This window comes from Amblyomma americanum, chromosome 1, assembly GCF_052857255.1.
Source record: "Amblyomma americanum isolate KBUSLIRL-KWMA chromosome 1, ASM5285725v1, whole genome shotgun sequence".
In the NCBI taxonomy this organism is placed as follows: domain Eukaryota; kingdom Metazoa; phylum Arthropoda; class Arachnida; order Ixodida; family Ixodidae; genus Amblyomma; species Amblyomma americanum.
Window position 1 is genome coordinate 372,059,844 of NC_135497.1, and position 144,179 is coordinate 372,204,022.

At 46.8% G+C, this 144,179-nt stretch overlaps 1 protein-coding gene across 1 annotated transcript; it reads right to left on the minus strand.

Moving 5' to 3' along the window:
* Positions 1-18,127: 18,127 nt before the first annotated feature.
* LOC144115656 (nose resistant to fluoxetine protein 6-like) lies at positions 18,128-85,697 on the minus strand. Its single transcript, XM_077650100.1, has 15 exons — positions 84,886-85,697; positions 47,711-47,943; positions 44,407-44,521; positions 38,146-38,236; positions 36,912-37,012; positions 35,958-36,140; positions 33,805-33,898; positions 28,433-28,525; positions 27,634-27,799; positions 25,589-25,668; positions 25,076-25,198; positions 24,045-24,165; positions 22,164-22,350; positions 21,025-21,167; positions 18,128-19,640 (listed from the first exon to the last, which is right to left on the minus strand). The coding sequence occupies exons 1-15, from the start codon at positions 85,352-85,354 to the stop codon at positions 19,437-19,439; spliced, it is 2,403 nt and encodes an 800-aa protein (XP_077506226.1). The 5' UTR covers positions 85,355-85,697; the 3' UTR covers positions 18,128-19,436.
* Positions 85,698-144,179: the final 58,482 nt, after the last annotated feature.

Consider the following 144,179-nt stretch of genomic DNA (forward strand, 5'->3'; position numbering starts at 1 on the left):
CCGCCCCCACCACTAAACTCGAACTGGTAGTAAACCGCCCTAAACCCTACTGACACTAGTGCCCGCAAACAGCCGCGAGACTGTGGAATAAGACAAGGATAATTTTTTTTAGCAAACAGAAATCACCGTTACGACGTAGACCCGCCAATATCTAGGAGTGCTGCGGCCGCAAACGGGATCTATATATCGTGCAATCACGCTGCTTTCAGCAACGTTCTTGGATAATTTCAGTTTCGCAGCTTCCTGTACCCGCCGCTTGATGGTGTGCCTATCGAGGACGTCGCTGGAACTAACCGCGCTGCAGTCGCGCATTTCTTTAGGCGAAATGATAGAGGCCCGTGTACTGTGCGACGTCAGTGCAAGTTAAGAAACCCCAGGTGGTGGAAATTTCTGGAGCTCTTCACTACAGCGTCCCTCACAGCCTGCGTGCGCTTTGTGACGTTAAATCCCATAAACCATAACACATGTAAATTTTAGTAATGTTTGACAAATAAGTTGTACCTCACAATAGGTGGCCGTAGTTTATATGTGAAGTATACAAGGCATTGCACAGGATACCCTTAATATGCGAAATTTTAGCTGCAAACTGCGTCTATGTGGGCATTACAGGACGTACATTTTTCGAACACAACACCGAGGTATTTAACTTGAGGTAATATTTGAATATTTGTAGTGCCGAGATGTTGTATGGATTGTGTGTCTACGTTCCGATTGTTTGAGATTTTGTTTTGCTGTTGTGTATGACGAGTCAGTTAACGATACTCCGTGGGTGTAGATTATGTAGCAGCAGATTTACGCTCTATGTAAGGAGCTCAATATCAGACTCTATTAAACGTATGCTGCTGGCATCAGCGTATATGATAAAGTTTTCTATGCTGTGAATGTTAACCACCAGAGGCCCAAAATACCTCACTGAAGTACTCCTGCGCGAACTGCTCTCACATGGGCAGATCATTATTGATAACAACCTGTGGGCGGTGACATTGCAGAAAGAATTTTACAACTGAAGATAAATGCCCCGGAAACCGTAATGATTTAACTTCATTAACGGAGTTTCAAGGCTAATGGTGTCGAAGGCCTTGGGATAATCTATAAATATGACTAATATGCACATTTCTTGCTCAAATTCGTCTAATATTATTTTTCACCATTATCATAATACCACCGCCCCTCCGACAGGTTCTACTAAGAGTGTACGTTGTGTAGCCAGGGGTATAAGAACAACAGATTCATTCCGGTACCACGTTTAGGGGATCATAATCATATCAGGTTCAAACGCAAAGGTGGAAAGAAGTGCAAGAATCTCATCTTTGTTGCGTGCCGACTGCGCGTTGGTATATATGCAAGAAAGACTGACAAAATTGTCCTTTCGTAAAGCGTCTACTTCACAAGGAAAAAAATGCCATCATCTGCTATTAGAAATCAGTTAATCTTCTCGAGATCACTTATCCTCGTGACGTGCAGTACATCTGAAGTGTCAGTCTTTCTTGCAAATATTTTGCCTCGGGTTGTCCGCGCATATTTCTATTTCATTTATTTCTTTATAGTAAGTCATCCCTAAAAGCTTTTTTTAGTTCCGGGTACGTGTGGTCGTTGATAGACACAGCAGAAGAATCCTCAAAGCCAAGATCAGTGATGTAAACGCGCCTTTCCATGCATTTTCGTAAAAAGCGTCCCGTTTTGAGCGTTTGCAAAATTGAACAATGATGCTCGTTTCAGTTTCCTAGCTACTCCGTGGCAGGCTTCCACATCACAGCTGCTGATTGGTTCTCCAATAGCTGCCCCTATGGTTTCCAGGACGGCAGACAGATTCTCATTTTCGGTAGCTGAACTGATTTCGATTTCTAGGTTTCTCTTCTTTGAGTATTGTTCAAGCTTTATTACTTTTTTGTTCATGCTCGAGCATCTGCTTCCTCGGTACTGCACACACAGAGGACAGAGAAGCGTTCTCGGCCTTGAGTTCTCCGTTGTCTTTTTCGATCACTTTAATTTTGTTGGTCTCGTCCTCAAAGGTTTTGCTGAAGAAATCAAGGCTAGCTTACATCTCCCTGTACTTATTCGTGAATTATCTCTCGAGGGCCGCGCGCATGCCTTGTATATGTTTCGCACATCCTTTATGAGCTTAGTTATATCAGGGGTCCTAGAAGGAGAGCAACAAAAATACGGTTTTGATAGCACATAAAACACGAGTCAGCCTCTGGCAGCAGCAACCGCTAGCAACTATAATGGTTTGGTTTATTGCGTTTAGCGTCCCAAAGCGACTAAGGCTATGAGGGACGCTGGTGACTATAACGAAGCCAAAGTTCTAATCTACAAGTTCATAGAAGTAACGCTTGAGCAAGAGCTGCTCGGTCACTGTCGCCGCTGCCAGTTGTATTACCTTTCAACGCACTGCAACGGTCCATGCTTTCTTTTAATAATCACGGCGGTAGATGTGCATGAAAGTGTTCTACATGCGGTAGACGCAGCTGCCGTTGTACGTCGCAACCGAAAGTTCTCGCGCGCACGTGCTGCCTGCCCGACCTGCATGACGTCCAAGTGGAGCTCGGTATGGGCGCACTCCACAGTCAGTCCACGGTGGGGCACACCCTCCTACGGCTGCCGGAAAACTAGCCATCACGCACATGGCTACAGTATCTACCTGCTCACCCCAATTTCCATTCAGTGGATATCAGACCATCGGTGGAGAGAATCCAACACCGCACCCGATCTTCTATGCTGTTGTAAACCGGAGATATACCACTTGTTATTTGGGCGCAAGATGCCCACTGTCAAGAATCAACCAATTAACCTAGACCTCAGCCGCCGCGGTGGCTCAGTGGTTATGGAGCATTTCTCTGCGGCGCTCCTCATAGCCTAAGTCGCTTTGGGACGTTAAACTCCCAGGAATTATTACCCTAGACCAAAATAATAATTCCTTTTTTTTCATTTTATTGCAATAGAGCAAGGAAGGACTTACCCGTAAAAGCACAAAGTTAGCAAGGGAGGGGTAGCCTCACGATGCGTGCAGAGTTATTTTCAAACACGGAAATAACCATCGCGCGACTATAGCTGCGCTTTTTTTTAAATAAAAAAATCTAAAGTTATGACGCGTGCAGAGGCCGTCTCTCGGCTGCAGCCTGTTGTGCGACCGACCGCATGAAAGATTGCCCGTTGAGTGGAATACATGTTTCCACCAAAAACTGACTGTGATTGGGGTGCTATACAATGGCACACCATACAGTTTTTATTTGTGCCCTGAAATATTTTGACCTTACTGGGAAACTTCCACGCCATATTGGGCAAGGAAATCTGAAAAAGAAACCTTCATTAAGAAGGAAATGTCGCAACTTGCTCAGTACACACCACTTGCACAGAAGTCGAAGCGACCGGCATATTTGAGACCAGAAGCGCGGCAAAAACCAGCCTGTTTTTCTGATCTGCTTATCGCCACCTGCACAGGACTGCACTGCGGAATTCGTGCACAACATGCTAATGTGCCAGGTGCTTTGAGCACCATCAGAGTGACCACAACCTCACATGCAGCCCATCTACATTGACCATTCGAAGGATTCGAACCTTGTTTGTATTCTATTGCCAGCGCCATCTCTTTCTGTGTAAACTTACTATTGCCTCCGAGATGTAGACCGGCCCGAACAGGGTGCGCTGTACACGACCCCATAATGGAGCCAGGGCTTCCTTCGTGAATGCGGTTTTGTGCCTTAGGCCAGAAGTTAAGTCAAGATTAGATACAAATCAGAAAGCTGTTGGAAGATTATACTAGGTGCCCACAGCAAAACCACAAACGAGGTAGTATACAGGGGGATGCGGGCCGGGCATAGTTCGAAGCACGGGAAGCTCAAAGTAAAATATTATATTAAGAACGCTTGAGGAGATTGGCAGCTAATAGGTGGGAACCTGAGGTGTTTAAATGGTTATGCAGAAAGAGCGTTGACTCAAAATGGCTTAAAAGAACTGGGGAACTAAGTCGTTAGTATGCACGAAAGAACGATGCGTGAAGTAAAGAGCTTTAAACGACATGTAAACAAACGCAGGAGTTAAAAACTGAATTAGTTGAATGGAAAAGAACCATAGTGTAGAACTGTACCGATATTGGAAAAGGCAGGTCAGCATGGAATCATTCTACGGTAACTCAAGAGGCGGTGCCCTACTCTTTGAAGATAGATCAGGCTACCTTAGAACACGCAACTAAAAAATAAATGTTACCAGGAAGATGGCACACGTGTGTTGGGTGGTAAATGTGTCGAATAAATTAAACACCTTATTCTCTAATGTGGTGATATCCATCCGGATGTCTATGGAGGCGCAATCACTCCGCCTGAGGCCCTATGATTTAGAGATTACAACAGCCGTGTGAATGAATCTGCGGTTAAATTTAGCAAAAACGATTGAAGATTGGTGGCTCAAAGGCAGAGAGGTGATTTGATGTTAGAAGTGTAGGATTAAAAATGTGCTTAAAGAAAATGGTGACTGTATCGATCGATTTATAATACCGTTCAAAAAATATAAAGCAAAAATGAATGCAAAAAAGCCAACCACGGTAGCACCTGCCACCACCCCTTTTCAAAGGGAACGCTATTACCGTCCGTCCGTCCGTCCGTCCGTCCGTCCGTCCGTCCGTCCGTCCGTCCGTCCGTCCGTCCGTCCGTCCATCCATCCATCCATCCATCCATCCATCCATCCATCCATCCATCCATCCATCCATCCATCCATCGTGACCTCTAGAGATAAGAATTGTGTCATTAAATGTTTCACTGCAGAATTGGCAAACTGATTGCCTCAGAATGTTGAGGTATTTATCCAGATTCTGATATATCGTCAGGACCAACATCCCTGAGGCCAAAGCGCTCAAGTATGACGAAGGTTATTTCACCAGATCGGTGATAAATGACAGTTGGCAACAGTCGAAACGACGGAAGCAGAAGCTAAAAATTATAACTTTTTATAATAATGTGTACAATCCATTACAAAACACGACCTGACGAGGGTAATAAAATATATGAAGACTAAACAAAACATTGCTGTGCCTCGTGGCTCCCGCGACAACCCAATTTCAATGAGGCGCAATTTGTGTGAGCTGAGCGAACTCGAAAATCTGAAATAAAGAAATGAAGTGAAAATAATGAATGATGTCTAGGTCTAGCATTGTCTTTCCCTGCGCGCTTTTATGCATACACGCTTTTCAAGATTTCTTTTTTAAGCGAAAATTATTGCCCCAGAGCATCAATGATGGGTTAAGGTCTGATGAACGATGTAGTAGAGATTAAAGGAATGAAAAAAGGTTAGCTGATTTAATGAAGTCCAGTAGAGAACGATGGTACGATCCCTGCGTCCAGGCCATGTATGAAGCAGGGTTTTTGGTGAAAGACCTGCTACCATCAGCGGCCGGATCCTTGTAGGCTTGAGAGCTGGGCAGTCCCACAGTAAGTGATGAATGTCGGCCTCAATGTCCCCGTGTTTACATATCGGACACCCTGGCCGAGGAAACAATTATCGGTACTGAGGCCACTTCCGAGTGACGGCTGGTGTGAGAGCAATCCAAACCTGGATCCTCCTAAGCACAACCTCCTCTGCACGGGTAAGACCACGGGGGAGGGTTACCGCACACGGAAAGATGAGAGCACGTGTGCGGCGACGGAGGAATTCCTTTCTTGATGAAAGGAGGGTAAAATTGTCCAAATGAAGGTGTCGAGGCGGTGATGAGTTTGTATTCGCAAGGCGGGTCGCTAAATCTGCCTGGCTTTGATAGGTCCGCAGATCCCGTGGTACCGACTCAATACGTACTGGCTGCGGGATGCGTGCCGCGAGCCGGTGGATGTCCTAACATATCGTTAGACAGCGGCTAACACGTCATAGCAACCGGACAACTTGAAGAGCGTGAGTGCGGATGACAACGCGGGCCGCAGGGAGCATAGTTATGTCTGCCACGGAGCAGGGTGCTTCTTGCACTGCAACGAGCTCAGCACAAAGTGACGAAGGGGGTTCCGGAAGGTGAAACCAAGAGGTTTGATTCAGGGCAGGTCTGCACGGGCAGTAGATAGCTGTTGTTGCTTTGCAGTCCTGTGTGTTGCGTCTACGTATACAAAAATGGATCCTTCAGGCAGGCAGCATCTTGTTCCTCAAATTTCTGGCGAAGCAACGATGGCGAATTAGCAGATGTTGGCTGGCGATTATCTGTTGGCTTGTTGTCGCTGAGCTGTACAAACTTCCATGGGGAAGAACTGGCGTTGGCGGCTGAAGAATGGAGTGTGACGTTGCATAAGTCCTCAGTGCATGCGTGGAGTTCGATAGACTGGCCTTAAGGCTGCGCGCTTCACGGCACTGCTGCATCAGCTCATCAATGGTATTGAGCTGCGCATTGCCTTGTAAAGCTATGACCGGTGTGATGCGTGGAAGGCACGTAATGGTCCTCATAGCCTCTCGGTTCACGGCTTCAAGGCGATCCCATCAGGCTCTTGTAAGATGTTGAAACAGGGCTTGATAAACAAACAATACGTGGCTGCAGAACTGCCCTCACCAATTGCCGTGCAACGAACGAGCCTGCGCCACCAGTTTTAGGGGCAATTCTTTTATACAAACCCAAAGTCCGAATAGCTTGCCTTTTTGCCTGAGAAAGCCATGCAGTCGCTGATCCTGATTGGTGAGTCATTAAGCCAAGCATTTTTAAACTCGGACTTTCCTGTAGTGGGGTGCCTGATAGACAAGGACGGAGCAGCAAGTTTACGGCGTCTCCAGCGGTTGACAACTGACGTGTATGTTGTTTTATGCACGGATAGCTGAAGTCCGATGGATGATGCGTAATTACATGTAACATCCAAGGCAGATTGAAGGGCAGGCTCCTGAGTACGGAGATCTTGGTGAGTACTCCACACCGTGATGTCGTCAGCGTACTGGAGAAATTTTATGTCACGGATGTCATGTAAGCGCCAAGCCAGCGGGATAAAAGCAATATTAAATAACGTCGGCGACAATACTGATCCCTCGGGCATGCCGCAGAGAGGAACAAGTGATCCGACCGCTTCGCCGCTGAGGCGTATTGCAAATTTCCTGCCTTCCAAAAATGATTGGACAAAACTACGCACTCTCAAAGGGAGATGAAGCATGTCAATGAAGTTCAGAATGGCTGCATGACTGATGTTGTCATATGCCTTTTCAACGTACATTGCTAAAACAGTACGCACATTGCGGCTGCGGGTAGATGACAAAACTGCAGATGCCAAGACAGCCAACCCGTCCTCTATACCAATATATGGACGAAAGCCGATTTGTGCTGGATGATAAAAACCGTGCTGCTCTAGCCACCATGGCAATCGTGTGGCTAGCATTTTCTGCACCAGCTTGCACAGCGTAGGAGTTAAGGAGATAGGTCGCAGGTTGGCAAGGTCCGTCGGATGCTTTCCTGGTTTCGGGATTCGATTTAATTTCGTTGCATTTTGTTCAACGAAATTAACAGCCCTAAGGACCAAATCCTCCTTAGCTCTAACCTCCAGAAAATTGACACATGGTGCAGTAATTGGGATATGTAGCTTAATTCCGCGAAAACAGTGTTTATGAAAAATCACCAACAAAAAAATTGTACACTCATTTCCTTACACCCTCCCATCGCATCCTCTTATAGAAGTTAAGTAATATAAATACCTCGGTGTTACCATAACTAGTAATCTAAGTTGGAACAGTCATATTGCCAATGCCTGCTCACCCTCCTACAGAAAACTTGGACTTCTTCGCCACAAACTTAAAAATGTTCCTTCCCGGATAAAGCAGTTAGCATATTACAGCCTCATAAGACCCAAACCAGAGTATGCTTGCACAGTCTGGGACCCTTATACCAAAAAGAATATTGAGGCATTGGAGGCTGTACAGCGGAAAGCCGTGCGGTTCATCTTTTCTAAATATCGCACATCTGACTCTCCTTCTATTTTAATGAAAGAAAATGCCATCCCACTACTGCAAATACGTAGAAGAATCCAAAGACTAAAATTTCTATTTCTGCTGAAAAACAACAAACTCGCCATGAGTTCCGATGTTAACCTTGCACCCCTTGCAACTCGTCCCACAAGACATCATTATGCACATTCTTTAACGCCGCATCAAACTAAAATTAATGCCTTTAAATATCCTTTTTAACCACGCACTATCGAGGAATGGAACAAGCTGCCTTCTGATGTCATCATGTCCATTGGTTCCACTGACAAATTGTCGTCTACCTCATAGTCGTGTTTCGTGTTTATGCATGTTTTATTGTAAGAGTTGAACATGTCTTAGTGTATTTTACTTATGTTTCGCGTCATGAATTGATATTCAAAATGCTGTATTTTTTTCGCCCCTCCTGCTAGGGCCCACTAAGGGCCTGCAGTATTTGTTAAATAAAATAAATAAATAGCAATCACGACAGCGTATTTCCAGATCTCGGGCACTACGCCATCCAACCATACTTTGTTTATGGTGTCTAGTAGTTGAGGGAGTGCAGCGCTACTCAGGTTCTTGTACACCTCGTACTGAATATTGTCCGGGCCGGGCGCTGTTTTCCGTTTCTCGTCATCTATTGCGGCCAGCAACTCATGCATAGAGAATGGACACGCAATTCCATCTACGTCGACATCAGACGGCATTTGATATACATGCGCTGGGTTGCCTGCCATATTTAAACTAGCGGCTAAGAAGGCACAGCACCGTATGTTGGGAAAAACATTTGCGCTGCTTCTTTGGCGAAATCATCTGGCGACAAGTTAGCCGCGAAGCATGCGGTTGCTGCTGCGTCAGTCTAAAGCCCCTTGATAATTATCAAGGGGCTTTACGTCAGTCGAGCGGCGACAGCGTTCCAGTACGGAATGTTCGCCAGAGAGAGGCATTCGAGGATTTTGGAGAAAATTGTTCGCGCCACGCATGCCACTGCCGTCGAGAGAGGTCCCGTTCATATTTACATGCCTTAGCTGTAGATAGATAGATAAAGAGAAGGAGAGAAAGGCAAGGATGTTAACCAGAAAGGGGTTCCGGTTCGCTGCCCTGCACTGGGGAAGAGGAATTAGGGGACTAAAAGGAGGAAGATAGAAGGGGAAAAAGGTATAACAAACACACACGCACAACGCTGTCACAATTTTTCACTCAATCCAGTCGCTCTCAAGTAGGCAAAGAGTGCCTTGTATGCCTTGAGGGCAATTGACTTCTGTGGCCACGGACCGAGGATCTTTTGCTCTGTTAATGGGTGAGGATCGAGGTGGTCCAGAGCACAACACAGTGTATGTCTTGCACTCGCAAATGCCGGGCACTCACAGAGAAGATGAGCGATGGTCTCCTCACAACCACAGCTTTCACAAGCAGGGCTGTCGGCCATCCCCATCCGGAAAGTATAGTGGTTGGTAAAAGCAACACCGATCCATAAGCGGCATAACAATGTTGCTTCGCGACGTGCTAAGTTACGTGGAAGACAAAGGCGCAGTCCAGGGTCCAGTGCCTTGAGGCCACGGAGGAAGACTATAAGGAGTGGAAACTCCGCCGTCTGCGGCGACCAGAAAAGGTCACAAGCCCGCGGCGCCACTATCCTGCTGGCGGCGCCTGGCGGCCTGGAAAGAAACTACTGAAATACAACGTCACGGCTTGACCGCTGAAGCAAAGAGCCGTTTCGTCTGCTTGTCGTCTGCTTTGAGCGCGCGCCGCCGGAGAGCGCGCCGGATCCGCCTGCCCGGTCGCTACATTTTTTTTTCCTGCTGCTTCTACGAGGCGCCGCAAGGCGCCGCCACTGCATGCGCCCTCGTCGGCGCGTACAATTGTGACTTTATCTGGTCGCCTGCGCTCGCTCGCGCAGACGGCAGTTTCACCTCCTGTATAATCTTGCTCTGTGCTTGAGGCGGAGGTTGCAAAACTCTCCCTTGTTCCACGCTGAAAGTGCGAGCTCCAGCGCCAAAGGGCGAAGCCCACACGCAGCGTCAGGTCTTGATATTGGGATCCTCACTTGAAGTTCGTCGTTGTGAACAGAACGCGCAGCCGCATCGGTCTGGTGATTACCGTTAATACCACAGTGTCCTGGCAGGCATTGAAAAATGATGTCATGACCTTTGGATACGGTGCCGTGGTAAAGTAGACGGATCTCAGCAACAATTTGTTCCTGCGACCCACGGCGTAGCGCAGCTTGCAGGGCTTGAAGGGCTGCTTTAGAGTCGGTGAAAACCGTCCAGTCATGTGGAGGTTCTTGACTGATGAACTCAACCGCAGCCCGTAAGGCTGCGAGTTCCGCACCAGTTGAAGATGTTGGATAGGTCGTCTTCCCTTTCATGAAGATGGATCTGGCCGGTATCACCACCGACCCCGCAGAACTGATCGAGTGAATTGATCCATCTGTGTAAACATGTATGCGGTGACTGTGGTAAGAATGCAGGTGATTCAAAGTCAGTTGTTTGAGAGCGGGCAGTGATACACCAGCTTTCTTCGTAATGCCAGAAATATAAAGGTGAACCCGAGGTACATGAAGACTCCATAAGGGTGAGCACGGTCTTAACGCAGGGGTGAACTCCGATGGAAGATATGCGCGATGGGCTTCAATGACGAATGCAGTACGCGGCATAATTTTTGGGAGTGTTGCATGGTGATGATAGGGAACCCGTGTGAGGTGCCGAATATGTGCTCTCATGGTGTCAACAGCAATGTATGTAGTAACAGGATGTTCCCGGGCAACAAGAACAGTTGCTGCTGTTGATGCACATTTAGGCAGTCCAAGGCAGATACGGAGAGCTTGCGCTTGCACACTTTGAAGAGTCTTGATATTTGTCTTTCTAATGGAACTCAATATCGGAAGACTGTACCGCATGCAGCCCAGAAATACGGAACGGTACAGTTGTAGCATTGAGCGCTCTGAGGCGCCCCAGGACTTTCCTCCGAGGATGGAGAGGACGTGCACCATCGCAATTAGTCTCTTTCTCATGTTGTGGATATGTGGACTCCACGAGATGTTCCTGTCGATGACAACATCAAGGAATATGTGGCTTCTCTCATAAGGAATGGCTTCGCCATTGATGCGAATGGTGTGACATTATTTTGCGTGTGAACGCCACAAGTGAACACTTTTCGGTCGAAATGTTCAGGCCCTGCTAGCGAAGATAAGATGTCAATATCGATGCTGCCTTTTGAAGTCTTACACGAACTTTAGGACGGGTCACCCCTGAAGCCGAAATACAGATATCATCTACATATACAGAGATCTCAGCACATTGTGGCAATACGTTGACCAGGCCGATAAGAGCAAGGTTGAAGAGAACTGAGCTCAGCACTCCACCCTGAGGGACTCCGCGCGAATTTCGGTGTAAGGACGTTGTTCCGCAGTCAGGACAAAAAACAACCTCTCTGATAAATAGCTGCGTATCTAGCTGAACGTGCTGCCTCCGATCTCAGCAGCTTCTATTGCGTCCAAAATGGCCTGTTGTGTTACGTTGTCGTACGCGCCCTTGATATCCAAAAACAATGCCACGGTCAATCTTTTCAAACTTTTGCTGTGTTGCACCGACGTTACAAGGTCAACCACGTTGTCGATAGAAGAGCGGCCCCGTCGGATCCCAGACATGAAGGTTGGATAAATCTGATATCACTCCTTAGCTGTAAGATAGTGCAATCGCGTACGTGCCTGCGACGAAGAAGGGTCTCGCGTAGCAGCCAGCTCGGCTTGACAGCGTGCCGCCCACAAGTTAAGAAGGCCGAGGTCTGGTACCGGTCGACCAACATCAGTCCAGGTGGTAGTTGTAGCACTGTTGAGCGCTGTTTGTATGCGCTCAACAAGGATTGGAGAACAGACTCAGCAGACATTGTCCATACAGGAGCGAAAACTGTCCCAGTTGATCACAGAACATTTGCAGCGTAAAGGTCGTAAATGCGAGGTACGCAGACCGATGATGATAAGGTGACGATCACTTCCCCAGCAGTTTGGCTGCATGTGCCACGAGGGAGTACCCAGTCACGACCATCACGTCAAGCCTGGAGCATAGGAAGCACTGCGAGTTTGACGCACTGGCTGTGTTTTTGGCCCAGGATGGTTGAGCAGAACAAACTGGGCATCCGTGAAGGCGTCCCGCGCACGCCTGTCCCGAGGGCTCGAAGGTGCGTACCCCAGTCCAGGTGAGGGGCGTTGAAGTCGCCTCCGACTAAAATCGGACACCCGGGGTACTGCCGATGGACACTTAGTAACCAACGAAGATTAATACTGGAGGAAGGGCCCCGGCTAGTCTAACGTAAAATGAAAGGACTACAACAGTTCCTTTCTTAAATTTCGCAGCCCCTGCCACTACCTCTTGATATGACGTGCACCAGGTTTCGAGAGCAAGGCGTACACGGGGGAAGCGTGAGTCCACATACACCGCCGCCTTTCCCGGGGGAGCAGTAGTTTGTACACGACGGTCTATCATTGAAGGAGACATGTAGGCACTGAAGCCTGGAATCGATGGCAAGGCGCTTGTTTCCTGTAGCAACATGGCCCATACCTGGAGCTTGTGAATTTGTAGTCGGGTCTTGAGCTCTCCCACCTTCGTGCAATGCCTCTGCAGTTCCACTGCAGCACACCAGCGCGACTGGAACTTGCCATTTATAGTTACTAGCCCAAGCGCTGTAGAATCACGAACGTCAGGTTGGACAACTGGTTGACCATAAACCGTAACAAAGAAGTCGCAGAGTTGTCCTGTGGCATTGCGGTAATCTAGGAAGAGGCGGCAGGAAATGACGCTGTGGGCGGCAGGAAGGCGATGTTGCTGCGATATAGACCGATGTGGCGGATGATTCCACTGCCCGTCTACGTCGAGCGAGCAGTTCACGGTGTTGCCGGAGCTTGGTGACATCCGCTAAAAGACGTGCGATTTATTCGTCGACTGCGGCCATATCGCTTTGTTGGCTGTTTTCGGAGACGTGCTTTTCGCACAGTACCGTTAGAATGCTGTTGAGCTGAAGGATCATGCGAGGTGTGCTCAGGGAGCTCCGGCCACTCGTCGTCATCCCACTGGAAAGCTGTGAACCGATTGGATGTCTGCAATGAAGTTATACTGTCATGTATTGGCCAATGCTTAGTCATTCGACGACGAGCCTTTTGTGTTAGCTTTTGTTTTATCGGACAGCTTGGAGATGTTATCTCGTGGTCGTCGGATTTACAAAGGCCGCATCGATAAGCCACTTTCCCTTCCGATGTACTTTCACCGGCAGCAGTGAAGGGGCAGGATTTGCGCATATGCCCAGTACGGAAGCAGTTATAGTAGTATACCGCACTCGTTTTATATGGCCGAGGCCTTAAAATACAGCCATAATAGTACAGACGGGCTGGTAGTGTCAGAGGGCCTTGCAGGGTGACTATGCTAGAGCGCCCCTTTCCCATGCGTCGGGCCTGAATGACACGGTGCGTGGGACAGTACAGCTCACGCTGGAGTGCAGTTTGATCCTCAGTGATGTCGACGTTGTAGACGACGCAGCGCTGCAAGTCGGAGCCTTCAACTAAATACACTTGTACTGACATTGAGATTTCGCTTGTTAGTAAAATACTGGTGAGCGTTTGCAGCCGTTGTACGACAGTCAGAGTCGTAAGCCGCACTGCAATGGTGTGGCTTCAGGATTTCTTCGTTGTCGGGGTCGTTTGCGCGCGCACGCGCGCGTGTGTGTTGTGTGTGCGCATGCGTGCGTGCGTGTGTCACGCGCGTGTATGTGTGCGTGCGTGCGTGCGTGTGTGAAAGAAAGAAGAGAGAGAAAGACTGCCGTGTTCGTTTCCCTCATTTTGCTCCAATATGGATACTGCTGTAAGGAAAGCGGTGCCGATGAAATAATCACGTTTCTAGCACACGTTGAGAACTGTACACCGCAGGTGCTTTTATTATTAATAATAATAATTGATTTTTTGGGGAAAGGAAATGGCGCAGTATCTGTCTAGTATATCGTGGGAAACCTGAACCTTGCCGTAAGGGAAGGGATAAAGGAGGGAGTGAAAGAAGAAAGGAAGAAACTGGTGCCGTAGTGGAGGGCTCCGGAATAATTTCGACCACCTGGGATCTTTAACGTGCACTGACATCGCACAGTACACGGACGCCTTAGCGTTTTTCCTCCATAAAAACACGGCCGCCGCAGTCGGGTTCGAACCCGGGAACTCCGGATCAGTAGTCGAGCTGTGAGTCGGTTTTCAGAAGATTTTCGTGCACTGTATGCTAGACACCCATACACTCTTAGCACGTCTGTGGCTTCGTGAAACGTGATCATATAATCGCCACAAAGAATTCCATTCACATCGGACGTTTCAAGCGCCAAAACCAATGCAGGTACGAATTTCCGCTCGGAGTGTATGTGACAGTAACCGCTACACAGCTCTCGGAGCAGCGCAAGCAACACTGATACGGTTGTTTTCTGCTGATGCAGAAATAAAAAAAAATGCCACTTAAAGGGACACTAAAGAGAAATATCAAACTAAGAGACATGGGAGGGTATTCCTGAGGAACACTAGCGACGTTTTATTCCGTTTGGAAAGGAGGCAGCGTTGTACAGAAAACAACGAATGAATGCCCCAAAGCACCCGCAATTGCGGTGTCGTCATTTCTGTGAAGTGTTTGCAACGGTTGTCTCCGCCGAAATGTTCCAAGCAAAGGCGGGCATTTAGAGTCGCCACTTCCAAAGTCCGCAAACGCAGCGGAAAACCGAAACTAACCCACCGGTCCCGTGACCTGTTGAGTCGTACGTCAGGGCAGCAAGGGGCAGGTACAAGCCGCCACCTCCGCCGGCCCACTATACTTCAACCCCCCCCCCCCCCCCTCCCCAACCCCAACTGCTGAAGTCTCCGAGGCATCGCGTGCGGCTGACGTCTGTGTCTCATTGCAACGCACGCGTACGGTAGAAAATGCTCTATGTTCGCGAAACAAACTACGCGAAATTATCGAGGGAAGCCTACACGGGCCTTTCGAGGGATCCTCGGAAGCATGCGAGCAGCAGACGGGCTCTAATATATTTCATTCAATATCACATCTGAGTGAAAAATTGCACGCGTATCGCTTATCAAATGGCACATTGTGTTGCCCATTATTCCATGTCTGCTGACTAACTACGCTGTAAGTATGACCGCAGGCCACCCTTTTGATTGGCTCTGCTGTAGCCGTTGAGATGTCGATATTCGTGAATTGCTTTCTATGGGTTCTAAGCGGAAGCGAACCAGGATAAGTTCCTCTCAACTTCAGTTTGCCGCCTGCCATCTCTAGCTGTCGCCCTTAATGCGCGCACTATCTCAGCTCGGATCAGCGGGTTGAAAACTTCTCTCGTGAAAGTGCGTGTATCGTTAATAGTCGTTTAGCTGCTTATCGCATTGGCATGCGACTGCTTTGCAGTAAAAAAGCGAACACTTGAACAAAAGGATATAAAATCTTGCCTTGCCTGCCGACGCCTCATGTACAGCGTGCATGCAAACACAATGTGGGAAGCCTTTACTTTAATGAGCCAAAGTAGAGTTGATGGTGCATGCACGGGGTGCTTTTCGTGCTTTTCAGTATATCTCAAAGCATATTCGCCTCTCCACTGGGAAGTAAATATTGAAGACAATGCGCTCGCATAGCGCTTCACAAGTTGATGACGTGCATGCTTGCGCGTAGCTGCATGAGCGCTTACTTAGAAAAGAACTGCCAATGTTTCGAAACTTCATAACGCCCGCAGCCTGCACAAAGTAGGCGATTGATTCGACGGTTTAAGTAAGGATGAAACGGCTTCAGCAGACAGAGCGTGATCGCAATTTAGAGCTTGCGGTTCGCGTCTTGCTGCGCACAACGGTCGCACGCAGCCTAAGTGCATTGAATGCGAGGCGAAAGATTCAGCGCTCGTGGCTGAGTCTAGCCTTTCTGCTTTCCTCGTATTTGCATTGAATTTGCCCGTTCGCGGCGACATGCCGTTCGTCGAGAAAGCGCATACGTGTATGAATACTTCACCTTCTTCAGTTGTACGAACCCGACAGTGGTGGCGCCACGTGTACTTCACTTATGCGCTATTTTATGGCTTATTAACCTTTCGCTTGCCAATGATCTGAAATTGGGACATATCAAATTCAAGTTTTTTTCCCTTCAGAATATATCAGATTCGAATCTTTTGTTTTTTGCATATTGGATGATGATTATAGAAAACGTCGGAAAAATAGTATTTATTACCGACGTATTTAAAGGCTTTGTGAATTATTACCGGTAAACAGAAACATTTTGGGCGTTGTTATATCCGAGGGTTCGTGGTGTCGTTTTGCAGGAAAAAGAAATGTTTAAATCAGCAAAAAAGAGCGATGCAATTTAAAATAGCAGAGGATGGTCATGTGATCACAGAACGGAGAAATGCTTTCCTACCTCCCACTGTTTCTCATGCGCTGAATGCGATACTTCTCGCACGGTGGGAGAAAACATTCAAGCATAGTGGTTTTCTCTACAATTTTCGCATACATTGCAGGCAGCTATAAGACTATCTTCAGATACCAACAATAAAAAATTCACACTGTGCAGATAATAAATCCTGTTTAAGACAACATTAGCATCCTGTACCTGGGAAACGTCAATGTTTCAGATATGGAAAGTGGAAAAAATCATGCTTAGTTATAAATCTTCTTAAATATTTTCAAAGGTTATTTTAGAAAGCATACGCGAATTATCGGTAGGCGTTCTCGTCTTTGAAACATTGTTTCACGGTGTGGCGTTTTAAAGGATGAAACACTGTTTTCGCTAAAGTTAACATATTTGCAATTCCCCTTTAGTTTCCCTTTAACCTGTCAGATTTTACTGTTTTCTGCTTTCGCACCTCGCTTTCGCACCTCGCGGCGGCGCGCGGTGCCGAGCTTTCGTGCGAAAGCCTTGCATACGACATCACGTCGTGCAAGTGACGTCAGCAGCGGGCGGTTATAATTGGTCCACAGCGCCAAATTCAGACGTCACGCGCTACCGCGGCCATTCCGTGCGCGCCGCAGCCAGCAGAGGTATGAGAGACGCCGAGTGGGTTGGGCCAGTGAAGGAGCGCCGCCATTTTGGCGTGCGAGAGGAGAGGGAAAGGCGCGAAGACGCGGAAGTTCAAATTTTGTCTGCATATAACTCAGCTTTCAGAAAACGCATTGAAATAATTCTTGCTGGGGGATAATTATGAACCGTCGTCTTTTAACATCCCAGACATATCGCATCTTTATTGAAAACCCTTTCTGGGTCCCTTTAACCTGGCAGTGAATGATAATATCTACTGAATTTTCGTTTTTAGTCAAGCCCGTTAGGCCTCTAAGGTCGTGCCAACGTCGGGCGTACCGCTTCTCCACGCCACCTTACAGATGATGTCTTCATTCAGTCAGGTGCACATGCTTAGGCCGTGGGCGCCGGTCGGCTTCAGACCAACCTGGTACGTACGTGGTCGACAGTGGAGAGCCAAATGGTCGAGCTGCCATTACCGATTGGAAATTGACGTTTGGCTATTGCTCGGTAGTCAGCCAATGCCGCCTGGGACGGAAAGTGCGGCCACGTAAAAAATGAAGCTGTTGACTATCTCACGTGGTTAGCGGAGGGTTCACAGAAACTTATACATGTTATCGGCGAATAAACTGAACAGTACGGCTGCCCCCGGATCAAAAAGGTTTATCTTTTCACCCTACTATTGTGAATTAGTCCCAATTAATAAGTAAAAAGGCCTAAAAATCTAGTGAGAAATTTCTTAAATGCTGAGAGAAAACACCACTTCGTAAACAGAAGATCCTTCTCGATATTTTTTCTGCGCACTGACAGGCATTACAGCCAGGAAGTTCTGTGTCAACGTCTATGGAGTAGGGGACCGCTGCTTTTGCGTCTTGCAGCCAGCGTTTGGCTCTCATGTTTTGCGCGCTGAGCACGGAAGGCAAATTTCTAATAAAGCCACATCTACAGTAACTGAGGCAGTGAAGTTTTATTTTGATGATCTAAAACTTACCATTAACCAATGAATATAAGCCGTGTGGAAGGATCTCTGTTTCTCCTGAAGGAGTGCCAACGATACCGCTTGAGTTAGTTTTAAGGAATACGTACAAGGTTTTTGGTTAATTGTTGGCTGATCATCCATAGAACATTTGGTAAGCAGGACTCTCACGCAATAAAAATCTCAGGTTTCTCAGATCCGTGGTACTGTATCATGCAACACGACAGGCAGACATTATACAGTATAACATTTCTTTAATAAAAGTCGTTGCAACAAAATCGCGAGTAAAAAGAAGAAAACAGCAATCATAATGAAATGTACACTGGCAGGAATAGAGGACTCAGCGATAAGTTTGCCTCGTTCACTCACGTACTGTTCTTATTCCCGTGTGCACCATCCCACTTGCACGAAGTTACTCGTTGCTTTATGCCAACACAAATGGTAGGAAGCCTGAGATATAAAGATATTTGCCGAATGCCAAAATATCAGTGCTGACACGGTTTACTTAATTATGGGCATAAGCAGTTCCTCACATCCAACTATGATTAGATTCCAAATCAAGCGCAGGTGAGTAGAAGCGCAGTCTATAATAGAGCCCATTGCAGCAGAGATGCAGAGGATTAACACAGGAAATCCCTATTGACTTCGTACTGATAGTTATCAGGGAAATTCTTGAATCTTGTTTCTGCCACGTATGTGTTAACGGCTGTGGCGGAGGATACCTCCGAGTACAGCAGTGGCGTTCCCAACATTGTAAAAAAAAAAACGCAAACAAGAAGGAGACAAAGCCACTGCATCGTACACGAAACACGTGGAAATGAACTGCATCTATGGAATTGTGAAAAACGCTAGAGGAGCATTAGGCACGTTTAGAGCTTCCTGCCATCACAGCGCCTCCGATAACATTATGCGCCACTTCGGGCGCAGTGTGGCTATGCGCCATGGTTACGCAAATTTTAAAACGTGTGCATTTATGTTTCAAGCTAGTACAAATGAGACATATGTTATTAAGGATAAAGCCCTTACAAGGCGAACATTCGCGAGAGTAAACTTGCACACCACTGAGAAATTCGCGACAGTTCCTGAAAATAATATTGCAATTTTGCACGTTAAGAAACCTTTTTTTGTGCTGTAACCCGTGTTTCTTAGCTCTGCTGACTGGATCTTTTTCGTGAAAGCTTCATGATATTCAGTGTGGATTTATTTTTTTTTTGAAGCACTAAAGCGTGTTTACAAGAATCAGTGAATTTATCTGACTATAATTTGAAGCTCCCGCTGCATTTTGCTTAAGCGCCAAGCAATGCAGTATTGTCGTTCTCTTTAGCTATAACTTCAGTCTCCAGAGAAATAACTACAACTTAAACACTGAGCTGTATGCATGTCCAGCATATGCACTGTATTCGCACAGATTGCTGAGCGGGAAACTTCGATGACAAAAAAAAAACAAAACGGGCGGGCTAAGGAGTTGGTGCAGGACAGGGAAGCCCGGACACGTATAGCTTAAGAACGTTCGAGCACGGCTGCACCATCCACACAGTGGATCTCCTTTACGCGGGCTCCTTCTTGATGCCGTTGGCAGCAGGGCTCGCAGCTTCCTGCGGTGGCTGCTTGGTGACATGCGGAGCGAGGCGGGGCGGCTTGTGTGAGCCAGTGACGTTGTCCCAAAGCCATACGATGGGCTTCTCGAACAGCACGGACGCCACGAAGCCCAGGATGACGGCCACCACGAAGTTGGAGATTGCCGACATGAACTGCGTGTTTCAGGAGTTTCAGGACAAAGAAAACGCGAATAAATCAGACATGCAGCGATTACTTGGATGCGAAAACTAACGCCAGTTACCGGGTCCGCGCTTGAGGTTCTTGAGGACACGCAGAGGTCCCACTATCGTGCTAAAAATGTCAGTGCTCTTCAGATCGCATTTGTTCAGGTTGGTAGTCGCGCCTGCACGCTTATATTTAAAAGCGCTATCACCACGTCGTGGTGTGTTTAGCAAATTTACGATGACACATCATGTTAAATTAACCCTGAAATGTTTTTAATTTAGCCCCGGGGCTTTTGAGAGTACTTGTCAATGCTCTGCGGTGAAAAAACTATGAAAGATGCGAAGCGGTTGGGGGGGGGGGGGGGGGAGGCTTTTTAACAAGTATGATGCTTCGCATGCAATCTTGAAGGCCCAAACCGAGGCTTCTTTTCTCTGTGCCGTTCCCATGTGGAATCAGAGGACCATCAGCGTATGCAATAATTACCACACTGAAAAGAGGCGTTGAGTAGAGACCACAAGCAAAAGCTTCCGTACATATTAAAGCACCTAATGCATTTGGCTCATTTTGCGTTTTGAAGTGAACAATTAAACAAATTTATTTGGGTAAGTCTGTACTATTATTATTCTTGTATTTTTCTCTTTTTTTCAGATTACCGAATGCACATTAGTCATTTACAGAATGATCAAATTGTAATTTTTCACCTTATCAATCAAATTTTTTCCTAGCCCTTGTTATTTGTTCGCGTGTTGTACTGGCTGAATTTTGAAGCAATTTTTTACCGCACAGTTGTTCGGACAAAGATGGCAGAGAGCAGGAGGAGGAATAGGAGGAAGAAAGGCAAGGAGGTTAACCGGACTGATGGCAGAGTATTGCAGTGAGCACAAGAGCATGTCGAGTCGGTTATTCATATCCCCCAGTGGTCGTTTCTGTTTAAAATGCGCAACAGTTTTTGTTTTGTTACTACACTTTAAGAAGCAATTCAGTCCCATTAAGGTTCACGTAATCAATATCTATCAACTTGATGCAGAGTGAGGCGGTAAAAATTAAAAGCAGAAAACACACACCATGGTCAGCACCCAGCGGATCGCTTGTTGTCTCTCTTGCGGCTGTTTTTAAACTCGTTTTTCACAGTTTTTTCTAAACGAACAAACACACCCATGAGTATGCTTTGTTAAGCATATTAAAAAACTTGATAATGTAAGTGTTTTTTAAATGCAAGAATGATAATGGACTAAGAGCTTCTAGGACAAAAATCTGCAGAAAATTTGCAGCTGCTGTTAAAGGGGGTTGTGATGACACCGTTCTCACACAAACTACTTGAGCTCGATATTTTGTACACAGTGAGCAGAGCAAATGAGTACATGTACTTACCACATGGAAATGGTCAGGGCTTAACCTTTCCCGAATGGTCCACAGTTTGAGGTAAATAACGTATATGTGTACGACATAAATAGTGAATGAGATGCGGCTAACTGGAACCAGAGGTTTCCAAGATAGGATGGTGTTCAGGATCCCTGCAATAGACAAGCAAGTTTTAGAAAAAAACAACGTAAATGTTTTTCAAACTATTTTTGGTGGCGTCAATGGCTCGTGATGTCACAGAAGTAAGACCCACCATCCATGCCTCAGAATTCTCCAGCATTCCATGCTCAGATTACAGGGCATGGTTGTCGTGGCGATATTCTACCGCAGCGTCTCTACACAAGTGTTTATGCGTTGGGCATCCTGATTAGTAGCACTTACATTTTGTTAGGTTAAAAGAACACTAAGGACGAATTAAAGTCGGCCCATATTGATAGAGTATTGTGTTATAATGACAAAAACCCTATTTTCAATAAAAAAGAAGCTTTTTTTAAGCTATAAAAGGTCAGAAAATGAAATACTGGTGTCGCCATCATCGACCATTTACGTTAGGAAAGTGCAATGCGTAAAAAAAAAATTTTAGAAACGCGGATCTCTGAGGCTACACTACACCGTCCATTTTTCCTCACAGTGATGACGGAGTCCTTTCCCGTCTTGACGTCGTGAATACGATAAAATGGCGCGAAATGTTTTTTTATTCAATTGGCTCGGCAATAAATACGCCTTTTGCCGCCGGAATAAGATCAATGAAGCCAGTATGAGGCAAAATGATTTCTCCTACGAAAAAAAGTTGAATGGAGTTCTCCCGAGTGTCTAAGTCCGGACGGGCGCCTCGGCGTAAATACTGAACCGCTTGCATGCAACATAGTGGACGTACTGCCCGCATCAATGAAGTCTGGCGGAATTTTATAACTGTCATTTGATGTTTCTTGGTTCGTAGGATATGTGCGCCAACTACAATCAATATGATGATCAAATGATTGTTAGTCGCCCCCTGGTCGAAGCCTTGCGCTGGGACGGAAGGTTCTGTGACCACGCCTTTTTTGAACTCTTGTCTCTCACTTTAACTGCTAAGCTCAGAGCTGAAGCGAACGTGGCCGCCGGAGATGGAACAGTTCAGGCCAAGGCTGTGTTTTAGGAGTGCGTACCTCCGCGACCGACGGCGCATGCGTAGACGACCCATCCGAGGCAGGCTGCCCACATCACTCGGTGAAGCGCCGCATAAGCGCTTGACCACAAGGGGCTCGGGTAGCGGCCGTCCTCCCAGGCCACTGTCACCAGATTGACGTAGGCACCGGCCGCCAAGCACGCCAGCCAGCCAGCGCACTCCAGACGCTGTGGCACACAGAGCAGCGAGAATAGTTAAAACGATCCTTGAAATGTATTGTTATTCTTCGCGTCTTTTGTGCGTCAGGCTGCCTATTTAACTGTGACATTATAGATCAGATGCTGTGCGGCATTGCCTAATTTTCTCGAACGAAACCAGAAGGAAACATAGGTGTATCATCGAAAAAGGAGGCTAAAGGAGACGCAGCCCGGGGCCTCTTGACAGGCCGAAGGATGCGCGGGATAACGAACTGTGCTGCTTGCGCCGGTACAATCCACGTACTAACAAGATATTGTAAGCCTGACGGTGCCAGTTCATCAGAACAGCATCGCAAAACACTTCAGCTAAGAATGTCTAAAGTTTAGCGAATAAATATTAGAAGGGCAATCTCATAAAACATTCTCTACAATTACCCAAGAAATTTGATTAGTTCGAACTTGGAGCCGGAGGAGATGATCGCGCGATCTCTCCGTTCACACTTATAGGATGGTACAAAGGCAATCGCACTAGAGATTATTGGTGATCCTGTCACGCTCAGCAGAGGTCTAAATTTTTTCCATGCAATACTGAGCTCACGGAGAGCGCCGCAGTTTTCGCCTCTGTGGGCGCATGTATACGTGTAGGAAACTGCAACTTACAGCGAAAAGTTTAAGCCTCGACGCACGCTACCAGAGTGCCTTTATACTGCAAAATAATGACTAATATTATGTTCGATGCGAATGATTATTTGTATGAACGAAAAAAATAGCTATGTGGTGAAATCTTTAAGGAAAGGCTCGGAAGTCGGCGGGTAGTTCCTCCTCGGCTTCCTTCTATAAATATATGTTTTGTACCATTGTTAGAGCTGTAGTATACAAGATATATAAGATTCAATCGATTGCAGCAAATGCGATTTCAGTGCCTATAATAATGAGAATTTAGACAGCAGAAATTTAAACACGTAGTTTTAGAGGTCGAGCATTGCCTTGTTTTTGTTAGTACATCCAGCCAGCAAACCGTAACAGTGTACGACAGGCCTTATCGATCAAGTGACTTAGATCGGCTCGCCTTAAATTGAATTTTTCTCGAGTCCTCGCAACAAATGAAACTACTTCTGCATTGTTAAACGATAATTCAATAAGTTCCTCAGCATTTTGGAGTTTAATGTTGCGTTGAATTCCTCGGCTTCATTAAAAAAACACATATCGGTATCAAAAAACCGATAGAAACAATTTTGCTAAACACGGCTAAGCATGGATTTTGGCATGTTTCTAAACATGACAAAATATGTTTCTTTTCTTTTTGCTCTCCATACCCCGTTTCTCCCCTCATTTACAGCAGCTCATGCACTCGCCTAACCACATCGCCGCACCCACAAGCAGGGTGCAGCGCAGCAGTACCTGTTCCCGGCGCTGACGGGTCCTGCAATTATATGGTTTCATATAGAAACAGCGTACCACAGCGTCGTTTCAAAAAGAGTTGCTCGTTCTCAGATCAAAGCATGGGCACATGAAATGTTTTCGGATCAGTTATATGTCTCGAGTTTTGACGACAAACATTTCGCCTTTGCGTACTGTTCACATGTTTTCGAATTTCGAAGTTATTTTTGGGAACAATCGTTAGGTGCGAAAAACATTGAACAGAACAAAAGACACACACCATAGCTACCAAGTCCAAAATATACTCTGCAAAAAAAGGCGGTTGCACAGCAGCGCCCACTCACAGGAGAGATGCGAAGTCGCTGGCGCTTGAGGTACAGGCAGGCCACCAGCGAGCCCATCAGGTACGGGCCGACATGCACGTATGGCCGGAAGTATATCTCCGACAGTAGCTCCTTCGAATAGCTGTGAATGACGTGATAGTGTCAGCCCAGTGAACGGAGAAAAGGCGTCGTTAAAACTGCGCACCTTCTATAGGGAGGGATTAAGGAGACTGTGGCGACAACATGGTAGTTTGTCCTCCTTTTTGTCCTAGAATCGATCCTTGTGGTTATGAAACTAATCAAAACTATTTATAACTATTTACGGGCTATTTAGTAAACAAGAATACACAGCGCTCAATAAAAGCTTGAGGTCTTCAATAAAGCCTGAAGTGAACAGAAGTATTCAGGCTTAGAATAATGTCTTGAATTATTCCGTCTCGGCTAATTTTGGACTCCCGTGGACTTGCTGCGTCAACGAGATTTCTTTTACAAAGCGTTAATGCCTGAGTAAAAGGGAGACTCTGTTCACAGGCGGCAGCCACGGACGGGAGTGGAATCCACGAGATCGTTCTCAGCAGCGCATTGCCTCAGCATTGCCTCAGTTGCGGCTGGGCCAGGTGATGAGTAACTGCCATGGTTCACATTTTATTGAATGTCCCCAAAATGAATCTTTGCGCTACGCTTTAGAAGATATCTTAAAGAGTGCGGACAGGAAGACGGTCAATATTGAGCATTTAGTGACCTATATTGTGTGTTTAAGCGTCGTTGCAACGGACTGAAGCATCGCGTAATTAATCCTATACCGGACGTCAAACGCGGCGGCTGACATTTACAACCAGATGCTCACTGCGAGTGCTTCCTGAAAGTGGGGGCCATGAATAGTTACTGACCTTAAAATGCTCCACAAAGGTGCATGTGTTGGAGTCGGCCGGTGAGAACGGATTTAAGAATTTTATATAACTATCAGTGTTTTCGTGACAGTTACCACTGAACGTAATGCCTGAATTGCCAATGTGGCGTTTTTAGCTACGCGCTTAAGTGCGGAGACTCACAGAACGTCCTTTCCCAGGAGCAGGATGGCCGGCGGGTAACCGTTGATGTAGGTGAGAGCACCGACCACTACGACGCTCGCGACCAGGATGCTGGACGAAATAATCACCCCCAGCTTCACATTCCTGAAAGGCAATGACACTCGACATGTGATTACGCCTTGGCGCTCTGAGAGGGAAAGAAATGTATCTGTGAAGTGAAATACCATTTTATGCGGTTTTTTTAATAGTTACACTTGATAGGATGTTTGCGAAAACGGCACTCGCTCTCTTGATATTTTCTTGTTTACATGAAGTACAAAATTACTGTGTGCGCCTTTGTAATTGGCCAGCACTAATGCGTCAGTAGAGATCGGGAATGCACTTTTCACAAAGGGCTTTCTCCTTCCCAGCTGTCCGTTCGCGTAGTGCAGTATTTGAGGGCTTATTCTCTAGATGCCCCTTTTAGGAGTATGTTGATGGCCTCTTGTTTGACTCGAGATTGTGTGACAGTAAGAGCAGACTCAGGAGACCCACCTGCCCATGAGTATGGATGTCGCAAGCACCACAGGGAAGATTTGCAGGTCAGCGCTGATGTACCAATAGTGAGGCTGGCACTGATAAGTTAGGAGCACAATAAAAAGAAGCGTTAGTCCGCAGCTGAAATAACAAACATCTGCATGTTCATGTAATAAATGCAATGCCGTTTGTTCACTACATATGTGAGCGTGCGAGATCGCCCGCCATACGAGACAAGAAGTAAAAATTGCGGCTATGAACTAAATCCGGGCACAAAGCATATACCTGCTCATTCAAATCTGTAATAATTCTTAGGAAAAGGCAGGAAGATGGAATTCTTGACGACACAAAACAAAATGAATTAAGGTTGAGGTTGAGGTTGAGGCTCAGGTGAGCCTGAGTCCTTAAGCCAGTGTTTCTACATGAGGACTTGTCTTGGTCTGAGCAAGAGAAGTCCTAGTATTTTTTTCTGTGTAAGACAAGTCCTCTTGGCGAAGCATTGGCTAGCAGACTTAGGCTCCCCCATGAAGACCTGCTTATTTTCTTTTGTGCTATAATAATGCTTGTAAGGCTGGTCTCTCCATTACAAGCTCTTGTATACGAAGGCATGTAAAGCGCTTGTAATTGACTATTGCGTAACGTTCTATAACAAACCTCGCCACATCCTGCACATCCTGTAGCTTAAGTTTGTAGCGGATTATAAGCACTTGTATTGGCATGCGATGAGCGCTTTTACATTGAGAGGTATAGTAACGCACGCCACATGCCATAAGGATTACAGACCGCAGATTACACGCTAAAAACTTCCCGCCATTTCAAGAGGACTGAAAAGCTAAAGAAAAACGCTAACTAGCAATAACTACATTATCGGGATTTTTTTTAGGGAAAACGTTCTTGAAATTGTGTTTGCGGATTTCTGAACAAAAATAATGGAAACAAAAAAATCAGTATGTATGGCCTTTCAAACTGCTAACTTCCTTACTCAAACGTGATTCCATTTGAGCCACTAATCCCCTGAAACAATTTTTGAACGCAGTTAAGAAACGATGCGAAACGTTGCATCCAGTACCGTTTGAGCAAAATATAGATGCTCAGCGTACACAACATGACATGACGTAGAAACTTTCTTCGAAACCTACTCTCAACTTTCCACACCTTCTCAATAGCCCCTCGCACAAATCGCCTACAATGCCGCCATTTCTGCTGTTGTCACTTCACGGAGGCAAGAAGACACTTATTCATCGTATTTTTGTTGCGCATTGACATGAAAACACAATTAGAAGATAGAAAATACACACACAGTTCTAAAGAAAGCAGCGTCGTGTTAGTTGCTGTCCTTCAATGTGTGCTTTCCTCTCCGTGAGCTACGGAAATACGATGACACCACACAAGCTATACCAGTTCTCCGTTCTATGGTAGCCGCTATTCACCAGCTTTTTTTTCATTGTCATCAAAAATAGGTGCAGCTGAGAAAGCGTAACGGGTAATCGAATAAAATACGCAGTAATTGAATAAAATTCGCGGCCAAAAATAAAAGAAGATAAAATATCCAATGCAGCCATCGCTGATGCCTGTCTTCATCAGGTATCTCGAATGGACAAGGAAATGCTAGGATACGCAGAGTGGCGTTATTCAATGGTACATAATTCAGACGATAGAAATCGCCGTTAGAAAATCCCTGCTGAAGAGTATTTCACAAGTGCTACCCTTCCCTGAACAAAAGATCTTTCAGTTTTGACGAGCTGCGACATCGGAACTCTCTGAACATTTTGGATACCTTTGGATAGTGTGCTACTTTGCGGATGGGCGAACTGAAGGGGTATTTCGCAGAAAGGAAGTATAGCTGCGAGTTAAAAATATTAGCACTAGTGACGTGCCACAGGAGCGGCACATAGCAATGCTTGGCGCTGCGGTTACGAACATGCCGATAACTAAAGTGCCAGCTGCGTTAGCAAAGCATGGCGCTCCTCCAGCTTGCGGCGCGATTTTCGCCGGTCCGGAGACGCCATTGTGTTAATCTTTTTTACACGCGACTGTACCAACAGAGGAAGAGAGCAGCGTACCGACTCCTCGTAGGAGTAGAAGTTATGTATGTTGAGAAGCACAGACCACCAGGAACGGTGGCAGTTGCCGATGGCCCGTGCCACCTTCTCGTTCCAGATGGGGCCCGAAGCCAGCTCTGGCAGCAGGAACAGCACCGTCATGCACACGGCCGCCACCGGAACCAACCTGCGAGCGCGCAATTTTACGCCGCACAAATGCAGCAATTTTTCAAGGTTGCATGCGTAACTCTCACAAGCAGCTTGTCGTGAGCGACGCTGTCAAAACGCATCTCCGGCTATAGCGAACTGTGAAGGTTTGTAGAATGTACAGAAAACCTGACAGCAATGTAGAGGCCACTGGGTCTCCTAACTGTGCCACGCATAGGGCCTCTCGTAGCACCCCTCGAACTCGAGCTTCCGAGGGGTGTCGATAGCCCCCACTCAATTAAGAACTCTGGCGCTCTGGTGGTGGAAAACAACCCATAATACGCATGGCCCAGAACACCACCTGATGGTCTGCATATTTTTATGAATGCTGCACAAACCCTATTCAGATTTCATGCCTAAAAGTTCATAACAGTCGACTGAATGCGCTGTATTGATTTGGATGTTCTACTATCGCTCAAGTAGATAGAAAACTGCGCTTCTTGACTATCGCGTAATTGTGCAAGTAAAAGTTATTTACCATTGAGTTATTTACCAATGAAATTTGTTCCATTAAATAAAGGCTTATCTATGAACCTTAGTTGATTAATTCTTCTATCTGTGTTTTTCCAGCCACGTGTATGTTGTTCCTGTGAAGAGTCCCTACTTGACCAACCTCCAATAACGTGCCAACAGTTTCCCCAGAAAGTCGACCACGGGTGTTGTCTTGACGGGTTTCTTGCACTGGTTGAAAGTGAGGAGGAAGCCACTGAAAAGCGATGCATAGCGTCAATTCACTGTTTGAACATATAGCTTACAATCAATTCTTTAAATTTTGTAGCGACAGCTATATTACGGTAGCATTTCGAGCCTTCAGCGTGGCGGCGCCATGGCGGTGACGGCGCCCCCACGCTGTCACGTGGTTGGTCACGTGGTGCGGAGCAGCCGCCAGCGGAGCGGCGCCGTGACTGATCACGTTGTTCGTCACGTGGTTGGCCACGTGACCAGCCACGTGGTGCGGAGCAGATGATGCTGCCGGCGGCTCGCACTCGGCCAGCTGTAGCTATCGCTGACGTCACTCCAGGTTTAACCAGAGCTAAACCACCGCCAATTTTTTTCTGCATCGTATTTGGTAAGCCAAAATTGAGTCCAGAGTAACAGGTCTCATCGTCGAGAGTAGGTGCAAGCATGAAATGCATTGTTGGACAGGCTACACATTCTAGGACCGCTCCCTCCCGAAGACGTTGGCTTCCAGAGCGGTGCACGTTTCTCTGCTAGAGGAGGGGAGAGGGATCTGATGCGTTAAAGGGACACTGAGGATCGCGTTTTCAATTTTTTTTGTTAGTAAAATTCGATAGTTCATTTTTTCGCGGCTTTGTTGCCGCTTGTCCGGCAGCAAAATGTGCATTTATTGCTAATAGGTTTCGATTCAAAGATTCAAAACTTTTTCCCGCCGCTCTAATTCGAACTCGGGACTCTCTGATGGCGAAATAGGAGAAAAATGACGTAAAATGGCGGAAACGCTGACTCCGTGATTGCTGGCGCCAAGCGCTGCGCAGCTGCCTAGCAGCCGCCGAAATCAAGACTACCGCCGCCCGTCGTCGCTTCGTTTACATTTGCACCGGCTTTACGATGGGTTCAGTTTCCGATTCCGACAACAAAGCGCCCGTCCTGTCATGTTTTTCTGTGTAATTGTCTAAATATATAGCGCTCTTTAATTTCAAGAAAAGTTATCGCAAAGAACTCCGGATTGCACTTCAGAGACCTCAATCCCACACAGCGTGCGATGCTTTTGGCGGCTGAGGCGGCGGGTCTGGCATGACAGTCAGAGCGCCGAGGAGTCGGCAGCGTCGCTGTCACCGCCGAGCCACCGTCACGACTGATGTGTGGGCTTATTACAATTAGGCTATAACAGTTCTGGTAGGGCCAGTAACGCAGCTCAGCGTCTTGATACGTTGACGAAGTGAACACGCCTAGCGGTGCGTTTGCTAATCTGGATTATCGTGCAACGTTAGCTAGCCACAGCTGCTGTCCTTGTCTCAGTTGCGTGCCGTTGCATGAACTTCGTCCGAGGACCACTTAGGCACTTGGAGGTACTCTGCTGATGCACCCTTGTCAGTCGAGGCGCGTCAAAATCGAAACCACGTGGGCGCGCAAAGCGCATAGCCGCAAGGCACCCTAAACATAACGAAACTCAGCTGGCCGCCTGCTGCACCGCCAATTATAGGTTTTCTTGGACTTCAAACATTCAGGCTCTTTTTTATATGTTCCTCGTGTGATAAACGTGCACTAGTTGTTGCAAAACAAAATTTACATACTTTACATACTTCAATATCGATCAAACGCGTAACCTTCATGCACGTTATCAGCCTCAGAGATTCGTGGCCCCTTTCGCCTATACTTCGTCATCACGCGTATACTAGGGAGATTGGCCTGTGGTGACAATAGCTCGATTTTAGCTCACGCTCTTTTCTACCTTACAAGAGTTTTGTTCCCAGTAAGAGAGGTGTGTTTGTTATCAGGACCAGCTGGTATTCTATCTAGGCAAGGCAACTGGAATTTCCCCTCAGCAGCAGCGGTGCTGGCTTGGGACAAGTGCGGTAGCGTTCGTTTAAACCGACAAGGAACGACAGACCTTCGGCACGGCGTATTTAGCGGCTCTAAGCACTTTTGTGCTCCAGACACTCCGCGTCTATTCGGTGTTCTTACCAAAGGTTTAATGCACACCAGGACAGCTTTGAAATTTGAATCAAGCCGGTGGACGCCGCTGCCTACGAGCGACGTGGAGGGCGAATCACAGCAATACACGCAGAGTTGCGTGCTGCCGCCTGTAACCACAGTGTCTCGCCGTCATACCAGAGTCTTCAAAGACTCGCAAGGCGCGCCCACCTGGATACCACTCGGATGGAATGTTTTAGATTGCTCGCCTTCGTGTTAAGTTGGTTCGGCGTCAAGTTCGGCCTCGGCTTCTGAGTCACGTTTGCTCCCGTTTACCGGGCGATGTTTGCCTTAGTTTGCCTGCAATGAGGACTGGAACTAAACGCATTTTATGCTGAAAACTATGGCGTTGGCACGGCCAAAATCTAAAGAGGAAATTAACTGAACCGCGCTCTAAATCTGACACCTCTAGTTGTTCCACCGCATCCAGCCTAAGCACATGCTCAGTAGTATCACAGCAGCAATGAATCTCAGCCAAACCTGAGTTCTCCGCGAAACGGGCAGCTCGGCGCCTCCCTTTCCGGTTCCTTTGGCCACCCTGCACGGTGCAACGTATATTTAGTGTATCTCCTTTATTCGCGAGACGATGCCAGTGCGTTGCGCAAGCGCTTACGCAGCGCTGCACAACGGACAATCGTAGTTCTCTAAGCTGCACGGCAGTCATGCTACCCATATCAGGTGTTGAAGCCCTCACGCTTATGCCTGAACCGATGCTGCACCGCCACTGCTTCCAATACGCACGAAGCGACCACTTCGAAACAGCGACAGACAAGCACTGCCTATGATTTTCCCTACTCACAGCTATCTGCGATGCTATTTCGTCGACGACAGGGAGGGAGCTGCGGGTGGCCGCTATATATTAAGCATGAAATGCTTTGAACACTCATTCTCGGTAAACACACGCGAACATTATCCGCACACGAAGTCGCAGTTTTCTGAAACATTCCGAACTATACTTGGGAAATCTAGGCAGTGGAAAAAAAATCTTTCATTATATTCAAAATCGCTAGTGCGACTCGAACCAGCGCCGGTGCAGAGCACCTTCGTTTGCCGATGCCGAGACCACTCAGCCACTGCCGTATCCTCCTAAGGTAACCTCTTGAGGTGCGCGTTGTAAATCGTCATATTCGTCATCTCATTCGTTTGTTCTGCGCCTCCCACTTTTCACTGCCAGGCTGCCGCCATTCAGTTAAGGCGGTCGAGTCAGAAGATAGAAAGGGTCGCCTGTGTCGCCAACCACAGCTCTATGCAGCCGTAAACGAAGGTGAGAAAGCGGCCGAACGCGTCTTAAGGCCGACGGTGAGCAGGTTAGCGCTATTGCGCGTCAAACAGCGAAAGGAACCACTGACGCTGAGGCAAAGGAAGAAAAGCGCCTCTACTATATTTTTCAATGCCAGCCAGATGCTGTTCACCAGACCAGTCAAGACCCTCTCCTATCCTTATTTCCTGCTCTCCCCCGTCGGCTAGGCTCCGCGCCAGCTCCACGGCTGTGGAGGAGATCACTCTCTTGATGACGCCCTACAACGGAACGCGGAAGAACTGAGGCAGCTGCAAGCGGACGCATGCAGCTTCAGAGATCGGTACATTCAGCTAATCCTAGAGTCACTCCAGTCAGTCTTAGTCACACCACCTGGCTAACGCCGCGTCGCGGCAATTAGCTGCACTGAGGCGTCAGAAAGGCTGATAAAAATAAAGGAAGCGCTGGGCCAGCTAAGGGAAGCAACTGACCGCGGAGGTTCCTGAGCAGTGAAAGCAGCCAAGGAGACCACGCGCGCGCTAGCTCGAAGAAGCGGGAGGGCACGTTCAGCAGCGAAGAGACCTCTCCGATTCTCGTGTGCGACAATCGTTCATCTATGAGCCGTCCAAGATTGCACTGCGCCTTTCCAGTCATGCATTTCATGCTTACACCTACTCTTGACAATGAGATAGATTACCTGTTATTTTGGTCACGGGACAGTGACGTACTACCTTCAGTAAATACGATGTTAATAAACAAGATTACATATTGCGATGCCTACTGTGTTGCCAGGCGGTCTAAAATGATTTTGGATATTTGTTGTACTCTACGTTGCACAGTAAGCTGTTTGAGACACTGTTCGACCATTCCACCTTGCTGCATAGTTTTCATCCGCTTATGGAACCCACAGAATACTTCCAGCGAGCCCATTGCTGCTGGCGTAGCTAATGCGTATGACGCGTACTAAGTCTCGCATAATTTCAGTCACGTCTTCAGTACGCAGGCGAAACATTTAGTTTATAGAAGTGCTGCTTGTTGGGCGAGTTGGTGATCCATAAGTTTGCTGCCTATTGAGGCAACATGAGCAAACTGAACCAAGAATTCTGCTTTCTTCGCAATAAATTCAACCCAGTTTAAGTTTCTACAGCGACGCCACGAAATACGTGACCAGTCACGCTGAGGACGCAGCAAACACGATGGGCCGGGGCCCACTGAAAGAAGTTTTCCCTCTAAAAAATCATATAAACATAAACAAAACGCTGTGAATGTGGTCTTGAGAAGGACAATTCTAATTTCTATAAAGAAATTCATCATGCAGGGTAAATATTTTTTCGTTCGTTTACACCTACTTTCTAGTGATGTAATCATTTGCCGATTACATTTGGTACAAACGCGCAACGATGAGTTACGAAGACAGCATGCACTGCAACACCTTGAGAGAGAATACTATTATGCCATTTTTAATATTAAATTGACATCGAGAGTTTGTTGTGAGCCTGGTGAACCTGGTTGGGAAATCAGCCACAGCAGTAGGCATATTACGAAATTTAGAGATTCTTTGAAAATGCCGCATGATAGCAGGATCACAAGAAATGTCTTTCCACGGTTAAGGTGTATGATGTCAGTCGTGGCCAATTGGCACTGCAAGTTCATGAGGTCCTTTGCTTGGCGAGATGAAGAAATCTTGCCCCAATAGCACAGTTAAGCAGGACGTATAGAAAAGAGCATGTATATCCTGAGCTTAACACCAATAATGAGCCAGGTTGGCTACCAAGAATTGTTCGCGTCCAAATACGTCGGTATGATGAACGACAATCTTATTATCCATTCTTTCGAAGTGGCTGCTCAACTTTTACATATCGCTCACATCAGACCACATTCACTCACTTTATGAAGTGTATCTATGCATAATGCATTCAAGACCATTTTCTATTCCTTAAAGTTTGGGCCAGAGAAAATCATTTTCTCGATTTGTTTAATAGTAGCTGAGAGGGCGGATGCATAAATGATAGTCTTCCAGTAATTCACTGCAAATAACAACTTGCGCAATTCGCCTCCTACAAAGGTTGCATAAAAGCTTTTGCATTTCTTACCTGAGGAAGAAGAACGAATCGACGCAGAGGAAAGAGTTAATCACAGGCTGAAACAGCACGTTTCCCGCCATTGTCAGAATATTGTTCCCTGAGCCTGCGCAAACCACAGACAAAGCAAAAACGCCACTGGTCTTTATGTGCTGATATCTAAGTAAGTAATTATATAAAATAGGTTGGAATTGGGAGAACATACATTTTTCTTTTTTTACAAGATGCACCAAGCTACTGCGGGAGTGATTCGATTCTGTTCCAAAAGCTTGTAGAAATGATTTTACGCACCGCATATGCTTCAAACATATTTTCTTTCTTTGAAAAGTTTAGGCGGGTTTGGGAGCAAAAAACTCTTAACTGGATAAGGCCTAGAAACACTCAAAAATGCACTATAGGCGATAACTCTTGAAGAATAATAAAACAATAAGAATGCTGCCCGTACGTCAATGTGCATCAGCAAAACAAGGCTAGCAACAAACCACATAATAAGAAAACCAAGAACTAAGGAAATATACATGTTTTGCAACAATAATATATCAACATTTGAAAAAGAATAATATTAATTGCCTTACAAGAAATATTCTAGTATAATAGGGAGTAAACATTAAAGGCGTAGGAATAGGCAGCATGAATAAAGAAAATTTTTGATAATTAACTAAAGGTAAATGTTTCGAAGAGGCAGCATTAAGAGCGGATAACCTCGTACACCTACATTACACAATAGTACGCAGTTAATGAAAAGGTTGCACCAATGTGCATGATAACTAAAGTAATTACTTCATTGCAGCGTCGTTATAAGTTTATATTTATTGAGGACGACTAGAAGCTTAGGTTGTAGCGATTTTCATTTATAGTTATTGTGGAAATGGGTCATCTCTCATATATCAATGTAACCTGCGCATGCTTTATTTCTGCGTTCTAAACAAGCTAACTATATAAGAAATTGTCTGAAAGAATTCGTTGTTCCTTAAGATGACCGTAAGACGTCGAACTCGACAGCACGTTTTAAGCTAATTATATTGTATTAATGAAGATATTCTGTTGTCGAGGAGAAATATTGCATGTTTGCGGCGTTGCAAAAATTTTTTTGTATTATGTGTATGCTGTTGATATTTCTCTGTCACGTAGTTAGCCATACTAAGGACAATAATTGGCGTACGAAGAAAACAACGCGCAGTATATCCTTAATTTGGTTTTTGGCGAAAGAAAAATTGAAGGACAGCGTGATGACACTATTGTAGATGCTGGAATCTTTTTGGAGAAGTTACCAGATAGTCATCTTTTTATGCCAAGGCACTGAAAATAACCTCAAAATCTGCTGCTGCAAACTAGAACGGCATTTCTGCGCTCATTTTACTAATGCATTAAAATATGGACACTCGGTGTCCATAAGACAAAGCTACAGTTTTAAGGCCGCAGCAGTAGCAGTCTGATTCTTGGCAAAACAGCGCGCAGGGTAAGAGGACACAGACCAGAAGATGCAGACACAGTGCTGGAAGAAATTAATTTCCTGGCCCGGCTACTTTTCGTGATGCAGTCGCCTGTCCGTAATACGTGACTTCCGGCAGTAAACATGGACCCGTAAAGCCCCGTTTGAGGTGCCGCAAATGCGGTTACATAATGGTTCAAAGTAAAACGAGCAGTGCTGTTCTGAACCATTAAAGTTCCGCTTTTACCTTGCTCCATGATGTTCACTCCTACAGGTAGTCAAAGGTAAAACGAAGTCTGTTGGTAACACTTTTAATGGGGACAATTGGTTATCCATGTTAGAACAGAATTCTACTAACTTTGAAAAGTTGGAAGGTTGCCGTAATGATGTCATTAAAGTGCAGGCTTCGCTGCAGTGACAATGGTGTTTATCACGGCACCTTGATGGCAATAAGGTAATTTAGAACAACCTGAAGTCCCAGCTTGAATTTTTAGAATTGTTTCGTAGTCATAAAGGTAAAGAACTGCAGCATCATCGCACTTCTAGTTAGAAGTTATGCCGTTTGTTTAAACGATAAAAAACTCATATAACAAGCAGTTGCCATATTAGAAGCTGTGCAACGTCGCTAGTATAAGAGCTGTAATGTTTTTTAAAATAAATTTTCATTGCAAGCAAGTCACCAATGAAAGGAAATAAGCAGTTTCTGGCAACTAAACGAAGGGTGAGGTCGTACGGTACGTGGTCTGCTCGGCAAAGGCATAGGTGTGTCCGACGACGATCCAGAAGACGTTGAACGTGCGGATGCCGTGAACAGCTTGCAGGTTCTTGTTGTGGCGGTCCTCGGGTGTCTTCACCGTCAAAAGCTTCTCGGTGGCCCTGAGGAGGGACATGTCCACCAGCGACTGCACCATCGGCTCTGCAACAGCGTACGGGACGTGTCGTGTGCTTTAGTTTGTGTCCCCCCTTCCCCACCGCTGTCTTTTATGTTCTTATTTTCGCATGTTGTATACCAGACGCTAGTTTACAAACACAGAATTATATGCGCTCCTTCAGGGCCATTTGTCGAATGCAGTGTTTTGTTTACCTCAGTTTAAAAGCTGCTGAAACAAAAAGGTTCCAGAAATAGTTGATTCGTGGCATAAATAATGAGTAAAATTTAGATCGTGACTGATCTGCGCGGCGGCATGCAAATACCTTTGTGTTTCTTCGTGGCACGTCCACAGAACAGCAGATATGTTTACTTCGCCAGCTTACAAGCCAACCCGTGTTAATATCAATGATAATTAAAAAGGGCAGAATTTCTTCGTCTTCCTTGTAGCGCACTGCGCACATTGCTTAAGACCACACTTGGTGTACTCAAATTTTCGCGCTTCGCATGCTTAGATCAAATGCGCAGCTGCACCGACTACCTGAAGAACTGGCACTTCGCATGCACGACACAACATTACGTATATCTGGTAGTCTTACTAGACATAAGTATCAGCGAACCATTCAGTGCATTCGAATGAGCCGCAAAATATGCTGTGACCTTAAAATAGGAATAGCATATACTAGCGTAGATACAAAGAGACACAAAGTACAAGCCCAACGAAAAGCACAGCTAGAAAACCCATAGAAAACAGCGCAGCTTTGACAACATTGATCTTGTTTTACGGAGCAAGCAACTTGTGAGAATGAGGAGACTCACTCTTCATATAGGCGTGGCACCTCCAGTTCTCATAGAGCCGGTAAATTATGTCGACCACAGTGGCCACCAGGATTATCACGACGAAGAAGCCAATGATGGCGCTGCGAGTAGAAATAGTGTCGGGGCATGGAAGAAGACACGCGTGTTAGCTGGCTCACCAATTCACACAAGAAAAACACTTCCCATTTCTGCTGTTTATACTTCGGATTAAAGTTCAGGACAACAGAAAAGGCGGTGTTTCCTTCACTGCGATACTGGAGTGGAAGACCAGCTCGCCTTATACAACTAGGCGCAAGGCCCACTAAGCTCTGGGTTTGTGCTCTTGAAAAAATGATCTCTCTCTCTCGCTTAAATTCTGCAAGTGTAGAAACAAGTGGACACGTTTGCTGTCCTAGTTTAGTGTAAGCTGTATGTAGCTGCTGGTGCACAACTCAAGCAGCGGCTAGAGCTTGCTGAACAAGTGTAAAGTGGGGCTCTGAAACATCGAAAGCGAAAACTGATCATACTTAATGTCTTTCTTTAGAATACGAAAAGATTACAGCGTACATTTTGTTTTAATATTTTACTGCGCACTGCCCGCTTCATTAGCGGCGGATCTTTTTAAGCTGCTAAATGAGTGATCTCCAGGCTTGACGTTTCTAATGCAAATGATTTTAGTTGAGGACTCTTTTTAGTGGAAATTAATTACTACCTGAACTACCAAAATATCAATCCACACAGCTCAGTGCATGTGGAAAGTCAATATATTTACGGCAGTATGTCTGACAATAAGTACGCAACGAACGATCCCTTTTTATAGAGACTTTTAGCCGAGCGGACTATGGACTAGCGTAGACGTAAAACTGCTTACCAGACGCCGACTTCCAGTGACTCAACTTGGTCCCGCCCCTGTCACTGCATGTGTGTAGCAAGCGTCCGGTATTCCGGTACACGTCTACGCTAATACGGCACCGCTATGGTAACCGCTCCCGTTCGGAACCACTCCCGGCCGTAACATCAGCGTTTCAAAAAAAAAAAACATTTAAGTTGTATGAAACTAAGCCCCGTCACGCAACCTCCTGCATTGTCAAATCGTATTTCACTAAAGGAATAGGTATAATAGCGTAGTTTTAATATCATCGTAAGTTTTGCATGATTGCCGGCAAAATTTTTGTAAGAGACTACGCCTGTGGATATGAAAAACTGCAGACAACAGCAGGAACGTCGAAAGAAAAAGCAGAACGCATCCGCTTACATTGCGGCTACCTGGTCTTTGTTCATCGAGTGGTTGTCTTGTCGTACTTGGCAGTTGAGTACCGTGGCGTTGAGATGAAGATACGTCTTTACTGCGAAAAAAAACGTAGGGTAAGGAACGCAAGCTCTAATGCGACTTAATATTTATTGCGCTCAAGAGCTGATAACGTTTCATATGTTCCAAAATCTCAAAGGGCCTACCTACAAGCTTTCCTACAGGCAGCTTTCGATAATTTAAGCAATCACTGAAGAGCGTTGCTATCTATGACAACATATCACTATTCAATGGACCCGTCTAGTGTTACAGAACAATGCCAGAAAGCATAATTCGTAAAAATAGAAACGGCGCTTGCTGCTTATAAATACATGCATTCAGATGTTTTGGACCCTAAACATTTGAATTTTTAATAATTTTACGGGCTGCTGCATGAAAACTTTGGGATTCAAACTTTTCGCAAAGCGTCATAAATAAAATGTTCTTCCCCACGGTGATCGTCATACGACTCCGAATAAATCAACGCTAAAAGAATACGGCAAGAAGAATGCGGCAAAGGGAGCGACGCGCGCATCCATGAAAACTCCCAGACCTTCGCCACCCTCGATCAGAACAAAAGGGGGGGGGGGGGGGCAAGCATGAAATAAAGCGATAGCTGTTACCTCCGCTTCTTGTCTTTAAACTTCGCATTTCCGCCTCCCCGATAGAGCGCCCCTGCCAGGCTCCTCTAGATTATGTGAGCATGTTGTGTGCCGCATTTGTCAAAAGTATAGAGTATAAGGCGTTTGCTTGTCGCCCATGCTGAGTACCTCGCTATGGGTAGCCAGCGGTGCAAATCTATTGAAGGCGACAGCAACTCTCGTCCTCACCTCTCTGAAAGTCAACACTTCCGCAGATGCTAAAAGAGCCCCACACACGGCCTAGAAGAAAATCCGCTGAGCTCTCTACTTTTGGCAAGTGGTGACGGCAGTAGAGCAACCAGAAGACTGGTGAAGTCCTTCAAAGGGAACTGTTCACTGGGCAGACCTGTGCACTCACAATTATTGAACTGGGCGGCCGTCGAAGATCACACTAACTGGTAGCTCTCCTCAGTGTTGAATTTAAATACAGCACTGAACTTTCGAGATAAGAATCATCAGGCAACTGCAATCATGTCGAGCGTCATGAAAACTTTCGCACGGCGACAACACTTCAAAGAACTCAAGTTCCCTCTTGCGTGGCAATGTGATAAGCGATAAAAAAAAGAGCATAAACAAACAACGTTTCGTGGAAGAACCCCCTCCCCGCTATTCCACTCCCTTGAATAAGCATCGTCACGATGCTTAAGAGAAACCCAAAGGCACCAAAGACCAAAATAAAAAAAACCCAAAGGCCAATGAGAAATTAGTATCTTAGTACACCTAAAATAAACACTGCGAATGCAGATATTAGCGTCCCAGGTTAGCGGGCGTAGTAGGGTTTCAGGCGCACGACATGGACCACTTCTCGTGTCTACCGCCAGACTTTGTAGCCTGGCTTGCATCTGCGTGGCGTTGTAGGTTGTATCCTGAGTGTCGATGCGCTGCTTACATTTCATTCGCCGCCGGGATTAGGGAAAGCCGTCCGGCTTCTGTGCGCTGAAGTACTCGTAGATGGCCGCGTCGAGGTTATCTTCACCGGTGGCATTTGGCAGCAGAAGTCGAGCGCGGTCGTAGCTTCGCTGCCCTGTACAAGCATAAACAGCGTCATCTGAGTGGTTCCTAAAGAGAGGTCCTGTAGGCGAACACGACATAAGGAAGGACGGAGTCCGGAGTATCGAGTTCGGCGTCGACATGCATGGCCAGCATGTCGGCAACTGTTTTATTTTCTTCAAGCGTTCCGTTAGATCGTTAGTTTGTGGCTGGTTTTGCAGTCGTCTTCTGGTGGCTCGTTTTGCAGTACTTCAGGATTCCTTGGGTAAACTTGACAGTAAACGCAGTTCCCCTGTCCGCAATGATAACTTCTGAGACAGCCTCGCGAAGGAGGATGATTTCGACGAAGAATTTGGCAACTTAATCGGCGCTACCACGGCGCAGAGCTTTCATTTCGGCGTAGCGGGCCAAGTAATTGGATGCTACAGTTATCCATTTGTAACTGGATGAGTCAATGTTTGGAAGGGGCCAAGTAGATCCGTTCCGATTTTCTGGAAAGGTCTTGTGGGTGGTTTGATATGCTGTAGAACTCCTGTGGGTCTCATTCACAGCGTTTTTGAGGCGTTGACAGCCACAACTCTTCACGTAGTTTGCGACGTGTGCTGAAAGGCGGGGCCAGTAATTTTTGTTTTGACTTCGTTCGATAGTTTGAGTATAGTCGAGGTGGCCATTTGTTGTTTCAACACGCGAAGCGTGTATCATTTCTTCACGCAAGTTTGCAGGGACGGCACAAAATAAGGCTGCGAAGTTTCCGTACATGACGGCGCCATTCTGAAGAGAAAACGAGTATAATCCACGTTTGCACGCTCGGAGGGGGATTAGGGAGAGGGAGGAGTATTGCATTCAAATCATTCGATGAGGCGCTGACGCACTGGGTCTCAGCGCTGGTGTTGCGCGAAATCGGCGGTACCCACCGGTCCCAAAAAGCCGACCTCACCGTCTTCGTTCCGTAACCTGGAGACAGGTGTTCGCGATAGGAAGTCTGCGTCGATATACTTGATTCTAGACTTGAAGATCATGGTAATGTCTAACTCATGGAGGTGAAGCTCTAGAGAGCAAGGCTTCCCAGGGGGTCTCTCAAGTTGGCTGACCTACACAAAGCGTAGTGGTTGCTCACTATTTTGAGTAATCTACCGTACAATTAAATATGGAATCCCAGATAATCGCAAGGATCTCCTTCTCGGTTGCTGAATATTGCCCTCTGCCTTTGACAGAGAGCGGCTTGCGTAGGCAATAACTCTTCCTACCCTTTTTCTTCTTAACGAGTATGGCGCCTTGTCCCACGCAGCTCACACCAGTGTCGATCTCAGTTTCTGCGCATTGGTCGGACGGCTGTAGTCGTCGGGGCAGTACATAGGGCTCCTGGCGTGGGCTGGCGGAACACCTTTGGTTACGTACAGCGGCGGCGTAAATCGTGGCCGCTGATTCTGTGATAGAAGCTGTCGCTTGAAGCACGCCCAAAGCCTAGTGGAGTTCTTCTAGAACCACGTCCGTTAATGATGCGACTTAAGGTGACTATGACAGATGTCGGCGATACTTACGCGTCATTGAAATAAAGTACATTTCGGTTGCTGGTTAACACGGTATAATGGTAGCTGGCGGAAAAGACGTGCAGCCGCTGGTCGCATTGATGAGCTCTGGCGTCTATAGGCTCCGCTGTAGGGTGGCTGCTTCCGTTGCAAATCATGAACAGTTTTCGGCGGGTTTCGTACTGGGCCAGCGAGAAGCTGTTCCGTAACGCCTCGCCACCGAGAACATGACTTTCTTCTCTTTTGTAATTTTAGTGTCAGCAGGTCAGAAGACGCGAGCTATTAAACAAAAGGACCGCTTTAATTCGTGTTCTGTATGCTGGATTGCAGCAGTACATAAACTCTTCCTCTCAGGACTATGCTTTTAAGCGTCCTTAAGACTTCGTTTTTAAATCCATCACATGTAGGCATGTGGTTTCATGGTCTTCTTTCCATGTCCAGGCAGGTCCTTCGAGTGTGAGCAACACGTACCTCGATCTGGCCACATCACCTAACCCGTTGAACGCCGCAACTCGATCAAACTGGTGAAGCCACGCCAGTCTTCGCGGTCATCGCTTGGTGTTGCTTCGAAGATGGAAGGGCCTTAAGGATTACCGAAGCTGATGTCGTGGCCGTCGTTGACATCGAGGCTTCAGACGTGCGCAGTGGCTTCTCAGGTAGCAGACTGTTCTCAGGTAAAAACGCTTGCTGACGGCAGTTGCTTTAAACCGCCCCTCCAGTGTTGGTAGGCTCGGCAGCTTGCCCGTTATCGAGTACTGGAACACGACCTAGGCTAGTACGGCGACTATAGGAGAGGGAGCCCATTGCAGACCCGACACATCCACCAAATGTTGCATAGTGGTGACCGCAATTGAGGTGCAAGAAGACACAGAGAATACTAGACTACTTGAATACCGTCCTCGATTAAAACGTTTTACAGCGATAGCTACATGGTGGACATCCGATGGGCAAACGCCGTCGCCAACAGGAAACCACTGCGTCCATCTGCTGTACAATAAAAGCAAATAATGACCACCTTTGCCGGGGTCATACGACACGCGTGGGTCCAGAAATGTGCCACCTCTGGTCGTGTGGTACAGTTGGGTCTGGTGTGGGTGCAGTCGTGGGAACAGGCAGAAGGCTGCGGAACAGCTGTAGCTGTCGCATCCTCGTCCACGGGTAGAGGGCGAAGTCTGAGAGTGTTTGCGTATGCTCCGTCTGACAACTTCCTCGCTACGGAGTGGCGTTACGAGCGTGTTGTTCTCATGTGATCACGAGCCAAACCCACAGGTACCGAAGTAGTCGCCTCGCTCCCGTAGCTTCCAATGCACTGTGAACAGGTTGTGAGACGGACATTTTAGCACCAAAAAATTTACAACGTTTACGTGTCTTGCTGAAATCTGGAAATTTTGCTAGAGCTAGCGTAAACGTTGTTAGTTTTATTTAGTATCTGCCCATTTTACCCTTTGATTAATCCATTTTTTTAGGTATGGTCCAAGTGTCGACCCACTGTTAGACTGCTACCGTGCCTTTTCTTGAAACTGCTTACAACCATTACAGAGACCGTTCCTCTCAGTAGCCTCGGCAGAGCGAGGCCGATCGGGTCTTGGTCGCAGATGCTTATACCCTTTACCACTTTCGCTGCAAATGACTGCTGTAACGACGCAGTGATACGTGCAGTTTTCTAAACCCGATCCAACGTCATGAGTCCGTAATTTGCGCTTCGTCTATCTTTGGACAACTGTCTAGAACCCAGTGTTGACCGCACCACACGATGCCTACACGAAACCAACCTGCCATGCTGCACCATCCCGTGTGAGGCGTGCGAAACTTCTTGACGGTTCCACGCGCGCAACCACTGCTGACGGCCTGCGATAAACAGCTCTCGCTGTAAGACTAGTCTCCACCGTGCACCATAAAACACACCCAAGGGACACAGCTACAGCACCGGGTTGGGATGGTGGGCAAATAGAAAACGTTGCCGAGGTTGTGACGCGTATAATTCTAAATTAATAAAAACAAAGGGCCATAACTGAAAGTATGGCCTCATATATATCAATAACCTTGCCTGACTGCATCAATAAAGTAAAATAAATAATCAAGACTTTGAACTTCATATTTCTCAAAGTGGGTGGAAAAAATTCACTAACGACGCGCTTTTCGGCATCGACAGTGCAGAGCAAGGTGGATCATCTATAAAACAAGGAGAGCGAGATTTTAGCAGAACTCCGTCTGCAGCCAAACTCTCTCCTCTACTGTCAGCCCAATTGCTTTCAAACCTCTTTCTCGACTACTAATATAGCAGGTATCCCGGTAGGTGCAAGTTCAGAAAGTTTCACCAATATTTCCATGAATTATTACTGAGTATACTTGAAATAAACTAATACCAAACCACGCGCTCTGTGCATGAACACTGCGTATGCGGCTGCCATGCTGACTGCATGCTCACCGCCGGTATTAGGCATGCAGAGCCCTGGTGAAAACTAAGTCTGGGCACAACGTGGCTGATAACGAAGAGTTATGTCCCATAGCGTCTTCTACAACATAAGTGACGAAAGGTTGCGCTCAAAGAAATAAGGCACACATGTTCCTTTGTGACATCGAAACGAGAGGAAAAGCCTGCTGACGCACATTTTATTTTCATCAAAATTTTAGTGCCAGTGTTGTGGTCAAAATACAAGTATATTCTTCTTGACCATGAGCCCAATCGCCGCTTTGAGTTTGATGTTTATTACCCGTTTGCAATGAGCAACTGACGGTATTCTCTGCTTCCACAATATATCTCATAATGAGATCGATTTTTTTTTCAGGTTCCCTAAAATCACTATCATTCACATGTCCAAACTAGCGCCAAATTGGAAGGCAAGTTATACTAACTTTTTATCAATACAGCGTGTAAATAATTAAATTTCGCGCCTTCATTGCGCACACCAAGGGAAAAGAGGATATGCCGCCATTCGATTCCCTCTCAAATACACGTGAGCATTACCAGTAAGCCCAAAACGACGCTGTTTATTGAAATCACGCGCGAAACTGATACTTGCTGTCAATGTCTCTCCACTAAAGCCCTGATGTGAAGCAATTCTTACTTGGGCTGATGAGTTTTTGCACATCTTCTTCTGTGCAATGACTAGGAAGGCAGAGGCCCAGACGGATGAAGGTGTGGTACAAGGTGTAGGACTTGCGAGCCAGGTACTTGACAACCTATTAAATGATTTGTGCATCAGTCACTCACTTGTTACATTTAAGGGACAAAACCATCCGCATCATGTATAAAAGCTTATTAAAAGCAAACGAAAGCACATTTCTCGCATAACTCCGATTTTCCTGAGGTTTTTAGAGGTCATACGCGTTTGATCAAATCCGGGACTCCCGCGAAAGCCTTCAGCATGTACGGCTTGGCGATACGTACTGCACATATTTTGGGCCGATGAGACGCATAATAAAAAAATCAAGCAATGCCGTGTAGGCCAACCTCAGGAAGAGTGCTACAAAAAGGAGACATAGGGGAAGCCATGTGATCCTTACATTCCTTGTACTTTTTTAAATCGAAACAATGGCGTTCCACACGGTTTTCCAGTGTAAAATTTCTTCCTTCTTGCCAAGGGGGCAGTGGGTCTGCCGCCCCCTCCGCTCCCCTTTTAAATCTACCCCTGACCGTCAGGCAAGAAGTTCCACGGCTGCATGAATGCCGTTGAAAACTCAGACTTTGGCGAAAAAATAATATTTTGACCCCTCGAGTCTCCTGAAGATTGTTGCGGACGAGGAACAGGTGTGAAAAGATGACGACATAGACGTTGCCGTATACTGCGTGCCCCCGGCAGTGGTGGACGCTTCTGATCTGCTGTGACAATATGCTGGACTTCGGGAATGAGCGCAAAAGGCTCCCCATAGTCTGTCGAGCTATAGCACTGCGCAATGCCTTTACTAGCAAACAGTATACAAATACCGCCGGTTTGTTTAAAGGACGGTATCCGGCGTGGTTTTGTCGCCCTTCTTTTGTTTTTTGCTTTAAAACATGTTGCCAGCGCCTTCATCGCCATCATCAGAACTGCGGTTGCTGCTAGCCAAAAGCATGTACCAATGACCTCCATTTATTTATTTATTTATTTATTTGTTTATTTATTTATTTATTTATTTATTCATATATTTATTTATAGAATACCGCTGACCCTATGATGGGTCCAAGCAGGAGGGGCAAAACATAGACATAAAAAGAAACGCGGCAAATTACATCGCAGAAAACTAACATGAGTAATGAGTAATAGTAATAGTAATCCTCAACGCGCAATCTGCGGCCGCCTTATCCCTGAAAATTTCCTAATCTCATGCCGCGCCCTGCTTACAGCTTCCTTCTCTTGGAGTCCATTCCGTTATGCTGAAGGATCGTCGGTTGCCTTCTCTTCGCATTGCATGCCCTGCCAATGCCTATTTCTACTCCATCACATTAGCTAGGATATCATTAGCTTGAGTTTGTTTCCTGCACGTGCGCACATCTTGAAGCAAATGTTCATAAGGGCTAATAATAATGCTTCCACTGCGTTCTTTGCATTATTTTTCAGCAAGAATGCGCCCAATACGTGTTTAGATGAATTTCATTTTATTTATTTGTTGAGCGTAAGCATACTGCCTATTAAAGGGGCAAAGGCTAAAGGCTATAAAGCCTGGCGAGACCTCTGACCCTCCGCAGTACATAGTAAGCATACAAAAATGAAAGTCGCGAAACACACGGGAAAGTGCAATAAAGGAATTGTTTGAATGCAACAGGAAACAAAAACTTTTGATCACTTTAAACATACAATTATGAAGCAATCAGGGGTCAATATGCAACAAAAATAAGAGACACGTAAGGAAATCGTAGCATGAACAGTTTGGGGCAGCTTTTGATCATCTGTGCTTAGTATCTGAATAAAAGGTAGTCAAACCTGTGCGAAACAGGAAAATAAAAACACATAAGCATGCAATATATCCTAAAACAGAGTGTTAAGCAAGTACATAACCAATCAAATACCGGAGTAACGTTAATGGGAGTGAAAAGTTTTGTACGAAGCAAGACAACACGAAATTTTTCATGTTTTTTTTAATGCGACCTGTAGTATTCATGCATTAAATAACAGCCAGCGTTCGCCTGAAGTCAGCACTACATACCTTTAACATTTATAATTGACTACAGTGTTCCACTCAATGGAAGCATTGGGCATACCGCTTCATATTTTTATTATGTTCCTTTGTCTTGCTCGGTTGCTTTTTTTTTGAAGCTTTTGCAAAATAAACATGCCACATGAAGAGGCCTGTTCTCTGTCAATGCCCACAATGAGTATACACGTCATAAAACAAAAGATTTTTGTGCTGAGTCATTCACTCATTTTAGTGAGAGAAGGATTACGCTACGGCAAGCGAATTTACGTTGCTTTCGCACAGCACCACGATAAAAGCCTCTAGGAACAGAAAATCAACTCCTGTCATGCGGAAGTGACCCGAGTTCTTACATTTTCCTCATAAAGCTTGCTGGAGAACAGGTGTGAATGGGTCTATTGGCATTGCATGCTTGACGGCTATTTCGCATGTCGGCCATTATTAGGAGCACATCAATTTCAAATAGCTTAAAATCCATGGGATTCAGTTAACTTCACGCTAGGTGAAACAATGCTCAGATCGTCGGTTCTTACAAGTCTTAAAATAGAAAAACGAGAACAGTGCGGGAAAGAAAGCACAGGGTCTCAAGTAAAAGACGTGCTCGTGCGTCTTAATAGCTGCTTGAGCCTACCAAACGCTACCTTATCGAAAAAAAAGAACAAACAGATTATTACCGTGCCTAAGTCTGAATGTTTCGCGAGAATATTATTTAAATTCAGGGCGCTACCATAAGCACTTTTCTTGCTTATACAGTACTTTCTGAGCTTCCATGTCACTACTCTAGAGGTTTTTCCAACATTTAAGGAGCAATATAGAAACTGTGCCGAACTGCAGGCTATGCAGTTAAGGTTCCAGCGTGAAGACATAAGGAAGCGTCCTTGTTTTTTGAAAGACACAGATACGACAGTGCTGTACCTATGGCGGAGAAAGGAAGTTGGAAAGGAAGCTGTGCCGGTCTGCATGTGGAGAATGCCGCCCCTGTCCCAGAGATATAGTGTTGTCTGCACACCTTTCCTTCTAGTTAATCGAGGAAGACAAACGCGAAGAGTGGTGATGATCGCCCGTACAGTAACATAACCAAACGTAAGCGCATGACTTTTAACAGATTTTCCATTTGAAGCCCATCGCGCTGTCGCATACTCATGGGTTTACGTTAATTTAAAGACAAGTTCCTAGCCGCTAGTCATGTCGCTAGCGTTCGTCACCGAAGGCATCAATCATCCATCACGCAAGCGAGACAAAGGTGCTTCCACTCACGCTGGTGTCGGGAAATCCCGCAGGGTTCACGATGACAGCTCCGTGTCTAATGACATCGGGCTTCACAGGCAGCGGGAACCGGATGGCCACGCCGCAGTACTGGCCACGGAAGTCCTCCAGCCGGGCGTCGAAGCGGCTCGGGAAGCTCAGGTCCAGGCAAGTGTCGTAGTCGCCCAGATCGGTCACTGTGCCCTCCAGGATGCCGGCAGGGAGCTTGCTGGACGAGTCCAGCACTGAGGGTATGGACAGAGTGCGCCAGAAAACTCAGTTCCGGTGATATGTAGGGATTGTAATTTATATTTTTTTGAACTGCAAGCGAGGAGTTGAATGTGCGTACACCCAAGAGTGCAGCCGCTAACTGTGTGTTCCGCCTTTGCACCGTAAATGAGTGTCGTGGGCTCAAACCGCGGACGAGAGAATAGCAGTTCTAAAAAATTAAGCACCGCTTATGCTCTAAAGGAAAAAATAACGAGTGAATATGTTCTTTTATACAGCAGATGAAACCACGAAGTGACACAATGTGCGGTACTTTTATGACGTCACAAAAATATTTGTTCAGTTGAAAAGAAATGTTAGATTTCTGAAAACCGGTACTGACACTGTGGAACTGGTGCAGGGTTGGTCAAAAGTATTTAGGCCACAGGGTCTGCTTTTTGGGCATTTAGAGGGGTACTCACGAAGTACCCGAAGCTGAAGCTCTTTCAATAGTGACAAATTAAGTCTCATCCTCATGCCTGAGGACCTTGTTAGGCTCACAGGCGGCGTGAGTGACCGACTATACTGATTAAGAGCAGACCCTGCGGCTGGCGCACTTTTCACCAACCCTGTACGTGAGTAGCGCCAGCAGCTCGGGCAGTGTGGACTGCTCGATTTCAGGTCTTCGAAAGTCATTTTCCTTCCCCTTCACCAAAAACAGCAGTAAAAGTGAAACCTCCATGCGCTTCGGCAGCTGTCGCGGCAGTAACTGCTGTCGCAGCAAGTCACATAGATTTGACAGGTTAGGTAAGTCTTCAAGTAAATGCTGTCACTATGTGGAAGTGGTCCATGCACACTCGTAAACAAAAGTAGACGGAAAAAACCATGGGGACGCTCAAGTGACCATAAGAGTGGAATGCAATAGGATTATATTTTACATTTATCGCAGCTTCAGTTGCAACTTCTGTGAGTTCTTGCGTCAGTTTCTTCGCAATTGTTGGTCCATCAACCGCTATGTTCGAACTGATAGCTGCAGTTGCAGGTATCGTCTATGCTACAACGGTGCCGAGATTTGCATATATCAGTTTTTATGATTTTTTTACTTCAATTCTGTACCTAGGCTGCTGTCTAGAAACTACGTTGCTCACAAACAAGTGGGCAGGCTGTAGTGACGCCAGAAGGTCACGCGGCGTTTCATTAATTTAACTGCCGCCTGCTACGATGTACACGTTGCTCATAATCATGTGGCCCCTGTTGCCACATGCCACAGGGAGCAGGCTGCAATGAAGTCGAAAGATCACTTGACCTCTCGGGACTAATCAGAAAATTTTGTGACACGAAACATCGGCGGGATTTTGGTGTGACCTGCTCACAATCCGGAGGCCAGGTTGCCACCTGCCACGGGGGCAGGTTGCGATAACTTCACAAGGTCACGTCACCTCTCGACCAATCAGCGAATTTTGTGACACCGGACACCAGCAAGGGTTTTGTGTAGCGACAAGTGTCTTGCTATTGCATTAAAAAGACAAGATTACACAACCGGCGTCTCCACCGCCTAGATAGCAGGCATCAGCATTCACAGCATGTACACATAAAAACTGCGTTGGGGTTCAGTTGTGAGTCACGTTCCTTCGAGCACAGTACAAAGACAGAATGACAAATTCCATTTCGATCCGTCTACTTTTCATCGTGGATATGCGAGGTACATCTCGATGTCGCTTCTTTACCGTAGAGGGGGACGCGAAGTCTGGAAATTTCTTCCGACGAAAAAGAACATTTCGTTGACAGAAACGTTTAACCCTGTCCTTTCTCCCCCTATCGCCCCTCCCCTCTTTGATTTCGCCTCTGTCTACTCGCTGTCCTTTTATTTCCGCTGGTCACAGCTGAGGTGCTTAAGCATCCTATAGGAAATACCGCGGCCGACAAAAATATTTTCCTTCAGATTTGTTTTGTTCAATAAATAACCACATACTACTTGACTGTAACGCCGGCCCTTTCTCGCACCCTCGAAGAGTAGCTTATGAAACCGCCTCTGCCGGCGGATGAAATCGAGGATGCATAGCTGAAGACAGCACCGCATTCAAGGAGACGGTTCGTATCTCCAGTAGGTAGAAGGAGCGATTTCAGCTTCTTGGCTTTCGTTGGGGCCAATGGCAATTCTTGTACAAGAAGACGTGTTGAAAGCACCGAAAAAATTAGGTGCCCTATTTGTGGGGAACACCTAAGCCATTAGATTAATGCGAGTTTTGTCTTTTACTTAAACAGAAACTACGATTAAATAAAACACTGCTATGAAATAGAACACTGCAGAAAAAGCTCAGTTTTTTGCGTTAGGTTAATGCCCATATATGCAGAATTGGGCACTCTCCACGTAACATTAATAAATAATTGGGAGTCCTCATACCAATCCTAGCGCAGTGGTGCAGCGGTTACGCGATGCGCCTCTGCCCTTTGATGACAGGTGGTGCCATCGGTGAGGCTCGTCCGACCCAGGTTGCTCTTCGTGGGTAACCTCTCGCGACCAATCATTAATTTAACTGCCACGTGCCATAATGGGTAGTTGGCTCAAAAACCGGTGGGCAGGTAGTGATGACGCCACGAGGCCGCGTGACCTAGCTGGCGCACCTACCCCCTAGGTTGGTTCACTGAGGATTTTTCTGGGATTTTTCGTTCATGATCAACAACGCTAACATCGACGACGCCGATGACTACGCCGGATTTTCTGCGACACGAGCTCCCTAAAACTATCGCGTTAAAAATTTTCATCCCTGATGTGGTGACACATGAAGTCACTAGGCAGTGGCCAGCGAAGACAAGTCGCTCGGCTGACTCGGTTGAAAGTAAGGAAATCGGGGTGACTGAGGTCCGCGACGATTCTGCCTTCATGAAGAAAGTGCAAGCAAGTGACGATGTGTCGAACACAGTGAATGCGGGTATAAAGTTTGACGCCTCACAGTACAACCTGCTCTGGGACCGCAGCCGCTTTTCCTACCTGTATACAGAGGTGTTATCTGTGGCGAGAATACGACGAAGTTGCCGCACCGTTGTACAGATCTCGAGGCAACAATAGCAGCCCATCACGACGTGTCGTCTTTGCAGTGTTCAAGAGATGCAGGTTCTCGCCACAGCTCTCTCTTCCACGACTTGTCTTGAAGGTGAAAAATAAGTTGAACTAGCTGATGCGCGATAGAGCGGAGCATTTGCGGCTCTCAACCGTTTTCTTTAGTCCTGTTTTAGAGTATGGTGCAGTCCCGCTTTTGTGCTGCACCGTAACCTAGCAAAATTTCGCAACCGAGATTTCATTTTGTACTCTTGTGGCAGTATCACCAGTGTTGGTACATGACTCTTCATTTTGTAGCCATATTTATTGCGCATGTTTAGTGGCTCCGAAACACCGGCTGCTCACATGCTGCTCGTGATACACAGCAGTCACTAGCAGGTAATGGCTACAATTGGTTTGTCTGACCACCATCCCACTTGCTCAAAAAAAAAACGTAAAGAAAACTCGTGCACTCTGGCATTCAAACATGCATGGAAATTTATGTGTGAGTTGAAGAGCAGTGGTGAACTGTTTAACTAGCCATAATAAACAACAATACTTTTATTCAGGAGTAAATAGAGCGCAGAGTAGAAGGATTTCGCAGGACGTTTGGCAAGAAGTCTAATGTCCTAACTGATGATGATTATAGATTTCTATTGCGCAAGGGCATCTATGGCCAAAGAGCGCCATGACACAAGGTATTTTCGACTTCTCAAGGTGGGGTCCAAGACACATTTCCCAAGCATTTCGCCTTAAATAAGACGACCACCAGACCAGGGGAAAGAGTGTACCCATTGTATCACCGGTGCGTACCCGGCGGCACTGGGGATCGAACCCCGCACCTCCCACATGCTAATGACTTAATTACTTGTAATGTTATTCGACTGACTCAAAACTGCGCCTCCTCAAGGACATTTCGACATAGCTACAAAACTAGTTTTTTAGACTCTCTGCTTTAGGAGGGGGGAGGGGGGCACGATTTTTTTCAGCTTTTCGCTGCTTCTATACCCTGCTATACACAGATAAAAACAATGCAATGTACACTACGAAGAAGTCAGTTTAAGCAATACCTTTGCAGGGCGCATTTTGGCATACTATCTTCGATTCCTAGCATGCAATGGTGCCCATGTCACTGCGCTGCGATATCTCTTTGAGAAGCGTTAGAATCTGTAAGCAACACGCGCGCTCCCAGTGAGCTTAATGCACGAGAGGCTTAAATATTTAATGAAATAGGATAATGAAATCTAAGCGCATTAACACTCCACCTAGGAAAATTGAGGCGACATTCTGCATACATGTGGCTCATTTAGGAGTGCACATTTTTGCGACAACCTCCACATTATCAATACCCGGACGCCAGCGCGGCTTACTTTTGACTGCCCTATTTCAAGTTTTAAATTAGTTTCAAATGTTGGTGAGCCTATTTTTCTCTTTTTTTTTCGCATCGCTCCACCCTTTTGACGCTTTTTGGCCCGGAAGTTTTTGGGCTAGGCTCCCAAAAATGAATGGGTTTACCATCACCGTGTTCGTCGCCACCTGTGGACAACGGTTTCCACGCTTCCGCGTCGAAGATTTCCCCGGGAAACCATCCAAATACATTGATACGCCTGTTGCCGATGACGGCAACATGGCTCCCGGTCAGCCTCAGCAAGACGTCGCGGCAACACCGTTTCGCAGTGGCGCAGATAACGCGATGCAATCTACAGCTATGCTTGACGCCGACGCAAGCATGGCGGATGACGAAGCCAGCCAAGTGGTGGCGGCGATACCTGTCTCCAATCCCTTCTCTGTTCTTTGCACGAAAAAACATGGCGGGAAATAACCCTAATCAGGTAAGATCTTACACTTTTCAATTTTCTAAAATTTCCAAGCAACTTAAAATGCGGCTGGGCACTTCCCAGACAGCTCAAGAAAACACTCGCTTTCTGAACAAACGACACCGCGTACAATTTGACCACTGGCAGACAGCTATAAATTCAACCTGCGCGGACGCGCATTTTCGATAGCGGGGCTCTGCCTCGGCGCCCATGGTCTCCACATAGGGCAGAATCGATCACTTTGTTGATAATGGCCATTCTGACAGCCTGTTAGACGAAGGAACAAAGCTACAGCTGCGGATCCAATCAGTGTTAAACACATTGTGGTAATTAAGCTAACCTCACCTGGACAACTAGGCACACTACCCGCACTCTGGCTGCACTGAGCCGTTGCCGATGAGCTTCAGAAATTCAGAAAGTGCGGCCTCTTGAACGAAGCACAGTTTGCAGCCGACATATTGCATACGCATGCCAGGAATCATCTTCTCAGACTACAGACTCTCTTAATTTCTGGAAAGGCGACGCCTGTACAGGCTTTTGAAACCATTCGCCCCGGCCAGATCCGCGGGGTCATATATCGGGCCAACGGGCTAACAAGCGAACAGCTCATGTCTAGCCTCACATGCTACTCGTGCAAGATAACTAACGCCAGGCCAATGGGCAAGAACAGAGCAGCTCTCATGACGTTTGAGGGCTCCAGATTTCTCCGCAAAATCCATCTATGCAGCACACTCCTGCCGATGACACATTATCACCCGAAATCTGTCATATGCGAGACCTGTCACAAAATCTGGGAGAGTACAAATTCGTGCCCACTAGTCCATCGACGCCGATGCTCGTTCTGCAGTCGCCCCGCACATGGAAACCTCGAGGTTTGTCCGACAGAACCATTATGCCGTAATTGCAGAAGTCACCGCGTAGTCACGGCCCAGCAGTGCCCTGCTCGGCAACAGGCTCCCAAAAGCCTGAGGAACGGTATTGGTCGCCGTATCCGAGCACCGCGACGAAAGGAGCGCAAGCAACAAGCCGAGCTTCTAAGCGGCAAGCAAACGTTGTCGACGACTGTGCACAAGAGCACTGCCAGTATACACTGCAAACAGCCTCGGAGTCACTTGTGCTTGTTAATGAGTACTTCGCTCCAATAAAACGTCAGTCACTACCGCAGACACGATGCAGAGAGCATAACACTAAAGGGAAAGATGAGCAAAAAACGCTTCACGCAATCTGAGAGCGTTAGTCTAACGAATTCCACTCCTTCATCCCTAACGGCATCGTTTGAGCAGCCTGCGACCGCTCCAAAGCAAGCATGCATACATCGGCCTTATGCTGAAACTCTCTGTGTTACACAACACGGAGCAGAACCGCATCTTGCTAAAAATCGCTCGCGCACGGTACATTTGGTTGAAGACCAGCTCAAGCACATTCTCAAACTTATCACTGCCGAGGCGATGAAGCGCATGCTTACACTCTTAGGAATGCCACAAGTTTATCCGAATCAAGAGCACGGAATTGGACACAAATCACCTTCACTTCCGTGCACCTTCCACTTTATTAATGGCAGGTATTAGCGCGAAACCTCATGTATTTGGTTTGGACTCGCCTACATGTTTCTTGCAATGGAACGGCCGGGGAATATGTCGCAAACAATAACTTCAGAGGAGACTGCCCACCACACCGACGCTTCCTGTAGCTATTCTGCTTCAGGAAACTCGCACGAATAGGCCCAATCTAATAGAATACAAATCTTACTGCACTCCTTACATAGAGCACCGACGTCCTGGACCAGGATCGCGATCTACGGCTCCAGTAGCCAATGGGCAGGCATGCGTCCTCGTTCCCTCGCGCGCTGCCTACACCGAGCTCGATACTTCCGCGTAGTGCACGCAGACGTAGGAGTTAGCGGGAGTGCGTTTTACCTTAGATGGCAAGATGGTGACCAACAAGCCTTGGGTTTTTCGGTTTATGACAGATCGTTCACTGCTACGACATATCAAGTGGATATACCTTTTGGAACACTTCATCAGAATATATCCCCTGGATAGCGTTATAGTTGTGGGTGCTTTATAGCTGGGGACATCGCCTTTCAGATGCTAGAGGAGGCACCTGTGTCAGCACATTGTCAAAGTCAAACTGACCATTGCCAACGAACTCACACTACCCACTTGCCTTGGCCAGCACAAAGGTCGAAAAAGCACTTCTCGAGACCTTACACTTGTCTCCCATCCAAATGAGATCCCATGGTCACGCGCTGATGGTGTTATGGGCAGTGATCACTATCCTGTGGTGGTGTCATGGGCTCCTCGAAGGCGAAAGTCACTACAGCTGCAACAACGCCACCGAATAGAGGAGCGCGTCTCATGGGTGGTATCATGGGCTCCTCGAAGGCGAAAGTCACTGCAGCTGCAACAACGCCGCCGAATAGAGGAGCGCGTCTCATGGGACGATTTCCGTAGGATGCTCGGTGAGGCGAACGTCCTCACAGGATCCGACGAGCCCATTACACAGATCAACGATGCCAAGAAGAAAGCTACAACGAAGCTTTCCGTCAAATTCGATGTCCCGAGGACAGAAAACCACCTTATGAGTCTTTAGAATCGCGGCCTTCGTGCTCTCAAGGCATATAACCTATATGGCCGGACATCCCATCGTAGGCGTGCTCTCACTCGTATTACACAAGAGGTTGCGCAATATACTATCCACCTCGCTCTCCGAGATTCTCAGCTGCTGTGTCACTCGCCCATTGGAGCAGTTAACTTGTCGAAGGCCTGCCACATATTTCGAGCTATCCCTGGGCGGAAAAAGGCCGATTTCCCCTGCCTAAGGCATGGCACTGAAATTGAACGTCTCAGCGGCTGAGCTAGCTATACAATCAAGGCGGAAAGCTGAGCTAGTTGGTGTGCCATCATTAATTAAAAGACTAGCGCATATAACTAGGACGCAGGCATAGAAGAAGGCAGGACGAGTGCTCGTCCTTCCTTTTTATGTCCGTGTCCTAGTTATATGGGCTAGTCTTTTAACTAGCTATACAAGAAGGGAATATTTTTTCCCCAACATGAAAATGTGGATGCTACGCCCGCTGACCCCCTATTAGACACATCGAAAGATTACGACGTCCCCTTCACATCAGATGAACTGGAGGCATCATTGTATGACTCTAATCATAATAGCGCCGCGGGACCAGATGGTGTACGCTATTCTACACTTCTGAACCTTCCCATGATACATAAACTTGCCCTGTTGAAAGAGATCAACGAATACTGGACCAACGGTTATCTTCACTCTGCCTGGAAGGAATCAGCGGTGATACCATTTACAAATCCTGGAAAGCCAAGTCGGACATTGCAAGACCTCAGGCCGATATCGCTAACGTCCAACTTTTGTAAGGACATTGAACGTATGGCTCTAAGAAGACTTGAATGGTACTTAGACAAGTAAAACGTCCTGTGCCCTATGCAGGTAGGTTTTTGTCGAGGGCTCTGCGCGCCAGATACCTTAGAAGGCTTCGTAACGATGTTCTCGCATATCCTAGCAGCGCGCCGCTCCGGGTAGTTGTCGGGGCAGACTTCAAAAATGCGTTTGATTCCATGCCCCACTCGACCATACTTCACCAGCTTCAGGAAGTGGGGATAAGCGGGAACCTCTACCGCTTCGTGAAAGCCTTTCTTGCGCAAAGAACTTTCCCTGTAATCGTTGGGGTTGCTCAGGGTGAATGGCAAAATAACCAAGCTGGCGTCCCACACGACGCTGTCATATCGCCGGCTATTTTAACCTTGCTATGTATGTCTCCCGCCAATGCTGACGTCGATACGTGGTCTTGATTTTGCCATGATATAACGCTGTGGACCAATTCGAGGTCCCTTGCGGATCAAGAACTAGGCCCACAGAGAGGCCTCAAAGCCGTCCATGACTACATCAAGAAGTGTGGCATGAAAACCTCTCCGGGAAAAACCGAGGACGCGGCTGTTATAAATGGTCCGCGGCTGCGAGCCGAGGCCGAGCGCAACCTGATCTCTTTTCATTTAGGGGACTCAGTTATTTACTCAAAACAAACAATCCACATACTTGGCATGCCTACTGACGAGGATGGAAGAGCCAAAAGCTGGCATCATAGCACGGTGCTTAGTTTCTATCAAGCTTTACACCTTATGCGTCGCGTCCCTGCACGTGCGTGGGGAATAAAGAGGTGGGGCTCCGTCAGATAGCCCTGGCAATCATAACGTCAAAAATCCTGTACGCATATTCGTACATGCTGCTTAACGCGACCCAACGGCTTCAGCTTCAGCGAATAAATAGCAAGGCGATGCGCCTGATTACTGGTCTACCGCAGTACTGTTCAGGAGTGGACTTACACGCATGCAGCAAAATCAATGCCCAGCAGGATGTGGTCGAGGAGCAATTGCAAGCCTAGCGTGCCCGTCTCTCCACAGAAGCCGCTGGCCGTCAGATCCTACGGGCATTAGGCTATAACGTTGACAATTTAGAGTCGATATCGCCTCATGTCCCACCATGGGAACTAATCGATTTTGTAGATGGTACGTCACTGCCAAAGGACATAAGTTCAACTAATCCGCAAAGCCGCAGAGCTGTCCCTAAATGCCACGAAAAGAAGTCATACAAGCTAGCACCAGAAGGGCCCATCCAATTATACACAGATTCCACTCAGTTTCAATATTGCGCCTCCTAACTTGTCACGACTCTGAATCAGATACCACTGTAGTTCAACGGCTTTCCGAAGAACACACTGTCACTAATCTCGAGCTCATTACCATACGCCTTGCCATTCCTCGAATAGTATAAAGACAGGATCCGGCTCCTTGCACCTACCATGTTTACAGATTCACAAGCAGTGTACACTACCTCTTGTGCAGGGTCATTCTTGCCACTATGCCCTTCTTAACACTATTCGAACAGAGGCCCGTCGCCTGCGAGAGGAGGGCTACACCAAAGTTATCAAATTGATTCCTGCACACGAAGGAATCATTGGGAATGAAGAGGCACGCCAGGCGACGCGCGCTGCACCTCTTTTCGCACCTTTGCCTGGATCCACACTCGTTTCCGCTTCTGGAAACCCTGATGACGGTGCACATCCGCCGTTGCCTCCAATGGATAGGGCCGACATATGGCATCGCGCAAAACGCTATCGCCGCTGCGTTCTCCAGCACTTCGCCAACCCTGAGCAACTATATCGCCGCCCACCTAGCACATTCCGAAGGGCAGAGGAGGTACTTCTTCGGCGAGCCCAGACTGGTCAGCTTCTGTAACTAGCAAAGTGACAGAAAACCAGCACTCATAACCGACCCCTCAGTGCCCGGCATGCCCAGCCAGAGGCACGGCCGAACATCTTCTGTGGCGTTGCCCTGCCTTTGACGCGGTGCGGGAGAGAACACTTCAGTTCCTGAGCGGGCTCCGTTATGGCGCCCTGCAGGAATGGATCGATCCGGCATTGCACACCGGGACATTGGATGCACACCGTCTCTGGCGGGCTTCTCTTCAATACTTCTAGCAAGAAGGGCCTGGCCGTTTCTTCGCAGAGCCGACCTCGGGACCACCCCACCTCGAGGAAAAAGTGGACACCGGTTCCCCCCCCCCCCCCCATGAAGCACCTTATTTTTGCCGCAAGGTTTTGGCCTACTGAATGCAGAAAATAAAAACGTATGAAAAACATTTCACTGTCAACGGCGAAGCGTTCTCACTGCTGTTAATGCGCATGTGCGCTGTATATTCACCAGCCACTGCCTCACCGCTTGCTCTAGGCCTGTGAAAACCTTAAGATGAGCACAGAGTATAGCTGCACTGTCGTTCACAGCGAAGGATTCCACCGGTTCGTATTATTCTTTTCTCACGTCGTTGCCTGTCTCGACAGCTTGCGTTTCAAGAAACGAACACGAGAATTTCTTGGTAAGTAAGCCTGATTTCCTTATGTGGGAAGGCGCTCTTGACACGAAATTCCTTCAGGTGAAATTTTAGATCTGATTTGCAATTACGTCTATAATTCTAAACAAACAGCGTTGGTTATTCCGGTGAACGTACCTCGACGTCGGCGTTTAGACCACGGTTGACATATGACATGTGCTTTAACGCTGAATAGACCGGGTGTTTCACCTCAGATGTTCTGCCATTTTTAAGAGCAGGCATTTGGAACTACAGGAGTGCTTTTTTCGGCATCACATTGCCAGTGATATAGCGCATCAGATTGCAGCTAAGATATGATGACTAGTTGGCTGGTTAACTAATGTTGAATAGTTAACTTTTTAACTATTGCAGCCAGTCTCCTTATTCACTCGCAGACATGTGGCCCACCGTAAATAACACCCATATTAGCTTTTACAATTTCGAAAACGCAGTTACCCGAGGCACTGTGGCCCAACAAATCCTGCCTACATCGAGCCGAAGTACGTATACCCCCATTGAAAAGTTTGCAGGCCAAACAACCCCTCCAGAGCAGGTAACTCGTCCAAATGGCCAAAATTCGTTGGGCCACAGCGCCGAAGGTACCATAATTTCCAAAATTCTAAAAACTTATATGCATATTACAGTGGACTACACGTCTCTCGGTAAATAGGGAGACTAACAGCTATAGTTAAAAAATAACTATTCAATATTAGTTAACCACCCTCCTAGTTAGCCCGTCTTAGCTGTAGTTGGATGCGCTATAGCGCTAACAAAGCTATGCCCCCAAAAACTTAATTTAAAAAATCGCAGGACATCTCAGGTGAAATGTATACTACCGCCACCATGTGCTGAAGGGGCACTACGGCCTGACCTGCGAAGATATCAGTCCACGATATGCACAATAACGAACTTCACAGTTGTGATACCTTTGTTAATTCATTTAGACACGACATAGAAATATTCTCGCAATCATTCATATTATGTTAAAGAGTAAAAAAAAAGCGCGACAGGAAGAGGACACTGGAAGAGAAGTGGATACGACGAGCGGTTCCAGCCGCGAACGTTCTTTTTACCCTTTAACATGTCGGATCAACTGGCCCAGAACTTCGACGTGCTGAACATTCATATTGCCAGGTGGCGTTCGTGGCGCTCGGAAAGAAGACGACGCTCGTGGTGCTCTCGTTTTGAAAGACGTTGAAGTTCGCCGTCTCGCCAACTGAAGGACGTGCTGCCGAGCCCTGCCTTCTAACAGGTCCTCTCTTGTCACCAACACCGTGACAATATTATACACATGTCACGCGCATATATTTCCTACTAAACTCACATAAATTGATTCAGTGCTATAATTACAGTTTCGGAAGGTCAACAGACTTTATACACATGCAGGAAAATTGGAAGCTGTGCCTTAAGAGCAGTTTCTAATAATCCCCCACCTCACCCACCACAGAAAAAACTTATAGCTGGAGGGGGTTAGTCTGAGGGCGGTAGTCCGAGGGGGTTATTCCGGGTTAGTCCGCCCGCAAATTTCTCACATTCTTTACGCACAACACGAACTGTTTTAGGCAAGTTGGTGTTGCCCGATGGTGAAACAGCGCAATAGAACACGCACACAGAAGAGAAGGAAGTGAGGGAACACGGCGCCAACTAACAACTCACGGTTTTGGCCCGCCAGACATAAAGTGTACACACGTGCAAATCCAAAAAACCAGAAAACAAAGAAAGCTAAACACAACCCACCATGCCCCCCCCCCCCCCCACCCACCCCCCTCCCCCGCAATGGACACCATGCAAGCAAGCAAAAAAGCTTAAGAAATAAAAAGTGATATTGTTTTTCTGAGATATAAACTAGCTTCGAGTGCTGCAAAATGCACGAAAATGTTTTAACGCGCCATAAAAAAGGCATGTTCGCTTCCTCTCCAATATGGCAATTTTTATAGTGCTCGAACCAATCGTTGCTGAAATGATAGGCTCAGGGAACACTGCAAAAATTTTGAGAGAGAAAGAGAGAGAACTTTATTGAAAATGCCTGCATATTCGGTTAGGCTCCCTCCACGCAGGGAGGACAAGCTTTTACCGCGACGCGGCTACTAAGTCAGTCTCGTGCGTTGTGCTCCTCGAGGCCTTGGTCCTTCGCTACTACCGCGAGTCCGAGTGGGCCGCCGCCCCCTTCCTGGGGGTGCTGCCCTCCTTTTCCTCGGTTTCGCTCGGTCGCTGCCTTTCTAGAGCTGCCGAGACCTGCTGGACGGCCTTAACAACGCCGATTCTCGGAACCCAGACTTCCATTGTCGTGATTACCCTCATACTCTGCAATTCTGGACTAAAGCATTTTTCAACGGGAAAGTTTATAAGCGCTAGTTTCGTATATTGTAAGATTTCAATAAAACAATATATCTGCAGATCTTTCCCCGGGAGACATGCATTTTTCTTGCTATTACTCTTTTTTCTATCCTCAAAAGCGTTCCACATTGATTTTCTGTGAAAGTTTTATCTACTGGAATCGAGATTTTGGAAAAAACTTTAAAAGAAATACTTTGCTAATCATCGGAAGTACGGAACATTAATTCAGTACTTCCATAACAGTACCTTACACTATTTAAACATTAAAATTTTTGTCCAAGAATGCTGGACATGCTTGTGTCCACGTGTTTGAAAAGTGTGAAGTTATAGAAAAAATAAAGGGCAGCTTACTAGACCGATTATCGAGGCCCCAGAATTCAAAATGCTAGGTAAGAATTGCGCGAGTGCTTCATGTGTTCCTATGTCAGAAAAGGTAATATCGGCTTTTGATCACCACTTCTTAAGTTGTTTGCTTACTTGCACACCGCTCAGTGCGTAGGGGTATATGCCATGGTAAGTTGTGCTGGGCTTTCTTTGATTTACTGATTCTTGTATCAGCAGGCGTGTATGTGTGGCGTGCCGACCAATTAACGGCAGTTGTTAGCGCTGTGTTGTGCCCTTTCTGTTCTGTGTGCCGTTGCGCTCTTTCACTATCCTTTTACGTACAAAACCTTTAGTTATTGGGGAGATTTAGAACAGGTGGACACTATCCTCCTAATCGATAGGGTCCCCCTATTCTGAACCTCCGTGCTATCTAAGAGGCATCACCTAATTACCTGTGGTCTTCGTTCTTTTCTTAAAGGTGCAATAAAGAGTAATCTGAACGCGAATTTTTACCGAGGGAACTCGACCTACACGTTCCGAGCATTCTTAACTTCGAATTATTGTCCTGTGCAGCTGATTTCCCTAACTTAAATCTGATTAAACATCCTGGATCCCCCCCCCCCCCTTTTTTTTAACTGAATGCTGATGGTAGGACGAGTCAACCAATTCGCGTGAAGTGCCTTTCAGCCAGTCCCGTGGTGGCGAGTCAGGTCGGCGCATGGGATTAGGACCCCTGCGGGGGTAAGGTCGCCGCAGCTGGCACAGGGCAGGGTTAATTGGAAGGACGTGAGAGAGGCCCTTGCCGTACACTGTACTTAGGCTGCTGCTGATGATGATGATGACGATGACGGTAATGATGGTGGTGTTGGTGGTTAATCAAGTTGAGAATGAACAAACGTCTCTGTTTCACTTCAGCACGCAGCAAGCACTTCAGAAAGGATATTTTGTCAACGGAGTAGGAAACAAGTTTTGTGAGAGCAATATTGGACGCAGTGCAATCTTTGCATGTGTGCCATGACTAACGAAGGTTTAGGTTACGGCACGATGGAAAAAACGCAGCCTGTCACCTTTGCCTTTGCAGAATCTTTAAGTGGGGCTTATGGCTCACCGACTTCGAGCTCAGCGTCGCCACATGTTGATGACATTAAACAAATAACATTGGGACGTTCGATCAAAAGATACCAAAAAGGACACACTACCCGAAATTCCAGGAAATAGCAATGTTTTTGAGCTGAGGGCTAGAAGGAATGTCGACGTGAATGCGTGTGAAGCTCGGAGATCGAAGCATGAATCCTGGCGCGGGACCGCATATTTCTCTTCTTAAACAGAAATAAAACCCAGTAGTCCTGCGAACCGTCACGATTAAATATTTCGCTGCAAACCAGCCGCTTACGTTCCCGCAAAATAGCGTTGACATCGAACCTGCAGTTATGAGACACGAGGCTCACTACGGCTACGACCCACATTGAAGTGGCACGACTATTTCCACTGCAAACTTATTAACACAAAATACGCGAACACTATGCTCGGTGGTACCGGTAGTTTACCATACACGTAATGAGCAGCTACCATATTCTGTCGCACGTCCCAAGAGGTGGCGTCTTATGTCCTCGCGCCCAGTATCAGCGCGAGCGACCGCCGGCGTTGTGCAGCTTTTAATAATGTTCAGATCATGTCGTTCTGAGTGCGCATAAAGCTGTGCGCGTAACATTTTTGCGTAAAGAAGAGAAACAGACTCGTTTTTCTAGATGGCCGCTAAAGTGCCCTTGTCCGCCATTCCCAAGATTTCTTTCAAGCCCTTGCCACACTTCATGTTATTCGCGCGCCGTTCCTTAAGCGTCAGGAAAATACAGTATCAGATGAAAGCCACAAGCTACTTCGCTCGAGCGAAAATTGAAGCCCGCATTCATAAGCTCCATGTAAAAAAATAAATAAAGCGAGAAGTACACAACACGTCGCTTCTTATATGGCTGCCATAGCACCATACGCATTGCACAACGTGTGCTGCTCATGTAATTTCGACGGCCATTAAACATAAGAGCACTAAGAGGACAAGCCTCTCTCTGTCAGATTCAAAGGATCACCAACGCTGAGAAGAGGTCATGTGGAAGCCCCTTTAATTGAAGCTAAAGAGAATTCTGACGACGGCTGCATGGTCTAGAATAAAGGGAACAAACACCTTTCGGTACCCCTCCAATGTTTTCATTTGCCTGCAAAACGCAGGAACGGCGAACATATTGGCGACGCCCTCTGGCTCGGGATGAACTACTCGCAGGACGTAACAGACTGGCGTAATTCTTGTTATGATGGCTTGACCGTGTTCCCGCGGCGACTGGCCCAAGCCAGCATGGCCAAGTCGAGCCAAACACACGACTTCCATCGCAATAAGCCGTGCCGAAAACCTGCCATCAGGGTTTCATAAGGGGCTATAAAGGGAGAAACTAAGCAACACGGATAGATTAATCAACGGAAACGCTACCGACTTTCTTGTTTGTTTGTTTTTCTACGTGGAAAGGTGGCCGCGTTTCTGAGAAAACCGCAAACCAAAGTCCTGAATCCCCCTTCACATTCAAAGCGCCCGCGAAAAATTTACTGCCGTGACTTCATTTCGATGATGCCTTTGCAATGGAACTCTCCGACAAATCAGGGGTGCCAATTAAAAAAACCAGAAACGCGGCCAGAGCTCGCCGGTCCCGTGACTGGTAAAGCCGGCTGTCACGGCGGCAAGGTGCAAGTGCAGGCCACCTCAGTCGCCCCACTACACAGCACCCCACACACACCGAAAAGCAGATGCTTTCTACTGTATCGCGTGCGTCTGCGTCTCGTTTCAACGCGCGTGTGGGGTAAAAATAGGCCCCTCTGGTGCGCAAGACAGTCCGTGGAGTTATTGAGGGCAGCCGCAGACTGCAAAGCTAACTGCTGATCGCGCTCGCGCACGTATACATCGATGACGACGACGAGAGCGTGTGGCCTTCGGTGCATTGTGTGATGTAGTGATGTGTGCACATAAGCTCTCGGGGATCCTCAGGAGCATGCGGACAACTGTCCCGCTCTTACGTATTTCATTTAACGCCACATCTGAATGAAAAATTGTGCGTGCATTGCTCATCAAGCAGTGCACTGTGCTGTCTATTACAGCTTGTTTTCTATGTAACAAAGCAGTAAGTATGATCACAGACGACCCTTGTGATCGACTCTGCTGTGGTCGTTGCGATTTCTACGTTCGTGAATTCATTCATGGGGCTTGTCGGCGGAAATAAATCAGAGTACAGTCGGGGACAAAAGTGTCTGGACCGCGTGAACCTTAAACGAAGCTGGTAGTCCCATTATTAGTCCCCGGCTGAAGACCACACTTGTCGTGGTGAACGGACAGGTTTTTGACGTTCGCCTCCACAATTGTGGTTGGTCTCCAGGCAGTGGCTAATGACAGATCCATCGGCTTCGTTTCCTGAGCACGCGGTCCAGAGACTTTTGCCCCCAACAGTACGTTCGCCCAACTGTAGTCTGCCGCCTGATGGCTCTAGCTGTCGGCAGGGGAAGTACAGTCTTTGTCAAAAATATACACAGCAGGGGGTTTGCTTGCAAGCCCTGTGGCAGGGCTCTTTAGCACATTGAGAGTCCTAAGCTGGGAGGGTTGAGAATTTAAGTTCCTCCCGCCCTCGTGGCATTAGGGTCCCAGAGTATGGTATGCAAGAGGACCCATGCTGCAGAGCTGCAGAAACCTTGGGCTGTATACTTTGCATACTTGGGCTGTATACTGAAGATCCATGCTGCAGACCCCTTGGGCTGTATACTTTTGGCAAAGACTGTACGCATAATCTCGACGAAGACGCGTCAGCTAGCTGAAAGTTTTTCTTGCAAAGCAGCGTCATCTATGTTGTAAGGATGAAAGTAAATGAAAATAGCTTGCGCTGAGGTACAATAGGTGGTGTTATGACCGTTTTCGTTCTGAGTTTGGGTTTATGGAGTTCAGTTGAATATTGCATCGGTATGCGACTGCTTCGCAGTTAAGAACGAACACTTGAACGTAATTGGCTAAAACCCTGACTTCAGTGCTGGTGACTCACGTACTGCGTGCATGATCACCGGCGCTGGGAAACTTTATTAACGCTACAGCGTTAAGGAGCTCGTGTCGCAGAAAAGCCGGTGTCGGCGTTGTTGGCGTAGCAACACGAGAGCCTCCAAATAAAAAATCTTGCGTAGGTATGGGGAATCGAATCCAGGTCCAGAACATGCTACGAATGCTCGTTTGTTCGAACTGAATAAAAGTGGACCTAGTGAATGTGTTGTGGTCTTTGACTTCGTGAAGTGCCTTTGTGTACTGATGCGTACATGAGCAATTATGAGTATGCCAATTTTGAAACGGGGGCCGATAACAATAGCGTTTTATTCTATAAAGCCTTTCAAATGACTGCCATCAGCTGTTAGTAAATGAGCAGGGAGATGTATATGCTCCCGATCTATGAAGGCGTCAACTGGTCCGAACGCAGAGCCCGGTGACAGCACGACGGTTTCGCCCCTGCGGGCGGCAGCGTGGGCACAACCCTTCGCGACCTCTTCGGGCTTCAGACGGGCAGGCAGCGGCTACCGGACCTGTGTGCGTCATGTTCTGTGCGGGTGTCAACCATTGCGATGTTATGGAACCCGTACCGCCCGAGCGCCTGTGATATACGTACGCGTCTGTGTGCTGTTGTGGTCAACGAATGCGACGCCAACGGAGACGCAGAGCTCCGTTACGGCCTCTCTTCCTTTCTTTTTTCTTCCCTCACGGCGTGGATGGGGTGTCCACCGATATGTTAACAGCTACTGCGCCTTTCGTTTCCTCTAAATTCACAATAACAACGGCGACGCACAACGGCCATTTCAGGGAGCAGCGTCACTGCTGCCCGTTCGTAATCTCTTTGGGCGGCGGGTGGGCTGTTTTAAGATGCCTCCTGAGACTCCGAGCGATTTGTCCAGCGGGCAAGGCGTCGCGCCGAACGGGCGATAGCGTTCCGTGGACCCCCTGGCAATGCTTAAACACGCTGTCACGTTGCGCTCTTAAAAGCGAAGCTTAAGCGTCCTCCAATTATTTTTATGAGCCAAATGAGAGGTGATAGCGCTTGCATGTGGTACTCCTGAAATATTTCCCTATATCTGGAAGCATACTCTCCTTTCAACTGCGCAGAAAATGTGGAAGACTACTCCCACGTTCCGGCCTTCACACGTTGGCGACAAGCATGCATGCGCGCCTGCATGAGCTCGTACTAAAAAGAAAAAAAAGGAAACCTTTTGCACTTTTCTAATATCCGAAGCCTGCAAAGTTTTCGATTAGACGGCTAAAGTGAGAACGAAACAGCTTCACCGGCCGCCTACCAAGCACAACAGAGTGCGAATGCCGCTGACAGCTTGGGGTTCCGAACTTGATGCGCAGAACGGCCACACGCAGCTTGAGTTCACAGAGTGCGAGGCGAAAGATTCAGCGCTCGTATTTGTATTTAGCCGTTCTCTCAGTCGTCTGTTTAGCTCTGTTTTAATTGCAAAACTATTCGCTTTCTTGGCTACGGCCTCTGCACTGCTTTCCTCGCATTCCGACGATTATTGCTTATTGACGGTGAAATAGTGTTCGCCGAGAAAGCGTGTAAATACGCAGCCATCTGCAGTTGTACAAATCAGCAAGTTATGGCGCCACGTGAGCTAATTTTACGCCATTTTCTGTCTTGTTAAATATTTCTTTTCAGTTAAAATGACATAGATCCTAACACATGACGCTAACCTATAACAGTCTAGCCTGACTTAGCATTTCTCTTTAGTGCCCCTCTGACAATGATATCCCCAAATACGCTGGCAACGTGAGAAAAACAAAGGGCCTCACTGAAGATGTTGTCTCCATGAAAAAAAAAAACTAAATGCGTTCAAACGGACACCACACATAGTGAGCTCTATACTTTCTTGGTGTAATTGGTCGAATGGGCGGTGTCCACGCCGGCGGTAGAAGTATACATCATGGCACGGAATAGTTTCTGCTTTCATGTCCTTCCTTCCTCCCCCCCCCCTCCTTCGTCTTTATGAAAATCTCAAAGAACTGCGCACATTTTTTTGCGGGATAAAAAGAGCGTAGAAGCTGACCGCATAGAGGGCCGAAAAGTCTGGTAGTCTTTTTCTGTTTTTGTGCAGTATACTGCAATAGGCGTTTTATTAGGCGTTTGCATGGTCTAGGCCGTCCGCTTCATGTTAAATATTTCTTACGAACGCGCCCGGACACAAAAATTAAATAGCAATACCGGATCGTGAGAGCTAAACGTCATTGAAGCATTCAAACACCACTAAAAGACGGCCCCACGATCTGAATGACGCGCACCCGTAGAAAATACCGATGACCCGAAGAATAAATGCAATGGTGACGCAGAGTCGATCGAGGTCGAAGAAGAAAGCGCGCGGTCCGAAGACATAGCGTCACGTTTGCCTAGGCCTTCGTGGCAACTGGCCATTTCATATTCAGCTCGCTTCTCATCAATCGCTTCTGACACTGGCGCTTTCAAGGATCGCAGGTCGTGCGTAAGCCACCGCCGTTTCTTTGCCTTCTTGCCGTCTTGGAATGATTACGAGGTGTTCGAATGCCCGTGCTTTCAAACCTCAATTGTTAACGGCTCTTTCATAGCCACTTCAAAACTTATGAGACGACATAATGAAACAAAAATATCCACCGAAGGAGCCATCATCGACGGCTTTAAATGTTTATGTGACGTGTCTGACAGGTCGCGCAACGCTGCCGCGGGAAGATGTTCCATAAGTACGCTAGAGGTCCCTGTCGAAACGCTGCCTTCATTGAAGGCTGGCGAAGGCGATGCCTTCTGTCAAATTATCTTCCCACTCAAATGAATAAAGAGCACAAAACGTCGTACTTACAATTACCCCCGTGTTACACTTTAAATTCCGCTGTTATATATTGCGAATACGTCCCATTACACTTGGATATTACATAGTATAGCCCCTACAGTGCACTGGTAACACGTCTGATATTCAGCTTACACGCCTTGATTACACGCCTTGATTTCGACATTATTCGTACACTGAAAAGGCGTGACTTACTAAGATGTAACTGACGGAGATGAATTTAAAATCGAGTTTAAAATTAGTTGCTGGGCGAGTTGGTATTTCATGAATGTTTGCATTCACAGCGCAAAGACGAACACGGACAAGAGGGGAGACACCACAAAGTGCCGCCGACTTCAACAACGTTTATTGCTGGGCGCAGCGAATACATATAGAGTACAGCGGGCATGCGCAGCTACGAAAAATGAAAGTCATGTAAAGACTGGTCGCAGCTCCAAACCACAAGAGAGCACATTATCGGCGGTACAAGAAAGAAAACATAAAGCTAAAACCTAGAAGGCTAGACGCACACAAGAACAAAAAAACATAGTACTCTAGTTCGAAATTCCCAGGATACGATGCTCCTTATCCCTTAACAACCCCGATGGAGTGCTGACACAGTAATCTCCTTTGTCCGCGATCTCACCAGCCTCAGCTATATCCCTGGCTGTTTTGCTGACATACTTATGAAGGATTGTGGTTCTTCCCAAAAAGGAACCACGTTCCTTACACTGTTGGCAATCACGGCAGTGTATGCCGAGATCGGGATACACTGCCAGCATCCACTCTCGGCATATCTTGAGATACACTGCCGTGATTGCCAACAGTGTAAGGAAGGTGGTCATTTTTTGGGAAGAACCACAATCCTTCATAAGTATGTCAGCAAAACAGCCAGGGATATAGCTGAGGCTGGTGAGATCGCGGAAAAAGGAGATTACTGTGTCAGCACTCCATCGGTGTTGTTAAGTGATAAGGAGCATAGTATCCTGGGAATTTCGAACTAGAACACTATGTTTTTTGTTCTTGTGTGCGTCTAGCCTTCTAGGTTTTAGCTTTATGTTTTCTTTCTTGTACTGACGATAATGTGCTCCCTTGCGGTTTGGCGCTGCTACCAGTTTTTACATGACTTTCCTTTTTCGTTACTGCGCATGCCCGCTGTACTCTATATGTATTCGCTGCGCCCAGCAATAAACGTTGTTGAAGTCGGCGCTTTGTGGTGTCTCCCCTTTTGTCCGTGTTCGTCTTTGCGCTGTGAATGAAAGCTTAAAATAGAGGTAGGGAGAAAGACGGGATGAAGAGGTGATGCGAGCGCTTCCTCAACCTTCCAGCAAGGAATTTGCACACAAAAAAATCACAATTTGGTTACCGCAAGTAGCAAATAGCATTCATAAGAACGCGACCTCTTTTTTTTTTTCTCTGCGTTCTTAGTAGAAACAGCCAGCGGAGTGGGTATGTCCCTGTGCTATAGATATCCGCTGCATTTTCAGGCACAGCGTTTGTCCAGTGCCCTACAAAGAAAGCGCTGGCCATTTTTGAAAGTGATAGAAGCTGCGAGTATTATGACCCGTCATAACCGTGGCTGCTCTTTAACACGCAGCGTTGAGACCTGTTAAAGTAGGTCTACAAAAGAACGCAAAAGTGATGCTGGCACTGATATGCAGAAGTTTTACTAGGGAGAGGGTCAGTGCGCCGCCTGCCTATGTCATGCTTTCGCGTAGAGCGCCGAACGCAATGGGCAGCATCGAAGTCCGCGCTCAGCGCTGGACACCCCCGTGAGAGAGACCGACCGTCGAAGTAATGGTTTATTTATTTATTTAGTTACATACCAACAGCGTCCTTGCGGGCATTAGTGTAAGGGGGAAAAGAAAAAAAATATGAATGTACAGATGATGTAAATACAAATTCAGCTGCAAATTGAAAGGCAGGAAACAAGCAGTGAAAAATAAAACGATACGTATACACGTAGTTGTCTTGATATTTGCGTCACTTAATCACACTGTGTCATGGTAAGTGGAAAAACAGGCATGAGAAGTTAAAAGCAATGCTAAAACCCATTAAAAAAGAATATTTTTCAGATCCTGGATAAAAGACGAAGGGGTCCCGGAAACAATTTCTCCTGGCAAACCATTGCACTCATGTATTGTCTTAGGGAAGAAGCTGTTTTTAAACAAGTTTATCCGGCCAGAATACTCACGCTGTTTTCGGGAATGGTCCGTTCGTGCAGATACATATGTTGGTTTCTTTAGATATCTATCTTTGTCGATGCCTGTTCTAGAGTAAAAGATATTATAAAATATCGACAAGCGCAGGTATTTTCTTCCGGTTTCAAGCAGCGGCCACCCCAAGTTTTTGGAAAGATCGCGAGATTTTTTCAAAAAGTCATAATTACCTGACACAAAGCGAGCAGCACGTGCCTGTACGCGTTCAAGTTTTGCAATGTTGCACTGGGTTGACGGATCCCGAGTACTGCAAGCGTACTTAAGAATGGGACGTACATTTGACAGAAATAATGTTTCCTTTAGCTTAGTTGGTGCCCGATTAAAGTTCCGTTTGAGGAAATTTAACATTCGACTAGCCTTCAGAGTTATGTTATGTATATGAGCATTCCATGACAAACTGGCAGATAATACAACCCTCAAATATTTGTATTCGCTTGCAACCGACAGGCAAGTTCCATCCATGACATAATTCGGAAGCACTGGTACTGCTTAGCCGGTGCACAAGTTTCTGTGTCAAAGCCAAGAAAATCCACCATTTTTTTTCCTTTATTTCGGTAATGTCTATATATATATATATATATATATATATATATATATATATATATATATATATATATATATATATATATATATATATATATATATATATATATATATCATTAATAACAGTAACCCTCAGGGTCCTTGCCAACGTTTCGACACGAGGACTTGTCTTCGTCGGGGCAAAGCATTCATCATTGGCGGGGTTTAAACAGGGTCATCCCTCCGAGGCGGAAGGCCCGGTGAGGGGGAGGAGGGTGTGAATGGTATTAGCACGGGGAAGGAATGAGAAAGTTATTGCTAAAATTTTCCCGCCACTCGATTCAAACTCTTCACGTTAAGACCGAAAGAGACCCCGTGATGGTCGTTAGTAAGTAAAAGGCGGTATAATCTAGCCTCAGGGATCCGCTGCTTTATATTCAGCCGCCGAAATTCCCTTGCGAAAACTTCCGGCGATAGATATTATCTTTATTTCTTTTTTTGTGCGTTTTATAGCATAAATAAACCTGATTTTTCAGTAACAGTAGCGTCTTTATGATTAGAACAAGGTACTGTATCGTCACAGGCCAACTTCAGTTTCACAACATTGTCCCTTTAAATTCACATGCCAGCCTCTCAAGCACGTCAGCCTCGACCGTTTCTGCAACAGCTCTATCGTCCGTACACACCCTGACTTTCGGCGGTAGCGGCATGCTTCAATTGCGCCTCCTTTGAGGCTCGTGGAGCACCGCTTCGTCGACCGGGAAGAGGCCTGTCGGGCGAAAGGAGGCCACCCCCGCCCTTGAACCACATCGGACGACTGCAGGTGGCTCCCGGAAAGCACCCGCTACCCACTGTCAAGTCAATCACCCTGGTTCGAAAGGATAGCGGCCAAGGTTCGCTGCTTGCATGCTGCTTGTACCGGCAGCCGAGCGTGTTCCCTCCTTTCCTTCCCCGTGACATGCGCGTCGTCTTCGACACCACCGGAGATGCGTCAGTCCGAGGAACGCCCTCCGCGCCTGCGCCAGACCGTGCCGCCACGCGAACAGCTCCAAGAAAAGAACGCGCCCGCCGCAGGCGCTCGCCCAGTATGTAGCACACCCGCACGATCTCACCCGAGGAATGCGCGATGCAGGAAATTTGGCTGGCGAGGTGCGTCTGGTAAGGGGGTAACGCAGGTGTTCTCAGGCCATCTCAGCGTTGGGCAGCAACCTGACATGAAGCAATGCGCCCCAGTTTTAATGCCGCAATTCATTGCAGGCGTTTAGAACAAAACAAAAAAAAAAGAAACGAAACTGAACATGCTTTCTTGATTTTGAATTTTTGCATCCTTTGCGGATTCGTTCGACCAGCATCGTTCCAGGGTGCTTCAAAGCGTAATTTCCAAACGCCTACAAGAGCCCGAATTTTTCTGGTAGGTTAAGCCCACTCCTGAAGATTGGAAGACAACAGAACGCAACAAAACTGAATAATTCAAACATTAAAGAGGCGACACGAACATGAAGAAAACTAATATCGTACCACGTCGCGTTAGCCCTTCGCTGCTGATTACAGCAGCTTCTCACTCGGTCTGGCATGAGTCTAGAGCGATATTAAATGACTGTGGTTGCAAAATGAATGCAACGGAATTCTAGGTGGCCGAATAGGTCGATTCAAATTAGTCGGAACCGAGTTGTGTAGCTTGAATAGTTCACTACCCGCTTTTTCCTGTGGTTTGAGCCGCTCAGCAATGAACACAGCTTGCGGCACCCCAGTGAAAGGAAGTGTAACAAACCGCTCGGTCAGGAAATCATATTCCCGACGGCTCACATACGTAATAGACGCGTGGGAAGCGCAAGCCCCACGTATTGACTGCGCAGGGCTTGCTTCGGCCTGTCTTGGCAGACCTATCTTGGCGTTATAAGAAATGCATGCTTTCCAGTGCTTTGAAACAGTGGCGTGACCGCCACAGTGCATGTTAAATGCCAAATGGTGCCATAGCATTTAAATTAGCTTTTTTTCTTTAACATTTAACGCATTTTTTTACATTCCACTTCACATGCAAATAAAAAACTGTTTAGTTCATTTCATGTATCAGAGAAATGTAAGGAAAATCGAAAAGTGCGATTATCACTGGGATACTCTGCGACAGCTCTTGAAAAAAGCGATAATAGCAGTGCATTTCAACTTGTGCAAGCACGTAAACATGCTGTCAGTGAACTGCAAAGCAACTGCACCTGTACGCTGAGTCCTGTCTGCATTTGCTCGTGCGTTTGATTTTTGCGTCCCACTAATTTAGGACTAATTTAGGTTGACGCAGTGTCTGGCAGGATCCCAAAGAATATTAAATCTCTCTTGGCTTCAAGCAGATGCATTTTAAATAAGCGCTTCTATGAGCCGACGCACGCGCGCACGAACGCACGCACGCACACAAGCGCACACGCACGCACGCATGTCCAGAGTCCACACTCACAGGCAGGCTAAAGCCGACTGCTGCCAAATACGGCGTGCAGGCGTCTGCCTCGATGTCGCTGAAGGCAATAAGTTTATGCAAGCTGGTGAATGGATACTTAAGAGAAACAAGAGAGGAGTATAAGCAAGATAGTTGCGGCGTGTGTAGCATTGAAGCAAAATTGTAGACTGCGAGCTGAACGTGGTGGATATACAGGGTGTTTTAACTAAGACTTTCTGCAATTTAAAGTCTTTTTGAGTTAAAAGAGCGCTATTTTCGGCATATAATTGTCAGAGGTATGATGTACCAGATTACAACTAATACGTGCTAATTAGCCGGCTGTTAACTAATTTTGAGCAGTAAACTTCTTAACTATTACTCTTAGGCTCCTTAATTATTGAGAGGCGTGTAGTCCACCGTAATTAATATCCGTAAAAGTTTTTAGAATTTCGAAAACCCCGCTACCCTCCGAGCTGTGGCCTAACAAATTCTGGCTACATCGCTCGAAAAGACAAGCGCCTTCGAGAAGCTTACAGGCAAAGCAACCTCTCCAGTTGACGTAACTCGTCGAAATGCCAAAATTTGTTGGGCCACAGCGCCGACAGACACCGCTTTTTCGAAATTATAAAAACTGATCTGGATGTTCCTTAAGGTGGGCTACACGTGTGCCAATAACTAAGGAGCCTAACAGTATTAGTAAAAAATTAACCATTCATTATTAGTTTTCTGGAAAAGCAGCGCTGAACAGACGAGGACAGAGACGAGGCGACAAGGACGGGCGCTCTCGCCTCGTCTCTGTCCTCGTCTGTTCAGCGCTGCTTTTCCAGAAAACCATGTACCAACACGCCGAACTCGCCGCATTAACCAAGTTCATTATTAGTTAACCATCCTGCAAGTTAGCACGTATTAGCTCTAATGTGATGTGCTACACCACTGACATTGCTATGCCGGAAAAAGCGCTTTTTAACTCAAAAAGTATCTTTTTAATTGCAGAAAACCTTAGGTAAAACACCCTGTATATCCCCACATTCCTACCACTAAAGCCGCAGGTGCGATCAGAAGTGTTTCGAACGCGGAAATCACGAAAAAGCTTTATTTCCTTCCTGATAGCATAAGCATGCAGTGACAGAGTGAAGGGTGTGCTGTGTCCTCAATGTTAGGCCGCGCCTCCAGGCAGCAAGGAAACGAAGTCTTTCCGCGCCATGGTTCCCGACGTTAATCGTGAATTTATGTTCGCGAAACGTACCGAAGCCGAAGCCAAACATGAGATCTGCACAAGGAGCATAGTCATATTGTAGACCTGAGAGGCCCGTGCAAATTACGAATCTGACGTCAGTGTTGTGCGTGACAGCACACTGGAGCTGGTTACATCGACGCTGTATGGCCGGTTGGTTAAAGTAACAACGGAAACTCGCATCTGTGATTTGCATTTTCTTGAGAAGCGAAATCAGCGTATAATTTGTGCGCTCCAATTTGCGCAAATAAACGAAACAAAAAAAAACGGAATAATGCCCAACAAAACCGAATAGTAACACATTGCTGTTCAGATAATTGGTCTTCGATACATTGATGAATAGATCGCTAGTGCTTGTACGCTGCAAAGTAACGTCACTTCATCCATTACATGTATCCCTGAGGTGTAAAATTAAATGTGTATATATTCCAGGTACGGCTCGCACGTTCTCTTTCGGCACCGTCTCGTTTCTCGAGCACGCATTAATGCACGCCGAATATCTCGAGCCCCAAAGCCGATACACGAATTTGAAAACCTGGCCTCCGTTTTGATGTTGATAGCCTCGAATTCGCGATATACTTTTGCGCCATAAAAACAAAAATTAAATGTGGCATTTAGTGAATAATAGGTAATTAATCCTCACTCTATCGTGGGTATAATGTCCGCCATAGCATGAAATCTACCGTCACGGACCGAGCTGACGTATTTCTTACGGCTTTTAAAAGTAAAAAGCCCGCCGCGGTGGCTGAGTGGTTATGGCGCTCGGCTGCTGGCCCGAAAGACGCGGGTTCGATCCCGGCCGCAGCGGTTAAATTTCGATGGAGGTGAAATTCTAGAGGCCCGTGTGCTGTGCGATGTCAGCGCACGTTAAAGAACTCCAGGTGGTCGAAATTTCTGGAGCCCTCCACTACGGCGTCTCTCATAGCCTGAGTTTCTTTGGGACGTTAAACTTCCATAAACCAACCTTTTAAAAGTAAAACCCGTACGTTTTTTTTTTACGCATGAAGTTAGAAAAATAAAACGTGTGTGTATCTGAGCCTGTGTTGACACGCACACACTTTGGTGTAAGAGGTTGCCAAAGACGGCGGCAAAAAGCGGCCACGAGACCGCGTAAGGTTGTTGGGATTTTAGATAACGCGGCTGTTCTGCCACAGCAAGGCGAAACCCCTTCCGCATTCGAGCATTCGTGTGATGGTTAGTCATGAATTCAAGTGAACCCCCAGAATTAAAAAAAAACTACTTGAGGGTCACATCAGCAAGGATAAGTTCAGTGTGGGAAAAATGCGCCTCTCACTGATTTTCGATCAGCCTGCAGTGGTGCGACCGGTGTGGCCGCACAATATTTGGCACAAAATTTTTTTCCTTTCATTCCCCACTGAACTCTTCGCCACTCCTGACTGGACTTTTGCTTCCCTTGGATTTCTGCCCATCGCACCAATACAACCAAGGTTGTCTCTTCTCTTCTCCCAAGTCCATGGCCTCCTCATGACTTCCGCAAGCATATCATAAAATCGGGACTGTTGTTCATTCCTGGCTGCCCTCTAACTGTATGCAGCCAGCTGCGCTCTACTTTTTTGTTAGCCTTCATGTTCCGAGCCCACCGAAGAGTGCACCGACAGAATACAAATGTCACATATTTGAGGTTGAAAAACAAATTATTTTTTTGAATACAGGTTAATTTCTCGCGTGCTTGCAGTCCAAGGTCACAAATCCCACCTACATTCTTCTTCGAATTAGCTTCTAGAGAAACTAAACCGAAACGACTTTATCGTCGACGTCAAGCTCAAGCTGAGAAGAGAAGCTGTTTATGCTTCGGCATGCCACCCGAAACGAGCGATGTAGGCCACCTGACGCGACATGCTCGGAAATGCAAGGCAGCAAACGAGCGCGAAAGAGAAACTAAGAAAAGACGAGGGCTCCAGGGGCCTACTTGGCAGTCCGTGTGAATACGCACGGCTTCTGCCAGAAAAGAATGAGGTTTCACGTCTGCGCGCAAGGCTCCATAGCGGCTGCGGGTCATTCGCTGCGGACTCATTCAAAGCGCTTCCCCCTCTTTTCTATCCTGTTCTCACGGCGCGCGACTAAGACAGGCGCAACCCCTCATATCGGTGAGCTGAGCACGCGTCTATCGATTTCAAATAACCCGCCGCGATGGCTCCGAAAATATAGCGCTGGGCATCTCGCCCCAAGGTCGCAGGATCGAATCCCGCTCCCGGCGGCCGCATTTCCGCGGAGGCGAGGCTCAAGCACGCCTGTATGCTGTGCGATGCATGCTAAAAGAGCCCCAGCTGGTCTAAATCGGTCCAGTGACTGACTACATCGTCCCACATAACTCATGCAGCATCGGGATTTTGCACAGAACACGCCGCCACGCAGTCCCCTCTTATTTGTTTCTCCCTCTCCTTCGTCTCATTTCTCACAGCGCGGTCCGGGTGTCCACCGTGAGTGAGATAGTTACTTCGTCGTTCATTCCCTGGCAACCACCCACTACTCCCACACACACACACAAAGGGAGGGAGGCACGCTGAAGAAGGTAGCATTAGCAATGGTCTAACAATGAACCGAGCTGGCTCGCCAGGTCCCGTTTAGTGAGTGGTGGAGATTCTTGGGGCCCGGTTGTGTGGTGTGCCCACCTCATTTGGTGATTGTTTTAGACATTTGCATTGTTTAAAGAGCGGTGTCAAAATGCGTGCTCGTATGAGCTGGTAAAACGTGCAAGGACTCTCGCGCAACCATTTGCTCCGCGTTTGAAGTGCTTGCACAGATCGAGCACTATGTCGACAAGTAGAAAAAGCTTTCTTTTTAGGTCGGCTCCCCTAAATTAAGTCGATGTTCCGGGAAAAAAACTTTCACCTGTAAATTAGGGGCACGTGGCAAGGAGAAAACTGGTGGAACAACCAAGGTATTTGAACAACTACGGTAAACTATTCGACCGCGGTGCGCAAAACTTGGCAAGTGATGCTTTTGGGTCTGATCAAGAAATCGCGGCTGAAAACGCTACCGTGTTTCGGGAAACGCGATTTCAATTTGTGTTTCCTCTAGCGCAGATGTTCGGTGTTTCTTTCATTCGAAAATCAATGACCCGATTTTTGCAATGTGCATAATCAGGTAGAGGTTTTTCTGGCTTAGTGACGAGGCTCTTTTCGTTATCAAAACGGAACTTCAGCGAATTATCAATTTTCTTCGGTGGAGATAAATACAGATGAAAGGGTCACATGTGCGACACACTATATGTTGCAAAAATAATCTCTTTCAATGCGGTTCCAACATTTTTCACGCTCGATTTTTTATCCGCCGCAGCCGCTTGGATATCAGGACGGTTTGTAGTGCGTGCAGAGAAAACCTAATTAAGATAACGTTGTGAACCAGAGGCCCACACCAACCACTGTAAGGACGCTGCTGTTGTCCCCAATTGGCGGCCATGTGCATACAGCGGCAGCAGAAATATACAAAAAATCCGCTTCTTTTCCAGGGTCTCTTACGTTAACGCCCAATTAAAAGAACGCCGACATGTCAACATGCTCCTGCATAGAGCAGCAGGGTGACAGATGGTCTGCGATTGTGTTCGATAATGCGGCACGCAATTAGCGCGTCACTGCCAGGGGCAGCGATCGTCCTTCGATGAGCGCTCGCGGTTATCTATAGAAAGCGCAAGCATGAAGGCCATTTGTTCACTATTACGGTTACTATTCACGCATTTCGCGAACGCGCTTTGAAGGGCGATAGCGATCACGCATATATGCGTATGCAAGTTAAGCGCCCCATTCCTTTACGGTAGTGGTTAAAGAGAACGACTTTCTGGTTGTTTTACGGGGCTTAACGTCCCAAAGCGACTCAGGCTACGAGGGACGCCGTAGTGGAAGGCTCCGGATAATTTCGACCACGTGGGGTTCTTTAACGTGCACTGACATCGCACAGTAGATGGGCCTCTAGCATTTCGCCTCCATCGAAATGCGACCGCTGCGGCCGGGATCGTACCAGCGTCTCTCGGGTCAGCAGCCGAGCGCCGTAACCACTGAGCCACCGCGGCGGCTAGTCAACGGCTTTCTCGAGGAGGTCGCTAGCATGCTCCTCTTGCTCCTCCAGTCTTGCGCTTTCCACGAACACCCCCAATTCACCAGAAGCCTTTTGGGCCTCCTCTGTGTTTTCGATCAAAAGCGTCCTAGCGCCACTGTCGGCGAAGAGCCCCTAAACCTTGCTTGATTCAGGCAGTTTGCGTGGCATTCGTTTTGCGTTCACTGCTATGAGGTAGCTGCACGTGCGCCTGCACGTTCATATATGTTACGGATGGAGGTAGGCACGCCCGCGACGTCTCAAAGAGGTCTAGAAGCAGCTCAGTTGGACATGACCTGACCGATCAGCTCAGTTTAACAGTCATCTGGCAGATCTTCCCTCAGATAACACTTGCAGGCTCCTCTCTGAGTGACGTTCACTGATTCAGTCAGTTAGCCCGAAGCATCGGCTTGACACAGTTACTCCAAATTGTGTTCTTGGATCTTCACGCTCACTATTCTTCTGTTCGGCCAGTGCACCCAGCTATGGTAGGAAAGGAAGCTGTATCACTACGTTGACCGATCGCCGTAGTAAATGAAATGAGCATTTTAACATCTCACTCTGTTCAACAAGTCAGTGGCATCAAATTCTCCGGCTTATCTTTTCGACTTATGATAAGCTTTTTGTGTAGGCAATTAAAGCAGCTTCCTCCGCAAGGAGTAACAGTGTATGGGCGTAGCGTCAAGTTGGTGAAGCTCAGCTGCAGACTTAAGATGTACGCGGCTAATCCTTACAGCTCCGCTTTCTAGACAAGAAAAAAAAAGTACTTGCGTTATCACTAGAATAAAAAATGCACTGATTAAATGTCAGTACCTTGTGGCAGAGGTGATCGAAGTTCAACGCTGCGGAACATAACGGCGCAGACGCTAGTCGAATACTGATTAGTGTTTACTGCCGTGCTACACGGTGTGTTTCGGTTCTGAATAATTCAAATGCGCGAAACGATCGCCTTCTGCCCGTTGTTGCGAAATAAGGAAGAGAATAAGCCCAACGCTATAAAATGCTTATTAAATGCGTAATAGTCGACAGTATTGTCTTGGTGCCATAACTGTTCAGATTCCCCAGAACATATTTGTGTCTTTTGTCCTGCCGATAGATCCCGATTTGCATACTGCGCCACAATATAACATTTCAACCATTAAGCTGTCATATCAGCCCTGCAAGGTTACTGGAGAAACGCACATTTCTCTTCTTTTTTTTTTCAATACGAAAAGCCATTTCGTTAGCCAGACAAAGCCTACACGGTACAAGCCGCCGTGAGACTGGCAATGTCATAGCTTATTTAGAATTGGGACTTCAACTCCATCCGTATGCCGCATCCACAAATAGACAGCATGTAAATGGCAGTTTCAGGTCGAGGGCACAGAAGAGGTTCGTCATGCAATGAGGTGTGATGATTCATTCCGTGAAGATTTTTAATTATTGCCATAAACACAAGCGACTGAAGCAAGATTAGGGTTTGTGGCAATAGGGAGTTATAACTCCAGATAACCCATCCCACGGTCATGCGTACCTATAACATGTATTACGTTCGCGCCAACAGGACATAACGGCGCCGTATCGGGACAGGGTCGCTGTGACTGTGCACAGCAGCAACCGCTATTAGACAAACACGTCGATTCCAAAAACCATCCTAACGAAGCGTCGATATATATCAGCAAAGCGGAAAACATGAATGTTTATCAACACGGTGTAATCGTGGGTAGGGTAGGAAGATCTTGACGCCTTTTACTGCGTAAGACCAGCACATCCGCCGAGAACGATCGAGCAATGTTGGTCACCGAGGAGGCGGCGTTGACCGGTATTATACGCGCCAGCCTAAAATTGCGTGAGTCTCCAGAGGCTGGCTAACGTATTTGGTCGAAGTTACGCCGGTATTTCCTCTTTTTTTTTTATTATCAGCGGGAGAGCTAATTGGCATCTTATCGACAAGCATGTTTCCTCCTCAGCCTGCTGCTGGTCGTGTTTGCTAACTGAGCCGGCAGCGTGTGCGGCCCAAATCCGTCACACGCACGTTCTGCGGGCACGCAGGAAGGAAGGCGACCACAGGAGGAGGGGACAGGAAGAGGGAGCAGCGGCGGAGGGAGAGCTCGAGAAAAGGCTGCTCCGTGGTTGTCTGCGAGCACCACTTCCTCGCTTTCCTATCCTCTCGTCGCCTAGACGGAGAGGGGAGAAAGAAAGCCCTCTCGCCCAGGCGAATATATGGAGGAAACCGGGGTGGCAGTGTACAGTCCAGATCTATCAAGAACGCCGCTGCAGCGCGGGCGGAGGCAGCGGCGAAGCGCCTCAAACCTGCGGCGAAGTCGACGCTAATACGGGAAGCCGCCCCACCGCTTGCGCCGAGAGAAAGTGCCCTCACCTGGAGCGGCGACAAGAGATAACGCGCCGGCCACTATATATAGGAACTCTCGATCCGTCCGCTTCCTCCGACAGGATGTTACCGAGCAAGAAAAATACCAAACAGCGGGAGAAAAACCCTGCGACGTGGCGCGATCACAGGCGTCCGACCCAGTTCTATTCTCATGCTTTCTTTTTTTTTCTCCCTCTCCCTCTTTCGGACCCATTTGTGCACTGAGATGTCGATCGGCCGTCGTTTTCTTCTTCTCTTTATTGCTTTTACTTTCTTGTTCGTCTCGCTATCTCAATGCGCGCGGATAAAGCAGCCTATAAATGAACGAGGCCGACTCAGGCTCGAGGTCAGGGCGAGAAGCACTGCGCGCGCGAGCGAAGAACACGACGAGATGCTTGGTATGCGCATCGTGCGCGCCGAGCGGGTTCGGAAGAACACTCTGGAAAACTACACTCTCCGCTTCGGTCGAGCAGCCTTTTGGAGAATGAAAATCAAGAAAAGAACGGACGTTATAAAGGAAAGGAGGAAATGCTGGCCGGACGAGGTGCTTGCCGAGCGAAAGTCATGGGACAAGTTCGCTGGCGACGGGGGGAGACGCCTGCCCGCCGCCGACCAAGCTCGAAGCGCTATAAAGACCCTTCCACTTTTCCGTGAACGTGAACTAGATCGCCCGATTGGGGGTCCCGCATGGTTATCCCACTGCCGCCCGGTGTGTAACAGCGCGTGCCTCCGTTCCTCCTCGGACGCCAAGGAAGCGCACTGCGCCACGCGCTGCCAAACGTCGCGCGTTAGCGCAGTTAGGTCGTGTTATGCGCGCAGTCGCTTCATTAGCGGCCCAGGGATTCTGGCTAGCGTTGTCAATGTCCCCCTGCCACTGCGATCCATTCATACGCCGTCGTGGCCACTAGCAAGTAGACTTCAAAGCAAACGCGGTAACGGTATGCGAAACTAATCTGAAAGCTACCTTCGCAATCGTTAAACGCCGGCTCCCTGCATTTCATGGTAGTAATCGAAGGAATACGCGAGCGCTGTCTACCCAGCGAAAATTAACTTAGGGCAGCCTCGCCTGTACGGTTGTGCATCTCAAGTGCAAGGTTTCTGCAAAGAGGATTCTCTGCAATGACTTTCGTCTTTCTCCGTCTACGTGCATAGCCAGCTGCTCCCGTGTCATGTAGAAACTACTCTCTTATAACACGTCATTTTCACGAAGCCGTACTTGTTCAAGGAGATTTTTCACACTGTGTAGAGCACTACTTCGTGCAACAACACAGCCTAGAGTATCAGCAGATCAGGTAAGTCAAAAGAAATATTTTCTTTTTCTTTTTAAAGGAACGTAATTTAATTGTCTCCTAGGCAGAATAAAACACAGGCGTTAAAAGCACTTTAACGAAATGTGAGCCAACAGCTAGCTTTCTTTAGCTGCAACGTAGTCATGTACCTTTCTCTGGCGTCCTTGAGCGTTAGAACAATGTGGAATGGAGATTCTATACAGATTGTTTGTTTGCTTGTTTGTTTGTTTGTTTTACCCGGTCGACCAGCAGCAAGGTACGTACATGCGCCGCAAAAGCGTACGTCACGTAAAGCCCCGCGTTGTCTCCTTTGTATATTTCGGATCGCGCTACAGTTAAGCTGAATGATGAGCACCAAGTCTAATACATAACAGAATATGTATTCTAGAAGACAAATTACAATAAAACCTGGCATCCAGTCCTCTGTAGGCATGCGTCTCTCTATTTCAATGCCCATCGAAGAAAGTGCACTTTAATGCGGCCACTGGCGCTTATACTCCATCGCGACGTTTTCCTTGTTTGAGAGAGAGAGAGAGACTCTTTAATGAAGAAACAGAGAATTTAGCCGGCGTTTCAATATCGCTGGAATTTGGGAGATAAAGACTGAAGGTGAGCAGCAGTCGGGATGACAAAGGATTGGACAAATAGATGACGTTGCGCGCCTCTTCACAAAATATCCCCATGTTGCTTTATCTTGTAGCATAACTGTGACGCAGTGATTCCTAAAATGCGAGCCTTTTCCTGGGGCTTAAGCCTTCATTTAATTTCGTAAGCAGTATAGCTATTGACAGAGCCAGCAAATGAGGCAGATGACAGTAATATAGAACTAGTGCCATTTTTTTGTGACATAGCCTCACATGACGCACAGATGACATATGTCACTAGCAAGCACGTTCACTAGAAATCTCAAACACCCTACGTTACATTTCCCGGAAGCGATTCGACCTAAACAGCCGCAATTGCACTTAGTCTAACCGGTAGGAACCTTTTGCAAACTGCCAAAGGGCGATTTGTAGCCATCCACAATTTTTCATCTCTTTTACGAGTCACATTCATATGGACACCATTTAAAATTAACATAGACGCCTTGACCTGTCAACGTGACATAGAGAAGGTTGCAGTAAACCACGCCATTTTTTCAATTTACCCCAAGAAAACGCACATGAAAATGCATTTGCCTCTTGGATTATTCGGAAAGTGTGATAACGTGAGGCGTTCCATTGAATCAGCTAACGATAAGAAGAAAGAAGGGAGGTCTTGCTTTGTTGCTTTCTCGGTGCAACACCACTCATTGTATTGTAAGAAGCACAAGCTGCACCAAGGCATGGTAAGGCTTGTTTCTGGCATGTTAGTTTTCGCGTTTTCTGGGGCCTCAAAAGCTTTTGTTTCTTTTTAGTGTCTATATATACACAGTTATTATGATTAATATAATATCTTTACAGTAGAAGTATCAATATTAACAACACTAATATTATTAGTACTAGTGCCTCTTTGCTCAGAATCTTATTGCCGGCCCTTGACACATGTAATCCCCTGCTTATCCCCGTCTAATGTTTATAAAGATTGTATGCCCTTTTCAAGAACTAAAATGTACAAGGTTTCTTTTATTCCGAGAACTAGCACTGATCAGAACTACTTTCCTCCTCCCATGACTATCATAATTCAGACAACAAATTTCAAAGACACTATACATGCCGCTGTTTTTAAATGTTTCCAGTATTGCACAATGTTTTATTTTGTCTCTTACTACTACTTTATGTAATGGTTTCGGGTCCGGAAAATATGCGAAGTAAACAAAATAGCAGTAATATATGTGGTGTGGTGGTAGTGGAGTAGAAATGACACTACTCCTACTACTAATACTACTACTAGTAGTAATGGTACTACTACTAATAGTAGTAGTAGTAGTAGTATTAATGTAGTAGTGTTTTTGTTCATACTGTTACGCACCCTTTCTTCTGCCCAGGTTGCAAAAAATCACAGAGAACCAACCAAACACACGGCATTTTGCACGTAACGAAATTGATCCGCATCGTGTTCCAGGTGCACTGCACAACGAAAGGTGCTCACTCATTTATCTACGCTTGCGGTTTACAACGTGAAGAAAAACAGCACAACGGATTACCATCAGCGCTTGGCAGCGTAATTCCTATTCTGACGTCCACACAGTTCTAAGGCAATGATCGAACCAAGAGAAGGCTTTCAACGTTTTCCCGCTTATAAGGCATGGCGCACAAGAAGGTCCGGGCCAGGCCACAGTCCGGGCATACTGGGGACCGTGCCCAAGAACCAGCTGGAAACATTGCATTGCGTCAGAGCTTCCGGCTACGAATGATCCTGCTTAGTTGTGCAAGAAACCGTTCTCTCGTCAGCCTGCGATGAGCTTGCGAGTGGAAAATCACTGTGCAAGGACAGATATTGCTCGTATCTACACTCTGGCATACGCTGAACAGCCTCAGAAAAGTTCGACTGAGTAGTGTGTCCCGAGCCAGCGACGCTGAGTTTCCTCGAAGTACAGTGTTCTAGAAGAGCCTTCTAGAAGATTGTACCCCGGATTTCACTGGTTCCGGCCGAACATGCCATATCGGAAAGGTGTCACGTGGCAGAGCCCCTTACTTACTTCTTACGCTTTCCAAGTTCAGCTTGCGCAATCCACCAATGACCCTCAAGAGAGACAGGAAGCAGTCCGTGTTCAGATCGAGTCCCGCCACCAGCGCAGTCAACTCCGGCAGCAACTGGTTCAGTGCCCCGTTGGTGACGCTCGAGAGCTTGCTCTCGAGCAGTTCCCAGTCGGCCTGAACATCGTAGGGTGCACTTTCGTTATCACCGTCCTTTGACCGTGCGACGTCGCGCGGCATCGCGGGCTCCGTCACGGCACCACTGTCCACCACTTCCGCATCACTTCCGGCGCTTGTGGGGGTGGCTGCAGCCACCTGGGCTGTCGTGGGCGGCGGAGGGGACGCGTCGCACACCGCCACGCCATTGAATCCGGCTAGCGCGGCGAAGAGGAACACTAGGACCGGGAAGGCAGCGGCGACGTCGAGAGACGTGTCGCCCCTGTTCCGACGGCCGTGCTTAAGACACCGCATCGTGGATCGACGACGACAAGATGCCGCAGCGCGCGGGCATCGGCCCCGGCTTGGTGCGGTTCCTCCGTAGCCTACGTGCTTTGTGAAGCGCGCTGTCTGTGCGTTCCTCAGCGCAGAGCTCGTTCAAATGGGACGTCGCGGCGTCGGCGGCGGCGCTTTTAAAAGCGCGGCGCCTCGCCGCCCTTCTTTCCTGCACTGTCCCCCGGGGGCCGAGATGCGGAAAGCAGCGACGACGCTTTTCTTGGTCAAGGTGGTCTTCGCGCGCTCCCGACGAGAGAGAAAGTGGCGGCAACCCCGCGGCCTCCCCGCTACGCGGCGGCCGTGTGGCGGCGTCACTGCGATTGCTGGTGTGGCCGCCGGCGCTGGAGGAGAGCGGCGTTAGGAGAGGCGGTGGGGCGGAGAGGGTTCGCGCACCACGCCACGCAGACGAGCTTGCCGCCTTCTGCCGCTAGTGTGGACACCTAGCTGACGCATACCGACGGTGCGTGTGACCGCGTCGTCGTCCCTTTGCTGACCGGCGTAACGTTTTTTGTCTCCAGGCTAGGGCAGACAGGAGCGTCTCATTGTCCCCATCTATGGTTTGTTGGGTGTTCTTTTCGACAGAAATTTCTGCCTGGTGTAGGAAGGCGATAGCAACGCCCCTATTTCATCTGATTTTTAGTGCGAGAGCACTAGTCCAGATGTACCGACCCTGAGCAAGAATCTTGTCTTGTCCCGTGCTCCGAACTAACCCAAGCTTACCCGAGTAGTATACTTCGGTAAGCCCGTGTTAGTTCGGATGAGCGTCGCACAAGCTGTACCCAACGGCAAACAGGTGGCAGTTAAATTAATGACTGGTCGCTAAAGGTTGCTCGGGAAGATCAACATGGTTCGCACAATCCTTGCCGGCGGCCGTGATCGAAACAGCCACCTGCCAGTGCAGTGGAGCATCTCTTCACCGCTGCGCCACTGCGCTGGTAGTGGTATGAGGACTCGCCGCCATCTATGAGTGTTCAGTAGGGAATCACCAATTCTGCATATATGGGCATTAACCCACTAAAGCTATTGCGTCATACCCTTAAGGCGAAACTTATGTGTGCCCTCCAAATGAAGAATGAACACATGCGTTCTCACGTCTACTCGGTTTAACTGGGTTAAAACCCTACCACTTGTTGTTGGTGAGAAACTCAGCCGCAACTAACGCTTGTATTTCCTTCACCCGCAGTCAGGTGGTGGTGTTCATCGTAACTTCACAGTGATATTTCTGATGGGCGAATTTTTGTTCTTGTTTCTTTTTTTGCATGAAAATCAGCCTGTTCTCAAGCTGGCTTAGATAAAGACATGGGCCGCAAGTTAAGACACCATATTCAATGCAAGGTGTCGTCAGATATTACTCGATGCGAGCAGTTTCCTCAAGGGTGTGAACGGTTTGCGAGTCATTTTTAAGTACTTGATACATAATCGAGCCTGTTCAGGACGGCTAAATTATATGATTGAGTTTGTAGATGAACTTATAGCATGGAACGCGTGTACCCTATTGAAAGTTCTTTGTGTTGGCATATTTAAATGCTTCCGTGAATATGTGCAGGTACATTAGCATTCAGTACAATTTTGTGACAAAACAGCACACTGCAGTCCTGCCGAAAAATTCTACTACGATGACGCTGGTCCTGTTACTTATTTTTATTCAGAAGTAACGGGCACAGGTTTTAAAAACAAGGATTTGAAACCAATGCTTCTCATTTGGTTCTCGATATGCTTTCCTAGTTGGTTGTTGCTCTTTTTTTGTTGCATCTCTGTTATAATCGATGCAATGTGGCATTTAGCGAAAGCATTCAAGAGCTCTCCCCCCACGTCGCAGTACTCAAGCTGCCCCAACTGAACTTGTCTTCCTGTGTGTCTAACTGGCATCGCATATTTCCAGCCAACCGTCAACTTTTCGCCCTTGCTGATTACAAGTCTATCCTCTAGTCCCAGATTATCTGAGATGTTTTTCAATGTGCTCACTAGCTTCCGTACTTTCTTGATCTGTTTAAATTACGTGCTCTTAGCACTACACTTAACGCCTGGCTTAATGCGTATGATTACGTTGTATTCATGCCTGCAACAAACACCTCTGATTATGACACAGTGCATAGCGATTTCTAAAAACGGCGGAAAAATGCTGTGAGAACTGCCTGATGGTTTTGATATATATATAAAAAATTTTCATACGTTCTCCCGTTTTGGCCGTGCGTCCACGCGTCTTCAGCGTCACGTTGACACCAGTGATTTGTGACAGACCGCACTGGGCGGTCGACAAGCTTTCTGCAGAAAATAATCAAAGCAAACTGTGCACAGACGCATTCCATGTAAAAGAAATTCTGCGCAGTGAAGCCGCCATCGTGTTGTCACACCGTTTTCGGCAACATGCTTCTCGCCTTTGCAACAACTCCGGCATCCGTCAACTCACATATTCACCGTCATTCCCCTGGCAGGCCAACACAACATAGCCCCGCAAATCGCCGGGAGTCACGGAAGCCTGTTACACGGGGCAGGGGGACGCCGCTGACCCCTCCTGCCATTCATGTCAAAGCGGCTTTTCAGGCATGTCCGGTCAGAAAAGTGGTTGAAGAGAACACTCCGCTGCCGTTCTTCGGGGTCATGCAAGGACTGTTCTAGAAGTTTCCGCTTCGCGTGAGCCCCCCCCCCCCCCCCCTTTCCGAGTTCTTTCTCCCCTTACCGCCCCCCGGCCCCGCCGTTGCCGCCTGTACAATTCGGTCGTCACGGAAACCTGTTATCAACAGATTCCAAGTCAAGGTAAGGACCGGCATGAAGTTGGTGGGGCGAGGTAAACAGAGGAAGGACAGGAATGTTCATTAATACGCCCTTGCTTTTGGGGAGAGTAGGACAAGCCCGTGTATTCTGTGAGCTGCGTGCTCTATCGAACGAACCTCTCATCAACTCAGTAAGGGCCGGAAGTGCCGGCATCAAGGCAGGAAGAAACCAAGTGCGAAGAAGCAATGAATTAAGCAGACTCTGTGGCTAGCAGTCGAGATGAATTCGACCATGAAGGGACACACAGTGAGATAAAGAAGGCGCAAGGGGCGGAAGAAGGTCGCGGTTAGTTGGGGGTGGCGAGATAGCGGGCCGGACTACGCGTGAGCCGAATGTCGATGACTGCGCCGCGCTGCTACTGTTTCGCTGAGTGCTAATTCGGAAACTGTAAGCATGGGCTTCGCGCGCATTTCGCCAACGTTCGCCGCGCAATGGCAGAGGACAAAGAAATCAAAAGTAGGCGATGGCAATGGGAAAAATCGCGCTGTTTAGGATTCCCACCGCCAAGGGGCGCGTGGCCTACGTGGTTGTCCTCAGAAATAAATGCGCGTCCTTTCGAAATGAGAATAAATGGTTCGCAATCATTTTCCTTGCCTTGTTTCCGGTCGGCACTTGCACGCGTTTACTCGCCTACTCTGTAGATGTGCTGGGGGCGCACTCCCCACAAGGCTGCGCCGATTGCCTTTTGATGGGAGGGCAATTCAACGTCGGCCGAGCTCTGACATTTGGTGGAGGTTAAGAAATCCCGCGTTTTTTTAATGAACGAAGCCAACAGACACTAAACGTGACTGTTGACCAGTCATACGACCTCGTCCACTCACGCACACTAGACACGATAGGTCACAGCGTGAGTACGGACTATGTTATGAAACAGTCCGTTCTTCCACGAGAAAACGCGCAACAGTGTGGCACGCATATGTGTCCGAAGCGTGTAAGTACAGTCCCCAAGATAATGCATACATTCGAGTTCATTTGTTCACTGCGTGTGGCAATACTCGTTGCAACGTCCCTAAAGAGACGACGTGGTGAGAACATGACGAAGAAAAATGTCGCGCGCGGTGCGCTGAGTCTACTCGCGTGTATTATTCTCTTGTAAAGTTGCCCTAAATAAAAGCAACATGCCCTGCGCCTACCTGCACCTGGTATGCAGCCTAGTAGATGTCAACGTGTATGTATATAGTTGAAACTTGATGGTAGTATTCTGAAAAGACAGTAAATCTCCATGACTTTTTCGAGTTCATATTTTAAATATTTGCCATGATGGACGTCAGCTTACTGTCCTCAACACATAGGTTTCCACAGGTCCTGGAATTTTCTTGATGCATGAGGGCAGCCATGATTACTAGTCAACATCTCGCTCAATTTTAATGTCAGCAAGTTTGTTAACAGGTTGCGTAAACAGCTATGAAAAGTAAAATTCATTTTATGGGTAAATTTTCGCTCTGGCTCTGAATCTTTGACCAAACATTCAGCTTCAGATGAGACAGAAAGTGAGAAGACTCTTGAATGAAAAAAAAAAAGTGCCGAAAAAAAAAAGGAGGGGGTGGTTAAGAAGTACTTCCTGATGAAATTCAGGTCGATATATTTCAAAGAGTGATGCAAAAAAATCAAACTTTGTCCAGGAGTCCAATATCCTGCAGATTGGCAAATGAATGTATCAGCGCGTGGCGCTGCTGCGAAGGGCAGGGCGAGGAACTTAAATACCCGTTTGATCGTCAACGGCATTTCTGTGAACGCATTGTAAACATATTTATGACTTGCCTAAAACCGCTGCCCAAGAAGCCAGGTATCGGCCACTTTGTCAGCCGAAATGAACACTGGCGCTGCATGAATACTGGCCGGACACCGAAACCCCATATTAAGGCGAAAGCCTGGAATGGCTCATACTGGCGGCCACGAGCCTGTCCGTCCAATGTCACGCTCTTCACAAACTCGAGAAGAAAAAAAAAACCTTTCTGCACGATTGGATGTGAACCACCATCCTTCCATTCCGCAGCCGAGCTTGCTAAAGACACGCTACTTCCAGCCAGCGCACATGTCGTTCTCATTGTCCAGGACGCTGGAGAGTGCAGAAAGGCGTCGAATCAGACGGATGCCTCCCAAACACCGTCCTGTGTCTCCCGCATTTAAGATTCACAAAAATTGACTACTTAATCAACATCTTAACACCAGTAGTTAACATTAGTGACACAAGCCGCAACACCGCGCTAAAGGCGTTCGCCTCACCGCACTGTAAGTCAACAAAGTGTCCCCCCTAAATTTTTCTTTCTTTCTTTCTGTCTTCCTTCCTTTCTTTCTTTCTTTCTTTCTTTCTTGCCTTCTTTCTTACTTTCTTTCTTGCTCTCTTCCTTTCCTATCTTCCTTTCTTTCCTTCTTCCCTTCTCTTTCTTTCCTTCTCTTTCCTTCTCTCTCTCTATTTCTTTCCTTCTTTCTTTCGTTCTCTCTCTCTTTCGTTCCTTCTTTCTTTCTTTCTCTTTTTCTTCCTTTCCTTCTTTCTTCCTTTATTTCTTTCTTACCGTTTTCTATTTACATTTTTATTTTATTTATCTCCCGGTCCACCATCATACCAGATTGTTTTGTGTTAATCCGGTTCTCCCCCTTTTCCTTGCGCGGTTTTACTGCATTTCCGCGCCGGGCTTTCAGTTACTCATATTAGTTAAGTATTTCGGAGAAGTGTGTTCTGCTGTTCTACTTTTAGTTTCAGCGTTGTTTATCTAAGTGCCAGGCTGAGGAGAATGAAAAAAAAAAGGCGCTATTACGTTGTTGTTCGTGTAGTAATCACCGCATTTCAGAGTGCGGTGTTTGCGGAAGACCAATTTTGTATTGGAAGGAGGTTGGAGGGAGGGGAGTGGGGGAACCTCGTTCGCGTCTTCGGTTTTCCTTTCTCTCCTGTTCTATTTTCATTTCTAACGATTTGAGCGGTTCTTGTCTGTTCCCTTACAATATTTTCTCTGCGAAAAAAAAGTTCGTTCCTAGCCGGCACGCCACTGTTCCATCGTTCTTCTGTACATTTCATCATCTCTGAGTCTATTTATCCAAATGTGAAACTGGGCGAAAATTGTATTGGTAGAATAGGCTTACCCGTATACGGCCTCCATGCAAATACGAATAAACGGCCCTCGTGGCACTATTCATCTGCCGGTTAACTGTCTTCGTGGAGGCGAGCGACGACTGCGAGAACAGCGCAGCATAGAGGTGAATAGAGGCCAAAAAGAAACAACAACCTTAAAACGTCCTGCAGGGTTTTGCCAATAATGGTAGCAGGTGTCAGGAATTTCTTGCACGCTGATGAGTCTAGTAACGGTTCACCTAAACTTCATTAAGTGGCATGTAATTGAATAACTTCAGCGCCGACCTTCTACGTGGACACTTCAAGCTGGTAACTGATCAAGGTGACTTTCATCTATGAAAAGTGGCGCGAGTTGCTGCTTCGGAAATTTATTCGTTAGTAGCTTCAAAGTAAAGGGGTCTTACTATCATAAGCATCTATATTTGTTTAATTACTGCACCTAAAATGCTGACATTTTCCGGAGCGAATTCTTGCATCTATAGTGAAGTTTATATGCAATACGCGCCTGGAAACTCTTGGAACTGAGAGAATTAAAGTGATTGGATGTAAGGAAAACTAAGGAACTGACAACAAAGGAGCCCCTACACCAAAAAACATTGAATTCTTTTTTTACACAACCACATTGTTACCTTCGCGACAGTCCTCAATTCTCGGGAGTCTCCAACGTTATTTTGGATGCGAATGCGGCACTTCTCCGCAGCAGAAAGCTCTAACAACATTGTGTAGCTCACCGGGACACTCTCCAATGAAAAACAATCAGAGATGCGTGCCATCGCGTAATGATGAACCCCGCTGTTACACCAGTCGACTGATCGAAGCCAAGGCTGCAGCGGCTGAAATCACAAAGGAAAGGAAACAAAACGTTTACAAACATACAACAATAACTAACAGTGCACAGTGAAATCACTTTTGTCTAGAAATGCGACTTCATCATCTGTGAGAAATATGTTAGGTTTGCTTATACGCTTCAACTATTTCCCGTGTTGTCTTATCCAAGTGTTTGTACAGCACTCTTGTGATGCTGAACCTTGGCGAGCGCCCCTCTCACGCGAGACAGTGGACTTCAGCGCGCCAATCTCAGCCTTTGTTTTCGACACTTTTTCCGTGCTCACGAAAATGTGTATTCAGACAGCCCAGTCTGCCTCATGTACTGGGCGCCGCATGATAAATCTATCTGATATACGACACCTTCGGTGCACTGAACATGAACACATGGTTCGTCATTTTATTTAATGAATTTTAGTTAAGCTCTTAAAACAAGCATTGTAACGATACTAAAGCTAGAAACAACACGACAACGACAGTATGTGTCTCTCACAACGCGAACTTTCTAATGTAGCCTTCCTATTCGTAAGTTCGCAGCCCCCGGCTGCTGAGCGGGCTAGCGCACGTGAGGGCGGATACGCTGTGACGCCACTTGCTCGCTCCGGCGTTCGCTCGAGCATCCAGCACTTCCCCAAGTCCTGGAAGTGAAGGAAGGTGCCCGATAACGAGTAATAGGAGAAAAAGAAAAAAAAGGAAGCTTTCCAGCAGCGCAGCCAGCCGTAACTCGCGTTTGGCTGCGCCACTTAAAGCGCATCGACGGCGTGGTGGTAGGCATTCGCCGCAGCAGCCGCGCCTGCCCTCTTCACGTGGTCTTGAATATGCGCCCTTGAGCCGAGCAGAGCTCTTGGAAGCCTCCTCCATCCATCCTTCGCCTCTCCCTCACACAGGTTTCAGGTGGGGATGGGGGGGGGGGGGGGGGGGAGGAAACCCTGCGTGCAAAAAAAAAAAGGACTTATTCGGGGCCCCCGAGGTGGAAACAAACCGAACGATATCTCCTCTGCACCTGCATTCAGGCCCCTGTACCTCAGGCGGCGTGGGAGGTACGGAGGTGTGAGGGCACGGGTCGAGGGGAGTCAGTGTCAGCGCGACGAGCCAGTCAATCATACGGCGGGCGTCGCGCTGTCGCGGCCGACCTTGCTTATTGATTCTCCGGGTTCCAACACTTTCTTTTCTGCCGAGCTGCTACGTGAAGCGTGAAACGGAAGAACGAGCCAGTCGGGGGAAGGTATAGGCAGGAGAGAAAGCGCGCCAAGGGCCGCCCGGCGGGAAGTGCTCGCGCGCAACGCACACGCATATAGCTGGTTGCGTGTGGCGGCACATGCCTGCGCATCTGCACGTGGTGCACTCACTGACGCTGGTCGACCTCGCCATCGGGTCTTCGCCGCAGTACAATTTGGGGCTGCGTACCCGGTGCGGTTGATCCTCAATTGAAGGCGAAAGCCCATGATCAAGGCTAAACGATGAAAGCCGTTCACACGGGCTTCGAAAGGCGAACAACTTTGCTTTGCAAACCGATTAAAGTTTTTTTTTCCTTCTTGTGTTAATTGAAGGAATGGCCTTCCGGACTGCGCTGTAGCAGCACAAAATGTCAAAGAGTTTGAACGTTTTTTGTAATTGCATTATGGGCAACAAGAGTACTAACAATTTCTTGCATCCTCATCAGTGCTTTCACCCATGTTTTTTTGCTAGCCATTGCTGTTTCCGTCTTTACCCTTTGAGCATGCTTTTTAAGGCTTTATTGTCGGTGCCTGGAATTCTTTTTTTATTGTTTGAAAATTCCTCACCGGTAATGGTCCTCAATTGACGGCTACAGTATTGTTAAATAAAAAGTAAAAAATAAACACTGCCCGCCATTCTTGCGCGAACTGAAGTGGAAAGGCCGCACTACACACCTGCGACTGTATTTTGAACACGCCCTCAAGGCGAGCATATACCCATGGACGTAGACTCCGGACTTAACGTCTCTCACTACACAAGCTCTCTACTTTTTCGATAGTTGTCTTCTCACTTTTCTCGAGCGCTGCAAGGGATTTCCCACAGCTATGTACCTTCAGGCCCACTAACTGTGACGTAGGAAGAAAGGAGTCACCAACAAAGAAACGACAGCATTAAACGTCGTCGAATGTGTTATGATTTCCACTTAGGTGTTCTTTTTATATTTTCTGTAGAGTTTGCTGACTTCCATCAAGCAAAATCACCGGTCACGTTTTACTAATGGGTCCGCAATTAGATTGTTATTATTTGATTATTAAAATATTTTATTCACGGGAGAGAAACTGACGGACGATCAAATCAATTGATGCGACGAAACTGAGGCAGTAGGGGGCTTTTGATTTTCGCTTTACGCTGGTTGCCCTGCCATTTGATCTTTAAATTTGATTTCGCTTTCACTTTTTACTTCTGCTTCTGCGTGGCCTTCTGTTGGACGGGTGCGTGGAGGGTGGAGGTTTGTGTTTGGGTGGGTGGCAAGTTCCTCTCATGAGCTTTTGGTCGGTAGAGACCTTCCGGAGGGCAGAGGCTTCGCTCCTTTACTGCCACACGCCGACATGGGCACTGCGATTTTGCTGAATGGCGCTGCTACTGCGATCGCAGTCAAAGTATTCAATAGAGCATTCACCGATTGATTGACAAAACAATTCATACGTATAATTACCTGCCAGTCAGCTAACCATCATGAAATTAGCGATTAGAGATTCAGCCACGATAAGTGTTTTTTTTTCTTTTTTTTCTCAGAATTCCACTAAAACGTGTGCCTTAAATTGAATATTATTCGCCTTCAAGCTGAAACTACTGATTATTGCGCACACGAAACCATTTTTCCGTTCATCTTGTTGCGATCGCTTAATCGCGGCATTCTTGAGGAGTGGGGGCACTAACAGTGCAGCCAGCCCCTTTGTGACGTGCGTAGCCATGGAGCGGCAGCCAAACGAAAACTTCGCTGGAAGTAAAAAGCAGAAAGAACAGCTACCTCGCTACGAAACGCAGGACGACTTCACTTTCGACGGCTCAGAATTAATTCCGGCATTTTCCCGCCTTAACGTGGAGGACTTAGCGAGCAAGCGAATCGGAAGGCCAGAGCTGCTCCAGGACCATTCAAGACAAGCTATGCCTGCCAAGCATGCGAACGAATCATTTGCATCGGGCAAAGGTTAACGCGTATTCAGCCGTCACCGTGCGTTCGTATACAGCACGTGTCGCGAGCTTGCGCAAGGACGCGCGAGAATTTGCCATCGGCCGTCCCCCGAGCGTGACCGAGAAAGCAATGCCACACTGTTCTAGTCAAACCTTAGTCCTCGACGGCCGCAGTCTGGGCGGCCCAATTCATCTTGCGGTGCTCAGGGATACACACGCAGTTGCCGGTACCGGATTTCACCAGCTGGGGCTGGTCTGTCGAAAGTGTATACACAGCCGGCACACGAAAAGTGGGGATTCGTGCGCGGTGTTAATTACGAGCGCCGTATTCCCCGCTTTCGAGCAATTCTGGAGAAGGAAGTAGTGCTAAGGACCATTTCTGTCAGACACACCCCGCTTAATTGTTTCTTTTCCCCTTTCCCCGAAGACAAATGGACATTGCCCGGGCGTCGCGGGTCGGGGCTGCCTGTCCCAAGCATACATGAGGTATGTAATTAGGTAATTATGTGCGGGCTAAGAGAACACAAAGGTGTCTAAAGTAATTGTAATGCCATATCGGATAGAAGGCATGTGTCACTACGGGGACAGTTTCTGACCTAAGCAAAGAGCCAACCCTCAGAGCGCGCGACCGGAACTTAGAGCTGGTCTGCGGATGTCGAACTTGCCAACTCTCCTTCAACCTCGTCTACGCGAACGTAAAATGTACGCAAATACTGAACACAGAATGACGGTGCGTGTCACCGCGTCATTACTCTAGGTGTGACCTTTGTTGCTGCTGCCTGTTTCAGCGGCTACAGTAGAGGTGCGGCACCAAACAGCAGGCCAAGGCGGAAGTGCTGGAAGTGGCTGCGGCTGCAATGGTGTGGCTGTCATGTATAGCTTCACGCCTTGCGCAGTGGTCTCTTTCCGTTATTCACCATGCGTTGACTGCTAGTGGATTCCTTCGTGCCAAATGAATTCTGTCGACTATAAAGCAGGCCACAGTGGAGCTTTAAGAGTAGTTTAAGTTAGGCCACCTGGTGCGCTTGAAATATACCAAAGCCGCCGTAAACATCGTTTTTGCGTTTCGCTTTCATTGAAATACCGTCGCCATGGTCGACATTGCACCCGCGATCTCGAGCTGAGCAGTCAAACATGCACTGCGGATTAATTCTTCGTGCCTGCACTGACAACTGCGAAAACAGCCACTGTAATAAGGAGCGACTCAGAGAAGACGCTGTGTTGCGGCGCGACAGGCTATACGGTCCAGCGCAACATTCAAACTATAAGCTCCTGGGCTTTGTTTGGAAGCCGTTTATAAAATGAGAAAAGCGAATAGCTGCATTGAAGACGATTTGTTATGCGGCTGTATCGACATTTCAACGCAGCACGTTTTTCTTCTCGAATGCGAAGCGTAATTCTGCCGTCCCGCATAAGCCCGCACCTCACAGTTTTACCTGCCATGGGAACCATGGATGTTTGTTTCGAATAAAAATGCACTTGCATGCGCCATCTTCAGAGCAAGTTTTATGAACTGCTTCGTTCCGGAAAACATTAACATATTCCAGTTAGTAAGTAATCCAAGGCAAATAGCAATCCGCAAAAGAACCAGTTCGTCTCATTGACAACAATGGTTTACTTTCTTCATGCTATTGCTATAGGAGTGCCTGAAAGTGGAGATACCTGTATTTTTGTTTCAAACTAGCTTTTTGCTGTCTTCCCGTCATGTGATCTTTCTAACATTCTCTCTCCGCCTTATTTCACATATATTGCTCAAGGTAAGTTGGTCAGGGCACTTAAGATAGCACACTTTCAGCGCCAGTGGTGGGAAATGCTGTGTATCAGGTTAACTAACAGAGATAGCGGGCGCCGCGGAAATCTCGAGGCCACCTGTTGGGCGGTTTGCGTTTGCTTCTTGATCCTATCGAACTGCCGGCCCCGCGTAAGTCGTTTACATAATAAGATTGGACGAGTTTTTCTTCATCCGGCTTTGAATGGAAGGGCGTCGGTTCCTCGCGTACAGCAAAAAATGTCGAGCCGGCACAAAAAAAAAACCATTCACCGTTAGTCGAATTCGCATGAACCTATATTGGGAAGAGAGATGTCAGTCGCTTACTTAAGAGCCGAAGCATCGTCGAGGAGCACGCATGGGAGCCATTTCGTCTCACGTGTATAACATGAAAGCATAAGCCTGGCTTCGAGGATAGTGAACGCTGCAGTTATACGGCCGTGGCGGTTATTGTTTGTCCACAAATAGTTTCGAGCACTCAAGATATAAATACTAAACAGCATGGTAATCATTTTGGAAAAAAGGGATTTATAAGAAGACAGGGGAGACAAGACTGCAAAATATAGTCGTCCGCCCCGAATGATGTACAAATAAGTCTGACAGCTGACAGGTCCATGGCCCACCCGGCTGTTCACTTGGGAGGTCGAGGGTTCGAATCCCGGCTCGATTAACAGCACTTTTTCTGCAGGGCGCAGGTCTGTCATAGCCGGATTTCGGGCGAATGTCTGCAACAACTGACCTGAACCGTGCTTGACGCCTTCCGGAAGCGTTTCATTATACAATGATGCAATAGACATGAAACTCCGAAGCGACTATGCATGAGGTAAACAGGACAAGCTAGCACTCGAGTTCCTTGTTCTAAGTCCTATTAGAGGTGACTGAACACCTTACGATATCACGTTGGCTGCAGCCTTCCGTGGGCACAATATCCATGCGATTTGGTGGCCGCTGCACGGCTTTTCCCAGCGTTCTAAGCTCGAGGTCGCTGCCGTTGGAGTGCCTGCGACTCAACGGAGCCAAAGGGCAAATCGCCTCCCGACCCCGCCTGCCACGCAGACGAGCGTTTCACTTTGAAGGTCTCCGCCGAGACCTTAGAAAAGGACGTCCGTAAAATACGAGAAGCGATCCGCTTCTTCCTTTCCTAGTGTGCGATAGTCTTTGTAACCTTGGATGTGCGATACGAGTCATTGACCAAAAGGTTGTGCGACGACAGTGTGATGCTTCAATTCAAGGCTTCCACGAAGCAGATCGAATAATGATTCTGAAGGACGTAAAGCAACGTGCGGGACAAACAAGGGAGGGTTAGAGTATTTGACTATGAATGACGTTTCTGTTTTTTTTCCTGTCCCCCTTAACTTCTTCAAGTATATTTTCTGTGAAACCTGTGATGGAGGCGCTTCAAAACCTTTGACCTTCGCCGAGAAAATGTCCGCTGAAAATTTCTTGATGGTTTTAAAACTTTTTTCGGAGCCCTGTGAACGCACGCGGCTTGGTTATCGACTGGTATAATGTGTGCATGGATTAAATCGCTTTCAACAGTTGCAATGCTTGTCACTGGATTCCGATTCAAGTTTCGGATTAATCGTGTGCCGCACACACAGGGTGCTTTAGCGAGAACTTTTGAAAATTCCAAAATATAGGTGGGTCGAAAAAGTAAAATCTTTCTCGGGAACAAGCTGCCAGTCGCGGTAGGTGGAAGAGATTTTGAAAAAATCATGCCGATTATCTAGGTAATAATTAATGGTCACAAACTAAATTTAGTTTGCACGACCCGGTGGTAGGGGTCAATGATGAGTCCGTAGGCACGGTACAGACGATGCCATAGCAGTTTTTGAAGCAATGGAAAAGTCGCCCTCTAAAGCAAAGTAGCGTGAGGAAATCTGGCATCTTTTTTTAGCACAAAACAAAAACTGACTGTGTGCAACGCAACGGCCGCTGGTGGTGTGTTGCAGTGTTTAACGGCAACCAAATTTCCACCGTCTACGCCATTGCACCGTTGCATGCATTTTCTTTCGCTTCGCTGCTCTAAAAAAAAAAACGCCTGCATAGTCGGCGACGAATAGCATTTTTCTTGCAAAAAGCCACTGAATGCCACACTGAGTACGAGGACCCGTTCAAAGGGGAAATTACAGAGGCCAGCAAAATAACCAGCGCAGGCGACTGTTGACTGCGCGCACCTTGTGTGACACTGACAAAAAAAAAATTAAATAATTACAATATATGAATCTGCATGCCAGTAATAATTTAATTTTTTTTCCTTTTTGCTTCGTTTCCTGCGCGCATGTAATTGCCCCTTTTGCAATAGTCACGAAGTTTGTCACATCCGCGCGTTTAAGATATAAAGGGTTTTCAGGTGAGCGCTACGTCTGTGTGCTTTACCTCGCTGTTCATTGTTTATGCCGCTTATTCCACGAAACGTGATCCGTTGCTGACGTTGCTGACGGTTCGGCCGTGAGACGCGCTGCACGTGAATCTCTTGCGTCATACCCACTCGTCACGCTCACAGGCGGTGGCTTCGCTAACGGCAACCTTCAGAAGGTGTTTACGAGCCTCGCGAAGACAGTTATGCTCGAAGAGCACTTCGGCCTAAGGCCACTCCGTCTCTATAGCGGTAAACAACTTGCTTGAGGCAGGCGTTCATTGCGTTAACGCCGCTTACATAAAAGAACCGCCGCTAAAAACTGTTTCGACCTTGGCTCGAAGATAGTGCTTAGCCCGTGTTAGCTTAACCGCAAGCGTACATCATCATTAGGACTCCTTAGGCTGTGTGGACTTGCCGCGGAGTCAGGCGAGAAGTGGGTTGCCTGAATCCTATAGCAAGCCAAGGATGTCACGGTCGCTCCGGAATAGCAATGCTAGATCATTTGCACGAATCACCACCGCGTCTTTCGTCCCCTCAATGAATCACAGAGGCACGTAGACTCTCGGTTTTCGTGCCAACCTTGCGCTGCGTGCCACGACGCCGAATAATTCCTGCGGGCCACGTAATTACGCGTCCTTAATGAGAATCATAATTAGAGGAACCGTGTGGTTGCTGTTGTTTTCATGGATGCATTCGTCACTGGCCGTCAATTAAGAAAGAGGACGTTGAAGTCCCGAGGGACAAAAAGCGGGCTAAGAAGAAAACAGGACACCGGCATATGCTCAGCGATGCTGAAGCCCCCGCTTATAGTGTCCCACCAGCGGCGGCGGCGGCCCAATTGCATGCAGTAAGAAAAAGTAATCAGAGGTCTCACTACTGAAAATACAGACGCGACGGCGGTACAAACTGCACCTCCGTAGTGCGCAGGCGGGTATCAATAGGCACCCCTGCGCCCTGAGCTGCCATTTCAGCGCGACATGCCTTTGAGGCCTAAGAACAAAATGAACTGCCCAAAAGGCGCGTGGAAAACGGAAGGAAATATACACCGCGATTTAAGCATGAAAATATTTCCAAAACATTGCATCGGTTCTTGTTTCGTCATGTGCCATCGCCATCGGATTACACATGACAAAAAGGGAAGGAAAATACCAAGTAACAACGATGACAAGATATCAAACCAACCTGATATATTGAAAGCAACCGAAAACGAGTGAAGCCAAATGAAAATGCATGTAAATGGAAAAATACAAAGCAAAAGCCTAGCCACGATTACGACGAGATGGCAAATCGCAATCAGTATGAAAAGATAACGCAGATTGGAATGTAAATAAAGGAAGAGAGTGTGAGCAGGGCGAACGAATGGTGGGTGCAAACTAAATGGTCAAAGCAAGATCTGAGAGGTGTGCAAAAGGTAAGGAACCAAGGCTGGAAAAAGGCTAGCAAGTAATGAGAGTAAATGTGATACTGGAAACTTACGTGTTTTAAAATCATATCACGTCGCTGGTCCAGAGATCCCACTCAAGGAACTCGAGTTTGCTTCCGCGCTAAAAAATAGAAGGCATTCTAGCGCTGCGAATGATGCGCGCTGCACGTCAATCATCTTTCCTTCCCCTGTTTGTTAGGATTTGATACGAAGTTTGCATCCTGCATCTTCAAGCACCGGTCATAACACTACACTTGCAATGCACAACCACGCTTCCATCCGTTGCTCTGTTCAAGAAAGAAAAGGGAGGCAGGAAAGTAATAAAAAAAAGGGGGAGGGGGAGGGGGGGGGGCTAGCAGACACCTCAGTGCACAAATTAAGCAAGTTGCAGTTTATCACTTATAAGGGGAGTGAAGGTCCACGCAAAAATAATTTTCCGCCGAGTAGAAACTGTTCATTCATGCCTACTAAGCAACACTTTCTCTGCTCATGACGGGTGTACAGTGCGGCTAACAAATATTTGCAGCACGCACCTACTAAGTGATGCGTTTAAGTGAATCGCTTGAGTGAAATGCCGCTTTATATATCCACAACAATCGGTCAACCCCCTAGAGTCACTCAGTAGGAAAAACGAAGGCAAACGTAAAAAAAAAAACAAAAAAACGAGCGAGTCCGAAGAAGAAAGTTGAAGCCCGAGGAGATCAAACTCAAAACAATCGCGCTTGTCACGCCCGTTTATCTTGCTTGTCTGGGCTGCTCTTTCACGCTCTTTGTGAGCCATTGCGATTCCAGTCGCGGCAGGCGTTAGTTAAACAGCGAATCGCGGTCGTGTCCTTGCTTCACGAAATGTTCATATGCGATGGCCGTGGCGGACGACAAAGCTTCTTAAAGTCAACACATCCGGTAAATAAACTCAACGCTCAGCTACAGAGAGCAAACAGTCGCGAAAAGCCACAAGAAGCAGACTTAAAGTAGGTTGGGCGCGTGGCTCCAAAATGAGGCTACACAGAAGAAGCGCTTGTGCGAGGCACACAAATGCGTATCGAATGAACGGCGTGCTCTTCTGATTTCTACGCACGTCTTTCGCCGTTGATTTCCTGAACTGCAATAGCCGACTCTGTGGTCTCAGGGACCGTTAAACAATGTCGCGCCAAGCACATTTCCTTTTCCTGCGGTGCGTCCATTAACCTTTCCTCGGAAATGCTTGCTCTTGCACCGACAAGCCCATATAGCCAGAGTGATTTCGCTTGTTTAACTTTGCGCTTGCCAGGCCTTCCATCTGCAATGAGAATATACCAAGGCCGGAAAATTTACAATTTTAAGCGATGGTGCATAACTTGATCAGCTCAAAGAAACAATACAAAATTTGCCAGAGGATCCCATGAGCAACCTAAGAATATAGCAGAGGGAGAGCCGTTCCAAAGCTTCGTACGAGACGCTTTGGTCTGCTATACTATATTAATGCGTAGGCATTGTATGGCTATGTTTTCCTTTTCGTGTCATCACGAGCTTGTGATCACGATAACGTTCGAGTAAATTGAGTTATAAGAAAAAGAATGGTTGCAGTAGATAGAGCATCAAAAAATCTCGCAGGGGAAATCGTGAGGTGCATCTGGGGTAATTATTTGATTAGAGCCGAAAATGTCCACAAAGTGAGCGAAGCGGAGCAAAAGTGGAGCCAAATTTGAAAAACCGGAAGTGTGAACGGAGCGAAGCGTGGCGCTAAATTTGAAAACGAAGTGTGGCGCCAAGTTGGAAAACTCAAAATGGGCAAGGATCTAACTCAAATAATTACGACAATTAATTGAGGCAAATGGGAAATTGGATGAATTGACGTCAATTCTCTCAATCCGATGATTACGTTACCAGTAGGTGATCGATGAATAATTGATAAGGGACAGTTCGATAAGGGTCGACCAATAAGTGATAAGTGATCGAGGGGCGAGCAGGCTTCAATACTTACGCATGCCTCCAACGCGAGTGCCGCAGTGATCTCATAATTTTTTCCTTAACCATGCACACAGTTCGAAAGCTGACTGTAAGTACGGAAGCAGCGAAAGTAACAATGCAGAACACAGATTCCTTCTTCCGTTCATCGCGTCTCAACATGACGCACATGTGTGGCCAAACCGTTCCTTTCCCCGCTATGAGCCAGAGCGAAGCCGCTATAGGTGCTTGCTCAAAATTCGTTCAAACTTCCATGCCATGTTCAGAGTTCGTGTCTCCGCCCTTGGGCATCCGGCTAATAAGTTTTGCGTTATTATCGTGAACACCCTTGTCTACAATCTACTAGCCAACCTTACATTGCTCTCCCAGACGAACCTGGATTTACGTTTTGCAACAGTAGTTCAGCGCACGCACTACTGGCAACAGAAGAAAAAATAGTACATTCTACCTTGTCTCGGAGAGCATAGGCTTAAACAGTAAATGTTTTGCGGGAAAGACGCAGCACATTCTGGGATGGTTCATACATGGTGGTAGCCGAAACCATTCAATAGGTTTGCTACTGGCATTGCCGTCGCATTCGCACGCTGTTGTTCTTCGAGTTTGGCAGCTTGTTCGGTCTCCCTGGCTGCTTTCGCGGCTTTGCCGCTGCCATCAGCCGCTTATCTGTTTTCCGCCTATGGAAAGCACATTTAGTATCCTTCGCCGCTTTCGGTGCTTTACCTATCACACGTTCAGCCGCTTCTGTTTTCCGTGCTGGAAGCGGCTCAGTGTCCCGCTGCTTTCGCTGTTTGACGCACCTCAACACTCGTCCATTCTTCCTCAGTCTTAGTGACTTGTACGCCCAGCTTAGCAGCCTTCTAACTTTCGTGTGCGGCCACATTAAAGCTTCTTTCCCCAAAGCCGTCGAGCCTTCCTGTATCCCGACTCACTCGGCTGCACTGCAGGGTCACGGCTGCAGCACTGCTAGCACCGAGCATTTGGAAGCGAAGAACGAACAGATGAAGAACGAAGACGACGTTGAATATCATCAACCACAACTTTCTGCTCTGGGCAAGTGTGATAGGGGGAGGCACAGCACCTGCACTTTAATGTGGCAACTACAAAGCGTACTCGAGGTGGTGCCATCTATTACGCGGACGCCGATTTAACCGCAGCCACGGTGCTCACAGCGGGGATGGCGAAGTGTTCTGAAGCGCGGTGAAGAAACATGCTCGATTTGTGTGGGCGTTGGTTCCAATATCAGCTTGGGGCGTTAGGGTACGAAAGGCTCTTTTTTTTTGCTTCTGTATGCCATAAGTACGAAAAATTAGCATTTAGAGGCCTAATTTACAGCCTTACTTTGGCTTCAGTTCCAGCGTCGGCTTCACCGCGGTTTCATGACAATGCTCACCTCAGTTTGCGAGAACTGCAATTTGCAGAATTGCAGTTGCAGAATTTTGTACTTAATACAAAGTACGGAGCTTTTCAAACGCTTCAGAGCTATGTCAAGATATAGATTTCCGGAAAGAAAGGCAACGGGCACTGAGTGCTTGGATAAGTGCACTCACTGAGTGCATACTTATCAATGAGTGAGTGACTGCGTGTGTGAGTGAGTGAGTGAGTGAGTGAGTGAGTGAGTGAGTGAGTGAGTGAGTGAGTGAGTGAGTGAGTGAGTGAGTGAGTGAGTGAGTGAATTCAAAACAAAAGCCTTTGTCCCTGCTAAAAGGGTCCCTGCCAAAGTTCCCTGGCTAAATGGTCACCCACTGAAGAAATGCCAGCAGTACAGTCGCGATTAAAAAAGGTCAGCACAATGACGCCACCGTAGCATCTAAAATCGCACCGCTCGGCTGGCGCGGCGCAGTGCTTTGCGAACACACCTGGCGCTTTTGTTATCGGCGTATCCGTGACAGCAGCGCCGAGCGCTGGTATCTGCCGCCCTGGTGGCCCGTCACTAGTGCTATCTTTTTTACTCGCGACTGTATACACTGCACGTGGAGAATTTACGAGGTAAATCAAGATGCACAAGGCTACAAATTCAAGCACTAGGATGCTACATCAAATGGAGGGCAGCAATACCTTGCTCTGACAGAAAGGCCGGACTCGAATGCTCAGTGAGAATTACAGATGGGAACCTATCGGCAGAATCAAGAACCTCCCACTCAGTCTCCTGTGAGGCGCCATGTGCGGGATCGAGCGGCCATTTTAAAGGTAAAGCTAGGAAGGACGCTGCCTCCTAAGAAAGCGCGAACCCGGACAAATATGCAGCCACTTTGTTACAATGCAGTCGAGAATGCAACATTTCCTCTACGCACAAATTTTCTGTAGCACACGTGAAAAGGTTTACAAAAAAATACCCAATAGTGCGGAAGAAATTATTCGGCGTTTTTTTAAGGACGAAAGCGTAGACGGTGGGATCACGCAAGGTAATCTTTTCGAAAACTTCCGGATAGCCAAGACACTGTCTGAACTGCCAGGAACGAGCTAAATCTTTAGATCTCGGTTGCAGTCGTTAGAAGCAAGGGCTGGTGCTGGACTTATCACCTTTTCTCACATAACTGCCAGATCGAAACAGGGAACACTAATCATGTCATGTCAGTTCGAAGCCATCTTCGAAGACATCTTCTCTTTGTTTTACATATTTCATCTAAGAACAATTGCGAGCATGTCGCGGCTGGGCAGAATGGATCAAATATCATCGGACCAACGCAAATTGGGTATCTATGAAAGCAGGCTCTCTGAGGACACGTATTGAGCGAAACACACCACATCCGATCCTGCAGCGGGTCGAGCTCACCGAAACTGCGTGTTAATAAATGCACGCAGCATATGTTATCATGACTGTGGTTTAACTATACCTACTCACTGCGTGCATATTTAGCCGAACTGCTCACGCGGCCACGTCACGACCTGAAGCTGCAACATGCTGCACACGTTCTGCGTTTGTCTTTCTGAGAGAACTTGCGTTTGCGAGCACTCGATTGTTCTGATCTTGAATGGAGCGAAGTGGTTTGTGGTGTATTGGGGTTTAACGTCCCAAAGCGACTCAAGCTATGAGAGACACCGTAGTGAAGGGCTCTGGAAATTTCGACCACCTTTAGATCTTTAACGTGCACTGACAGTGCACAGCAAACGGGCTTCTAGAATTTCGCCTCCATCGAAATTCGACCGCCGCGGCCGGGATAGAACACGCGTCTTTCGGGCCAGCAGCCGAGCGCCATAACCACTCAGCCACCGCGGCGGCGATTGAAGCGAAGTATCCCTCCAGTAATTTTTTTTTGGTAATGTGTTTACGCATTGGCTATTTTGTGTAGGCATTCCATTGCACTCTGAAGAATAATGCAATAGTGTGGAAAGTGCTGCAAGTTTGCATAAAATAACTACTGAAATGACATGGGCGAAATGGTAAGGTGAGCCTGATAAACGTTATAAGTTTTGACGAGGGCTACTTCGCGACTATTTCTTAGCTTGTAAGCTATTGCGTCAACATCCGAGCCCACCTGACAATATAATAATATAATAATTCTCCGCGAAAAGAACAGTCAGGTTTCAGTGGGCGTACGCATCATCGGATGAGCTGTCACTGCATAACCAGTCTACCTCCCCCTATCAGATATTGAGACCCGGCGGTTGGCCAACACAGATGTCGCTTACTCCTGTCGGAAAGACCCGTATACAGATTCCTCGCAGCCTGTCGTTTGCTCACATGCAGCAAATAAGTCCATTCCAAAGGGGCTTCACACCCGCCCGTGTGACAGCGGGTGGACATATGGGACGATGCCGTTGTCTTTCGTACTGTTCGTGTGATCTGCGAGCTGTTGGCCACTAAGCATCGCCGTGACCCATACGGGCGTACGCTTTTCCGCGGTACCGCTCCATGCGTTGCGCAACTCGGGTTAGGCGCGGCATGAATCTCTGGCGGGCTTTGCTCTTACAGGGAACCACCTGCTTTGCGCACCTGTACGAGAGTATTTCTACAGCCGTAAAAGTAACTATCCGATTCACGTTGCAATTTAGGCGACGCTCTGTTCGGCTAAATGGACACATTGCTGGGCTAGTGTGTGCTCTTCTCGGAACATCATGACGAGCGCAAGGCAGCAGTTTCGAAACAAGGAGGCCGTGTCGCAAGCGACAGATATACCGTTCTGTGGAAATCCGTGCGGAGTTTTCTTGCTTATTTCTTGCTGGGATCTGGAGTGCTGCTACCGTTTGCCCCCGTTTTTCACTTTCATCGTGGAATTTGCGCAATCGGCTGCGAAGGATGTCCGATAGAGACGCTCCAGCTGAATGTGGACGTCAGGCGTCTCTTCTCAGAATATAGGCACGGTTTATTTCCCGTTAAAATTTTTTCTGGATGCAGTCTCTGGTATCGGCGCACCAATGGCGCCGAGGGAATAATTACTTCTCCAGTAATTATCTCCTTAATTTAAGTTTAATCTACCTCGCGGCATTTCCCTCAGTTCATTGTACTACCCCTGAAATGGTTAAAGTTTTGCTAATCCGGTCGCACGAATTTTATTTTAACTGCTAGTCCGTTTACCGCACCACACATTGACCGCTCAATAAAGAAATTGACTAATGCATTGTTTAAGCTCAAGATGCAAACGAATAATTTTTTTTTGGCAAAGGCTCAGCCCCTAGAGATGAAACGCATATATTTGTACAGTTCCTTTCTACTCGCCAATTTTCATCATGTTTATAGCTTCAAAATCAGTTCACTGGCATGCGCAATAGTGCTGCTTCCATCGGCCCGAGAAGGAAGATCTTAATGTCTATCTAAAATAAAAAGAAAATGACGGGTGTCGTGCAGCTAAAGGTTATGCCAGCATTAATCTGCTTCTTCGGGTACTTGCCAGCAGTACGTTGGGAGACGTTATGGGTAACTATTCAAGTCTTATCACGGGGAGAACTGCATGGAACAGGACCACTGCAAGAGCAACCAAAAGGCGGTTCCATGAATTTCCATGGAAACACGATAACAAACGCCCTGGTTATGCCTTCACCGAGTGGCTACGCCTTCCCAGCGCAACAGAAGCGTCGCTAACTTGCTCTCTATCTAATGATGGAAAGTCTAAAGTTTGGCGCTCTTACAGCTGAAGTAGAAATCTTTGAATACTCATGAGAACAGAGCATTTTTTTACAGTGGATGAAAAAGCCGCCATGGTGGCTCAGTGATTACGGCGCTCGGTTGCTGACCCGAAAGACGCACGTTCGATCCCGGCCGCGGCAGTCGAATTTCGATGGAGACGAAATTCTAGAAGCCCGTGTACTGTGCGATGACATTGCACGTTAAAAAATCCCCTTCACTACAGCGTCCCTCATAGCCTGAGTCGCTTTGGGACGTTAAGCACCCATACACCGTAAACCACAGTTAAAGAGAATATTAACGAAAGCTTGAGATCGACCGCCACTCGCTACTCTGATCTTGTTTAGGCCAGCATTTTTCCTCCACCTTTGGGCAAAATGCTATATTTACCGATGACCTTTCTTGTCACCTTTACAAATAAACATCCGCCGAGACACTCCGGAAACAATACTGTAATATTTCTGGAACGTTGGTTTTAGAAATAAATCCGAGATACTTCGCTTAAGTGCAGAGTGAGCAATACATTGCCCCGAAAAGTACAGGTGTCGGATACGAAAATCTTCTTGTATATGTCTTCGCACATAATGTTGGTAGCGATTGCTCAGCTCCTTGCAGCTGGCGCTTCGTTGCTTGGCCTGGTTGTCCAGAGTTCATGCGTCGACTAATTAATATTTATTAATCCCTAAACTCTTCACTTAGGGTCCTTACAGGACAGGTGCAAGAAGAACACGACATACAAATTAAGCAGAAGACACAAAGTTAGGCATCATACTCCGGAATTTCACACCTATATATCACTTCTTAAATAAGCATATAAAGATCGTTATTCGGTTTCCACAGCCTGGCTTCGAGCAGTGCAAGCTGAACGTTTGTACCACAATTAAACTGCAGCTGGAAAAAAAAATTAGTGACACAACATATCGTATCTGGAATCGTGAGGCTGAGTGGCATGACTGTGATTATTTGGAACCTGTTCTCGGTCCTATATTGTACCCGAAAACCCAAGAACAACTCCATGAATGTCGTGCCAGGTCAAGATGGCAGTGACGCGACGTAACTTTGCGAATAGCTCAGGTTTTCATTTATATTGCCTTTTTCTTTGTAAGCTACCGTGTTCTGACAATCCGACGCCGCGAATGTTCAACGCCACTGCGGCAGTCGGTCAAGCTCGCTCTTCCCTCCTGCCTCTGAGGGAAAATTTATGAGTACAACTCCTGACCCACGCGGTTGTGCTCACTGCCTTCACCTGTGCGCGGGCGCAAACACGAGGAGTAACTAGCCCGTATACCTGCGCACCCGTGTGAAAACTTGTCCATAAACCCGCCCCGCAGATAAAAGCCAGCGGTCATGGCGCAATATCCATTTCCCTGCTTCGGTCAGGTGGCGCAAAACAGCGTCGCTTTACGGCCTTCGTTGTTATCAAGCGATACGCTGCAATCGGAACGTGGCTGAAGCGTAGGATTTATTCTCGATGAAGCACTGCGCATAAAAAGACACAAACACAGAGGAGCAAAGAAGCAACACAGAAACGCAACTGTATGTCTTCTTTCTTCCTGTGTGTGCTGTGCGCAGTGTTTCATCATATATGTATACCAACTAACCCGTCTAGCACCTCTGTTACCGATTAACTTTACTTGAGTCCAGAGAAATGGCTGCTACGCTCATAGGTTTGCGAAAGATTGCATTGGAACAAAGTAATGACACTAGCAAAGGAAGCTCGCGCTAAATGGGCCTATGCGGAACCAACACGACGATAGCCCATGCAACGTTCTGAAAGCGTACTTCAGCAGCTTGTTCACTGCCGACCACCAGATTTCATGCAGAGTTGACGGCAGACACAAAACCGATATCAGCCATTGTGAAAAAAAGAGGTACGGTTTTAACGTAGTTAAACCGAGTAGGCGTGCGAAAGCGTGAGTTTAGCCTGGTTGGCTCATGGTTTTGCTTTGCTGCGTCTTCGGCACGTCTGGCGACGGTATTAGACTCAGCTTAAGTTCCCCTTGCGCTCCGTGCGAGAAGCGGCTTTCATGATCAGTCGACAAGTTAGCCACTCTGGTATGGCACCGGCGTAGTTTCGTTCAAAGAGCGGCCAACCCAAAGGGTGAGCAACACGTTTCCTGATAACCAGTGCGTGACGGCGTGCTGTTTGGAGGTACAGGCTGCGGACTCGGTGAGGGTTAGGAATTGGGTCTTGATTTAGAGATTTTGACCCAAAAGAAGAAGAAAGGTCCCCAGGCCCTTGGACGGTAGAGACTGGCTCCCCGGGCAGCTGCTCTCTTCCGTTGCAGGAGGAAGACGCTCTTTGTCCGTTGACGGTCGCGTTTTCGAACTGCGTGGTCACGTGACCAAGCAGCGGGTTCTAGGAGGGAAGCGTCCTTGGTGGCCGAATCCAGACCAACCCGAGTTCCGTCGCGAGAAGAGTGGGGGACCGCCGTGCATCGCGACCCTCATAAACATGTCAAGTCCGAGTGGGGCGCGTCTTCGGCCGAACATGAGCCCCGCGTCTGCGACGAGGCCGGCACCCTGTGGCGCCGAGGGTAGGCCGGAGCGGTCGCGGCACAAACAGTTTGCGGAGCTCGCGGGCCCACAGGCCAGCAGTGTCTTGCAACGCAACAGTGGCTTATCCGAGATTTCGTCACTTGCTGCGCAGTGGACATGAACACGCGCACACACATGCGAGCACGCAGACACGCGGCCTCTGCTCCTGCTTAAGTTAGAAACAAACAAACAAACAAAAAATATGGATAGCAATCGATGCAGCCTATTCGATTATATCCAGCGGAGCGTAATGCGATAAATGGTCTTTTTGTTTCCTCTGTGCACCTGCTTCGTGTACTGCGTACATTCACCAGAGCCGGTTAATGCTTCCCCCCCCCCCCCCCCGAACAAAGCGTAGGACTGTTAATGCAAAAGGTCGGCAGCCAAGCGTACACGGCGTTGATAGAATTCAGCTTCGCAAGTGATAAAGTAAATATCTTCGTCGAAATCTGCAACGGAACGGCTGTTTGAGCGTGCTCACATCATTGCTCGATTAAAACTTTAACTATTTTCTTTCACTTCCTGTGCCCCTGTACATCTCTCTGACTTTTTTTTCTTGCTGTACTGCGCATTCAGATTCCTGCATTCCATCGAAAGGAGAACTTCCACTTTCATGACAACGATTTTGCGGCGAAAGATTTCTTCGCTACGTTTCTCAGAAAGGGCTGCTCGTCCGTGCCTACATTAGCGGTAGACGAACTTATACCTGCACTGGGGTCGCCAATTGGGTTCGTTGCTCAACGTTCGCACTTTAAAACAGTGGTAGATAGAAAGATAGATAAAGAGGAGGAGGGAAAGAGAGGGATGTTAACCAGAAAGGGGTTCCGGTTGGCTACCCTGCTCTTGGGAAGAGCAATTAGGGACTAAAAGGAGGAAGAGAGAAGGGGAAAAAGGCATAACACACACACACGCACAACGGTGCCACAATTTGTCATTAAAACAGTGGTAGGATTTTAACGTAGCCAAACGGAGTAGACGTCCCAAATCATGTGTTTACATGGTTGGCTCATGATTTTACATTGCTGTGTCGTCGGCACGTTTGGCGACTATATTGGATTCTCGTTAAGATCTGATCGAGGTTAAGCTGATCGAATCCGTTCGCGCCGCAGATGGAAGTTGACTAAGACCAGGATGTGCAATGCACAGCGCGAGAGCGTGTGGCAGTTGAACAGGAGGCGTGATCTGCTGCGGCCATAGCAATGTGCTTTCGTGCAGTGGCCAGTGAGGTGGATCCATCCGCGCCGCCGAGGGCTCGAAACCATTCGCGGCAATATTTATTTTATTTCTGCATGGGCTGTTTGTATGCTAGGTTTCGACAAGGTCACTTTGAAGGTTAACCTTCACACAAACTCGGTGAGTCGGTTAGACCTTGTGAAGAAGTGCTTTCGCACTAAAAGTGCGAGGGATGGGTCACAAAGGTGCGCTTGGCGTGTCTGCATTTTTGTGTCCTGTCCTGTGCGCTGTTTGAAGTGTAAACTTGAAGCTTCCTGCTCGATTACACGGGTGCATGCTTGCCTCCCTTCCACATGGCTGATAGACCGAGTGAGGCCGGCCATGAAGCAGCCTCTTTTCAAGGCAGGCATAGCAGTACAGTCAGCGTCAATATGAAGATTACCGCTTTCGTGCATGCTGACCAAAGCCACTAACTCTTTTATTTTTTTTTTCGTGCGACCATCACTCATTTTTTTGATGATGATGATGAATTTTTTGGCGCAAGGGCATCTATGGCCAAAGAGCGCCATGGCACAAGGTGGGGCCAAAGACCCATTTCCCAAGAATTTCACCCTGATTAAGCCGAGCACCAGGCCAGGGGAAGCTTGTACCCATTGTATCACCGGTTGGTACCCGGCGGCACTGGGGATCGAACCCCGCACCTCCCGCATGCGAGGTGGATGCTCCACCACGAGGCCACCGCTGCGGTTTCATCACTCATTAAAAAAAAATGGCGGTGAGGCATACAGGGATGATGGAGCGAGATATTCTCATGTACTTTGATCCGTCGTTTTTCGAATGCCAATTGTGGTCTAGCACTTTGTCCGAGTAGGTTGGTCTTAAAATGATCACATTCACATCGATTCCAACTGTACAGGCGCCTCCAAAATTAAACGGAGCACGAGTCTGCAGAAAAATAGTGCTGTTTCACCCGGAGAGCTAATAAGCTGCATTTAAAACGTCAGTACGCCAGTAGGATGTGTGCCACGTCAACCATTCTATATACATGTGCATACGCCACTAGTGCGCTCCGCAATGCACGTTTTTTTCAACTCGCAGGCTCATTTTACTTTTGGGCCGTCCGTACTTTCTTGCTTTCTTGTTTGCCCTGAATGAAAGCTCCCCCACACAACTTTTTGGGGCTGCCCACATTGGGCGTGCGCAGTACTGTGGCTCGAACGCGTGCGGGATGCGCTGTTGCTAGTTAGGAACTGCGGAAAAAATATTGATCGCGAAATTGCGCGACCTGCCGGTTCGACGAGTTGGCCATATTTGCTATCCGCGTGGCTGACTTTGCTGTATGTATATACATGGTGATGTCTACGCGAAGTAACCTCCAATGGTGATGTGCCTGAGGAGCAAGGCCAATCCAGTGGAACAGCACAGCTAGTAAGGGGTTGCCTTCAGACTTCTGCTATTGAAAGAACCAACGCTGGCACTAATGGTTGCGAGCTCAACCCCAACAGTGACATAGCGCTTCGTTTCTGCGGCGCAAAGGCGGTGAATACATCTGTTGGTCTGATGAACGCATCCTGGCCAGCCCTGTGCAATTACACTTGTGAGGTGATGTGGACGATCGTTTGCCGCTTTGAGATTGTGCAGACAGGCTGTTGGCCCAGTTATTTTTTCAGTGAAAAACTACTTTCGGTGCGTGATGGACGTACTATGGCGCACAGTTGCACATATTGATAACGCGAGAACAGTGAAAACGATCTTCACAGCTTGCGCATTGAAAATAGCATCCCGAAGTTGCCAGAACGACTGTTTCTCGGAGGAACCGGCAATAATAGTGGACCGGTGCACCTGAAACGCAAATCTGGCGCGTGTATGTGACCGTACCTCAGAATAAACAAATCTTGTGTATGTCTTTTCGTTCCGGTTCCCCCTTACGTTTTAGTTTTAGTTTAGTTTAGTTTATTTCCATGGGGGTTTAACGTCCCAAAGCGACTCAGGCTATGAGAGACTCCGCAGTGGAGGGCTCCGGAATAATTTCGACCACCTGGGGTTTTTTAACGTGCACTGACATCACACAGTACACGGGACTCTATAATTTCGCCTCATTTGAAATTCGACCTTCGCGGCCGGGATCGAACCCGCGTCTTTCGGGTGAGCATCTGAGCGTCATAACTACTGAGCCACCGCGGCGGCTCCCCCATTTACGTAAATATAGGTTGTTCAAAATTAGATTGTCAATATTTTTTAGAAAATAAAGCTGCGATCACTGCACTGAAACCATGTTTCCTAGACCTTTATCCGGCCAGCAGGACTCCATGTGCAGGTATAACTGTCGTCATCGATCTTCTCATCAACTCTTTGGTAACTGCAGTTAGGATGCACTTTTTGTTGTTGTTGACAGTCCTATTTCTAGGATGCGCTTTTGTGTAGTTTTCTCGTAGCTAGCCCGTGCTCCGAGATATCCGCCTCGAAGTTTCCAACCTAATTTGTGTAATTACGCACCCAGAACAATGTCAATTGCTCTCATGTGGCATGAAACACCTGTTGCGCACGATGTTTTCTTGGTTACGCTAGCTGTATGGGAAAGGCCAACAGTTATCAGCTGCAATTATTGCTCTACGCCGTTGGGAGACGAGACGCCATTGTTAGCACCTAGCAGCTAGCAGCTGCATCACAGCGCGAGGCAGGAGGTGGTATACGTCGATGTCCAGCGCCTTTCAAGGGTAACTGCACGGAGTGGGCTAGATTTTGCAGGTAAATACGCCTGAGCACGGACCTGCTACATGAATCATACCAAATGTGAAGTCCAGCAGCACGACCGCCTCTAAGTTTATAACATGAGCATGGACAATAACTGCGTTCACTGAAAGATTGATTAACTGATTTTATGTAATAAATATACTCGACAACGAATATCGTGTAATTTGTTGTTAGCATAAATGATTCGCAAAACCAGCTTTCATGTACTGCCGAATCCCTGCTTAATAAAAAATAATTCTCAAAGCTTAATTTTGGTCAGCCTGAATATTTACATTATTAAGCGTGTATTATCGACACTACAGACACGGCAAGGAGGTTCGTTCTCATTCTGAGCGTCTTATCAGTGTAAGAACTGCAAAACACGGTTCTAAAATCAAAGGCCTCTCTTTCAAATGGTCCTTCAATCAAAGGTGTAAGGTGTATAGCGGGCTCCTCACTCGAGGTAAAGAATCGTTCCAAAATTCGGCTCTAAGAGCGCGGGCATCAGATGTCAATGGCTCTTACCGCGAGGCAAAATTTGTGGCTAGGGGCCACACTACTTCACCTCATCCGCACGGATTCTGCTCGAACGCAAACGCGGATGCACATGACAGGAGCCTCCTCGTCCCACCTATGTTTCTCTTGCAGTGTTTATGCGGATTTGCATCACTGTGTCATGTGCTCCCAATAACACAACGCGGAAAGGCGGGGTCCCCGCTCGTTTCTCTGAAGAGGAAAAACATGCGACATGATTCTCGTCAAAACGTTGTTTTCCCACGGGTGAACAAGACAAATCGAAAGGAGACTTGCCGGCTTCTCACATATCTTCATTGCAATGAAACAGTCCACAAATAGTACCGATGCCAGCTACGGCCTTTTCTGGGAGTTTATGCGAATGGCCGCGGAGGGATGCCAGATCACAGAGCTATTGCACCAAAGGTCAAACTTAGTCCATTATTAAAGTCGACCTTAATGATGGAACAAGGTGGACTCGACTCGACCAGCTCCATACACGAGTAGAATCAAAAGCTGGGCGATCTGTAAACCGTTCGTATTTGAGCAATGCAAAACGACGAAAACGGGAATATTGTGACACGGGGGCGCAGGCTTTCAAATCGATTTATTGGAAAAGCAGTAAAGATATACACTAAAAAAAAAGATAAACTATCCAAACACAAAAACATAACTACGGTGAGTTATTTATTTGTTTATTTATTACGTACTGTGGACTGTTGGCTCCAACGACAGAGTCATTAGAAATCCAACAAACAATGATGATGAAATCTGGTGCAAGCAAGTAAAAATTAATGCACTTTTTAGCGGCTGTGCAGCTGCCTGTAAACCATCGTTCCAGTTAAATATTCCGCAGAGAAAAAGAAATCGGAAAATAGAAACCCAGCAGTTAAATAAGAGGGTGTCATTGAGATAGGAAAAAGGCCTCTTGTGTGCCGCTTTATTGCCGGCGTTTCGTAAGGCGATTGGTTGCTTTCAAGCTTCTTGTTAAAAAAAGGAGAGAAAGGAACTCTTGCGTCAGCTGACCTTCAGGAACAGGTTTGAAATTTTCTTTTATAATTGCAGAGCCGAGCCTTGGGAATTTATTAGATATGAACTTAACTGCCTTTTTTATATTTTTTAACGCGCTTGGTATTTGACTTAGTGTATGCAAGGATCCCATGCTATACATGCATATTCTAGGTTTGGTCTAACAAATCAAGAACAACAGAGTAATTTCACACCACCAGGAACGTTTTTGAAGCGAAAAGCTTCACTACGCTAAGTAAAGCAGTCTTCGGGTAGGCAGCACAACGACCTTGAACGACCTTCAGCCCCACCAAGGATCCCTTAAGGCGCGGTTCCGGTTTCCACTGATATGTGAGACAGATACTGCGCCATTTTCAATTTTCAATTTCCTCTTTCTTTCTTTCCCTCCCTCCTTTATCCATTCTCTCACGGAGCGGTTCGGGTGTCTACCAATATGTGACAGTGCGCCATTTCGCTTCTTCAAAAAACAAACAAAACAAGTGGGCCGCCGGCGTTCATTGGTGTTGACAACGTTGTAGAGGCCGCTGATTTTCACAAAAGGAAAGGCGCACAACTGGCTCCCTGGTTCAGTGCACACCTCAATCTCGATTGCATGTACGTGGCGTTGGTGTCCAACTGCAAAAACCTGCTTTGATTGCGTTCCGCGCACTGGATAGGCAGTGCGCCCACCCTGCCACCCTGGAAGGTGGCAGTTAATGGTTGATCGCGAGAGGTTGGTCACCCAATGGACGGGAGCGGCCTATTGCTGCACTGCCGCGTATCTGCCACAACGTCGTCAGCACTAACGCATGCAGCCCGCATCTCTCTCTCCCCGCCACCACGTACCTGAAAACACGATTGACGCGCCCACTGACCCAAGGAGCCTGTTATGCGCCCTTCCTTTCCTCATAATCATCGACGTCTAGAACGTTGTCAACGCCAATGAACGCCGACAGCTTTCGCTTTGTATATCCGGTATTAGCTGAGCTAATCTACATTTATAGACCGGCTGTCGCGAGCGTGTAGCGGTGCTGCCATGGACGAGCCTCAGACGCTTATCAAGCGTCCTTGCTTTTCGCTGAATTCCAGTGTTAACCAATTTAAGCCGCCGCCAGTTTTTTTACCTTTCTGTCTCAGGAAAAAGAATTTGCGGTAAGCGGAGGAATAAATTGCATTAATTTGCTTGTTCCGCGACAATGAAGTAGTCAAGCTGACACACAAGTGTTTCTAGTTGTTAGCTCCGAGCAGTGGTTACGTGTCCAGTGCACTGTGCAATAAAAATATATGGAACTTTTTCAGGTGTAAAACGCAGAAATATCGATTTCTCAGCGTTAATATGCTTTCCACCTTCATGGCACCGTTTAAATACGTTGTAAATCCCTTTCCAGGATATTCGTAACATTAGGACAAGTAACATCGCTAAACAAAATACAATAATCAGCAAACAGTCCAATTTGCGCAGCGGGAGTTATAATACTGACGATGTCGTTTATCTACACTAACAGCAGCATGGGACGCAAAGCACTACTTTGCAGTACCCCAGACATCACTGGGCAAGTGGCAGAGCTTTCAAACAAAGTATACATAACATGCCCAGGAATGATTGCGCCCACTTTAGTCAAGAGCGTTGTGAGGGAGTGAATACCTAAAGCACGTTTTGTTGGCCCCTTTCGCCCGTTCGGTCTGGTAAGCAGTAATCCAGTGGACAAAAATGGCAGGTATGCCCATGATGTCAAGTCTAAAGATTAATTTGTCGTGCGGAACCCTACCGAAAGCTCCGGTGAAATCTAAATATTACACCCATTTGGCGATTATTGCGGAGAGATGAAGCAATAGAATTACTCACATCAATTGTGTCATAGTTGAGTAGCCCTTCCGAAGCCATGCTGAAACTTTGTAAGCACATTCTTTTGAGCCAAGAATTCTTTTACGCAGTTTGACACAACGAGCTCCAAGAATTTGTGGCATTGTGATGCCAATGAAATGGAGCCATAATTTTGCAACATTAGGCAATCCCCCTTTCTGAATTCGGAACAACTCGGGTCACCCTATAGAAATTAGGAGGCTGTCCTGAAAAAAGTGAAGGCGAAAGTTTTTTTTTTGCAAGAAATCTGCGAATAAGTTCAGGATGTGATTTAATAAAGGAGCTCGGAATATGTTTAGCGCGACAAGAAATTTTCAATTTTAATGTACGTCAGCATGTCGGATATTCCAACGTATGAAATAAAACCCACAGCAAATACCGTTTCTCTGGTACATCAGTAATGGAAATATATAACACAGAGAGGGCATTTTGAAAATTGTCTTTAAAACGCTTTGCTATGCCTTCATTATTAGTTACCGGCGTGCCATCAATTAATATTAATGAAATCATTTTTTTGTTTCGTATGGTTCCAGAAATTTCCAGGATAATTTTTAATAAAGTATCAAAACAGTAATCTCTTGCTGCATTCGCCTTGTGTTCAAGATAATTGTGCCTTTTTATTCTAACGGAATCGCTATGCTTTGTATTTAACCTCTGTACATTGCATTCAATATGACTAACATAGCATTGAGAAGGCGTACGCTTCTGAACTTTCTTTTCCTTACTAGTGTTCATTTGTTTATGCAGTGATGGCACAGAATTTTGTACCGATTACAGGCAGAACAGATATCACTGCCATTAAACTGAACAAAACAGTCTTCTATGTGATCTATAAAGGACGAATCATCGGAACAGTAATAATCTTCATAACAAAGCACTCAGTACCAATTCAGCGGGATGTGTACAAGTGGCAGAGTAATGCTCACTAAGTGGTGATAGGACAAGCGGCGATCGGATGTGTACACAGGCAAGAACTATTACACATGATTTAGTATTTTCAGCTCATATTTTGTTAATTACAGAGACAGAGGGCCTGGCTAAAACGAACACTAAAGTACAATCAATTTCAAGAAGGCAAGAAGTCACCACCCCGGTTTAAGCTTTTTTCAGCCTGCCCTGCGTGTTCTGCCTGCCTGATTTCTTTGGAGTTGCGTAACATCAGTATCCTCTGTATATAGCTCTCTTCTGTCGATGCAAAAGGGAGTGTATGCACAATGCCCTTGCATTGTTCAATTAGGCAAACAAAGTATACATAACATGCCCAGGAATGCTTGCGCCCACTTTATTCAAGAGCGTTGTGAGGGAGTGAATACCTAAAGCACGTTTTGTTGGCCCCTTTCCTGCAGTTTTTGTTGGTGGTGGCAAGTCGAGGCGTGGAGTCAGAAAGTGGATCCGAAAAACCAGATAAGGAGTTAGCGAAACACTCGTTATTCACGTTTAACTGAGGCTTGCGGATACGGAAAACATTGAGCGGGTAAACTTCAAGTTTATACCGATCACAGAGAGAGTAGATGGGACATCACCAAAAAGCGATGATATGCTTTGGCAGACTCACGTATCAACGCCTTTTCGACATGTCCTTGCAAAACACTGGCCAATTTCATTTCAGCAGGAAGATGTTAAAAAGGTATTTTTTTAGTTCTCAAATATTTGTTTGAAAAGTTTCAATGGGCTCTAAACTTGAAGCCCGATCAGTGCCCTCCGAACAAACCTTGCACAGTTTGACTATTTTTTAACTTTACACAGCTTCGAAGAAAGAACTGCACAGCTCAGTTGTCCGGGCGGAGATATGTGACCACACGTTTAAAAGCAAGGTGCCTTCAAGGAAAAGTGGGGATTTTCTTTTTGCATTGCAAACCCGTCGCCAATGCTGCCCTTGGCTATGCTGTTTTCTGACCCATTTTAGCATTTCTTGTCCTTTACTGGAGTCGCTTTCTCCACTGAGCAGTAAACTACCACAGCTTTAATGATGTAGCACTGGTTAAGCTGGCTGTCACACTCCGCCTCTTTGAACGGGGCGCGGTATCCAAGCAGCTCGACAAGTAACAAAACAAAATGCATGCGAAATTAACGCAGTGTTGTTCGAGGCCCCGTTCAGAGAAAGAGTATCCTCTCAGGCAAGCAGCAGTAGTATGTGGACATCTTTAAGGTCTTAGGCTACGTCTAAGGTTATTCTCCCGTGGTCGTTTAAGGAACGGCACAAGAACAGCACACACGACGCACATATGCGAATCAGATATTCTTTGAACTAACACTCTGCGCACGCACTTAGAGGTCAATTGTTCCTTTCTGCATATACGCACAAGGATAAGGACAACCTTCTTCAAAAGATTTAGTGCCACGGGGACTGCTTTTGAGCTCTCTATAGTGAAGACCTTCCGACAAATCTGCAAACCAAGAGGCTTCATAAGGTGACAAGGGTTCTTGTAACGCTGCAGAGATTTGGAGCCTCATGGGTGCCCTCAGTGCCCCTGTGTACACGGTTGGAATGTAAACCAAGTGGCCTAACGGCTTTTGACCATGGTGGTACATCACCGACCGAGTTTATGTCCAGTTCACACCGCACGTGCCTTCGGGAGAAGCGCAGTGGTGGCATCACACCCACTTCACACTGCACAGACTCACGTGACCCGCTATTGCGAACCGGCGCGTGCCACTCAAGACGAACTTAACATAATGCTTCTTCAGTAATCAGGTGTTCATTGATCTTCTAGCAATCAAATTACTAAGAAATGAAAATACATATTTCAAATGCGGCGTTATGCCAGCTATTGCGTCTAAGGTGCACCGTGCGCTATGAAGCGCAATTAGGTACAATTGTTAGCAATATAGAATGCAGCTCAGTAGCAGAAGGGTGTGTTTCTCCTTTTTATTTATTTTCTTTGTGAAGTGCGTGGTAATTTGACGCGTCGTGATCGTTGGCAACACTGTGACTCGCTTTTCTTTTGAGTTATTGCGCAGACTGTGCGCTGGAAATAACTAGTCTTGTTTGAAGCCAATTGTGTTTGTGGAATACCTGGTGTCTGTGTGTGCTGCGCACTTTTTTTGCATTGCGTTTGTGCTAAAATCAAAATGTCATTTAACTCCTGCCCTGTACCGAGCCATAAAGTACTAATTGTTTAATATATATATATATATATATATATATATATATATATATATATATATATATATATATATATATATATATATATATATATATATATATATATATATATATTACAAATAAATAAATAATCACAATTTCGTTAGTGTCCGTATATGGGTTGATGATCATGATGGCGACGACGAAGGCGATTGCGACCATGAGAGTACTCTTGTCCACTCTGTAGTGACGTCATTGGCGCAGGAGATACGTATATTGGTGTGCGTTCATTATGTCGAGTTTAGGGAAACGTAGCAGCGCTTTACACGCGGATCGAACGCTTTCATGAGTCAGGAAAAAAAAACAAAGACAAAAAGACGCCAGAACAGCAGTCGTCGAGGAAACCCTCCACGCGGTATTTGCCATTCAAGTGTACACGGCGCCAGGTGAGTACGCCGGTCGTGGTGTTAATTAGAAGTACGTAAGCTTAGCGCGCGCGAGTGGCACGTCACGTGAACGCGATCCTTATCCGAAGCGGGCCGGTCGACGCCGCCTGACTGACCCGAATATCTCGCTCTGCGTACGGGAAGTGGGCGCGCGCGTACGCCGAACGACGCGAGACGAAGGACGCGGCAAAGTGCGCAAACAGTCGCGCAACCTTGACACACGGACTGGATTCAGCGCCGCTACTGTCACAAAAAGCGCCGCTGCCGCGCTCCAGTATAACAAGAGGAGCCGGATCGGTGCCCTGGGCGCCGCGCTTGACTTGCGGCTGCATGTACGAGATTCGTAACTGGAGGGTGGGGATAAATATTACGTGCGCGAGCCTACGTGCCGACTTTATAGTTTATCATCTACTTTTTTTACTTGCCTTTCTTCGTTTCCCAAACCACTGCGGCAGCTGCATTTCAATTTCCTACCGCGCGCTGGCCTCGGTGCCTTCGAATGGCGGTGTAATGTTTTCTTTCATTTCTTCTCGTTTTGTTCTCGAATGTCCGCAGCATATCAAAGGCGTCACTCTTTCAGGTCAGAAGTTTGCCTTGGAGTCTAAAAGGCGTGCTCGTGCTTGCGGTGTTGTTTTGGAGGCGAGCTCCACCGATTGGAGAGGGAGAGGCTATATATACGCTGCTGTTCAGCTCAAAACGCGTGCGCGTAAACGTGTCGGGCACAATAATTTTTACGCGTCGTCAACAAAAGAAAGCTACTGGCCTGTATAGTCAAACGGGCCGGCTCATTTCCCTGTACCTGCCACACAGAATTTAAGTCACCTTTTTATAAAGCATCCGAAAAAAAGCGAAAATAAGACCAAAACGGTGCATACCATTCCCTGCCTAATAATAGCTGCAACGGCCGAGCCGAACTCTGCTACTAAACCGAAAGAAAAAATTGTCGGCTACGGCCTCAGATCTTAAGAAAGGGTTATTTAATGGGCAGCACTGCCTCCCCAATGTTTGGAGCTTTTCATTCCTTTTGTTTTCTATTTGTTTAACAACGAAATGCGGTCACCTCGATCCCTGCCGTCTGTGCTGGGCTGCGTCTAATTGAACCGGCGACCTTGCGCGGAGCGAGGCACGTAGGCCTGCATTTATAGGAGCCGATTATGTCGAGCAACTTGGAACGCGCTGTATAAAATATACTAAGCTTTAGCCCACATCGCGGGGGAGCGAGCTAAAGCCAAGCAGCCTCCAGTGAGAGCCGTAGCAGCAGCAGGGATTATGCAATGTTACGAGAACAGACGCCCTGTCGCGTTTATTTTTCTCCGCTTCATGAGAGCTGCGCGCCTTCGAAGCACCTTCCGTGCGTTTCGCATTAGACTCGCATGGGGCGAGCTTTGGCGTCTCGGCAAATCAATTGCGACGAGTGCCCGGAGCATCCTCGCGAATCAAGTCGGGCAAGGTGCGAGCAGCGGCATCTGCGAGGCAAGGACGCGCGTCGCCCGCAGCGCAGCTCTTCCTTGAGCCAGTTACGTGGTGAGAAAATGGCAGATTTGCAGATCGTCCCGAGGAGCAGGCAGCAGCTTCTGAGAGACGGGATCGAGCGGTGCACGTCGCCGTACGCGCCGCGGACCGCATAGATCAGCTTGGAGAAAAAAAAAAAAACACCGCCGTGAATTCGCGACGTCGCGCATGTGCAGAGAGAAATGCGCGACGTCCCGACGTCGTCAAGGTGCCTAAACTGCAAGGACTCGCGGCGAAAGGTATAGCTGCTTTAGTGTATAAGCTTCGAGTTGGTGCTGTTGGGCTCCTGCTTCTCCTTTCTATGGCTTTTTATTCATGCTATAGAATTCTGGTCGCCGTATTTAAAAAAAACCACACTGTTTCTCCGTAACGAAATTCATTGATTGGTCGACAGGGCCGTGACGTCATCAGCACCACCAAATTTGAAAATCTGAGGACTAGAATAATTGAATACCTTTCATTTGATTATCAGGTGGAATTATACTTGCCCGACCCACTCTTCCACCTTAATTCACCACTTATCCACCCTAATCCAGCCACTAATATTTGTGTTTCTTAATTCATTTTCTGGGCGGGTCTACTTCCAAAGTTTGAGGAGTTTTTTTGAAAGTTTTTTGAGTGAGAAAACTACCAAATGCAATCGATTTTTTTTCTAAAGATATGGTTAAGATGGCCCCAGGTTTTAAGCATCAAATGCTTTTAGCTCCCGTTGTCTGAGCGCAGCGAGTGGCCTTGGCGCGAGAACGGACGGAGAAGAAGGCGAACCGAAGAGAGAACATGCAGGCGAACCCAAACGAACTTTGACGAAATCTCCCGACATTCCCCTGGTGCCTGTGTGCTGCGCTGCCGCCGGAGCAGCGTATGCGTCACAACAGCGTCTTCCTGGTCCCGTGCATACATGGAAAATAACTTTTGCAAAGTAAGTAAACTCCGTTACAAATTACTGTTATAAAATTGAGAAAATGTAATTAATTTTCGTTACCCATTACTTCTCAAAAGGTTAATGACATTACATTAAAACTACTTTTGAAAAGTAATTGCAGTTGCTTTTAGCTTACTTTTTATTTGTCACACGTACAAAAAGTGCACTGGACGCTACACCTAAAGCCATTTCCAATCCCTCAATTTACTGCATCGCAGCAGCACCGCTTCAATGCCGGCGTCAGAATGTTTGCCCTTCATTAAAGATACATGGTAAAAGCCACCGCGGTGGTTCGGTGGTTATGGCGCTCGGCTGCTGACCCGAAAGAGGCGGGTTCCATCCCGGCCGCGGCTGTCGAATTTCGATGGAGGCGAAGTACTAGAGGCGCGTGTACTGTGTGATTTGAGCGCACGTTAAAGAACCCCAGGTGGTGGAAATTTCTGGAACCCTTCACTACGGCGTCCCTCATAGCCTGAGTCACTTTAAGTGGGAGGTGAAACCGCCATAAGCCTATTACTGATCGCGTCCAACGTCACCCGTACATTGCCTCTCAGCACATCCTTTCGTTTCTGATATTTAAAAAGGTTATCCTTATCAGGCTGGTACGACTGATGGCTGATTCCTAGAAGAAACTAAATTTCTCATGTTCTTCACAGCAGTCTTACTTGCGACACTTTAGGCAGACTGTGTGTTGTTTGTTGCGTGTTGAAGCTTGCGCGTGAAAGCTAGCATCGGTGTTCATTTGCCGGGCTGACGCGAGTTAAGCTGACACGAGCTTAAACTTTCCTGCTTCACTGTAGCGCCTGTAGAGGACGAGGAGAAGAGGCGACGGCACGCGCCGGCGCCGCTGTGGGTCGGACACACGAGATGCCTCGCTCATCCGCGCCGCTCGCGAATAACTTGAGATGCCTCCCACATGCACGGCGCGGCTTCATCAAAACGTATAGTCACTCTGCTCCCTCTCTCTCGTTGGCTCCGCGTTCTCCTTCCGAATTGAAAAATTGAAATCAAAAGCTGGATTTTGAGGAAAATGAATGACGCAGTAGTTGTCTCGCATATATCGGTGGACACTCGAACCGCGCCGTAAGGGAAGGGATAAAGGAAGGAGTGAAAGAAGTGCCGTAGTGGAGGGCTTCGGTATAATTTCGACCACCTGCGGATCTTTGACGTGCACTGACATTGCACAGCACACGGGAGCTTTTTGCGTTTTGCCTTAATCGAAACGCGGCCGCCGAGGTCGCCTTTCGAATCAGTTTCTGTATTGTGAAGAAAAAATGAGGCTGCTCAGAGAGAGAGAGAGAGCAAATCTTTATTAAGCGAACAGAGAGAATTAGGCGGCGCAGATGGTGAATGCCGGCATCTTCTTGGCCCGCGTCCCTACTCCGGGATGCCGCAAGATACCGCCGCCTCGCGAGCCCGGCGTGCAAGGGCAGCTTGTGCCATAGCACTCGAGCACTCAAGGAGGAAGGTTCATGGTTTTTATATGTAGCCCATCGACAGCATATTGCAAAATAAGGGAAGAAATGTAAATGTATAATAGCAGCTACATTTACTTCTTCATACGCACAGCCCTTTTTGCTCCCATTCCCCTGCGCACCAGTCCTTCCGCGTGAACCAGACAGAGTCTAGCATTTTCAAGAAAGCTAGACTGTTTGCTACTACGACTGGTCACCAAGGCCAGGATGAAATAATGATTCCCTTCCGGTTCTGTTTCGTCGGGAACCCAAGCGACTCCTTACCCAGCGACAGCGCGAACGTAGTGTCGCCACGTCCCGCAGAGCGACTGTGGTAAAATAATTGTGTTGCACTTGATTAGAATAATTAAATTATCCTCGCCCAGATGGTTAGGTGTTTGACTAGAGCAATTTTCGGTTTCCTCGCAGAGCCATCGTTAGCTATCATCGTATTTTTCTGCCCAAAGCGTTGCTGCGCGCGAATAGCTTGCAGAATGCCGTCCCTCACGTTCAAGAGCCAGCTGTACAGTGTTAAGTTCCCCTATGTCGTGAGGCAGAGTATATGATGAGGGGAGACGTATCGGCAGCGATGCTGAGAGCGATGGTGTGCCGCGTCAGCACAGTCCCTAGACGCACCGGTGCTAATTCTCGTGTGATGGCGCGCCGCCAGCTGCCTTCACTACACTCTTGATTTGGTTCCATTTAGGTTCCAGCTCTTAACCGGTAACATTTCTTTAAAAAGTTTTACTTAAATAAATGAAACTGTGTTCCGGATACAGAAATTTGTATATTATGTGGAACAGCGTTCAAGTTAAATTAAAAGTTTTGTGTAGAACTATCTTCCTCATCCGGGTATGTAAAACGCCGTCCTGGCTGTATTTTGATGATTATTATGTGGAACCGCTTTCCAGGTACGGCCTTGTTGCAGAGCTTGAATCTGCAAGCAGGCGCTTAAAAAATTGTCTGCCACCGGCTTTGCCGGCAAGCCGAACCTCTTTTGCGCAGCTTACAGTTCTCGCATCGTGTTTGGGATGTTATGCACTAATGATTCAGCACTGTTTGGCAGGACTCAACCCAATTACTATAACTGTGTCTATGGAGCGACGCTTTCTAGTGGTAGATGATACCTCGGTCAAATTCGTGTCTGCAAACGCAGTATTCTACTCCATTGAATCTTCTTACATGGAATAGGAGTACCTACATGACAATGTGTACGGTTGTTATCCTATACGGTAAAGTAACTGAACATTTGGATAACACCGGCAAGGCAGAAAATATACTTGCGCTGCACTTAACCCAATGCATTTAACCAGATAGTGCAGGAACGCATTATTTGCTATGTGATCCAGAAAAAAAAAACTGCGACGACGAGAGGCATTTTTTGCCACTGTTTATATCATAAATCCAGATTGGAAGATATATAGTTCCTACATTAAAACCCAAAGCTGCTTTTCGAAGACTTAAAAAGTGCTTAGAAGTGAGCAACACCTGCTCAAAGTTGGGTTATCACACCACATTCTCTTTCCCAACTCGTAACCTGGTAGTGTTAACATGGTTATGTAAAGAAGAGGGGCTTGAAAATAATTCCTGTAAATATCTAAATAAACAGTGCCGACATTTCGAGAGATGTTCTTTCTTCTGTTCACGAATCAGTACTGATCTGCTATGGAGGCGAAAACATATAAAACGACGCCGTTTCTTTTTCTTTATTTTTTTCAACACTAACGTAAAAGGGAAACACACGGCACGTACTTGGCAGCGCTCCACACGATCTGCTGATGTTACCTGACGCCAGAATACGCCACATCGCACTAAATGCAGTGCTCTAGCAGAGGTCTGCGGAAAGCAACACCACCGCGGAGGCTTCAGTGCCGTTAGGCTACCTGACACCGCAACAAACCTCGTGGAACGGCTTTCTGAAGCCTTTGTAGATTCAGGTATTACGAAAAAAAGACAGATCACTCAGTGCGAAGTGTTAAAAATAGTGACCTTTGCCACCTGACCACGAAAAGAGCAGAAAAAAAGTCTTCGCTTTAAGTCGCTTCGACCCAGGAGACATGAGCATGCACCATAAAATAAAGAAGCGGAAACGGTTCTAAACATCCGAAATCTTGTTTAATTTTTAATTGAGTCATTTTCTTGCCGCTCTGTCATATGCTTCGACACTATAGGACACGGACAAATGGCGCATAATGGCGTGTAATTGTCTGTGTGTGTGTCTGTATGTTTTAATAAATGTGCGGAGGCATCAGCGTGCAGAATATAGAATTAACGCAGCGTAGCACTGAATTACTGGAGTAGCTCCGCGTGCCTGTTAAAGAGCACCGCTGGGCAGTGAAAGCTTGTTCCATAAATAAAGAATACTGCGCCCCAGAACCCTGCCCAAATACGTGAAGAAACGAATGCGGCCCGCCATGCGTTGCCAATTTCTCGCGTAACAGCCAGCTCTGAGTCGTATTTACCAACACAGAAGTGTGTAAAAAATTCAGGCGGCAACGGGTTGGGTACCTCGTGAATGTACTGCTGCATTACTAGATTGATATACCTAAGCGCAAAAAGTTTTTGTTCCCACCTGTATATGTGCATGGGACGATCTCCTTACAAACAGTAACAATGACAACTGCTCATTACTCTTAAGGCTGTAGGAATGGCACTATCTTTTATTTAGACCCCATGAGACTTATTATAGCCGTATAAATTAAACCACTTTTTCGGAAAACATTTTTAATACGAGGTAGAAACAGACAACTAGTAGTTTGTCTTAAGAAGGACGTTGTTTTATCCTAATCAAAATGTCAAAACAGATGACAACAAAATTCATTTTATTTTTTTATGCGCTTATATTCATTCATCTTTCGCCAGCAGTCATAACTTTTATTTAGTTCATCTCAAGTCAAATTGTTTTTACTGTTATACACATAAAAATTGGAGCTGTGCAATGATACAAAATAATTATGATACCATCAATTCTCATTGTGTAATGAGGGGTATGACCAACAACAATGATTTTCGTATATGTATAATTTGAGAAAAAAATGCAGCAGTAAAAAAAAACAGAGCGCACAATTTTTTTTCATTTGTTCATTGCACATCTAGATCTATGAGAAATAAGCGTAAAAACTTTTAATGAAAACTTCTTACAGGGATAAAGTTAGGATTGATAGCGTAAGCGGGAGTAGCAGAAAAGCGAGTTTCGAGAAAAACGAGAAAGACGATTTGGTGAAGCTACAAATAGTATAAACCAGTGTTCCGAAGGCTTAATATCCACCGTATAGCTCAGCTCCTCCTTCGTCTTGCTTTTGCTTGATTTTCCTCTTGTGGGAGCTTACTTTTTCTGTGAATGCGTTTTCTGCGACATACATACACCAAAAGAGAGATTTCCAGATACGCCGCTGGTCAACTGTCACACACACTGTCTGTGTTTACGAACCAGTTTTGATTTTAATGTGCTTCAGAATATCTAGTGTACCTCTTTTACCATTACTGAAATGATACATGCCATCATGCAAACCAAAGTGTTGGTATCCTTAAATAACTATTCAATGTGTTCCCAGCCTTTTGCGCTACTTTTGTGAGCGTTTTAGTTGTAAATACAATAAAAAATAGTCATAGATGGTAACAAACAGTTATTAGAAGTCTGAACTGAAGAACTACCCAGAAAAAATAACTAATGACATAAAAATCAGGTGTTTATTTGGTCGGAAAACGTTTAGTTTCGTTTTCGCAAAACGTGCAGAGGGTTACAACTTTGCCTGTGTGTGTGTAACGATGTTGTTTAGAAGCATCGTTTTTATTACAGCTCCTGCAAAAATGAATTGGCACTTTTATGAAACAAAATTTGAGAAATTGACTTTTATCAAAAATATCGCTTTCTAAAGTGGCCTCATACACAAGACATCACATCACTTTATTAACTTAAAAACCCCCAATTAGGGGATATTACATAAGGGTTTGGTACAGGTAGAATCAAATTTTATGTACAGTGATGTTGTTCGTTATATTTGGCAGTTATACAATTCGATAATAAAGATTGACAGGTGGTTGCAGTGACATCTTGTGAAAGGCCGTTCACGTCTTTGGCTGAGCGAGGAAAGAATGATGCAGCAAACGTTGTAGTATGAGTCGGTGCATGGGCAACTTGCAGAGGATCTAAAAAATTGGAGTGAAATGTGTGCTGGAGGGCTAATGTAGGATGGAATACGAAGTGAGCTGTAAAAAAGCTTAGGAAATAAGCACACACTGGCGATACGACGACGACTACCAAGATTTGTTAGCCTGAACTTCGCTTTTAAAGATGATATGCTGATATCGTATGAATATCATGAATAAATGTATCAAGTGGCTCGGTTCTGTATCGATTCTAGTGATGTTCACAAAAATTTAGGGCGCCAAATGGAGGATGCGTATTCTAGTTTTGTTCGAACCAGGGACTTGTAGGGAAGAAGCTTAACATCTGGCGGTGTCTGGCGCAAATGACGTTTCAAGAAACCAAGGGTTTTATTAGCTGATGATAGAATAGAAGGATACACCCAAGTATTTATAGGAATTGGTTAATTTTACTGCGACGCCAGAGATTACGTAAGAGAATAAAAGGGGCTTGCGTTTGCGATGACATGATACGTGTTTGCATTTATTGGGGTTAAGCTCCATGAGCCACTGGCTGCACCAGTCTTCTATACAGGTTAGGTCGTTTTGGAGAGCTAGCTGATCGGATGGGTGATTAACTGAGCGGCAGACAACGCAGTCATCAGCAAACATGCGGTTGTTAGAGGAAGCATGCATGGCTTAGCCGTTGATAGAAAACCTTTGTCCGTAGTTTCGAGACTGATTTATTTTCTTCCCTAGAAATGATTCCCCCCCAAAAATGTTAGTACGTATGTGTAGTGCCATCTTTTCGGGCTAACCAGAGCTATTTATGTTAATTGCTGTGGCAGCCGCTAGATGTTACTACATGTAGAAAAATACATTGTCACTAGGCTGCGCATTCCACTGTGAATGATTGTGGAGAGATGGACGTCCACCTCGAACAGCGTGTAAACATAAAATTCTGCGTCATACTTAGCAAGACAGCCACACAGACGTATGAGCTCCTTCATGACGCTACGGCAACGAGACATTATCGCGGACGTGAGTTTTCAAGTTTTCATCGTTCGGGATGTGGCCGTCCTCGGAAAAGTGCGCTGTAGCGACCACAGAATGGTAAGGTCTCGAATTAGCTTAGACTTGAAGAGGGAACGGAAGCTAGTGAAGAGGATGTCCACTAACGAGATAGCGGCAAGAGGGAAAGTACAGGAATTCAGGATATCACTGCAAAACAAATATTTGGCTTTAACTGAGGAAGACGATCTTGATGTTCATAAAATGAACGATAATCTGACAGCCATCATTACGGAGTGCGCAGTAGAAGTAGGCGGTAGGACAGTTCGACAGGATACCGGAAAGCTATCTCAGGTGACGAAAGATCTGATTAAGAAATGCCAAAGCATGAGGGCTTCTAATCCTACCGACAGAATAGAACTGACAGAGCGGTCGAAATTAATAAATAAGCGCAAGGTAGTCGACATAAGGAAGTTTAATATGGAGAGAATCGGGCATGCTCTAAAGAACGGAAGTAGCCTAAAAGCGGTGAAGAGGAAACTAGGCATAGGTAAAAACCAGATGCATGCGCTAAGAGACAAACAAGGAGGGCAATGTCATTAGCAATATGGATAAGATAATTAAAGTAGCCGAAAAGTTCTACACAAATCTGTACAGTAACCAATGTAATCATAGCATTAATGAGAGAAACAGTAGCGCAGAGCAATGTGCCTCCCGCCAGTAACGAAAGAGGAAGTAAAGAAAGCCTTAGGAGAAATAGAAAGGGGAACAGCAGCTGGGGAGAATCAGGTGACAGCAGATCGGTTGAAGGATGGAGGGGAGATCGTTCTAGAAGTAGCCACCCTTTATACACAATGCCTTATGACCTCAACCGTACCAGAAGCTTGGAAGAATGCCAACATTATCTTAATTCTTAAGAAAGGAGACGCCAAGGACTTCACAAATTATACACCGATCAGCTTACTATCTGCTGCTTACAAGGTATTTACTAAGGTAATCACTAATGGAGTCAGGGCAACGTTACCCTTTAATCAACCAAATGATCAGGCAGGCTTTCGTAAAGGATATTCCACAATACGTCATATTCACACAATCTATTAGGTAATAGAAAAATGCGCAGAATATAACCAACCTTAATATATAGCCTTCATTGATTACGAGAAAGCATTCGACTCAGTGGAATCCTCAGCAGTTACAGAGGCATTGAGTAATCAGGGTGTAGAAGAGCCTTATGTCAAAATACTGGAAAATATATATAGCAACTGCACAGCTACCATAGTCCTCCATAAAGTCAGCAATAAAATTCCAATAAGAAAGGGCGTCAGGCAAGGAGAAACGATCTCGCCAATGCTATTCACCGCCTGTTTACAGGAGCTATTCCGAGGCCTGAATTGGGAACAGTTGGGAATAAGAGTAATTGGAGAATACCTAAATGATCTGGAGATTCGCTGATGACATTGCCTTGCTGAGTCACTCAGGAGGTGAACTGCAAATCATGATCAATGAGTTGGGCAGAGCAGAGTGCTGGGTCTAAAAATAACATGCACAAAACCAAAGTAATGTTCAACAGTCTAGCAAAGGAACAGCAGTTCACAACAGGCAGTGAGCGCCTGGAAGTGGTAAAGGAATACGTCTACTTAAGGCAGGTAGTGACAGCTGATCCGGATCATGAGAGGGAAATAACTAGAAGGATAAGAATGGGGTGGAGTGCATATGGCAAGTTCTCTCAGATCATGAATGGCAGTTTACCAATTTCCCTCATGAGAAAAGTGTACAACAGCTGTATCTTACCGGTACTCACCTACGAGGCAGAAATGGGGAGGCTGACGAAAAGAGTTCAGCTTAAGTTAAGGACCACGCAGCGAGCCATGGAAAGAAAAATGAGAGGTGTAATGTTAAGAGACCGGAAGCGGGCAGAGTGGGTGAGGGAAAAAACGCGGGTTAATGACATCCTAGTCGAAATCAAGAGGAAGAAATGGGCTTGAGCAGGGCATGTAATACGAAGGCAAGATAACCGGTGGTCCTTAAGGGTAACGGAGTGGATTCCAAGAGAAAGTAAGCGTAGCAGGGGAAGGCAGAAGGTTAGGTGGGCGGATGAGATTAAGAAGCTTGCACGCAAAGGGTGGATGACGCTGGCAAAATACCGGGTTAATTGGAAAGACATGGGAGAGGCCTTTTCCCTGCAGTGGGTGTTATAAGGCTGATGATGATGTTGATGAGTTTTCAAGTCGCATAAGAGGTTCGTTTTCTGGGAGAACGTCGGTGGAAGACGGCACAAGGCAGGGGCGCCCTTCAACCTCGCGGAATGAAAACAACGTGGCTCGGATCATTGAAATCGTACCGCAAGACCGCACCATTACAGTTCGCATACAAAGAGGCAGAGCGCCGATTGGCGGTCCAAAAGTTCTCCAGCGTCGAGAAAGATGCGTCGACAGAAGTCCAAAACAATGATGATGCTGATAGTTGTTTAGATGTCAGAGGTGTCATACACCACGAGTTCGTCCCACAAGGGCAGACGGTGAATCGGGAGTTTTATATCCGCGTGCTCCAACACAAGCGTGATGCACTGCGACGCCGTCGCCCTGACTTATGGGAATCTGGACAATGCAGCCTTCTCTACGATAACGCAAGACCGCATACTGCTCTCAGCGTGACAAAATTTCTCGCCAAGCACAGCATTACTGTAGTTCCCCATCCGCCATATTCGCGTGACCTCTCCCCATGAGATTTTTTCCTGTTTCCGCGTGTGAAGAGAGCCCTAAAAGGTCGCTGGATGGAGAGCGTGCAGGCCATTCAAGACGCCATGACAAAGGAGCTGACAGCCCTGCCAACAGAAGCGTTTTCCAACTGTTTTCAAGACCTCAAGAAGCGTTGAAAACTGTTTTTAGAGTGCAAGGGAGACTGTTTCGAAGGGGTGCTGCACAAATGATTTCAATGTTAAACGCATTTTTTAATGAACTCAGTCTCGGAACTTTACGGACAAAGGTTGTAGATCAGAAAGAGAAGGGGATTAAGCACGGAACCTTGAGGGACGCCTGATGTTATTGGCAGTGGATTAGAGGCTTGGTTATTAACGGGGAGAAACTTGAAGCGACCGTCTAAAAATTGTTTGATCCATGCTAATACATAAGGGTGTAATTTTAACAGGAAATTTTAGTACTAAACGTTTGTGAGGTATTTTATTAAACGCGAATAACCCACCCACACATCCACCCCCAAAGCTGCTACGGCACAGTGATATACGCGTCGTCGACGAAACTTTCAGTGCACCGTGGTTGCCGCTCCATCTAAGAAATCCGAAATACTATGGCGCCATCTACTGAAAAAAGCTGAAAGCATATGGTCTACGACAAAAAGAGAGCGTTCCTTTTCATTGAAGAGCTCCTTAGAAAGGGCGTAGTCTGCAATAAAACATGGTCAGCACTCCTGAAAAAAAAAAGACGCTGTAATGCGATCACGTGGAATATGGCGGGGTTTCACTACAAAATTGCACTTCAGTTTATTTTATGTGATTTTAAATGCCAAATAAGAATTGAAAGTCCTCGTTGCTTACTTATTGCAGTGCTAAATTCTTACAATATCAGGCACCATCTTTTCATTTGCGTCATAATCTCAAGAGACGTTTTCTCAGTGGTCGGGCCCTTTAAGAGTGTACGGTACACACTTGCGTATACGCACTCGAGCTAAAGCTACGGCTCGCACAACATGAATGCCTGCTCGTCCCAAGAAGCCGCAAATGGCAGCTGCGTCTACAGCTCCACATAATCCGTCTTCATGTGCTCGACAACATGCACCTATCAGAGCCAATTGAAGTCCATGTAGATGGCTTCCTCGTGACGTCACCGAAGCCATCAAGGTAATCCAGCCATAGCTTCCGCAGTGCACATGAAAGCTGGTGGTCGTAAGTGAATTAGATCAGCACTCTGGCCTTTAACGTGGTCTTGCTCCACCGGCATGGAAGCAAGGATGACGTTAGCGCAAGCGATCCGCTCACTCTCATCCTGGTAACCTTTGCTATAGGTGCAGACTTTTAGTAAATTGTGCGCTTTCATTTTTTAGAGTTGCGGTGTACCGTATAATTTTTATCGGTTACACTGTGCCATTATATTTACCGTCGGCTATGAACTATTTGCAGCTTACGTTGTAACCCTCACCTGTGATGCCAGCTGCAAGCAATTTGCCGATTAAGCTGTAGCCTGTATATTTTACCACCCGCGGCGGCTTCCAACCTAATAGACCCCTCTCCTCCCCTCCTGCGCCTCCTGTTCTGTCCACCATCACACGTCTCGGCGTGTCTTCAGCGCTCGCGGTGGAGAGAGATGAGTCGCGTTGCGCACATTACCGTTCTTTTTGGCTTCAGGGGGCGACCTGCTGGAATACCATTATTTGTTTTGGATGCGTAATATGCTCTGGCACAACAGAGTACATTAGGACTCGCTGATACAAAATGACGAGGTACAGCTCACATCATTCTCAGCTGGTTTTTCGAAATGTGTCAACTTTGATTATTGGTATTATCCTCCGCGTTATTGCATCCATTAGTCTTTAATGGTTATAGAGGCTGACTCAACCTTCTATATCTGCCCAAGCTTACTGCAAATTGAATTAGCCTCTAGTCACTACAACGTTCATGACAGATTAGAACATAAGGAACATAAGAGCAGAACTTAAGAACATAACAAATTATAAACCGGCGCAATATTTTGTAATAACTCGGGCAACCATGAAGGCTATCTGCTGTTATTCTGCTCTCTGAGTTCGTACTAAGAGCTCAGCAAGACACAGTACGCATACTGTGGTTATCAACGAGCAAAAAGTAAAAGACAAGCAAGCGTAACACTTCAAGAAGTGTAGCGCAAAGAAAGCATAAAATCATTCAGAGAAGCGCAATTTTTTTTTGCTTCCTTGATGGCAGTAGGCAACCGTTTTCGCATTGCGAAAAAACGCTGACATGGTTGTTGGTCAGTCCTGCGGGTGCAGGATTGCCAGCTTAAGCACCTGAAGTTACAGCAGTTTCGTAGAGAATGCATTTAGAAGTTCCTGATATTTGGCTAGCTCTATTTGCTCGACAGATTGTATTTGGCGCCACCTTCTGCGATCAGATGCTCCGCCTCTGTAACCACAATTTTTTTCGTTGGCTCAAAATATGTCATTAAATTCTACCGGGAACAAAATATTGATATAATCCCCGTAAATGGCTGCGGACATAAGTGAATGCATGCGTAACATTTATAAAGTATAGACGCAACAGATTTGCTTTATTTCATACTGAAGATCATATTAAAGATTCAACAGGCGTGCTGTAAGTAAAAAAAGATCTAAAATTAAGCACGCAGCATCACTTCGCGCTATCACTCATTGAGTCACCGAATTACAATTTCTTACGGTATTAATGATGATTCTCACATTCAAGCGGTATACACAGATGATGTGGTAGTATGAAGTTAAAGCAGGAAAGTTTACTCCACAGTGAACTAAATAACTCAGTTACACACTGAAACGTGCAGTCGTTTAGCGCATCGCACACAGTGTACACGTGACTCTGTTCCGTTTGATTGCTGGAATTACAAAAGGCACATCAAATAAAAGAACGAAACGGCTGGAGTGAATGATAAAATGATACACACTGAAGAACTGCGCTGAGGACCTCACGACGGCATGCAGATAAGCCGAATGAGAAGCGGCAGTAGTCGATGGCTGCTGGCTTTCCCCTGAGATCATATTACTGTACGAGTTTTTTTTTTTTGATCAGCTATTGTTGTCTCCAAGTATCTGTATTAAACAGCATGCATATGCACCTACATCAACGCGATAATCATCAATCAGCAATCAGAATATTTAAAACGTGAAAAACCTCAAGCCTGATCTGCGATCTGATGCACAGGCGTCGCTCACCTACATCTCGCTGTCGGGAGGGATCCTCGGTCATGTGTCCTGCGAGCGCAAGAAGGTTATTTCGACAACGTAACACGAATCTGCTGCTTTGCAGCCGTGCTCACACACGTACTACCGTGATCAAAATATTACGGCACACATGTTCTCGGAAAAAAAATGTTTATTGCAGCTCTACCTGTCTACCCAGTCACGTGGTGCGGTCACCAGCGAAGAGAGCATGCACGTCCCCTTATATCTCGACACATATCAGGTGACCGGATTGCATGATAGCGCCTAAATAAATTTTTTCCCGCACACTCGCGTCCCGTAAACTTCTGATCGCGGTTGTACCTTATAGCGATAAAAGCGCAGTTATAACAGTGACTCGAGACAGGAGGCATAGTATACAGAGCCAGAGCGAAGAATCCTTACGCTCCGGCCGTTGCACAAGCAAACGCTCACCGCAAAGCATGGCAGCAGCCGGCGAAGAGCTGGCAAGCTCCTTCCTAATTTTCTCTGCTCCGTGCTGCATACTGGGAGAAAAGGATGGCCCCGTTGGACGCAAGTGGCTTGTATAAAAAAAAATAAAGAAATCTTGTTCTTTTTTTTTTCATGGTGGCGGGATCTCTGAGAAGCACTAGACGCTGGTCTTGGAGCAAAGAAAATCTTTCTCTTCTTTTTTTATGGTGGCGGTGTCCTCGAACAGTTTTGGAGGTTACTGTAAGCGTAGCGCCTCCCTTCGTATATTGCATATACTAGAAAACTCGATTTCCGTATGAGTTACACGACAGCTTTTTCCGAAATAAGATATCTTGTTTTCAGACGTTGTAATGTTTATACCGACCAGGAATAATGAAAACGTCAAAACGGCTGTCGCCGTAACGTCCATTTTAGAGGAAATAATTGCTTGTAACTTTTATAAAGGGAGCGTTATAGGATTAGAGTGTCCTCCTCTCTGCTCGCAACGACATAGATGGACTTCGACATGTGATCAACACTTTGTGGTATCCCTATCGTTACTCTTGAATGCACACATAAGTCTACATTTCATGTGGAAAATGTTTCTGTAAAGAGGAAAGCAGCTTCATAAAAAAATGACACGTCCCATTCTTCTTCCTTTCTTTCATGATTGCTTCGTTCTCGTAATGCTCTCACCGCTGCTCGTACAACTGCAAAAGAAGCCACCTCCGCTGCCAAGTAACGCAATGAAACTTAAGCATCGTCACTTGGCAGTTTTGTGCTCGAACAGGCGACCAAGGTAAGAGCTGTAAGCAATTTCTGACTAAATGGCTAAAAGTTTTACTAAAAATAAAATTTTGTAGGCTTTTAACTGGCAAAAAATTGTGGGCATCGCCACCACACTCTCTTTCAAAGGAAGTAACTGCGAAGACGGCAAGTTTCACTTGCGGATCGATGAGGCACGACCACGTCACCTCCCCCTTTACTGGGCAATCATGGAGATCCTAATGCTCTAGACGTCACCATAGACTTTACGAGTTTGAATCGAGTAGCGGGAAAAAATGGCAAATTTGAGCAACGAAATTATCTGGAAAAAATACGTATTCCGCTGCCAAATGAACGTCAATATAGCCTAAGAAAGCTGAACACTTGAATTTTAGCAAATAAAAAAAGATTGCATGCAGCAGTGTCCCTTTAACGGCGTAATTTTTAACTTCTGGGGGCTGCAGGGTATGGTCGTGAAACAAGAAGCGGCACCTAAGACCAGATAAAGGAGAAAAGCGACAAGACACAGTGGTTTATGTAGTTAGTAAATTAGGTATGATGCCGCTTAAGATAATAAATTAACGGTGGTATCCGGGAACTATAACAATCAGAATGCAAACGAAAAAAGTTTTAGAAAGGGTTACAATTTTACCGCAGTCGCCAATAAATAGTAGGTGAAACAGACTAAGACGCTTATTGCTATTTGCTTTTTTCAAGTAGATCCCCTGGTTTTTGGGCAGAAGCTGGTTTCACCCTAAGCTTTCATCCCGAGCAGTATTGATAAAAATTGAACAAAGCCCGATTTATATCCAAAAGATGCCATACAGAAAGGGTAGTTCGCCATCGAGAAAGATGAAGGCGGCGCATAGAATTTACTGAATATCTAGAGCCTACTCTACAGCGCTTTTTGATTTTATTTCATTTTAAACTGACAACCACATCTGCGCAGGGCACGAACGGGTCGCGATACTTAAGAACAAGCACGAGTGTTTGTTCAGGTCCTCGGTTGAACTTGCTTTATAGCCATATCTAAAAAATTTTCAGGTGCAGAAACGAAATGCTGACTGTCATGGGCAGGACAATGCGCTTTATACAATGACTAAATAGCCCAAATACTGGGGCACCGCAACATTTTTCTGGTTTAAACGTTACTGGAAACCAACGAATTCAAGGCTGAACATCAAGCTATGGTCCTTTCAGCGGTAGCATACGGTGGAAAAATACACAAAATCAGCTGTATCTGTACCGCGTTCTTCGCACTTTAGTTGACTCGAAGCAGTAGACTGCACAGAGAGGACGAAGTACGTGTTAAGCAGGCCTATGTCTGGAGTGCGCTAAGATGACTTCAAGTGCCTTCGTGAGCGGACTTCTTAACTGTATTGTGTCCATGTGAAAAGTACGCGCTTGCTACCTACATCACGCGCATTCTTTGAATGAGAAGACAGGGGGCAGTTAGTTATCGTATGTGTACAACGCGTACAGTCAACGGAACGCCAGATCCAGGCAACAAGACAAGATGGGAATTTGACAGTATGTGGCGTTTACACTGCAACAATGGTGTGAGCGCGCGCGTGTTTTCTGAGTGAGCGACGGTATGGGGGTGTAAAGGGCAGTGTATCAACTGACTGTGAACAGAAGTATGTTGACAGGATTTCATGTGTAAGTAGTAGTTGCACTGGCGACGGAGCATACGTTCGATCTGCATTTACAACTTTCTAAAGCACCTGTGCAACGACGTCAGTAGACTAACTTGCAGCACTACCAAAGGCAGAGACCTCCTCAACCAATCAGGAGGGCGCGTTAAAGGGTTCCTCCGCACCTAATCGCCCGTGTGTCGTCTGCTCGCGGTGTACGCGGATATGATTAGAGAAAAGATAAATCGACGGTGTCTACGTGCCATAGTGTATGCACGCTTACATATTCTAAACGCGAACGCTTTGCGAGACGTTACGCCTTTTGACACAGACGCACATTTAGTTCAGCGTATGCTAAGGGTGACGCAAGGATAGACTCAGCCTAGTGGCGCCATCTGGTTGTTGGAAGAGAAGCATATTTGTCAACAAACTGAAACTCCTCTTTAGGACTAGCAGCGGCAGAATCGTCACTCTAAATAAAAAAAAATAAGCAAGTTCATCGCTGATAAGTTTTGTTAAAGCCTAGATTAGACGAAGCAAGAGCCCGATGCCCCATTTATGTCCAATGAACTTACTGAAAACAGCATAACAACGACTCATCCACTCCGAGGCGAGTGGTCCTGCTTCAAAGGGCGCAGCCATTTTCGAAACGATGTTTTACAGCACGCAGGAGTCGCGCACGCTACACTAGGGAAATAGCGTACGTAGCGCAAGCGCATTTTAGGGCTAGATATGAAATAGCGTTTGGCGCATGCGCACTTCAAAGCACGCTACTCCGTATCCTATGTGGCCTATTTTATGCTGGAACTACATTCTGCAGCGTCAGAAAGTTGCTGTACACTCATCGCATCTTTGGCAGTGCTGGAAGGAACTACTGGAATGGAGTACGGTGGAAGAGAGACCGCGAATAATACAACGCAGTCCAGGCGGAAAGCGAGCCGCGGTGGTGAGCAGCAAAGAGGCTAGCAGCAGTAGTACTTAGTGAAAGAGGTTGCTTGTTATGCCAATGGAACGTGCACTCTTCCCTTGTGGCTCGCGATCACGATTAATTTACCAGAATTTCTCAAGGTTGACGAGCACGTGACCATGCCTTTTTTTTCATTTTTTAAAACTGATCCGGAGTTCCCGGGTTCGAACCCGACCGCGGCGGCTGCGTTTTTATGGAGGAAAAACGCTAAGGCGCCCGTGTGCTGTGCGATGTCAGTGCACGTTAAAGATCCCCAGGTAGTCGAAATTATTCCGGAGCCCTCCACTACGGCACCTCTTCTTCCTTCACTCCCTCCTTTATCCCTTCCCTTACGGTGCGGTTCAGGTGTCCACCGATATATGAGACAGATACTGCGCCATTTCCTTTCCCAAAAACCAATTATTATTATTATTAAATTGTAAGTTAAGGCCACACTGTAGGGTAATTTCATTGTGCGCCGTCTAAATCCGCTTCATGAACGCTGCGTGCTGTGTTGGGTCCTTAATTTGCGGCTATTTATTTCATTTGGCCATGACGTTACTCGTGACGAAAGCAACAGTAAGTAGGGAAGCAAATGGCCTATCCCGGACACAGCCTGTCTGGTATAGGCGGTGCCGCTAGCCACCTTCATGCCGCAGCATACTGCGCCAATTCGTCGCGCAGCCGACGGCCAGGTTCTTTACAGAGACTAGATTAGCGTCGATAATAGACATCTTCAGCGTACCGCGTACCGCGTTACTGTTACCGGAATACCGGGAGCCCGCACACCGCCAGTGCGCACGCGCTGATTGGTCCCGATGCGACAGGCGCGCACGCAGCTGCCGGGTACCAGGCGCCATCTGGAGCCCTCAACGCGATCTGCGCATCCGCAATGACGATGTTTGCGGGCGCCCGGTACTCCGGTGGCGGTAACGGTAGCACGGTATGCTAAAGGCGTGCCAACACGCCTCTCTGTCATTCATTGTCCTCGGCGCCAGTCCGCCAGTGTGACATGGGCGTGTTGCTCTTGAATATATCATAGACGTATTTCGGCGACGATTAGTGTGACGCCTTCTTCCCCGGCTTGCTACATTGAGAGCAGCGATCAGTTACAGAGGATCGAATGAATGGAAAATTGCATGGGTCGTTAGAAAATACGTCCCCATGTTGCCTGTGCTTCTTTTATACAATCACAACTAGTTACATTCAGACGGTTGACAAATTCGATGATCATTTCTGCACCGATTGTACAACGGACCTGCACCTCTGGCTGACCGCATACGCATTGGTGGCGCATTGTTTGTCAAGTGCGGGACCGTGGTGTTGGCGATCGCGTACTTTTATTGACTGTGTCGACAGTTTATTCTTCCGTGCTGACACCAACTCTTTCTCACCAATTCAGTCGACGTAAAGCGCGTTCTCTATTAAATAAGAGTCCAAGCATACTTCAGCCGCATTTCTAACCTTGTAGCTCAGTCAAATAGTACAAATATGTTATAGCTGATGAATGAAGGATGGGGAAAGTTGTTTCAATATGCAAGCCACGTAAACAAATGTTTTCTCTGAATATTATCGTGCTATATTCTTGACTAGCATGCCCTTCAGGCTCACGGAACACTAAGTTTATTCTCACAATAATGAATTGTCAGAATCAAACGAATATACCCCAATACTGATAACAAGGATTTCGTATGGCTATGTCGCTTGAAATTAAGATTGATATTTATTTACTCGATTTGCGTACCAACTGTGTCACTGAGCTGCAAATTGACGCCCACTTAGTCGCCTCTGCGAAAGCGTTCGACAAGGTACCTCACGGCCACTTGTTCCTGACACTTTCTGACTTAAACTTGCGCCCAAACGTTCTTGGACTGATTAAATTTTACCTTAATAATTGTTTTCTGAGCTTTTTTGCATAGTCTAATAATTTATTAGTGACTATTAAGGCAGCTGAGTGTGAAACGATAATGGTTCACCGCCTCCGTGACCCTATAATATTTCCGTACAAAACTGGTTTTCCATTGGTTGATGGTTTGGCGTCGTATAAATAATTAACTGTTTTTCTTTCTTCATATTCAACACCGCATGTGCATGTGACGAACATTATTTCATCTACCAATAAACACTACAATTGTTAAAGCGCTACCTTCGTTATGATCTTCAGCATGTTAGACTCCTGGCGTACATGTCTTGCATCCGGTCAAAATTAGAAAACTCATCCAAAACTCGGACTCCTTATAAGGGACCGCTCACTAATGCGTCGTAGAGATCTGACAATAGGGTCATTATACAGTCGTGTTACCCGTGCAGTATATCGATATTTCACCTCTAAAATCCCAGCATCATCTACCTCACTTTTCATCCCGCTGTAGTGGCAGACTCTGTCTTGACCACAAGTTGTTCTATTTCGCGCTTCATTATCAAGGGACCCCATGTCCACGCACGTCATCCACGCATATCATACCAGACCAGACGTCTCCTTCAACATCCAAGCCCACAGGCACCGGACCACTGTTCTAACGTCATTCTTTCTTAGAACTGCACTCGGTTAGAACAACCTCCCACACCGGATCGCAGCCACCACTTGCCCATCTGCCTTCCAGTATAGCGTCGCTGCTAATCTTTGTGCAAAACGAAACGAAGCTTCGTTTTCCACTTAAAATTGTCTCATTCCTGATGTAATAGCCCTAATGGAATCTCTCAGGTGACGAAATTAAAAGTAAATTAAGGTCAAGAGTTTATCTGTTGTTGACGAAAAACTGTAGCTCGCTCCTGCAACGCGTTACGAACAAAGGCGTAATATGACTCAGATAAGGCATTGCAGCCGAGGCCCTGCAGCGTACCACAAGAACAAGGAACAGAGCAGTCACAAGCGCAAAGTTGCGTTGTGCGTGCGACAACAAACACGCATGTTTGCGTGATCAAGTAGCGCACTTTGCGCGTAGCATCCCCAGCCTCAAGTGCACGGCAAGGCTTATGGTTGAAGTGCGGGCGCACGTGCCACAAAACAATTTGCGCTGCACGCGTGTCTGCGCATTTTAGCTCACGTGAAACACACAGCGACAATTAAGCTTCGTTTTCTTTAAGCAACTCTGTGTATACGTGTAGTGACGCCTTGCTTCTGCCAGGGCGTCTGTCACCGGCGGAATGACGCAAATGAAACACAATAAAAAACAACAGTGTGCCGTTACAGATCACGTGATTTCCATCAGACATTGCTGTATACAAAAGAGCCGCCTGGAGAGCTTTCGTCTGCTCTCGGTGGAGTGGAGCAGCATTTCTGTTCTACACTCGGACTTAACAGTCCCCTCCTGCTCGCCCACTTGAGGCGGCTGTTCTCGCGAAAACACTGTGGGAGAGCTTATAAGTGTTTCTGACTAGCCGCTAGAGGTGCGCCATTATGTCGTCGGCCTTCTTATATTTTCAATCATTATGATCTTAGAGCGCAACCGCACTTGGCATCTGTATCTGAGCAGTAGTGTGTGCGTTCGACGGGTCACAACGGCTGAGTCGTAAGGCGCAGCACATTTCTCACACGACATGAATCTCCCCACGCTACTAGTCGCGAATAATGTACGAGGTTATTGGAACCAGTGGGTCTACAAAATAATTAAACATTACGGTTTCACTTGCATTGGTTGCATCTTCTTTGTATTCCTTCTTTCTTTTACACTAGTAAGCAACGAACCACAATGGACACAGCGAGCTCATGTAAAATTCATTGGAACATAAACCGGATACTGTTCAAGCCGCCAGCTTTTTTGTTGTTGTCTCAGTTATTGCGAAGTTTGCCTTTAAACTTACTGAGTGAAAGTCCGCACTCTTCGCTTTTCGCTTTTCTTTACTAAGCGAAACACTGGACGGAGTGAAATTTCGTCGGAGTTTGAAGTGACTTTCGTTGCCTCTCGTCTCTGCCCTGTGGCTCGACTGTATGGTTAAAAACTACATGCCTGACTGGTTAGTAATTTTCTGGTCTAACGAGCTGCTCGCATTCTGATCTTTAGCGAGAGAGCAAGGGGTTGGGGTTGCTTGTTTAGTTGCTTTCTGAAAACCTACCGTGAACGTTGAAATCAGGTCCCCTTCACGACGAGCCCACGATGGCATGCCTAGCAGTGATCGCCACTTACCTAACCAAAAATTATCTTAGCGGTTGTGCTCACTGTGACGCTTGTCGAGTCAAAATGGCTCTGCTGTTTTAAGGTAGTGCTCTTACTGCTCACGAGAGAGCGTCACGGTAGCCGGTATATGCTTTGAAACCAGTATTCAGTTCGGGCGGCAGCACTGCTAAGTAAATAATTACCGCCGGCAGGAGCGATTATATAGTTTTCTTAACTTCCTCCTCCCTCCCTTCGCGAAGAAACTGCGAGGCTCTTTTTCCTCCCGGAAGACTTCTTACACTAAAACTGCAGCGCACACG

Bases quoted from the DNA above. Each gene is read 5' to 3' on its own strand.
- LOC144115656 (XM_077650100.1), bottom strand. From the start codon at position 85,354: ATGCGGTGTCTTAAGCACGGCCGTCGGAACAGGGGCGACACGTCTCTC. The intron at 25,199-25,588 runs GTGGGTCTCCTG...ATTGCCTTTCAG, and splicing joins ACATCCATACTCATGGGCAG to GAATGTGAAGCTGGGGGTGA. The intron at 22,351-24,044 runs GTGAGTGGGCGC...TGTGTGCCACAG, and splicing joins AGCGACTTCGCATCTCTCCT to CGTCTGGAGTGCGCTGGCTG.